The sequence below is a fragment of the Onychomys torridus genome, chromosome 11 (genome assembly GCF_903995425.1).
Source record: "Onychomys torridus chromosome 11, mOncTor1.1, whole genome shotgun sequence".
Taxonomy (NCBI): Eukaryota; Metazoa; Chordata; class Mammalia; order Rodentia; family Cricetidae; genus Onychomys; species Onychomys torridus.
The window spans coordinates 65531218-65675396 of NC_050453.1; the positions used below are offsets into that span (position 1 = coordinate 65531218).

The 144179-nt window shown below is 49.2% G+C and overlaps 1 pseudogene; it reads right to left on the bottom strand.

Annotated features, from left to right (window-relative positions):
* Positions 1-38373: 38373 nt before the first annotated feature.
* LOC118592900 lies at positions 38374-103102 on the bottom strand (annotated as a pseudogene).
* Positions 103103-144179: the final 41077 nt, after the last annotated feature.

Below are 144179 nucleotides of genomic sequence, written 5' to 3' on the forward strand. Positions count from 1 at the left end.
CTGTGATGGTGGGAGGCATCTCCAGTTGCCCACTGATGGGCAGGAGAAAGGAAGGGTTCCAGGGAAGAAGAGTTTCATCATCTAAGTAGGGGATCTCCCACCTGCTAGGGGCTCTCCTAGCCTAGGACTGAGCGAAGGGCAGCCAACCACGTCAGCCATCATGAGCAAACAAAACCAGTGTGGACTCTCTCCTCTCCCGAACTTGGAATAATGGTTAGCTTTCCTTGTTCAGGTGACAGTCTAGAATCACTTGGGAAGAGAGTCTTAATGAAGGACTGTCTCAGGTTAGCTGGGGGTAGGGGTGGGGGTGGAGGGGTTGGGGGGTTATGTCTTGATGGTTAATTGAGCGTTAACTAGGATGGGAAGACCCACCCTTGTAACAGGAATCTTAAAAGGTCTTATTAATGAAATCAAACCTGAGGCCAGTTATTGGGGTGAATGTGGAAGATCAGAAACACAGAACAAGCCACAGCTTCCTCACCTTGCTAGTTCCTCAGGTGATCCTGTTTCCTCAGGCTGGAAGCTTCTGAGTCCTCCTCCACATGAACTGTGCTGCTCCAAAGCATGAATGCTAAACCAGCCAAGTGCTTAACTAACTTAGTTCCTGGTCCTCAAGCCTTTTATACCTTTCTGCTTTCTGCTATCACTCCCTGGGATTAAAGGCTGTGTCGCCACGCTGGCTGTATCCTTGAACACACAGAGATCTGCCTGCCTCTGCCTCCCAAGTGCTGGGATTAAAGGTGTGCGCCACCACCGTCCAGCTTCTGCTATGGCTTGCTCTGACCCCAAGGCAACTTTATTAATATACAAATAAAATCACATTTTACAAATATAGTATCACCACACACCCTGAATGTGCACAGCACCCTATCCTGGGCTGGCCCTGAACAGCATAAGAGTGAAAAAAAGAAGCTAGCTGAGCATAAGCAACATTCCAACAAACAAGGATCCATTCTTCTCTCCCGGCTCTGGACTGCACATGTGATTGACTGGCTGCTCAGGTTCCTGTCTTGACTTTCCGTTAGTGATGGACGGGCACCTGGAACTGTGAGCCAAACAAACCCTTTCTCCTATCACTTGTCCTTTGTTTCCCTTTGTTGTTACTGAGACAGGGTTCCTTCCACTATGTAGCCCTGGCTGGCCTAGAGAGCTAGCTATGTAGACCAGGCTGGCCTTGAACTCACAGAGATCACCTGCCTCTGCCTCCCGAGTGCTGGGATTTAAGGCGTGTGCCACTATGCCTGGTAGTTTCATTCAGGGTATAGTGTCACTGCAACAGGACCCTTGGCCTCTCCATCCACCTCTGTTCACTCCCAGCTGTGAGTGCTTTGCCCCTGCTGCCCGCTTAACGCCTCCAGCTCGGTCACGGATGCTCCTATGAGCCACTGATTCATTCTTTCAGAGACTGGCCTCCCTCAAAGTTAGACGACATCATCGAAGAAGGCAGGTTACCAGAATCAGTGCAGGGAAAAGGCCCAGAGCATCCTGAGGTCCCCTCTGCTGTCCCCTAGCAACACTGAAGAGTGGTTGAGGAAGAGAGCAGGAGTTTGTGGTCCCAGACAGAGATGTCCCTAGAGGTAGTAGAGCTGACAGAGAGGGTATCGGAGTGGTTTGTGTGAGACCTGAATACTTGGTCCCCAGTTGGCGGCTGTTTGGGAGGATTAGGTATGATCTTGATGGAGGAAGTATGTCACTAGGGACAGGATTTAAGGTTTCAAAAGACTTGTGCCATTTCAAGTGTTCTCTCTCTCTCTCTCTCTCTCTCTCTCTCTCTCTCTCTCTGTCTGCTTTCCTGCTTGTAGCTCAAGATGTGGGCTCTCAGCTGTTCCTGCCGCCAGGCCTCACTCCACCATTATGGACTCCAACCCTCTGAAACAGTAAGCCCAACTAAATACTTTCTTTTAGAAGTTGCCTTGGTGGTGCACGCCTTTAATGTCAGCAGTCGGGAGACAGAGACAGTTCGATCTCTGAGTTTGAGGCCAGCCTGGTCTAGGAAGCGAGTTCCAGGACAGCCAGAGTTACACAGAGAAACCTTGTCTCAGAAAAACAAAACAAACAAAAACCCCAAGAGGTTGCCTTGATTATGGTGTTTTAGCACACAACAAAATGGTAACTAATACAAGTCTTAAGCACCAGGATTGGACACCTGCAACCAAGAGATAGATAGAAGAAGGAGGAGGAAGAGGAGGAGGAAGAGGAGGAGGAGGAGGAGGAGGGGAAGAGGAAGAGGAAGAAGAAAGGTGTATTTTACTCATGAGTTGTCTAAGGACATGAAGTCTGAGCTTGCTCGACAGACAGGGACTCCAGTGGAGCTGTCACGTGATAAGGAGGAGCTTCTCTTACTAAGATACTAATGACAGATGGGGATTTAGCTCCATTGGTAGAGTGCTTGCCTAGCATGCTCAAGGCCCAGGGTTTGATTCCCAGCATAGTATAAACCAGACGTGGTGGTGCATGCCTGGATCCTAGAGGCTAGCATGGGCTAAAACAGACCCTATCTCAAAAAACAAACACAGAGGTCAGCAAGACTGCTTAGCAGGTAAAGGCCCTTCCCAGCAATCTGGATGACCTGAATGCAATCCCCAGACCTACATAGCAGAAGGAAAAACTGACTCCTACCAGTTGTCCTGTGACCATCACAGCATGCCCTGGCACTCACATGCCTGTAAATACACACACACACACACACACACACACACACACACACACACACACACACACACACACACACACACAATAAATGTGAAAAAAAATTGTCATCCTGAAGGCTGCCAGTTCTTTTGAAAAGTAAGTAAGAGGCCTACAGAGATGGCTCAACAGTTAAGAACACTGGCTGCTCTTTCAGAGGACTCAAGTTCACTATCAGTGGACTCCAGCCATCTAGAACCCTTGTCTAGCCTCCTTGGGCACCAGGGATGCATATATACACACACATAAAGACAGACAAAATACTTGTGCACATAAAATAAGTAATTTTTTTTATTTTAAAAAGCAAAATACAAATAAAAGAGAAGATTTGATCTAGCACTCTGTGATGTACCAACATTAGTAAGAGCCCCACTCTGAATATTCAAGGGGCAAAGGTGGGATGCCTTTGCACCACCCCTTTACCAGGCTATCTGCACCCAACTCATACTTCCAAAGTCCCCTAGAGGCCCTTGGCCAGTGGCCTGAGAACCTCTGACTACACCAAAGCCCACAGGTCACTTTGGTGCTGTATCTACATCCCTTTCTGCACCCAGCATCTGCAGAGGAGACAGTACTCCCTGGAATTCTAGGGCCAGGAACACATGGGCAGGTGATAGTACAAGAAAATGCAGAGGTTCTACTCAGTGTGAAAATCCTGGAGACATTAAGCCATCAGTGTGACACTTTTGTAAAAAAAACTCTTGCAGGGAAATAGCCTCTCAGGACTATGCAACCTCTTAGGGACAGAAGGAGACCCCTGGGAAAGCCCAGACAGTCAGAGAGCCTGAGCAAGGAAGATCAGACCCCTTGAGGATAAAATCCTACTCTTGACATAGACCCTTCACACACACACACACACACACACACACACACACACACACACACACACACATTTGTGACTTCAGCCCAGCTTGCCTTCCACAGCCCCACCCTGCCATGTTACTGGCATGGGAAATCTAGACCCAATCCTTTAGCACAGTGTCCCCCAAAGCCCACTGAATTTCCTGAGGGACAAGGTCGTACAAGCTCTATAGTTGACATAACCCACAGCTGACAGGACAGAGGATTCATATCATCTCACTCTGACAAGAAGGCTGTACCTGCAAGGAAGTCCCTCTTCCTGCTGGGGTGGAAAGCTGACCCACAGCATAAGGTATCCTGCAGCACTCCCAGGCCAAAGACCCCAGCCCAGGCACTTGGCCATGACTGTCACTAATACAGGTGCTCAGCAGAGCAAGCCTGCCACGACTTACAAATGATCATCCTTTTCCCACCCCAAGACTTCTCTATGGACAGCCCAGCCATTCGGGGCCTTCATGAGAGCCCCTCACTCCAACAATGTCATTCCACTTCATCCATTCACCAAATTCTGAGGCTGGCGGATGCACACCAATGGCTCTTCCTGGTAAATGGAACACACATAGATGTGGGACCTCACAAGTCCACTGATGTGATGACAAGCTATCTCATAAAAGGGAATATCATGCCATGGCTAGAAGGAAGCAGAGTCGTATCTTCAAGCATGCATGCCAGGCCCCAGAACCTGCCCACAGTGGCCTCCTCTTCTCTGTCTCACCAAACACTAATCTTGGCCTCAATTCCCTCTCTGATCCTCAGTGGAAGAGCCAGGCACCCCAGTTTAAGATTTCACTTATGCCACAGCCAGGAGTCCTCAAGATGCCTCTCTAATATCACACTGTTACCGAAGTGGAAAAGGTACCAAAGACCCAATTTCACAGGCTGTCCTTTTATGGACAAGGTACCTCCTGGATACTGGAGCTGAGTCTAACCTACCCATGGCACCCTCTCCACAGGAAGGCCTTTTTGTCTGTCTCAGGGTGACTCTCTGGTCACCTCCTATATCCCGACCCCTTAAAAATCCATCCTCCCACTGAAGGCTCTGAGGTCTTGTTCATGCAGCCTTAAATCTCAGCCATGGGTGCTCCAAAAATGTTTATTGATTGGATGATGGTGAACAGACGGAAGGGTGGATGGGTTAGATGAGTGGACAGACAGGACAGACAGATGGGCAGGTGGGAAGATGAATAAATACAAAGGAGGAAAGTGGAGAAGGAGGAGAAAGAGGGAGGAGAGTGGGTTTGTAGATGGATGGATGGACGGATGCATGCATGAGTAGGTAGGTGGATGGGTAGCTGTGTGGATGGATATATGAAAGAATGAACACATGGAAGAGTAGAAGAATGGTTGGAAGAATACATGGGAAAAGGAAGGACAGGATGGGGCTGGGCAGAAGCAGGGGGAAAAGTCCCCCAACTGTAAGGAAGCACAGTGATGGAGGTACCACCTTCCCACAGCAAGCCAAATGGGTGGCCCGGGCTAGCCTCACCCTGTGCAGAACAGGCCCGTCTCCACAGCCTACCCATCCACCCAGCAGAATTACCCAAGAGGGCATCCAGGGTCAGAGGACCTTCCCAGGACAGACAGAACTGGAGAAAGCATGCCTAACTAACAGGAATGGAGGGGCAGCATTCCAGAGGCTAGTGTTGTTTGGGTTTTTGCAGAAGGCAGACACGGAACTTTGGGAAGGAGGAGGGAATGAAAAGAGATGAAGTGTGGTGAGGAACAGGTGGAGCACAGGGGTCCAGCAACAATGATTGGGGTGGTGGGCAATCAGGGGGTGCTCTGGGGCTGGTCTAACAGGGGCTCAAAGAGACTAGTCACTAAGGAACTCAGGTAATGATTGTTTTAAAATAGTAATAATACAAAAACCAGAGTCTTGTGTAGCCCAGGCTGGCCTCAAATTCTCTATGTAGCCAAGGACAACCTTGAACTCCTGCTCCTTCTGTATCTACCCTCCCAATATGTATAGTTCTTGGCATGGAACCCAGGCTTTCATGTGTGCTAGGAAAACACTACCAACTAAGCCACGTTTCCAGCTACATTATCAGGTGATGGTTAAAATGTGGTCACGTCACCAGCATTACCCTGCAACTAGACCTTCACACACTAGTAAGGGGAAAGCCAACTCAAACTCTAAAAAAACACTCTCAGGAAATCAGAGATGGCCAGACTCCCCTCAGGGAATGCCCTCAAAACAGGGAGATGCCCAGTGGGAGTCCTCAGACATCTCAGACCCCATACACTGCACTCTCTGAACTGGCACCCATGCCAGGATGCAAAGGCCTGGCCCAAGGTTACACAACCAACCCGTCTCAGCTGCCTCTCAGAGGTTAAATGACAGAGCAGGAGGGAGTACCCACTCGGTCTCCATCCTTGTCTCACTGAGGGCCTCTAACTACAGAACTCTGACTGAATTCCCTGATGCAGGCAATAGTTTGCTGTATCTCTTAACTGAGGACATAGACAGTCTAGACTGTCAGACTCTGGACTACCCTTATTGATCACATGAAAACACACACACACACACACACACACACACACACACACACACACACACAGAGCCAGCTGCTCCTAGGAGCAGAGAGAAAGCTATCAGACACAGGATGGGCTAGGGAGATGGCTTAGTAAGTGTGCTTGCTGCAAGCTTGAGGACCTGAGTTTGAATCCCTAGGAACTACCAAAACAAGCAGGTTTGCCTGTAACCCCAATGAGTGTGGGGATGGGGGGGGCAGGGCAGTTACAGATGGATTGCTGGGACTTGCTAGTTCCAGATTCAGTGAGAGACTATCTCAAAGGAATAAAGCTGAAAGTGAAAGTCCAAGCCATCTGATGTTCTCCTCACACACACTAGAGAGCACACCACACACAGGTATACGTGCACACACACCTCTCTTTCCGCCATATGCTTGTGAATGCAATCATCTCCAAGATGCATCAGCAAGAGCTCCAGGAAAGCCCAGACAGTCAGAGAACCTGGGAAAGTAAAAATCAGACTCCTTGAGGATAAAAACCTACTCCTGACATAGAACCTGCTCCCCCACACACACACACACTTTACATAGGAGGGCTTGGAGGGGCTGGGGAGAGGCTTCTGTAGGTAAAGACCTCACAACACAGTATAATGGGCTGAGTTAGGATGTCCAGATCCCAAGAACAGCTGGCCGAAGTAGCACACATCTGTAATCCCAGTGTTTCCTCACCTGAGGTTGCCATCTGACCTCCACAAACACATCCTAACCTGTGTGCCTGCACACACACACACACACACACACACACACACGTACACGCACACGCACATGCACACACGCACATACACACAAAGACACACACACACAAATACATAGACACACGCACAAATACATAGACACACACACACACACACACACACACACACACACACACACACACACACACGGCAGAACAGTGTTTGCTCAGCCATCATCCTTTCCCTGCTTCCCTTTTCTCTGGAGAGGAGGGAAGGACAGCTGGGCTTCAGCCTTGGGTCAGCCTTGGCCAAATCATCACTACTGCATCTCCCTCTCAGCCAACCAGAGGCCTGGAGATGCAGGTCCCCAGAGCCCACTGACCCTCAACTCTGACTCTCTGAGTTTCCGGCTCCATACAGTGGTCATGATGGCCTAGCTTGGCATTTGGACAGTGGGCTCCCCAGGGCCCACCCACAGCCCTGTCTTCAAGCCACAGAGGACCAAAGGCAGCTCTCCCAGCCTGTGGATGATTTACAGCCTCTTCAGCCACCCTCTCAAGGCCACAGGCCGAACAGATATTTTCCATTCCTACAGCTGAGTTCAGACATTCCAGAGAGACCAGCTTCCTCTCTCCTGAGCTTACAGACAGGCTAGGGGCTCAGGCACAACATCTGTGCCTAGGCCCCAGCTCTCTATCACAGGGAAGGGTGAGACAAAGCCCAGGGTCTTGCAGCCAGGCCTGAGAGGCCCAGTCAGGGGGAGCAAACCAGGCCTCCCAGCCAGGGCCATTCACACCAGGCCCTTCCCACTTCCGCTTACCCCTTTCTCCCCATGACAACATCTTGAACGAGTGCCTTTGCTGGCAAGCCCGAGCACTCTGGGGTTTTGTAGTTCTGATGAGGCTCCCACGCTCAGCTGTGCACACAGCCCTTGGACAAGCTGCTGAGGTTGCCTGCGGTACTCAGAGTAAAACACAAATCTCCGGCCCACACATGTTCTCTGAGGCCTCTGCTTCAGGGATGGAGGTGAGGTGTCCCTGGCCCTCCCAGCTGTAAGCTCCTCACACCCTCCACAAACACACTCAGGGTGAGGACCACAGGACCGTGAAATACTTTCCACCATTGCGAATTGGAACGGGCCTCCTCGTGAGAAAAAATGCAAATTAAACGTCCCACTGCTGGCCAAGATGGACTAACAGGGACCAGATTTAGGCTCCCACCCGAAACCACCAAAAAACCAGACAAAACATTTACAGCATGCCAGGCAGTGAAGGGAGGTGAGCCCTACGAGGCCCAGCTTACTGTCTGGAGAGAGTTTCCAGTTCCAGTGCCGGCTGAGTGGAGGAGACAAAGTCCAGCACCCTAGGAGCCCAAGGGAGCTGGGGTTTGCACAACAACTTCAGAGAAGGGAGATTCATGCTGTGACTGGATACGACCGAGGCACGGGGATCTTGAGACCCTGCAGAATATCCTCAGCAGGTTCTGTTCTTCCCAGGGTACAGGGGAAAAGACTGCCAGAGAATAGTGTCTGACGCACATACAAAGGGCCAGTGCGGTCGTCCCCATCAGCCAGGCCTCAGAAGGCACAGTGCACAAAGTATTGGTTTCAGAGCACCGAAGGATTTTGACTCGACACAGAAGAGTCACTAACTGTAAGCCACCACTAACCCCCACCCCCAGCCCATCCAACAAACTTCAGAGATTAAACTTTTGAGCTGGGGTTATAGCTAGGTGGTAGAGGGCTTGCTGGGCTTGCAGGAGGCCCTGGGTTCGATCCCCAGCAGCATATGAATCAGGTGTGGTGGTTCACACCTCTCATCCTAGCACTTGGGAGGTCAAGATCAGCCTGGGCTCCCTGAGACCCTGCTCCACTCACTCCACCCTACCCCCAAGCACATTAACCACATCTCAGAGAAAACCTAAGAAGATTTTCAGGCAAACAGAGATATCAACCAACTGACCACATAAAACTACAGTATCAAGCATCTGCCAAAGACCCCCAGGCATGTGCCCCCCCCCCATAAGAAGGCAGGAAAATGTAATCTCTACTGCATAAAGCAGTAAGTGAACCATCCCCGAGTCAGAGAAGACAGTGTTAAAAGTGTTGAGAAGAACATGAAGTTGCTCTAACTAGAAACCACATGCTCAAGTACTTAAGAAGGAACTTGGAAGACATAAAAAGACCCATCCAACTTCGAGAGCTACACTGGGTGTGACCGGATCGGGAGAGCCTTCCAGAATTTGATGGAACAGTGGTGACAACCATCTACTAGGGAAGGGAGAAAAAAATGAATTAGAAATGAAAAGGGCCTGTGAGCTGTGGAGCGATCCCTAACACATGAGTCACTGGAGCCCCCAACAAAGCAGAAGGGTAGAAGGAAGAAATACTGCCATTTTGCCCCCCAAATTTGATTTAAAAACTGCAAACTCTCAGAAAACCTTGGAAGCAGCCAGGGGCTCGTGAGATGGCTCAGCTTGTAAAGGCACTTGTCACCAGGCCTGAAGTCCTGAGTCTGATAAGAGACCCCTACCGCAGAAGGGTACTGACTCCGCCCAGTTGTCCTCTGACCTACAAGTCACAGCAAGCATGGACTTACACACATACAAAATAAACAAATGTGAAGTTCTTAAAGCTCAGGAGGAAGAGTGAACACTAGGAGAGACAAAGAGAGTAAGCCTGGGGTGTGGCTCAACGGACAGAGCACTTCTTTACCACGCACAAGGCCCTGGGCCTGGTCTGCAGCCAGGAATAGTGTTGTATGCCTATGACCCAGCTCTCAAAACAAGGAGGCAAGAGGATCTTCAGTTAAGGGCCAGCCTCTGTTTCATATTGGGTGTGAGGCCAGCCTGGGCCACATGAGAGCCTGAGTGCTGGCTAGTTTTATGTCATATTGACATAACCTGGAGTCATTTTGGAAGAAAGAACCTCAATTGAGAAAATGCTCCCACCAGATTGGCCCGTGGGAAAGTCTATGAGACATTTTCTTGACTAGTGATTGATGTGGGAGGGCCCAGCCCACTGTGGGTGGGGATATTCCTGAGATGGTGGTCCTGGGTTGCAAGCTTGTAAATAGCATTCTTCTATGACCTCTGCATCAGTTCCTGCCTCCAGGATCCTGTTTTGAGTTCCTGCCCTGACTTCCCTGGATAAGAAACTACAAGCTGTAATATGAAATAAACCCTTTCCTCCCCAAGTTACTTATGGTCATGGTGTTTTTTCACAGCAACAGAACCCTAGCTGAGACACTCTGTCCAAAAAAGAAAGAAAGAAAACTACAGAAAAAAGAAAATGAAAAGAAAGTCGGGAAAAAAGAAACCCTCTCTGCAAACCTCAACCCTCTCCTGGAGAGAGAAAGGAGGCACACGGCACTGTGCTGTTGGTGCTGTATGGTGTGCCGTTCACTGACAAGATAACGTCTGGCATATGTTGAGTTCTAAAGACCCGGCAAGGCTGGAACCACCATGTATACCAGCAGCACATACTCTTGAGAGTGAGGACTGTGTTTAACTGTAGCTTAAGTCAGCCAATAGTGTGATATAATTGCCAAATGACCTGTGCTACCCAGGCTGTCTTTTTCATATTAATAATCAAGATTTATGTGTCCATCATGCACCAGGCACTTGACACATATGAAGGCTTTCATCCTTGTACCCCTAATGAGAGGGAATCACAGTCCTCTTTGTTTTCTTGTTTGCTTTGAGAAAAGCTAAGACATGGGCTGATATAGCCCAAGCTGACCTCAAACCTTTATAGCTGAGGATGATGCTCAACTTTCAAAAATCGTATTAAGGTTCTTTTGTGGGCCAGGCATGGTGGTGCATGCCTTCAATCCCAGCACTAGGGAGGCAGAGATGAGAGTATCCGTAAGTTAGAGGCCAGCCTCGTCTACATTGGGGGGTTCCAGGACAGCCAGAGTTACATAAAAGAGAGACTCTGTCTCACAACAAAAATGTTCTTTTATATGATAACGATGTGTGTGTGGTGTCAGTGTTGGAGGACAGGGAATGCGTACAACCATGTGTGTAAGAAGGGCATGGAGACAAAGGCAGTGGTAAGAGCACTGACTGTTCTTCCAGAAGATCCTGTTTTGATTGTCAGCACCCAGCCAGCGGCTCAAAGCTGTCTGTAACTCCAGTTCCAGGGGATCCAATGATGCCCTCGTCCGGCATCTGAAGGCACCAGGAATGCATGTGATGCACAGATATAAACATGTACTTAAAGCGCACATACACAAAATATATATTTCTTTAAAAGGACATCAAGTACCCTGCTCTCTCGCTCTCTGCCTTGTTCCCTTCAGGCAGGGTCTCTCCCTGAATCTGGAGCTAGGCTGGCATCAGCAAGACCCAGTGGTCCTCCTGCACACCCCCTCATACTGCTAGAGTTACAGGTGCTCATGGCCATGCCCAGCTTTTTTGAGTGCTGAGGATTTGAACTCAGGTCCTCATACTTGCAAATAATCTCCCTGGCTAGATCTTCAACATCCTCCTGCCTCCAACTCCAAGTGTGGGAATTACAGGTGTGCACCACCATGACTAGTTTATGTGGAGCTGGGGATTGAACCTTGGGCTTTCTCTGTGATAAGCAAGCACTCTGCCAACTAAGCTACTACAAGCCCAGCCCACCAGGCACCCTCCTTTTGTTTATAATCTGTCTCCAGTGCCTGTTCTGAGCCAAGCCCCTGCCCCCTCCCCCTGCCCCAGTGGCATGTCCCAGCTGAAGCATCCAGTTCTAGCTGTACAATCACTGGACAAGAGGCCATATCTCCACATGTGTGTGTGTGTGTGTGTGTGTGTGTGTGTGTGTGTGTGTGTGTGTGTGTCAGGGGTGGGATGGGGAGGACAACCTAAAGGAAATGCTTATAGCCTTCCTTCAGAGAGCCAGTGACCACAGCAGGGAGTGGGTGGGCTTCCTCTTGAAGCAAGCAGTAAAGGAACAGGACTAGTCCTGACCACAGAGCCACATTCTGGACTACTGGAATCTTCTAGGCCCAGATCAAGCTGTGCCCATACCTACCCACTGCATCCCTCCACTCTCTCTTCCTCCACCCCCACCCCTACTTTCTGGGGAAGATCATTCCAGAGCTGAACCCCAGAGTAAGAGGGAGGTATGACACTGACATTTTATCTTTGGGAACTTGAGCAATGCCATCAACACCATAAAGACTCAGTGGCGTGTGTAAAACCCATGGACTCACAGCCAGGCACCAGCAGACACCCCACACACGACCTCAGGCTGGCCAGATCCTGGAAGTGCTGAGAATTCAAGGGTGTGGCACTCTCCATCCGGTAATCAAGGTCAAGGTAAAAAGAGTATCAAGGAGTCTGAAAACTCAAATAGAGCCCTTTCTAATCTCAAAAAGAGAAATTGTATATTCCAGGCATTGACTGTGACAGCTTTTTAAAGTGTCAGAAATGGGCTGGTTGAGATGGCACTAAGCCTGAGGACCTGAGTTTGATTTCCAGAAACCATATAGAGACAGGAGAGAGCCAGCTCCTGAAAGCTGTTCTCTGACCTACACAGGCGTTTCATGGCATCAATGTTCCTACACAGAGAAACACAATAAAAATAAACAGAGAGAGACAGACAGACAGACAAGAATGAATTGTTCTAGGAAACAAACTAGGAGAGGATAAGAGAGGGACATTGCTCAAAGGCAAAGCCAGTCTCCAACTCTGGTTACTCCTGCCCATTCCCAACTAAGTCCAAACAGCCACCTCCCATCCAACACACAGATTGTGTGTGGGGTCCAGACGAACTTAGCATGTGCTCAGACAATGTAAAAGTACAACATTAAAAGCCAACCGTACATCACAGTTGCTCTCCCAGATCAAGAAAGCCAACCTGGCTACGGCCTGACTTGGCCTCGATTTCTTAAGACAGATACCACGGGGAATGTGCTATGGGCTAATGCTTTTGTACACTGGTTTAATAAAGTGCTGATTGGCCAGTAGCCAGGCTGACAGTACAGGTAGAAAAAGCAGACAAGGAGAATTCTGGGAATAGGAAGGCTGAGTCAGGAGATGCCAGGGAACAGCATGTAATGGCACACAGGTAAAGCCACAAAACACGTGGTGACATATAGATTAATGAAAATGTGCTGAGTTTAAGTGTAAGAGCTAGTCAGTAGTAAGCCTGAGCTAATGGCTATACAATTTTTAATGAATATAAGCCTCTGTGTGTTTACTTGGGTCTGAGCGGCTGTAGACCAGGTGGGACACAGGAAAACTTCAGCTACAGAAATGTTTATCCACATGCCTCATCAAAAACTGTTACCAGGGGCTAGAGAAGGTTGGAAGACTCACTGAGTAAAAAGTAAGGTATATGTGCCCGTGACCCTAACATTGCAGGGAGCAATAGGACATCCTGAGATCAGCCTAGCTGGGTGAGCTTCCAGATCAATGAGGGGACTGTCTCAAGGCCATAAGACACAGAAAGACATCTGATATATTGCTCTGGCCTCCACATTTGTGCATGTGGGCACATGCACGCACACACACATACACACACACACACACAACTCATTTATCAAGCACTAAGTACAAATAAACAGATAATAAAAAGACAATATTAATGAACAGTATTAAGAAAACCTCAGGGAGATGTGAAAGCCTAGGGCTAGAACAAGAAGAACTCCACCGAAGTGATCATTGACCTTATCAACGGGGAAGAAGGCACACAGAGCATCAACACAAAAAAAGGCCTTTAAAATCCCTGTAGTCAGAAGTGGATAACTAAAGGGTGAAAGGAGAATGAAAGGACGGGGAAATAAATAGTGGATGGATAACAGGATAGAAAATGGAAGGATGGGTGGATGGAAAGAAGGATGATGGATGGATGAGTGGATGGAGAATGGAAGGCTAGCTGGATTGGTGGATGAAGAATGGAAGGCTGGATGGATGAGTGGATGGAGAATGGAAGGCTGGATGGATGAGTGAATGGATAGTGGAAAGCTGAATGATAAGTGGATGAAGAATGGAAGGCTGGATGGGTGGAAGGGTAGATGAATGAACAACCAATGGACCAGTATAGGGGAGTGGAAGATAAGCAAAGGTAGGGAAGATAGAAAGAGGTGAATCAATGGATGGCTGGAGGAAGGATGGAAGGTTGGATAAATGGATGGACAGTGAACGAATACAAGAGTAGATGACGGCTAGGTAGATGAGCAGTTGCAAAGGAGATGGAAGGAAGATTGGATAGGAGTGGGCAAAAGATGGATACTTGGATGGATAGATGATACTGAATGAATAATGGTGGATGACTGAATGGATGATGTACACATGGCTATTACTGCCCTTGAATGACTAAAGCTGTTCCTGAAGATCATAGCTGAGTGTTCTGAGGACCAATCTCATCCTATCTCCCCATATCCCACCAGTCTTTTCCTCCAACAGGCCCAACAGATTGTCTGGGGGGAGCTATCCTCAGGAAGGAGGTCAGGAACAGGTAGGGGTAGCCACCCCACCCCACCCCCACTGACAGAATTTGGCAGGGTATGTACACATCTGTTAGGAATTCCTTCTTTTCTACAGTTGTGTTGGACCCACAAACCAAAGCGAGTCAGGGCTGGGGCTGTTGGAATAGTTGGGAATGAGCCTCCCACCCCCCACCCCCCGAGGATGCATACAACCCCAGCACCACATCAACCTGGAAGGGTGGTGCACTCTTGTAATCACAACCTCCTGAAGAAGAGGCAAGAAGGAGAGAAGTTCAAGGTCATCCTCAGCTATATAGCAAGCTTAAGGCCAGCCTGGGCTACATGAGACCATATCTCAAAATAAATAAATAAATAAACCACTCAATGTAGTGGTGGTGCACTCCTTTAATCCCAATACTGGGAGGCAGAGACAGACAGATCTCTGTGAGTTTGAGGCCAGCCTGGTCTACAGAGAGAGTTCCAGGACAGCCAGAGCTGTTATACAGAGAAACTCTGCCTCAAAAATAAATAGATAGATAGATAGATAGATAGATAGATAGATAGATAGATAGATAGAAATAAAAAACAAAAAACCATCACCCAAAACTCTGACAGCCCCAACTCAAGATAGGGAGAAACGGCTCTGGAGAGGTTAAAGCTTTCACACGTCAATACGCCCCGTGGTCTAGTCCCAGGACACCCCTGGATGTGCAGCATGTTGACATTTCACCACCTGAGTCCTCAGTATGCACATATTGGCAATGCCATGTGCATCACAAGCTGCCCACTGGGGTATCTCTAGGCAAATCTCCACCTCATACACCAAAGAGAGGCTGTATCCTGTTCCTGCCCTGGCTAGCCTCGCTCTCTACCACTCTGCTGGACTGCCCAGCACAACTGTTGGATTAAGTAAAAGAGCCAAAGCAGGCCAGGCATAATGGCATACACTCATCATCCCAGAGCTGAAGGTGGAGGTAGGAGAAACCCCACAAGTTCAAGGCCAACCTGGTCTATATAGTGATTTCAGGTCAACCAGGCCTACATAGTGAGATTGTCTCCAAAACAAACTAAACCTAAACGATAAGGTGTTGGTAAGATGGCTCAGTGGGCAAAGACACTTTTCCACCAGCCTGATTTATCTGAATTCTGTCCTACGGACCCACATGGTAGGACCTCTGATCTCAAATCACTCCATGGCACACCAGTACATAGACACATACCATTCATGCATACGTACATAGTTAATACTAATTTTTTTATTTGAAAAAGGAGCGACAGGCAAAGGCCCAGACTTGGTGCTGACCCAGGACTTGCTTTCCCTGCCTAAGAGCTCCCAGGGACAACCCACCCCAAATCTACTATGACCTAGGGACCTTGCTAGCCTACAACCAGGAAAACGACCACACCCAGCTTCCCTGGGACAAGAGTTTGGGGAATCCCTACCTCTGAGCAATGTCTCCACACAGTCACCTTTCACAATCACCCTAGCTACCTCTAGCTTTCCCACATAGCCCAGCTCCCCTACTAGACTGGAGGAGAAGTCTGGGATTTCAGCTTCTGGGTACTAAACCAGGCTAGCAAGGTGTGTCTGTGGTGCCTAAGTTTAATCAGCACCAGACACCTAACAGATGTTCCAGTAAATGTCAGCTGATTGGCTGATGGATTACACAAGGAACTCCTTTTGATGGCATGAGCCAAACCATTTCAAATACAGGGGACTTATGGCTTCCAGGTGAGTATGTAAGGAACCGCTACCTGCTGCCTCACTCCACACTAGAGACCCCTAGACACCTACCTCACCAGCAGCAATGACACCCATGGCAGGCTTTGCTGGTGACCATCACCCACCCAAGGTTCCCCATTATGGGCACTTTGACATTGTGACATTTGAGTGGGATAACCTCTCATCATGGTCTCTACCCACTTGATACTATCCCCTCATCCAGCTGTGCCAAAATGTCTCCTGACCTTGTCAGATATCCCTGGCCTGTCCTTGCTCCCAGCTGACCTGGGCTGCTCCTAGGGAAGCCCTTGGAGCTACTTATAGGACAGGATCCCGGGTTCATGAATGTCCTCAAAACAACACATAGGTGAGAAGTTAAGAGAGAGTTCCAGCAGACCTGACTCCAGCGCTCCCAGTGTTTGCTTTAAGTGGACTATTCAGGCTTTGCCTCAGCTCTTTAGTGCACATCATATAAATGTGGAGCAGATGAGAGATGGATGGATGGGTGGAGGGAGGGTGGATGGATGGAGATCTATGTATATAGAGACCTCTCTCTGCCCCCTTGCCCTTTTTGTTATTGCTTTGAAGCAGGGTCTCATGTAGCCCAGGCTGGCCTCAGACTCCCTTTGGAGACAAGGACAGCCTTAAATCCTTGCTCCTCCAGCCTCCGCCTCTCTGCTTCATTCACAAATCTACCCTTGGGGGTCTGAGTGGAGCACAACTCTATAAATGCAGTCAGGCGAGAATCCTGCTCTCAGATCTGATGGATTCTCCTGACAGCCACCACCTGACCAGTGATGAGGACTGGTCCCTACTTCACAAATTCACCCCGTCAGATAGTTTCTTCTTGGGCTTGGGCGGCAACTCAGGCAGTAAAGTGCTCACTTTGTAAGCACAAAGACCTGAATTCCATCTCCAGATCCCACGTTAAAGATGTGGGTGTGGGCCAGCAGATGGCTCATTAGGTAGAGGACCTTACGGCCAAGCTTGTCCAGTTGAGTTTGGGTCCTGAGACCCCCAACGTGGAAGGAGAGAACTGACTCCCCCAAGGTGTCCTCTGACCTCCACGTCCATACGGTGGCATTCATGGCATGCCTTTCCCCGCCCCAGATTTATACACAAAACAAATAGATAAATGTAATCAAAATAAAATCGAAAGCCAGGAGTGGGGGTACAAACTTATAATCCCAGTGCTGGGCAAACAAGACAGGTGGCTCCTTGAGATGGTCATTCAGGCTAGCACACTTGTCAAGCTTCAGGCTAGTGAGGAACCCTGTCCCCCAAAAGGCTGGAGAGTGTCTGAGAGCAGCGGCTGGGACTTCACCAGAACTCCCACAGACACATGCACCCACAAATACAGGAACACTCATATGTATGCATACACCAAGGCGAAATGTTTTCTTCTTTGATTTGTTCCAGAATTTATTACTCACGTGTACTTCTAATCTGAACAGACTACAGTGCCTGATGGTACATATCAGAGCACCCCAGGCTAACCTACATGGGCAGAACCTCAGGTATTTAAAAGATTAGGTTGGTCAGACAACTGAACTGTCAATTTGACACAGCCTACCATCACTCGGTGGGAAAGTCTCAACTGAGAAATTATGTTGATCAAGTTGGCCCATGGACATGTCTGTCGGGGATTGTTTTGATTGTTACTTGACATAAGAGGATGAAGTCCACTGTGCGTGGTACCATTCCCTAGGTAGAGACTCCTTAGCTCTTTCAGAGACGAGTGAGCAAAGCAAGCAACATCCATGCATTTCTTTCTCTCAGCTCTCGACTCTAGCTGTGATGTGATGAGCTGTTAAGTCCCTCACACCCTGATTTCCCCACAATAATGAGCTGAAACTTGGAATTATAGTCTAAAATAGACCTTTTCTCTGCGAAATTGCCTTTTGCCAGAATCTTTTATGGCAACAACAGAAATTAAATTACAAGGAAGCCCCCACCCGAGGCCACCATTCCAGGAACGCTAATCCTCAGGTGGACGGTGCTGCCCACCAGACTGACCTTCCAGCCTGGCCTCTGCCCCAGGAGAGAGATCACACTCTTGAGACCACTTCTTTGTGCTACACGGGTCCAGAAGCAACTCGATTATCACTTAATCTGCTTGACCATGACACCCAGAACAGTGGACAAAGCGGGTGAAAGTCTCCCCATCTGCTGAGAATGCAGTCCTGCCCTGACCTGAACCTAACGGTGACAGTATCTGGGAACACAGCCTGGTTGGTAGAATACTCAGCATATCCAAAGCCCTAGCACAGCATACATCAGGCAAGGTTGTACACACCTATAGTTTCAGCATTTGGATGGCAGGATATCTCACTGCAACCCCTATGAAAAGGTTGTTCAATGCCCCCCCCCAAAGGGTTGCGCCCCACAGGTTGAGAACCACTGTTCCAGGGTATAGTGACTGGTTGTTGGTGGTGGAATGATCATGGGGACATAACCATTTGAGGAAATCCTGAGATACATGAAAGACCCTGTCTTTATGAAATAAAAAAATTTAAAAATTGATCTCCCATCATGCACCTTGATAAAGGGCAACTGTAGCAAACTTCTAATGTCGTAGATTCTCCCCAGGGCCTGAGAATATGCATACTTAATGGGCTTCCCACCTGAACCTCATCTGAGTGTCCCAGGAGCCCCACTTGGAGACAATCTATGAAGCTTAAGCCTCAGATCTGTGGCTACTCTCCTAGTTTCTTGTTCTGACCTGATTGTGCTATTCCCACTTTGTGAGTGTGTGTATGTGTTGTATGCACAAGTTTGTGTGTGTGTGCACATGTAAAGGAGGCCAGAGGTCAACAGCAGGTCAAATTCATTATCATTCCTCTGTGTGTGTGTGTGTGTGTGTGTGTGTGTGTGTGTGTGTATGTACTACTCATAAGCATGTAGGCAGCAATGCAGAGGTCAGAGGTCAACTTTAAGGAGTCAGTGCCTTCTTCTACCATGCAGGCGCCCTGGATCAACTCAGGTCCTCAGGAGTGGCAGCAGGTACTTTACCCACGGACCCATCCCTTCTACCTCATTCTTTGAAACAAGGAGCTCATCGTTTTGGCTAGGCTGGGCCATAAGCTCCAAGTTCAACTCAGATGCACCTCCTCTGCCTCCCCCAGAGCTGAGATGACAGACACACATTGCCAAGCCTGGCTTTGATGCAGATACTGGGGTTCCAAGCGCAAGTCCTCATGTTTGCAGGCGCTTTACCAACCGAACCGTGCCCCGCCCCCAGTTCCGCTCCTATCTCTTACATATCTTAAGATCAGAAAACAATCCAATTCCCAGAGAGCCAGTGGAGCCGGTGGTTACGGTTTTACGGATATAAACAGATTTCCGCACACATATACATATCACACATCTCTCCTCACATTTACCGGTACAAAGAGCCACGGAACAGACTATATTGCAAGTGTAACCTACTATATTATGTCTATTACACACTTCATCTTCAAACCCATCCCATCTCCTCCCCTCCCCTCCCCTCCCGCTCCACTCCTGATCTGCATACCTAAGACGCTGGCTGATCTACTGACTTCCTCTCTCCTGACATAAAGAAGGCACTGCCTGCATACCTTGTCCCTGAACTACACAGAGCTGCCCCTCCCTCACCTTGATCTCCCGAAGACCGGGAGGGACAGCCCTAAATATTCTGTTCCTGCCTGGACACACACCATGCATCACAAAGGCACAGCCCAGGGCTGTCCGTGGAGATGTCTGAGTGATAGGCCTTCAACCTGTCACTGGATGGCTGCGACCTCAATTTGTGTGTGTGTGTGTGTGTGTGTGTGTGTGTGTGTGTGTATGTATGTATGTGAAAAACCAAAACACTGCCTTCATCTTTAAAGATCCAGACATATTTATGTGTCAGCCCTTCCTAAACTGCCTTCAGATTTCAGAAGAGAGAAAGGGCCATCAGTGACCAAATGGCCACATTGTCCCCAGGGCCATTCCACCCTACCCTACCCTAGAACATGGGTTCTCAACCTGTGGGTTACAACTCTTTTTTCGGAGGGGGAGGGGTTGAACAACCTTTTCACAGGGGTCGCATATCAGATATTTAAATTATGATTTATTACAGTAGCAAAATTGCAGTTATGAATTTGCAACAAACATAATTGTATGGCGGGGGGGGGGGTGTCCCCACAACATGAGGAGCTGTATTAAAGCGTCGCACGCTGGGAAGGCTGAGATCCACTGCCCTAGAGATACCCTGAATGCTGAAGTTGCATAGGAACAGAGATCAGTCAGGAGAAGGCAGAAGCAGATCTCTTGCCACAGACCTCAGTTTCCCTGACACCAGTTATCCCCACCACTACCCTGCCTCCCTCTGATCCCTGGTGAGTGCTGCCCTGGAAGCAGGGCAGGCTGCTGGGGAGAACAGGGTGCAGCTGCCAGCAACTGCCAGCTTTATGATGTGGTGGTTAACACCCGTTATCAATAAGATCTAAAATCACCAAAGAGAAGAGCCTCTGAACGCATCAGTGAGGGATTTTCTAGATTAGGTTGATTGAAGTAGGAAAGCCAAGTCTAGATGTGGGTGACACCATCTGTGCGATGGAGTCCTAGACTGTAGGAAAAAGAAGAAGCCACAAGCTAAGTACCATCAGTCACTGCCCTCTCCTTTCTCTCTGTCATACCACATGCTGTTACCTACACTCATCACCCATCACCGTAATTTCTCTGCCTTGATGGACTGCATTCCTGGAACTGTAGACCAAAATAAACCCTTCCATCCTCACGTTGCTTTTGTGAAACGTTTGGGCAATGCCATGAAGAAAGTGATACACACAGACAGAGCGTTCACAGGATCACCCAGCAGTAGCGTGGCTTGGTCTCTGCATCTTCCTGAGAGCAGGACAGGAGGTTGGGCCTGATTTCTCTACAAAACCCATCCATCTACCACTCTTTCTCTCTGCCTCCACTTGTCCCAAAGGAAAACACCCTATGTAGGAAGAGAAATTCTATGAATTGCCTGGGTGGTCCTCGGGCCCAATTTTCCACACCATTGCCGCCTCATAATCAAGCACTTCATGATCACCTCTTCAGATAGCTTGAAGTGAGAAGTGAGAGTCCCACAGAGGCATCAGAACCCACCCCACAACCCTGCTCCCTCTGCCCAGTAATGCCATAGACACACTCCTTGTCCTCACACTTGAAATTAAACCAGTGTGTTTCTGTCTTCCCTCAGACCACACTGGGGCTATCCCTAGCTCCTAAGGTCAATGCTTGGTCAATTGCAGATTCTCAAAAGAAAGTAACAAATCAAGCCCTTCTTTCTGGTCCTCCATCTCTGCCTACACAAACACTTGCATACTAATCTCCCCATCTCAGGCTTAAAAATATGGACTCTTTTTTTTTTTTAACTCCCAACATAATGAATAAGCCTAAATATTAGAAGTTGAAATTATTAAGTAAATCATTCCACCTGCAAAGCTTTGATTTGCATACCATTAATTCATGATGCCATCTAAAACAAACTCATCACATTCTGTATATTAGAAGCTGATTTATGTAAGAATTGGAAAAAAATATCCTGAGCTCAAATTTATGCTGACATGATGTACATGCTCAATGGAGAAAGATTTTTCTCTCCTTTCTACCATTTTTTGGGGTGTGTGTGTGTGTGTGTGTGTGTGTGTGTGTGTGTGTGTAAATCATCCAAACAACTGCAATCTAGCAAGAAAGGAAAGGATCTGAGGAAGGGTCTGGCTTGTAGGAAGATGAATAATGCAGCTGCCTCCTGTGTGTGTGGCAGGCTCGAGGCGGGCTCAGCCTCGTACACACACACACTCCAGTTATTAATGTCAAGTATGCCAAAGATACGCTGGAAAATCATTACCATTCATCGCCACTAACCGCCATTAAATTTCAATCAATTCAACTTAGCACAAGTGTACTTGAGCGGCCCTTACAGTTTCTTATAAATGAGGCTCCAAAGTCGGCCTGACTTATTTCATTGTCCAAGGCACAAAGACAGGGCGCTAAGCAGGGTCTGAAAGGGGCCTATGTGGGGGCCCCCTCACGATGCTCTTTTAAACATTCTGCCCTAAGTGTTCAAAGATCTTTTTCTGCGAGCTGAGAGGTCAGGACGAACGGGCACGGCCCCCCTCCGAGAAGCACCCATTCCTCCCCAGCTTTGGGGCCTTGCAAGCTACAGTCTGCAGACATCTTAAAGAAAGTTTCAACCACCACCGAAAGTTTAGTGACCGTGTCTCTCTCTCATCAAACGCTCTGGTTCTCTAAACTTGAGCATCCGCGCAAGGCATGGGGAAGGAGACCTAGGGGCAGCAAGGCTGGGGACTCCGTGCGGGCCCCGGGCTCAGGTGGGCATTGCATCCCCAGGCGGGAGCCCACGACCTGGTCCGCTGGCCTTCTTCCTACCCCGCCACGAGCAGGGTCCCGGCGGCTCCCGCCACCCGCCGCAACAATGTGGCCATTGTTCGCGCGCCGCGGAACAGGCGGGCGGGCGGGCGGGCGGGCGCGCAGGTGGGAGGCCGCGGGCGCTCGGGCACGGAATGTTCCCCGGACCGGGCGCGCTCGGCGCCGCCCGGACACGCGGCCTGCGTGGCCCCAGTGGGACGGCGGAGCCTCGGCGGGGCGGGGCGGGGCGGGGCGGAGGAGGGAGAGACAAAGAGGAGCAGGAGGGCGAGGAAGGAGGAATGATGGGGGTAAGAAAGGGGGGGGGGTGCTGGGAGGAGAAGGCAGAAGGAGAAGAAAGCGGAGGTGCGGGAGAAGAAAAGGCAAGACCGGGAAAGGGAAGAGGAAGTTCAGGGGAGATGGAAGGTGATGAAAGGGGAAGGAAGGGAAGAAGAAAAGGAAGGAAGAAGAGATTGAAAGGAGGGGGAGGGGGAAAGAAGAATGGGGAGGAAAGAATAGGGGAGACACTTGGCAGCCCAGAGGTGTTAGAGCCCAGAAAGATTCAGGAAAGAGTTCACTCTCAGACAGGGAAAGGGCTCCGAGCCCCGCCAAGTCAGCAGCCTTAATCACACCCGGGGCTTTGCCTAATTACAGGGGGAAAGCCAGGTCTAGAGGTAGGGAGATACTTAACTGTGTCCCAGGGAAGGCCCAGGGCAGGACGGGCTGTGAGGCTCTCTCCTCCACCCATGCCAACCCCTCAGAGCCTGGATCCAGGAGGCAAAGGCTGGGAGGCCTCTAAGAGCAGTGTTAACCGTGCCCTCGGGTGGGAGTCCACGCTAACAGAGCCACCCTCCAGCCTTCCTGAATCCCCTCCCTGGAGGGCTGAGACCCTCTGCGCCCAAAAAGGTGATGCAATCCCAGCCCTCTGCTAGTGAATAATAATTTTTTTTTAAAAAAAGTTCTCTTTATTTCATTTGCTGGTTTTTGGTTCATTACATTTTCCACAGATTTGCAGAGAAGAAAGCAGCCAATAAACGTGGACAAAAGTGACCGCATCCCAGAGGGCAGAGAATGGGGGGGGGGTAGGGGGAGGCAAGATAAAAGTGATAGCCGATCCCAGATTCCCAGGCAGAGGACTGAGCAGGGGCTGCTGGAGGAATCTCAATGGGCCATCACCCTTCTTAGCCTGCCTCCCATTAGAACCAACTCACTCAAGACAATAGCAAAAGCACTAAACGTGGTTTTCTTATGCTAATGTTGAAACTCTGCACTCAGTTAAAACACACTTCCCAGAAACCTGCCTTTTTAAAACACACATGTGAAACACACACCAAAGAAAAACAACCCCACATTAATTCCTTCTATTTAAACCCAAGTCTCAAAAAAACATTTTAATGGGTACTGTCTGGTCACATCTTAAGAGAATTATTTCCCGGCACATGTATGTGATTTAAGAAGCCAGAGGGAAAAGCTAAGAAGAAACATTACTTCTCCAGTTGTTGGAAGAATCTGGACAGTGAGCCACACAAGCCTGGACTGTCATCTCCTCTGTGTTTTCCCAGGATTTTAAATACATAGGTGATTCGGTGACACTTTCATCGTCCTCAAAAATCTCAAAACAATGACCAAAGTTCTCATTTTCCAAGTCATGTATATTCCACAAGCCCTGGAATTTTTTTTTGGGGGGGGGCGGGGGGATGATTAGTTCTGGATGTGGTGGTGTGTTTATTTGGAAGCCAGGAAAGCATCTAGAGAGTAGCCTTTTGGGGTCCTGTCTGTCAGACGCCAGTGCTGCTGGCCTCCTCCCATACCTGCCATTAGCAAACCATTTCAGAGTACTGGTTCCCTTTCCCCAAGTTCTTTAAAAGTGAGAGCAAGTTGTGCACGGAATCTGGGTAGTCAGGCTGTAGATCCAATCATGAATTTGGTTTCTCTGGATGCTCTAGAAACCGAGAATGCGGTCTTTCTCTAGTTGGCATTCTTCACGTGTCCATGCCTCCTCTGATGCTTAGTGAAAAGAAGAAAGGAGAGAACAGCTTCCCTGGGGTTGCCTTTCAAAGGGCCCTGGCCCAGCTGCTGCAGCTGTCCACAGTGAGGTCCACCTAGCCTGGGGCCCCCAGTGGACCAGTTAACAGGCACAGCACAGGTAGACCTCCCACCCGCAGCCTAAAGATGCAGGGCAGCTTGGCCCCACCTTGCTCCTTGCGGTTTGTACCAGAAAAGGCCAGCTGCACCCACAAGGGTTTAGGACTCTGGTTTTTTTTTTTGTTTTTTTTTTTAGCTTTAACAAGGCAGCTGGGTGTGAGGGGTCACGGCAGCTTTCACCGTGCATACAGCCACCTCACGGTCTCATTGAAGGGGGATGGTTAGTGTCTGGGCACTGAAGTTTTCCGGGAGGAGGTGCTGGTGGAAGGGTCCTTAGTGTAGGCAAATATCCAATTTTGTCTGCCTGCTTGCTGACTGTCCCGGATTCACTAATCCAGCCCCAGGGGCTGCACTGTGTACAGGGCTCTTGTAGGAGCACAAAAAAAGAGTGAAGTATTTGTGTATTCTTCAGTCGACAGTGCAAACAAGCCCAGCTACAGGACACAGCCCCTGAGACCCCCACAGCAACTAGGAAATGAGCCTGTGATCAGTAACCCCACGGCCCCCTCTTACCACTGAGCAATGCAAAAGGGCGGCGCCTCTCAGGGCTCACTGCTCAACGTGCTCCCAAGGCCAGAAGGCCAGAGGAACATCTTGAGAAAGTGGAGCATCACGGCTAACGCCTTACAAACTTAAAGGTGGTCCTCCTTCCAAGGCCTGGTTTGAACTTGGGAGACCTCAGTGAGTCTGAATTCTGTTCAAATTCCCAACACATCAATTCCCACCTAAGAACAGAAACGAGTTTATCAATCCCAGTCCCATGAGTTCATAGATGAGTCTGGGCTGAGAGGGATTTGCTCCCTGTTAACCTCATTCTGAGACACAAGACTCAGGCAAGAGTGGATCTCCTACAGGGCTCCCTCCTACACAGGACCTTCTTGTGTGTTACTTTAAGCCCCCTACAATGAGGAAACACCTCATGGCATTTGGGGGACATACAAAACCGCTCTAAATCTTCCTAAATATAATTAACTTAAAAATTCACCAGACGAGACAATTTTCCACAGGGCAACATCTGAATAGAAATTGTATCCGGAAGAGGCCGGTTCCAACTCTTGGAACCCTCCAGAAAGAAGCAGCAAGTTGGAGAAAGCGAAAGCAAGATGAAGAGATTTCAAGAAGGGAAGCCTTTAAGAGGAGGCCTAGATTAGCCAATCTGGGATTAGCGCCCCAGGATAGAACAGAAGCTGGAAGAAGGCAAGAGCCACCGAACTCAAACAAGCATCAGAATGTCTGCCCCATGTTAGGGACACCAGTCCAGGTAGGAACACAATGTCTTCCCTGCTCCGCTCCAGACCGACTGAGCTCTTTCAGGGACCGCTCCCAGGCCGGGCGGGGCTGGTCCCTAGACACACCGAAGCCTTCTCAACAGGGGAAACCGCAGCCAAGGTGAGGAAATGGGCGGGGAGGGGGCTCGAAGGAGAGGTGGCTAGAACAAACAGATAGCATCAGGGAGACTTGTGACAAGCCCGCCTGTTCCGCCCGCTATCCCCCCGTGCTGTATATTTTGGATTTCACAGTTTATTTACTTTACTTTTTTGGCACCGAGCCCCCGGAGCATGCCAATACAATATTTGTTTAAACACTATTTTATGCCGCTTGCGAGGGAAACGTTTACTTTCAAATTCTCCAACATCCCCCAGAGCCTCGTCTGCAAACAGCATATGAGCATTTTACAACTGTTCTCTTTATCTGAAGCTGTGAGGATTAAACCTTCACACGCCCAGCGGGGGCGGAGGGGCAGGGGGCCAGGACATCGTGAGGCCACCGAACTGCAAAGCTCTCCCCAAGATGAAGGATGCCCTAACTGGGGAACAGAGGGGTATAGAACCCACCCCCTCACAGCCTCTGAAGGATCAGACTACCAAGAAAAGTCTTTCCTAACCCTGCTCCAACTGGGATCAGCCCTAGGAACCACAGGACAGTAACACAAAAGGGAGAACCAGGATGGAGAGGCGCCCTGGGGGATCCCCACAACCTCGATGCGCCTCTGTGGCCGGGTCACTCGAGGTGAGGCGCAGGCGATCCATCCTCAGCTTCCCCAAGCTCTAAAAGTCACGTTTCCTAGGAAGTGAGAGCAATTACTGCCAGTCTGAAAAGAAGCCGAGTTGGGTGGACTTTCAGCTCCCAGCGCGGCCGGAGCCCTCTCGAACTCACTCAACCACACGGTCCCTTCCCCCTATCCCAGGGAGGAAAAAAAAAACCCGCTCCCCTCTCTCTAAACCCTTAATAGGATTGGCGCCCAACTCTGTCCGCGCCGCTCCTCATCCATCACACACAGATCAAGTTGCAGTAGTGGATTTTTCAAATTCCTCAGCAAATATACTTGTGGAGAGATTGCTTGGGGGTGTGCTACTAGAGGGCGAGGATGAAAGTGAGGAGTAGGGGGAACCGATCCCTCGGCAAAGGATTACGCGTGGATCTACTCGGGAAGTCAAGAGGATCTGGGGACCTAGGGTAGGAGAGGAAAGTAAGGGAGCCAGGACAGAGGCCCAGAGTAGAGACTGGCGGCGGGGGGTGGGGGTGGGGGGAGGAAGGGGCAACAGGCTCAACGACGGGGAAGAAGGAGAGAGAAAGAAAGAAAAGACTGAGCTCCAGGACGCGGACTAGCAGCGCGGAGAAGTGGAGTTGCAAATTCCCAAGTGGCGGGCAGCGGCGGCAGCACACCGCACACTCCCGCGGGCGCGCTCCCAGCTGCCCATCTAAGGGAGCTTAGGAGCATCCCAGCCCCCACGCCGCCCCCACGCAGTTCCAGGCTCAGTGCCGTGCCACCGGCCAAAGAACGGCCTACCCGAGCAACCCAAGAAGAGCAAGAGGCACTTTCCCCTCAGGTGGAGGACAACAGTATAAAATCGACCCCCCGGCCACGAGTTCTGAGCCCCAAGATCCTCCTTAAGCCCTGCCGCTGCTGGACCAGAGCAACAATCACGGTTGCCCTCTCTGCCCCCCATAAACTCGGTGTCACGATCTCGATTCCGGTAACGGGCCGAGAGACACTCCGAAGACCTCACAGCATCTCAGCCGAGGCTGGCGGGGCTGGGCAGTACTTCGCCACCACGAGCAAGAAATTTTAAAAATGAGGGTGGGGGAAAGGCCAATGCAACTTTACCGAGGAGACAAAAGTTTGCCTCTAGCACGCAGGTGGCCTCTCGGGCGCCGGGCAGTGGTTGCAGGGCCCCATCCCAACTTGGCTGGCGCGGGGCTGCGGAGTGCCGGGGCTCAGGCCGCCGGGGCGGGGCTGAGCAGGCAGAGGAGGGGACCAAGGCGGGCTAAGCAGGCCCCTGGCTCCTAGGTCTCCTGACTGTGGGAAGGAAGATTTCTTGTCCGTTTTGAGCTGGATCCAAGTGAACTTTCCTCCGAGAGCCTGAGTGAGGCATCTCCGAAGTCTCCACATTTCTCTTTTTTCCCCTCCCACTGTTCATTTGGAAATCACTTCAGACCTACAGGAAAGTTACAAAAATAGTACAAGAATTCCCATTATGCTCTTTGCCCAGATTCTTTGAATGTTAACATCTTACATAACCACAGTGCAACCATCAAAAGCAGGAAATTAACATTGATGCCTGGCATCCAATCCCCAGGTCTCATCTCAGTCTGGTCTACTGGAAGAGCACCTTGGCCTTCCTTTATGTTACAAACAGCACTGCTGTTATTAGCATTTCCAGTTTTAACCGGCTTTGAAACAGGAGCTCATGTAACGCAGACTGGCTCCACTATGCAGCACTGTAGTCCAGGATGGCCTTGAACATCTAATCCTCCTGTCTCCACTTCCTGGGATTGCAAGTGTGCACCACCATGCTCAGTTATAGTGTGCTGGGAGTGGAACCTAGAGTTTTCCTGAATGCAAGGTTGTCATCACCACCACCATCATGACCATCATCACCACCACTATCATCATCACCACCATCATGACCATCATGACCATCATCATCATCATCACCACCATCACCATCATCACCATCATGACCATCATCACCATCATCATCATCATCACCACCATCACCATCATCACCATCATCATCACCATCACCATCACCATCATCACCATCACCATCACCATCATCACCACCATCACCACCATCATCACCACCACCATCACCATCATCACCACCATCACCACCATCATCACCACCACCATCACCACCATCACCATCATCACCACCATCACCACCACCATCACCACCACCATCACCACCATCACCACCATCACCATCATCACCACCACCACCATCACCATCACCACCACCATCACCATCACCACCACCATCACCACCATCACCACCATCACCATCATCATCATCACCACCATCATCACCACCATCATCACCATCACCATCATCACCACCATCACCACCATCACCATCATCACCACCATCATCACCATCATCATCATCACCATCACCATCATCACCACCACCATCATCATCACCACCACCATCACCACCATCATCACCACCATCACCACCATCACCATCATCACCACCATCACCACCATCACCACCATCACCACCATCACCACCATCACCATCATCACCACCATCATCACCATCATCATCATCATCACCACCATCATCACCATCATCACCACCATCACCACCACCATCACCACCACCATCACCACCACCATCACCACCATCACCACCATCACCATCATCATCATCACCACCATCATCACCACCATCATCACCATCATCATCACCACCATCACCACCACCACCATCACCACCATCACCATCATCACCACCATCACCACCACCATCACCACCATCACCATCATCATCATTTTTTTTGAGCATTATTATTATTTTTGAAGTGTGCTGGCTGGTTATTTTACAAAATGCACCCTCTATTGAGTTTTGTTTCCTCTTGATTAAATTTGGCTTATACATGGCTGGAGAAATAGTTCAGTAATTAAGAGCACATGTTGTTCTCAAAGAGGACCCAGGTTCAGTCCCCACCACACCCATGCTGGCTCACAAACACCTGTAACTTCAGTTCCAGGGGATTCAAAGCCCTCTTCCGACCTCCTTGGGTATCAGGCGCATATGTGGAAAATATCCATACCAGCAGACAGACAAAAACACTGTAAATAAAATAAAAGTAAGCAAATCTTAGAAAAATTCAAATTTAGCTCAAGAACTTCAGGCAGGAAGTCCATGAAAGGGATTTTTGTATCATTTTAGGAACATTTAGGGTGTCTGATTTCTCCATTATAAAGTTAGTTTTACCCCTCATAGTTAGTAAGTATCTGTGGTGAGACTAAGTTTCTTTTCATGCTTTCCTCGCCTTCCTCCGCGTCCTCTGTAGCCGCCGCCGCCGCCGCCGCCTCCCGCTCCTCCTAGAAGTCTCATTGATGAGAGGAGTTTGAAAAAAAGTCCGCGGAGCCGTGCTGCCTCGGCTGGCGAACGCCGGCACTCCTGCAATCCATCAGCGTCTCCGGGATGGCACAGCGCCCCCGCGCGCTGAGCTTGGGCACACCCCGGTCGTCGCGTCCCCCGCCTTCCCGCCCCCGCCGCGTGCACCCCGCCCCTGAGGATAGTGGGGACAGACACCACCCTGGAGGGAATTGCCCCGAGCGATCACAAACTCTCCCCCAGCTCAGCTCTGAGTTAAAGAAAGCACTCCTCCTGGAAAGTTCCATCAGGAAACCAGAGAACGCTGGGAGTTGGGGGACAGGGGTGGGGGTGGGGGTGGGGATGGGGAGGGCAGGGGTGCGCAGCGGTGGGGGTGCACACCGAACGACCCAGACTCCACTCATGAGGAGAGGAGCTGGGAATATCGCAGATTCCTCCACCCCAGTTCCGAAGAAATAAAGCACCCCTACTGGAAAGTTCCAGCTAGGGGATCAGAGCACACGCCAGTCTCCAACACTTTTTCTAAGGCGCCGGGGTGGGGGGTTGCTAACTCAAGTCAGATGAGCTCGGGAGCTCAGGCGCTGTGACTGCTGGTTTCAATATCTGAACTCCCCCTTCCCTCCCACCCCCCTCAGCCCTCCGCTGGCTGTTCTCAAAACTCCCGGCTCCTCTGAGAGCCGTGGCAGAAGGAAGACACGTGGATGGGAAGCAGGACTGGATCCACGCGGGCCCTCTTTGCTTGGGAAGCTAGTGCAGGTGCCCGGGGTCCCTTCCAGGCGCCCCTCGTTGCGGCTCGCTCACGCCGCCCTCTGAGAGCGCGTTGGCAACAAGTGACGCAAGCGTTAGGTTTGCTGCATATGTTGTATAGCGAAGGGGTTTTGTTTTATTTTTTTTCCGAGACTCTGCTGGAGCTGCGGCAGCCAGATGGAAGTTAATAGATTGCACTTTTCCATGTCCACTATTGTCCAGTAATGATGTCCACTGATGATGTCCACTGTTGTTCACTGATGATGTCCACTGATGATGTCCACTGTTGTTCACTGATGATGTCCACCGATGATGTCCACTATTGTCCAGTAATGATGTCCACCGATGATGTCCACTGTTGTTCACTGATGATGTCCACCGGTGATGTCCACTGATGATGTCCACCGGTGATGTCCACTGATGATGTCCACCGATGATGTCCACTGTTGTCCACCGATGATGTCCACTGGTGATGTCCACTGATGATGTCCACCGGTGATGTCCACTGATGATGTCCACTGATGATGTCCACTGATGTCCACTGATGATGTCCACCGGTGATGTCCACTGATGATGTCCACCGGTGATGTCCACTGATGATGTCCACTGATGATGTCCACTGTTGTCCACCAATGATGTCCACTGGTGATGTCCACCGGTGATGTCCACTGATGATGTCCACTGTTGTTCCACTGATGATGTCCACTGATGATGTCCACTGATGATGTCCACTGATGATGTCCACTGATGTCCACCGATGATGTCCACCGGTGATGTCCACCGATGATGTCCACTGATGTCCACTGATGATTCCTTTTGGACATTTTGGGTGTGAACCTTGCTTTGAATGGCTGAACCTTGTCCAACCTGATGATTCTCTTAAAAAAATTATGTATTTATTTACTTATGTCACAGCATGTGTGTAGAGGTCAGAGGACAGTTTGTGGGAGTCAGTCTTCTCCTTTTACTATGTGGTCTGGGGGACCGAACGCAGGTCTTCAGCCTTGGTAGCAAGCTCCTTCACCCACTGAGCCATCTTGCCAGACCCGTTGGTGATTCTCGATTGAAATGATTATTCCCAAGGTGTTTAGTGACTGTTCCAGACCCCACCTTCCTTCTCATTGATTATGTAGACTTCTTTAGGACAAGCCTTGCCATGTCCCCACATGTCCACCTATTCCTTAACATGTGTACCTCACTAACTCACAATTTGAATTGAGGGGGCTCCATCAAAAATTTGCAGGGGGTCCCTGGGAATGCCAATCCATGGTTGGTATCTCTGCGAAGTCATAGATATGTTTTCTTTCATTTTTAAACTGTGTTACAAAAAAAGTTGCAAATAAAACATTACACACAGAAATTAACCAGACTCAAAGACCATACAGCTCAGTAAACTTCTATATAGTCAGAATAGGTATGAGCCGTGAAGCTTCATATTAGATTTCATACTTTTACCGTCTGATATATTTTCATACATACATCTACCACCTAAAATGAAAATTTGTTTTGTTTTTAAGATTTAGTTTTATTTGACAGGCGAGAGTGTTTACCTGCATGTATATATGTGCACCACATTCATAAGTGTCCACATGCATGCTGCAGCACACATGAGGAGATCAGAGGGGGCACATGCACACTGCAGCTTACATGAGGAGGTCAGAGGGAGTGCATGCAGGCTGCAGCACACATGAAGAGGTCAGAGGGGGTGCATGCATGCTGCAGCACACACAAGGTCTGAGGATAACCAGCAGGATTTGGTTCTCTCCTTCCACCCAGTGGGGTTGTGTCAAGTGCTTTAACCACTTGGCAATCCTACCAGCTCCTACAGACTCTCATTTTATTCCATGGCTGCTAAGCCGTTGCATTCATTACTAATTCTGGTTGAAGTTGTTCCCGAGGAGGCCATCGGAGCATTGGTGGCGCCCTCCTTCCCGTCAGTTGCCATCTTCTGGAACAGTACCCCTCCTGGCTCCACACACAGCTCAGGAGCATCCTGCCTTTTCTTTGACTCTTTCTCTGCTGGAACAGTTACTTAGAAACTGAAATCCTAGCTCTGAGAGCTGGAACGACGGATAGCTCAGTGGGTAAAGTGTATGTTCTACAAGCGTGAGGACCTGAGTTCAGACCCCCAGCTCCCATGTAAAAACCTGACAAAGAGATGCATGTGGGTAACCCCAGTGCTGTGGGGCTGCAGCTAAACCAGGAGGATCTCAGGTCTCACTGGCCAGCAGAGCGGAAATAAGGAACTCTAAGTTCAGAGAAAAGACCCAAAGACTAGGTGATGAGCGATGGAGGAGGACATCAGGAGTCCACCTCAGACCTTCACAGATGCATACACAAGGAAGTGCACCTGAGCACACATGCGTAACACACACACACACACACACACACACACACACACGAGTCAGAATTGAGGGGGCTCAATTGAAAGTTTGTGGGGGTCCTTGGGAAGCAAAGCTGGCCTGTGTGTGAGAAGTGCATTATGTGCCCAGTAGGGCCTGCTCTCTGTGCTTCTAACACTATCTGGGGCTAAGTGGGCTCCCTGCACCCAAGTTCCGGCCTCTTCTCAAAATGTATGCTTCTTTCCACAGGGGAAGCTCTGTAATGTTTGAGACGGTCATGGGAGCTTGCACGGTTTATTTTATTATTTAAAATTTTCAGATGGTGGTATGTGTAGTGTATATGCAAGTGTGTGGAGGTCAACCGTCAGCACTGGCTAGAGTCTCCTATTGCTCTTCCCCTTATTTGTTGAGATTGGGTATCTTGCAGATCCAGGAACTGGCCAGTGAGTTCCAGAGACCCCAGTACTGAGGTTACAGATCCATGCAGCGCTTTTGCTTGGGTGCTGGGGAGTTGAACTCAGGTCCTCATTTTTGCACAGTAAGTACCCCCACTGACTGAGCACTCTCCCCAGTGTGGGTCAGACAGTCCTTGTTTTTAATTTTTCCCACCCCTTACAACAACCTTTTAGCTCTTGAGAAAACACATTGGTTCTGCAACGCTAAACTGCAATATCTTATGTAGCCACTAGAGGGAGATGTTATTCCCCCACAAATGGGTCTTGGCGTCCTGATGCTCTGGACCTATTTTATCAGGGACCTGCATTGCCCACCTCACTGGGCTGCCTCTGGCCCCTCCCTGCCTCAGTGAGCAACATCCATGGGAACTTGTTAGATGCTGCCAAGTTGAAAGATGTCACATAGAACATTCCAGGCCGACTTGGGGAGCACTGCAGGGTAGAAAAAAGAAACGACCAAGTCCTGGTTCTTCCCAGTTCTTTCTTTTCTCTCCTCACTTTCTCCCAGGTCTAGCCTGCGGAAGGAGGTCTAACCTGCAGAACACTGAGGTTGGGTCATGAGAATGTGATTTGTAAACACAAACATCTTGCTTTTAACGGCAATGGGTCGGTCACCTTACAGTTAAAAATAAACCACAGATAGAATTGATTTTCACTCTGCAGAAGCCTCTGTGGGCTGCCTGCCAGCGTATTTCCTTTCCACGACTGGGCACTGAAGTTGGCACCCTGTGCCTGTTAAGTTCTGAGCTGTGGCTCCAGAACCCTTCTCCCTATCTCTGTGTTTTTGAGGCAAGTAGCCCAGCCTGGCCTTGAACTTGCTACAGAGCTGAGGATGGTGTAGAGTGCTTGCTTCTCCTGCCTCCACCTCTGGAGTGCAGGGATTACAGGCGTGCACCACCATTCCTGGTTCGTGTGGTGCTGAGGACAGAGCCTGAGACTTTACATGGATCGGTAGGCACGCTACCAGCTGAACTGCATCCCTGTTCCTACTTTTTAATGAGACAAAACCTCCCTAAGTTGCCCAGACTGGCTTTTACTCAGTCTGCATCCCAGGCAAACCTTGAACTTGTGACTCTTGTACCTCAACCTTCTGAGTAACCGGAACTACAGGCTGTAGCCTCCAGGCTGGGCTGGGTAAGCAGTGATTTCCTATAGAAAAGGCCAAAGAACTCTTCTCTGGCTTAGGGTCCCACACCCTATAAAATGAGTGCTGGAAAGATGACTGTCTGTTAAGAACGCACATTGCTCTTGTAGAAGACGCAAGCTCTGTTCCTGCACCACCAGCAGGCAACTCACAACTGCCTGTAACTCTGGTACCAGATCATCCGATTCCCTCTTCTGACCTCCGTAGGTTTCATACACATTTGGTGCACACAAACTCACATGGGAACACAGACATGCATATAAACAATAAATAAATAAGTCTTTTAAAAATTAGAAAAATTAGAAAAAAGTTTGTGTGTGTGTAGTATGTGTGTGTGTGTCTGCATGAGTGTGCATGTACTTACATATGTACACATGGGTGTATGTGGGGGCTAGAGCTTGACGTTGCAGGACTTCCTCTGTAATCTTCTCTTTGTTTATGAGACGGAGTGTCTTGCTGGACCCAAAGCTTGTGGATTTGAGGTAGTCCAGCTAGCCTGCTTGCCCCCCTGAATATACCTCTCAAAACCCAGGTTTCTGAATGAGCCACTATACCCACCTGGCTTTAATTTTTTTCTACATGTGTCTATGTATATATGCTTTTTGTGTATGTGTGTGTAAAGTGTGTGTCTGAACATGTGAGGGCATGTGCTTGCCATGGCATGTGCGTGGAGGTCAGAGGGCAACTTGCAGAACCAATTCTGTGCTTCCACCACGTGGGTCTGAGGATCCAGCTCAGGTTGTCAGGCCTGGAAGGGAGTGCCTTTCCCTGTAACCTGACCCAAACTCCAGTCCTCATGTTTGGACGACACACACTATCAACGGAGCCGTCTTCCCTAAGTGCTGGGATTGTTATTGCTGTTCACATGCTCTGTCGAACACACGTGGATACACACACAGGACAGCTATACACACACATAGGAAAGACACACATACATATACACATGACAGATACACACACCCCAGATACACACATGTATACACACACACCAAATATACACATATACACACAACAGACACACACACACACACACACACACACACACACACACACACACATCCAACAAACTGGGCATGCTGCAGCTTGAGTGGTTGGAACAAGCAGGCCAGGTTCTGGGGAGCCCGAGGGCTCTGCACTGGGCCTGTGGCTGTGGACCCTGCTGGCTGATGATGGAGCCGCAGGGCAATGTGGGAATGTGCATCCCCTCCAAGGAGGCACTGTGGGTTCCTGCAGAGGTGGTTAGAGCAGGGCTCTGCTGCCATAACTCCAGTGTATTTCCAGTTGGGGTTCCAGATGAGAACAATTCCCAGGGCCCCGTGGCTGGGAAGTCAGCAGAGTAGCACGCAGCTGGGCCCATTGGAGGCTGGCTAGGCTGCAGAACTCAGTTCAGAACCACAGCCCAGGGCAGTCGGGGACCAGGTTGGGGAAGGTAGGTGGCAACCTCGTGTCCTGATCCTGGTGCTGAGCTCAGGACAGAGACTATAGCATCCGGGCTCTTTCTCTTTCTTTTAAATGGGATATTTGAGGTATAGGCAGCCAGTTTTACAGGTTCACGGTGGGCCTGGGGTTCCTGGGATATCACCTGCAAGGAGTTAGTCACCTGCCCTCTCCCAGCCCTCTTCTCCTCTTTCCTCCTTTCCCCTCCCTTCTTTTCCCAGACATCTACGGAACCCTCCCTCAGTGCCAGGCCATGCCAGGCTCAGGTCCTTGCCTGGGATGTGGGAGATGAGCAAGTGGGTCTGGCTTGTGCGGAGACAAAGGCAAGTCTGGGCTGGAGCATGATGCTGAAGTGAAGGAAGGAAGGCTGGGAAGGGCAGGCAGGCCTGGCCCCAGCTCAGGAGGCCACACTGGTCAGCGTCCACCTGAGGATCAAGTTCAAAGTCCTTTTTTGAGGTAGATGAGGGTGGGTATGAAAGAGGCAGAGCTCTGAGTTCCAGTCCGGTCCTCTACCTCTGTTTCCTGTGGCCCTGGGTGGCAGTAACGGGTGACTCGAGTCTCCCCAGGTATAAAATGGACCAAGGACACCCACGTGCAATCAGAGGCCGGAAAGCTGAGGAGGAGCCACCTGCCTACAGGTGCCAGGTTGCCTCTGGCTGGTGATGTCCCTCACCTACTTGCCCCCAGTAAGGCAGGGAGGTGAACCTAGGGTCCGCCCTTGAGCCTGAGGAACATGCTCTCCAGCTCCCGAGGTTGGTCCCCAGGCCGCCTGGCGCAGAGTCTCACTTTCTCAGGAAGGCCAAGTTACCGAAACAGATAAATCACTCTGTCAAGAGCAGCCTTGGAGAGAGACGCTCTCAGCTAGCTCAGCCAAGAAGCTCAAAGGGGAATTGTTCCCGGAGCCTGAGGAGGAAACAACAGATACTTCTTCGCAGCTCCTCACCCACCCGTGGCCTTGCCGCCCAGCCCCCAGCCCCCCTTTCCTGGGCTGTAGAGAGCACCTGTGCGCTGGGGAGCAGCCAGGGACAGCACCGCCTCTCCTTCTGGCTCCCAGGGCAGTGCCCAGCCCAGAGCCACCGTGGTGGGAGGAGGGCGCAGAGCCACTGTTTGGCTCCTGTCCCAGTTTTGCCTGGGAGACCTTCTGGGGGGGGGCCCCCATGTGTTTGGTGGCCCTTGGCACCAAGAGGGTCACATGGGTGGAGGTGGGGCTGGCAAGCCAATGGCCATCTGGACAAACTCCCCATTAGAGCTGCAGGCTGGGGAGTGATGGGGACTAGAGGGGCTGAAGATAAGCCAAGACCCCAGGGAATAAAGGAGCCCCAAGGGGACCAGTTCACCCGGGGGCGGGGAGCAAAGGATGGAGATAGCTTGTTACTGAAGGGAAGGGGGCTCCCATCCAGAATCACACGCAGCTCTTCCATTTGGCAGCAGGTGACCACGGGGCAGTCAGCTGTCTTCTCTGATCGTCCCTTTCTTCACCTGGAGCCTGAGGGTTTGGTGGGCCTTCTGGTGGGAGTTGAAGACCTTGACTTTTGTACCCCATGCTGGGAATGCTGAGAGAGCGGAACAAGCCACACCATTGCCTCCTTGTCACCCAGTGAAAAGGCATTCTACACTGACACTTGGCATCCACTTTCTCACGCCACAGGGTGGGTATCATGGTCCTCACCCCCCACACGGGGAAACTGAGGCTCCCAGCTTGCTACCTGGGTCTAAAGCTGTGTCAGAGGGGTTCTTTCGTGTCCCAAAGCTGGTGTGTGTTTAATGTGTGTGTGCATGTGTATGTATGCATGCATGTATGCCTGTGTGTGCCTGTATAAATGTGTGCACATGTGTATGCGGGTGTATGTGTCTTTGTATGTGCTGAAGTCAGAGGAGAACCTCAGGTGGTCTGCTCTACCACAGCCTTATCCCCTTAAGACAGGATCTCTTACCGAACCTGGAGCCAGGTTGGGGGGCAGCAAACCCCTCTGCCCCCAGAATGACAGCAGGCACTCTGCCTAGCTTTTTACATGGGTCCAGACAGAACTTGCTTAACAAGCACGCTTACCCACTGAGCCATCTCCTGAGCCTGGTAGACAACACTACCCAGCTGGTCTTCATGTTCCCATTGGCTCCAGGGAAAGCCCTCTTGGGGGAAGAAAGACATTGAACGAAAACAGAAAAGTGGCCACAACAGGGAAATTAATGGTGGACAGCAGAATCCATGAGTCAGAGGGTCCAAGGGTCCTCATCCTCTTAGAGTAGGAAGGAGAGACAGCCAGGGACATGGCTCAACCACCTGGACGCGTTCATACACACACACACACACACACACACACAGAGCTACATCTGCTGAAAGGTGACACATGAAAGGTGACAGCACAGTGTCACCAGCCTGGGAATGTCAGGATAACGTCACCGGGCTGAGGGGGGCCTTGGGGTGCGGCACATGCCCCCGAACTTCCTGGGGGGAAATCTTGCCACTGTCAGGTACACGAAAGACCTGTCAAAGGCGCACGAAACAAGCTGTGCGGATTGTGAAACTCAAGCCGTGCTTGTGTTTTTTGGTGACAACATGGAGATCCACAGATGTTCTCTCGATTTGAAAATGAGCAGCTGCCAGGGACCCCTCCATTGTGACCTCCGTCACCTCCTGGGTGTCTCCTGCCTCCGCCCCCTGCTCCGGATTTCTTTTTCCCATCACCAGTGGGACCACACCCACATCCAGGTCTATGACAGGACTCTCAGGATGAGCAGGCCTGTGGTGGGAGCCAGAGGTCAAAGGCCAGATAGGAGATAAGATGAAGTTCAAGAGACAAGACTGTGGAGGGTCAAAGGCCAAATGCTGCTGGCTCCCAGATGTCCTCAGGAGGCTGGCAGCCAGGCATGTGAAGGTGTTGAGTGAGAGGCAGAAATCAGAAGGAAGGGACAGTGTCATTTGGAGGGCTGAACCCTCGTTACTTCCCGCTGTCCTTCCCACTCACCCCCCTGACTCTGGGGACAAACATCTTGCAGAGAAACTGAGACCCAGCACATTGGAGCAGCTCACTGCCCTGGCTGAGCACAGCCCCGCATTGTCATGAATGAGAAACGTTAATCCTCAAGCCATGCATTAGCGGAACTGAGGCTAGCCTGGGTACCAAGGCTGTGCTTTCGTGAGCAATTGATCAGCAGAATTACCATCAAAGAGGCTCCGTTTGGGCTTTGGAGATGGCTCAGTTGGTGAAGTCCTGGCCATGTAAACATGAGGACCTAAATCCACCCTAGAACTCCCGTGAAAAAAACGCCAGACGTGGCTTTGCTTCCTTATGACCTTGGCCCTGGGGAGGCAGAGACCAGACAAGCCAATCAGCCCATTTGATAAATTCCAGGCCAGTGAGAGACCCTGTCTCAAGGTGGACGGTGTCTGAGGAACGACACTTAGTACCTTTTTCACCTTTTCGGTGTTGGGATTAAAAGTCCGTACCACCACACCCAGATTTGTTTTTTAATGAACTGATTTATTAATTAAAATTTGAGACAGAGTTGCTCTGCATAGCCTTGGCTGGCCTGGAACTCACTATGTAGACACACAGAGATCCATCTGCCTCTGCCTCCCAAGTGCTGGGATTAAAGGCGTGCGCCACCATGACCGGCTTACACCCAGACTTTTATGGGGGTTTTAGGCGTCTAATCCAGGGCCTCATGATTTCAAGATAAGCGCTTTACCAACAGCCATCCCCCCAGCCATGAACTGCTATTCTCTACAAATTCCCCTTTGGCCAGTGAGATGGTGCCTTCGAGCAAGCTAATGACCTGAGTTCCATCCTTGGGACTCACATGGTGGAAGTACAAAAACTGAGTCTTGGAAGTTATCCTCTGTCCTCCACATGTGCATATGGTTCTTTCTCAAACATACGTGCACTCACATGTACACACATACACACACACACATACACACACACACATACACACACACACGCACATCCATGGAATTTTTAAAAGTTCTATAAACTTTCCTCTGTTAAGTCTAGTAACAGAAACGGACTAGAGCACTTCCTGAAGGTCTCACAACTCCGGAGCGACAGAGTTGCTCTCAGAAGTCATGTGACCACACAGTGAGCAGCTGGCCACAGAGGAGACAGGGGATGGTCAGCTTGCTGAGGTGAGCTCAATGAGGTTAGTTTCTGGAGAGGAAGGGCATGCCTGAGCACTGGCGTTGGGAGGCATTTGGTCAGCGTGATGCATCCTCCAGCATATTCTGCACTGGGGATTCTCGAATCAGCGTCAGTGATGGCCAAAGCTGGCAAAACCCTGGGTAGATCCCTCCTTCTCAAACTCGTGACTCTAGAGGAAGGTACAGGCTAAAATTAGAGAAAATTTAGAAGTAAATCCTTTTTAAAAAGTTTTATAAGGTGGGTGTGAGGGTGTACACCTTTAATCCCAGCACTCAAGAGGCAGAGACAGGTGGATCTCTGTGAGTTCCATGCCAGCTAGGGCTACAGAGTGAGACTCCAACTTTTAAAAAAAAAACTTTATTACATTTTAATTTTTTGTTTTGTGGTGTGTGTGTGTGTGTGTGTGTGTGTGTGTGTGAGAGAGAGAGAGAGAGAGAGAGAGAGAGAGAGAGAGAGAGAGAGAAGGTACATGTGGATTTCAAAGGACCACTTGCAGGAGTCACTTCTTTCCTTCCATCAGGTGGGTCCTGGTGCTCGAACTCAGGTCCCCAGGCTGGGTGGCAGGTGCCTTTACCTATGGAGCCATTTTGGCAGCCCATAGATCTGGGTTTGTTGTTGTTTGCTGTTTGTTTGTTGTGTGAGCATGGATGGTAGAGTGACAGCCTCTCTGCTCCTTCCTCTCACATGTCATCTACCATTTTGTTTTGAGTCAGGGTCTCTCAGTGGCATGGAGCCCACTGAGGAGGTCGGTCGGTCTGGCCAGCAAGCCCCAGGGATCTGCCTCTAGCACTGAGATGACAAGCAGGAGGCATCACACTTGGCTTTTTACGTGGGCTCTAGGGTTCAAGCTTAGGCCCACCAATTGAGGGATATCCTGGAAATAAAGCTACAGAAAGAGATGTCCACAAGACCGTCAATGCCTCTGTTGTGTGATGAGCTCTGAGTGGCAGGCACTCGGAGGCCAAGCTACCTAGTGGTGAGGACTCTCCTCAGGTCTAGGGAGGACTCCTCTTGAAAGGTTCTGTACCATGTTTCCTTTAACAGCACACGTACTAGTTATTTGTCTTGTGGCTGTGGCAAAAACACTTGACAAAGCAGCCTAAGGCAGGAAAGGATTTATCTCGGCTCACAGTGGGAGGGTACAGTCAGGAGTGACGGGAGGGTGTGGTACAGAAGGGGTGGCGGCAGAAGCGTGAGGGGGCAGATCACATGGGATCTACTGTCAGAAAGCAGAGAGAGATGGATGCTGGTGCTCAGCTTCCTTCCTCCTCGGTATTCAGTGTGGGACCCCAGCCTGTGGGCCGCTGCTACTCACATTAGAGTGGGTCTTCCCACTTCAGCTAGCACAGTCTAGGAACTCCCTTAGAAGCTGGCCGGGAGCTTGCCTCCCACGTGATCCCAGAGGGTATCAAGGTGACAGTTCTAATCTTAGCAGTCTCCACTCTGTACGAGCCTTTCAGTAGTTGCTTCTGCCCCCTGGCTCCAGGAGAGAAGAAGGATTCAGACATGACCTCTTGATGTAGCTAGACCGAACTTAGAGGGAGGCCAGAGGTCCACTCCAGCTAAAGAGACTTTAGTGCTCTTTTCTCTTAGAAAGAGATTTTATTTTCTAAGAAAATACTAAACCATGGAAGGAGTTAGTCAGGTAGAACTGAAATACTAGATTATCAATGTCATAGGAAACGTTAAATTGTAGCTGGAAAGTCTCTCTCTGGGTCCCGCCAAGCCCCCCAGTCCCACAGCCCCCTTATAAAATAATCACTCAGAAGCTTATATTAATTAAAATTGCTCGGCCATTAGCTCATGCTAACTATTGAAAAGCTCTTACACACAAATTAACTCATAATTCTTATCTATGTTTAGTCAGGTGGCTTGGTACCTTTTCTCAGTTCTGCCTTCACATCTTGCTTCCTCTGTGTCTGGCTGGCGACTCCTGACTCAGCCTTCCTGTTCCCAGAATTCTCCTCTCTGCTTATCCTGCCTATACTATATTTCTTGCCTGGATACTGGCCAATCAGCATTTTATTTATCCACCAAATCAGAGCAACACATTCACAGCATACAGAACGATATCCATAGCAGTTAAATGATTGATTGAAATCAGAAAACTTGTTTGTTTGTTTGTTTGTTTTTCTGATCCAGGAGCCCAAGGCTGGACTTGAACTTGTGACCCTCCTGTTGACTTTATGATCCTCTTGCCTCAGACATGCATCATGCTTGGTAGAGTTGAATAGTTTTAAGCCCCACGTATCCCTTGGCTGAGGGACAGAAATGCTGGTCAGTTAAAAATCTATCACCAAACAAATAGAAACAGAACGTCTAACTCTCAAACCGATGAAATATAGGAACAGAAAGGAACAAAGTACTCAATGTCGTGACAACAGAGAACAAGAAAACACAGGAAAGGGAAAGACAAAGAGGAGGCGAAACTCAAATGAGAGAGTTTCAGCAAGGCCATGAGCAGGGAGTCTAGGGAGGGTGTGTGTGCCACATCCCTCATCCAAAACCGCTCAGTGCCCCGGCTTCTGTGTTGACTATAAGAAACACATGACCAGTAGTGATAGACCCAGAGACAGGAAGGGAAGAGAAACAGGTCAGCATGGCAGGAAGTGGCCAGAGAGACATTAACGATGGACTGGAGAGCTCAGATGTTACCTTCACTGAAGCCTGGTTTTGAGGTGACCTCACTCTCCATATGTCAGGGTGGCCAGTCTCTGGGGTAAAAATCTCCTCATCAGTTGTGTCCAAAGACCATTGTGGATTTGACCCAATACAAAACTGTAAACTTGCTTAAAATATTCTGATATCTTTGCTCACAGAGCAAGCGATCTCCACCTGGAATTGTTCCCCAGACTGGGATTTCTATCTTTTGCAGGGAATTTCTTTTCCTTTTTTCTTGTTTTCTTTCTTACTTTTCTTTTCCCACTTCTTTTCTTTCCTTTTCTTTTTGTAATTTGATTGTGTGGTTCTCTAGTGTGAGCTTTGTAGATCAGCAGTTCTCAACCTGTGGGTTGCAGACCCCCACTCTGATGGTCGAACAACCCTTTTTTCACAGGGGTTACATGCCAAATATCCAGCATATCAGATATTTACACTACAATTCATAACAGTAGCACAATTACAGTTGTGAAGTAGCTATGAAAATGATTTGATGGTTGGGGTCACCAGAACACGGGGAACTATAGTAAAGGGTTGCAGCGCTAGGCAGGGGCGAACCACTGCTGTAGATGACAACGTCTTGTCACCATATGCAAAGATTTGATACACCTGACGCCAGAGAGTCACGAGTCACCCTGGTACAGGGATCAGGAGGGTTGATGACAGGGACTGTGGTGCTCTCAGGGCTGAAAGCCTCTGAGTGTGTGTGTGTGTGTGTGTGTGCATGTGCGTGTGCGTGCGCGCGTGCTCATGTGTGTGTGTGTGTATGTGTGTGTGTCTGTATGTGTCTGTGTGTCTGCATATGTCTGTGTGTTTGTATGTGTCTGTGTATGTCTATGTGTCTATATGTCTGTTTCTGTGTGTGTGTGTGTCTGCATGTCTGTGTATGTCTGTGTGTCTGTATGAGTCTATGTGTCTGTGTGTCTTTGTGTTTGTGTGTCTTTGCCTGTGTGTCTGTGTGTCTGTGTATGTCTATGTGTCTGTTTCTGTATGTGTGTGTGTCTGCGTGTCTGTGTGTCTGTATGTGTCTGTTTCTGTGTGTGTCTGTGTGTGTGTGTGTGTCTGTCTGTCTGTGTCTGTGTGGCCCTGGTCTCTCTCAGGAGGAGCAGTGCTGACCAGTGGGAATCTCTGAGGCCTCAAGGAGTCCATGCCTGTTTGTTTTTTTTTTTAGTTCTCCCTGCCTGCTGCTGGAGTATGGACAGGCTATCCAGCTTGGGTCACTCTGCTCTGTTTTCCTCTTTGCTGGAAGAATGATGCATGCCCATTCAGTTCTAGCTGCAGTCTACGAAGGCAGCGCATGACACAGAAAACCTCGTTCTGTTCATTTCCAGGGACAGGGCTTGCCCACTGCACTCCTTCAGAAAGGTCAGGGGTAATGAATTCCTCCTCTGAGCACCCAAGGGGCAGCCAAAGCCCACTCACATAGGCCCCCTCAGCATTTCCCGATCTGAATAAATCACGTGGGAATTGGGCTGAAATTTATCTTTGTGGTGTTTACACAGACAGACCTTCAAAAGCTGGTCGATATGGTAAACAAGGATAATTAAAATATTTCAGGGGAGAAGGCTGAGCATTCCAAAGGGGATGAGAAAGGGACATTGGGAGCCCAGCAGCCCAACCCATCCCTGGGCAATGAGAGGATGAGAAATTGCCATTTTGATTTCATCTTTGTGTGTGGTGGGTGTGTATGCATGGGTGCCCGTTTGTGTGAGTACACACGCCACAACGCTTGTGTGAAGGTCAGAAGACACTTTGAGTGTCGTTCCTCATGAGACAGGGTCTCTGATTGGCCATTGTGTATGCCAGGCTGATGAGTGCACTGGCTTAGGGGGAATCCTCCTGTCTCTGCATCCCATCCTGCTGTAGGAGTGCTGGGGTTATAGATTTGCACTACTGAGTCTGGCTTTGCGTGCATTCTGGGAATCTAAACCCTGGTTCTCATGCTTACACAGCAAACACTTGACCCAGGATCATCTCCCCAACTCTAAGTACTGTTTTTTAAAATCATGTCTTATTTATATATGGATGTGCATGAAGTGTACATGCATGCCATCGTGCATGTATGGAGGTCCAAGGACAACTCGTGGGGGTGGGGGCTTGCAGGCAATCGCTTTTGCCTGTTGAGCCCAAATATATAATTGCCAGTCTTTAATGACTCACAAATCATTACACAAATATGACCCCAATGGCTCCACATAGTGATTCTCAGACAAGGTGGGTAAGTTGTACTGTTTGGCCAATGTCCTTCAGAGATGGTGCCCAGCTCAAGTTAAGGCAGAGCTGGGCACCTCTGAGGTCAGGACTGGCTCTTCCAGACAGGGGAAAGGTGGGAACAGAGGATGGCAGTTTCTCCACCACTGCAAACGCTATGAATCTCTCGTGTCCCATGCCCTTGTGGGGGCTCTATTTCCCCATCCGGAAGGTGGACGTGGGGCAATGCCTGTTTTAATATGCTCCCTTGGAGGATCACAGAGAACCTGTGGGGCAGACTTGGGGCAGGGTAAGGCTTGGCTCCTCCCTTTCCCCACAGACCACAGAAGGAGGGTCTGATGCTGCCTAAGGACGCCCCATGATCTCTCTCTCTCCTTGGACCCAGCCTTCAATCTGGAGACCAACCAAAAACACCAGCTAGGAGGCAGCGCGGTAACCAGGCCTAACCCTGTCCTTCTTGGGCCTCCTTACTAGCTAACTATTCCTCACTCATGTGGGCAGGAGTTCTCATGGGAAAAATACCCGGAACTTTTTGTTTTTGTTCCTAGCTCAAGCAGAGCCTCCAGCTCTCTACATAGCCAAAGATGGCCTTGAACTTCTGATCTTCTAACCTCTATCTCCCAAGCGCTGGGATTACAGATGTGACATCACACCTAGCTTATGCAGCGCTGGAGACTGAATCTAAGCCCTCATGCATGTTAGGCAAGTGCTCTACCAACAGAGCTAGAACCCCAGCCCTGCCATAGGCTCTGCTGACTTGGAAGCCACAATCCTCACTTCTAATCCTAGCTATGCCAACTTTCGACCAAGAACAGTGACCCCAGTTCTTCAGATAGGGACATGCCTGAATCTCCCTTGCACGTGACGAAGGAGCCTGATGCTGTGTCTCATCAACAGAGTGGTTGTGTCATTGGCGAATGTGGTAGCTGTTTGCATGCTATACTCAGATGTTTTTCCTTTGATGGGAAGTGGGTGATGTTAGGAGACCTTGGGGAAGGGGCAGCTGAAGGGAGCAGGCAAAAGCACCTTGTCCTAGGTACTGCCATTTTGTCTTCACACTCCATTTTACCTGAAAGGTAAAACAAAATTCAGGCTCACAAGCCCTAGGGGAGCTGAGAACCTTCCAATAGCTGACCAACCTCCTCCTTAAACAACAGAAATAGTTTGTTACTACTTCTCCAAAACATTATGGCTGTTCCTAACCGCAGGAAGAACAAGGGAGTCTGACTGGTCGGACTGAAGATCTTACATTTTGTGTTGGTTGACAATGATGGAGCTCATAGGGGAAGGCCCTGATCCCTAGATCCTGACGGGTGAAAGCTGTAACTGTAACTTGGCAACAAATGTTTGTATGTTTTGTGTTTATAAACCCCTGCTCGGGCCTGTCAGGAGAAACAAGGCTCCCGGTCCACAGGAGTGGCCCTGCTTCTGTGGTGATTTATTAAAATCCTTGGGACCCATACCTGTTGTCTCTCTCCTTCCTCAAGGCACATAAGAGACTGGGTGTAGTAGTCATGGTGGGAAGATGGTGGCTGAGTAGAGTCTGTGTCCATCTTGCGGAAGCCTTGACCTCCAGGCAGAGATGTGCTTAGTGACCTTGGAGAGAGCACACTGAAATCTTTCCCCAGTGTCCTCTGCTCCCAAGGATCCAAGTGTGGTCTCTAAAGTCCGTGTGCCAGCAAGAGGAGCACAGGACAGCTGCTCTCTGTTCGTGACCTCCCATGGAAGATATGACTAATGAAGCCAATGGCTTGTGCAGGCTCTGTGGAAAAAGGCGCCCATCATCTTAATGGTACCTTGGAGCCCTTGGGCTGACCGCGTGGCCATTTCCTGATGCTCACCCCGCCCACCACCCCTCCATGGGAGCTATTCCTGGCATGTCCTGTGGTACAAAAGTGCACTTCATCTTTTCAAGGAGACACAGGAGGTTGAAAGTCGAAGCCATCGGAACAAACCTTGGCTTTGGAGAGGAGTCAAATGCTTCTTATGCAAGTATCTGCTGTCTCCCTCAGAAGAGGGAGTGCTGAGTCCAAGCCGAGTCGGGGGACCTGGAGATAAGGACAAGAAAGGGCTGAGATCGATGAGGTACACACTGTCTCTGGGGAGAGCTCTGGCTTGTGGGTCATCCTTGTCCATGGGGCAGCTCTGTCTCCAGCCTTACCTAGGCCAGTCCAGGTATCAGAGGACAACTTTCTATCCCACCATCCTGTGAAGGCTGGGGGTGAGGCTGGTGAAGACGACTTAGCCAGTAGAGGGGTTGCCACACATGCAGGAGGACATGAGTGTCATTTGCAGAACCCGTGTGAAGAGGCTGGGTGTAGTGGCATGTTTGCTTGTAATTGCAGCACTGATGACGTAAGATGGGCTGGGCTCACTGGCCAGCTAACCCAGCTGAATCAGTGATTTCCCCCCAAAAGTAGACAGCCCTTGTCAGGAAGTAAACAAGGCTGAGGGATGGCAAGATGGCTCAGTGGGTAAAGGCGCTTGCAAGTGGGAGCATGATGACCCGAGTCTGACCCACAGAACCCAAGTTAAAAGTCAGTTGCAGAGCCGGCCGTGGTGGCACATGCCTTTAATCCCAGCACTCGGGAGGCAGAGGCACTCGGATCTCTGTGAGTGTGGGGCCAGCCTGGTCTACAGAGCAAGATCCAAAGCCACACAGAGAAACTCGGTCTTGAAAAACAAAAACAAAACAAAACAAAAAAGTCAGATGCGGTGTCACACATCTGTAGTCTAAACACTCCCAAAGTGAGAAGACAGAGGGAAGTGGAGGCAGGAGGTTCATCCTGAAGATCATGGATGGGCTAGTTTGGAGGATGCAGCATGGATGAAAAAACTTGAAAGACCCTGTCTTAAGGTGGAGGAAGAGACCTGATTCTGAAAGTTGTCCTCTGACATGCACCTTGATAGACAAACACACATGAAAATAATAAAAAACTTAAAAAAGAAAACCAAGGTATAGAGTGACTGAGAAATACACATGAGGTTGAACCTTGACCTCTAAACACACATCTACCTGTATGTATACACAGAAGCGCGCGCGCGCGCACACACACACACACACACACACACACACACACACACACACAAAGGAAGAGAGAGAGACTCAGGAAGAGCTGAGGTTTTGTGTGGCTTGCCTCTGGAAGCAGCAGATCTACCCTCTCCTCCAGGCCAAGGCCACCACCTTCACGTACACGTTAGAGGATGCCACTGGAAGACACGGGTAGCCAGGGTGGGTGGAACCCCTGCTCTGGCTTGCCTGAGCGTTGAACCTCTCCACACCTCAGAGCTTCATCAAGACAACGGGGCCTCAGGAAGCTTGCTTCCTCCAACTAAGCTGGGCAGCAAGCAGAATCGGGGTGGCCTCTCTGGAGAGTAATGACTCCCTGTAGGAAAGATGTTGAATCCTCTCAAAATAGCTCTCTGGACGGGGATTCTTGGTGCCCTCTGGTGAATGGGGGATGTGGAATGTCGGTGCTGGGCCCCCAGGGCCTCTTCCACCCACTGAAAAACAGGATCTACAGAGTGTCCAGACTTCAAGTTGCTGTGGGCATAAACCCTGGGGGCCAGGAGAATTTTAATGAAGCATGTTTGGTTTGTAGTCCTGGGAGGCTGGAAGTTGAGGGCTTCATCCATTTCCCAGGGACAAATAGCGGGGGGGCTGGGGATTGGCTGAGTTGGTAGAGTACTAGCCCTGCATTCAAGGAGCCCTGGTCCTGTGCTCTGTGTGGCATAAACCAAGGCAGTGGCTAACCGGGTTGTCCCAGAGCTAGGATAAGAGTACAAGGTCATTCTTTGTTGCACTTTCCAAGGTCAGCTGCAGGAGCCTGTGGCAGAAGAAAATCTGGATGGCTTCCAACCTTCTCAGAAAGTAGCCACTGAGTTTTGGCTCCTTTTCCTAGCAGAGTTCCAACAATGACCAATAGGACAAAAGTCCTTTCCTGAGATTAAAAACCACTGCTCAGAAAACATGGCCGTTTACACGGAGACTTCCAAATGGCCCAAGTGAGGAGAACAGGTTATCTGTGTGATGCTCGGCCATAAGTAGGACATCTGTATCACACACACACACCCTGCCAAGGCTCAGGGACCACTCTGGTAGAGTAGACAGAAAGACTGTAAGAGCTAGAGACCACTAGGGAGGGCTGGGGAGAAGCGGCATCTGGACATGGCAGGATGGCTGTACTCACGAGCTCACAGAAGCTGGGAGTCAGCAGGACAGTCCGCACAGATGGGCACGTGCACACCAGAGTCCTCACTCCTGGCTACTGAGGGCGGCAGAGTCAGCTTTAGTTTTGGAGTGGGGTCCCTGGCAGACTGCCCACAATCCAGCCATGGCCCCACCCCCATGCACATATAGGCAGCACTCGCTGGACTCAGTAAGATACTGTTTTTTTAAAGTACATGAACTTGGGAAGGGAATGTATGTGTGGGATCCATGAGGAGTCAGACAGGGAAGAATATGATTAAAATATATTATATGTACCCATGAAATCCTCAAAGATAAATTAAAAAATATTAAAAACTCCAAACACTGCTCAGGACTATATAGACCATGGCACTGAAATTGCAAACCTCTTGCAAACCCAGTGGCTTACAGCAGCTTTTCCATATTGTTCTTTTGTGCATCATGTTAGGTTTCTACTGCTGTGATCAAACAGGACCAAAAGCAGCTTGGGGAGTAAAGGGTTTATTTCAGCGCACACTTCCATATCACCGCTCACCATCAAAGGAAGTCAGGACAGGAACTCAAAGCAGGAACCAGGAGGCAGGAGCTGATGCAGAGGCTGTGGAGGAGCGCTGCTTACTGGCTTACTCAGCCTGCTTTCTGACCACCTGCAGGGGGGGGCGGTTGGCATCACCCATAATAGGCCCCACTATATCAACAATTAATAAAGAAAATGTACAGACTTGCCCACAGGCCAATCATAGGGAGACATTTTCTCAATGGGCAGTGTCTCGTCCCGATGACTCTAGCTTGTATCAAGTTGACAAAATGCTCATTTTCTCGATGCAGTTGTGATTGGGTGGCACTAGAATTCTAAAGTTTGGCTACCTGGATTCCTCCTTGGCAGTCCCTTGTGCCTCTGATGGAGTGGCTGAGAGACTTGGAGACCAGAGGAGTAGCTCTTTCTCCATGTCACCTTGGATGGATTCTTCCATCCACACTGGAATGTTGCCTGTCTTGATTTTACACAGGTCTTGGGCAGGCACCATGCATGATAGGTGTAAGGCTCCGCAAGTAGACTTCTCACTGTGTCCTGACTTCCTCCAGGTGACCCCAAAGGCCCTGACAAAAGATGCAAAGTTTTCTGTGACAGCTTTGGAAGTCTGAAATGTCACATCCACATCATCCACTAGTCAAAAGCTGACAGAGTAAGTTGTTCTGGAGGGGAGATGTGAATATGACTTCCTAGAGGCTGAGCTCAAGGAGGACCATTCTTGGAACCCAGTTATCTTCTTCTGGAAGGATGAAGGTCCATGCCCCGGCTCTGGAACCCCTGTCAGAAGCTGGATGTAGGGCTTCTATCCCCAGAATCTGTCCAGTTTCCAGAATCAGGTTGCCAGTGGGTAAAGGGAAGCTTGTCTAAGATTTTTGTTTTGGTTTGTTTGTATGAGACAGAGCCTCACTGTGTAGCCCAGGCTGGCCTCAAACTCTCAGTCCGATTGCCTCAGATTTCCAAACACAGGGATTATAGATGTGTGCCACGATACCAGGTATAACGATCTTTTTATGGAAAGCTGGGCAAGGTAGCATATGCTTGTAATCCTGAGCTGGAGAGGAAGGGCAGGCTGAACGTGGGGGCTTTTCTAGCTAGTGCAGGAGCTCCAGATCAGTGAGAGACCTAGTCTCCAAAAAAACAAGGTGAATGGGTCCTGGGGAAACACTGAAAGTTGCTTCTGTCCTTCATACGTATTCTGCAGCCCCGCGTACACCTCCCCTTCCACATTAACACGCTCTGACAGTCAACTTGACCCAATCTAGAATCACCTGGGAAGATCAGGTTGGCCTGTGGGTGTGATTGTGGGGGACTGTGCTGATTGCACTGACTGAGGAGGGAAGACCCATCCACTGTGGGTGGTGTCATTCCCTAGGCAAGATATCTTTAACTATTTAAGAGTGAAAATAGTGAGCTGAGAGCAAGCGTGTAGTCATTATTTTCTGCTTTTGTCCATTTGGGATGTGACTGGCCTCTTTGTTACACTGATGCCCCCACGATTATGATTGTAACCTGGAATTATACACCAAATAAACATTTTCCCCTTTATGTTACTTTTGTCAGAGTATTTATCATAGCAAGGGGAAACAAAACTCTCTCTCTCTCTCTCTCTCTCTCTCTCTCTCTCTCTCTCTCTCTCTCTCTCTCTCTCTCTCTCTCTCTCTCTCTCTCTCACACACACACACACACACACACACACACACACACACACACAGATCTTTTATGGAGTGTAAAAGACAGGGGTTAGGATGGCATTACCATCCAAAGACAGCAGATACAATTCCCTCTGCCTCACGCTTTGAGTCATTCTTTCTAACATGCCCTGGTTCCTGTGCAAGCCTGCTTTCCTACCCCAGCTGAAATATCTCAGCTGCCTTCCCATTTCTGACAACTGCAGAGAGTCAGACCACAGGTGAGCAGACCTTGGTCCGGTCTTCCATGCAGGACCTGTGCCTGGAGATTTCTGGCTTCCTGGAATTGTCCATACTCAGACTCACAACAGTACGCTCCAGACACGGTACTCCTCCTCCTCTTCTTCCTCCTCCTCCTTCCGTGTGGGTGCACGTGGATGTAACCATCCATGTGCGGCCTAGAGGACAGTCACAGGTGCCTTTCCTTGGGAGTCATCCAGCTTTTTTAGACAGCATCTCTCACTAAAACTGAACCTGAACCTCATTGACTAGGGTAGGCTGCTGGCCACCAGGCCTCAGAGTTACCCAGCCTCTGCCTTCTCAGTTCTGGGGTTACAATCATGTATCACCATGTTCACTGTGTGTGTGTGTGTGTGTGTGTGTGTGTGTGTGTGTGTGTGTGTACACATGTAGGTATGTATGTGTATTTGTGTATTAGGGAACATGCCACTGTTCATGTGTGGAGGTCAGACAATATCTTGTTGGACTCGGTTCTTTTTTTCCACCATGAAGCACCTTTACCCTCTAAGCCATCTTACCAGCCTCCACCTTACTTTTTGAGTCAGGGTGTCTCACTGACTTGGAGGTCTTTGATTGACAAGACTGTTTGGCCAGAGCACTGGGATTCCTGCCGAGCTTTTTTTTTTTTTTTTTTTTTTTTTTTTTTTTTTTGACATTGGTGTCCGGGATGGACTCAGTGCTTGGCAAGCACTTTACTGCCTGAGCTATCTCCCCAGCCCCAGACACCATGCTTCTTTCTTGTCCTGTGAAGGGCCAGCTGGACACAAATGCCTTGTTTTGCCCTAGCTGCCCTGCTGCCCCGGGCTTTCAGGGACTCTCCCAGACGGCCAAGCACAGCCATCACTTGGCAAAGCAGCTTCCAGGGAATTGTTAGATGTCTCAGCAGCCCCTCTGTGACCATCACCCGGGTGGCCCTCTCTGCTTGTCGAGGCCTGGGACCCCTTTCACCCGGGAGATGGTCTTGCATGGGTGAGAGGCCTGGGCGAGCCAACAACTCCAGAGAACTGTCCTCTGTGTCAATCTGGCAGCTGACGCCAGGAAGAGGCTGTGCCCATTTTGGTTACACTAAAGGGAGACCCCAAGTGGGGAACCCTGACTGCATGTCCAGTGATCCCTCCCTCCTACGAGCAGAGGGAGAATGTCCTGGAAAGACAACTGGGGGAAGCAGATGAGCAGCAGAGAGAGAGTGGGAGTGAGGGAGCGGGTCCCACGGCCCCCGTGAAAGCTGCTGACACTTTATCCCAGGAAAGGACCCCAGGGAGTCCTTGAACTCCATGTCACTTTTGTCGTGCCCAGGGAGAGGCGCGGGCGAGCGTGTGCGAGCAAAGAAAAATGCCAGCAGCATAGTTCGGCTCTGTTAATATTTGATAGGCAGCCAAAGCACTTCTGTTCCCCAGCCCGGCGAGCTACCCGTGAAAAAAGAAATTGCTTTTCAAGAACATTCATCACTGGGAGCAGCTCATTTCCCTGTCCTCAGAAAACCCTATCCTAGGCCCTTCCTCCCATCAAAGACTCCTCAGATGTGGTCAAGTAAAGAAAGACAGGGAGGGCGGGAGTTGGGGGGAAGGTGGGAGCTGGAGGAGGTGTCTGTTCTAGAATGCTCTGGAACGCTCTAGAAATTCTCAGATGTTCTAGAAGATTCTTGAACATTCTCCGTTCTTCTTCTGTTGGGGCCCCACCTGGATTCTCTTCCCTGAACGGCGGCAGGTCTTGGGGGTGTGATCTTTAGGGATGACCACAACACTCAAGAGCCGATGTTCTGACCCTTGTGATCCTGTCTCTCCAGCACCCCAGTTCTTCACCTGTTTGGAGAGACACTCAAGACCACCCTCTGCAGGGCATTCTTCCCGACCTGCTGTGCCCTGGCACCCTGCATTCTCTTCCCTCTAGATTTTCCTTGTACTCAGGATAAGGATAATGCCTTGTTCACTGGGCTCCTTCAGCTCACAGTCTGTGTGATGAAGGAAAGATAAGCCAGTCTCAAATGTGGTACTTACAGCCCAGGGTACCACTTAATCTCCAATCCAGGATGCTCTGTTTCTGAAATTCACTCTGTCGTTCTTCCCACCCTCCCCTCTCCCTTCAGCACCTCATTCCCTGACTAGTCATTTGACAGAGAAGACTCCCATGTCAAAGCCTGTTGTGAAGGCCAGCTAGCAAGTTTGAGGGGAATCTCATTCAGGAGCAGACCAGAGCTTGGGCTTCATGTGTAACCTTCAGGAGACCACGTTACCTCCCCTGGCCTCCGCAGTCTTTTCAAACCAGATCAGCCACATCACAGCCCTTCAGCAGAGTACAGAAGATGTGGGGAACATGCCCACTGCAGGAGGCTAGCAACTCAGTAGATAATGACCAGTTTTTACTTTATCGATTAATTAACTAAATTCTCTCTCTCTCTCTCTCTCTCTCTCTCTCTCTCTCTCTCTCTCTCTCTCTCTCTGTGTGTGTGTGTGTGTGTGTCTGTGTGTGTGTGTGTGTCTGCTAGTGCACTTCATGTTCCAGCCTGGCTCACCCGAGAGCCTCTCACTGGTTCTTGTCACTGGACTGCTGGGATCTCAGACGCGCTCCACTGCTCTCCAGCCTGCTGTTAAACATGGTTCCTAGGACCAGACTCTGCTGGTCAGGCTCGTTCGTATAGCAAAGGCTTTGACCCACAGCTGACCATGTGAACTCCTGACCCCTGCCTTTACCTCCAGAGTGGGGATTGTAGGTGTGCACCACCATAACCAGATGTCTGCAGTACCAGGATGGAAGCCAGTGTTTTGTGTACACTAGGCAAGCACCCCACAAACTGAGCCATGCTCCGGCCCAAACCCACTTTTATTATGATTTGACAAGCATGCATCTTCTCAACTCAGTGACATATTAATATCGTATTTACCAACTCTGAGCACCTAGAAAGTTCCCGAGGCCTATTGATATTGGCAGGAGCTGCCCTCTTAGTTGAAAGAGAACCAAACTCAAAGATGTGTGGATGGCACCACCCTACAGGCTGACGTCCAATGGAAAGATGGACCAGTGCCCCCGAGGCAGATGCTGGGTTTCATTCAGAGATTTGGAGGACCCCCACTATTGGAGATACTCACCATTCAGCAACAAGAATGGTCTAGGGAGACTGGTGTGGTGACACACACCTTCAATCCCAGCACTCAGGAGACAGAGGCAGGCAGATCTCTGAGGCTAGTTTGGTCTACAGAGTGAGTTCCAGGACAGTCAGGACTACACAGAGAAATCTTGTGGAAAAAAAAAAAAGAATGGTCCAGGGCATTTAATGCTATATTTGTGTGTATGTGAACGTATGCACAGGTGCATGTGTACGTGCCTGTCTGTGCTGACCTTGGGTGCAGCTCCTTGGACACTGTTCACTTTTTTTGTTTAAAGGAAGGGTCTTTCATTGCGGTATATTGGAACTCACTAGGTGGACTAAGCTGGCTAGCTAGTGAGCCCCAGGGATCCACCTGTTCCTGCCTGTCTCTGCCTCCCTGATTATAAACACAAGCCTCCACACCCAGCTTTTAAACCAGAGTTCTGGGGATCGAACTTAGTCTTTCAGGCTTGTGTGGCAAGCATTTTATCAATTGAGCCATCCCTCTTATCCCATAATACCATATTTTTTATTGGCTGATTGACTCATTCAGCATGTATTTGTTGAGTGTCTGCTTTGTGCCTTGAGATGCACTGGTGTACAGGGAACCTTGTCCCCTCACTGCTGGCAGTGACATGTAGTCAGGCAGTAGCCCCGCACATAAATTAGTAATTGTGTATGAAGCAAATTTTCCAAAGAGACTGATGGGAGGGAACTAGAAAATTTGGGGTGGTGAGCCTGTGGCTGCAGGGCACCCTTGAGACTCTGGAAGGGGTTCAGGTGCAAGGGGTACAACCAAGGGGTGGATAGGAGGGCTGGAACCGAGAAGGGCTAGGGATCCCTCTTGTCGCCACCAATTCACTTTGCCAGAGCCTGGTGAGCAAGGTATCCTGGCTCCTTCTTGGAGGCTCTTTGGGGTTCCCTGGGCAGCAGGCAATCCACACAGCTGTGTTGTCTGGGTTTGAGAACGACAGATCTACACCATGTAGTCTTTCTTAGTACTTTCTGAAAGGAGTCCCTCTCAGGCCCTGCTGAGAACAGACTCATTGATTCCGGCTCCTCCAGGATGGGAAGCTTGGCAGTGGCTGACCTGGCCCGCGGCTGGTGCAGGATGAGAGACGGGCAGGAACTGGGGCGCCCTCAGTGGTCACGCCTCGCCCATTGGCTCGCCTGCCTTCCTTCCGAGCTTTCATTGGCTCACGTTGACGTGTTTCTCAGAGTCTGACAGCGCCACTTGTCTTCAGGTAGATGGGGAGCAGCGACAAAGGAGATTCTGAAGGACTCAGTGGGCCAAACACCTGGCGGGAGGTACCAGTTGGGGCTCAGACTTCTCACGCATCCCAGACTTCCGGCTATTTCCTCATAGCCAAAGGGGACCCTGCAACGCGGAGGTCACACCCTCCAGTTACAGATAAAGAAAGTTACAGGGGAAAATTTAAAGGACTTGTAGCAGAAGTGACGCGTGGGTCCTTCTAAGTGCTGCATCATTGGCGCAACACCCTGGGGTGTGTGGGGAAATCTTAGGGATTAGATGGATGTCAACAGCCACCCTGTCCTGAGGAACAGCAACTCAGCTAGATGAGGGAAGAGTTCCAGGTGTGATGGCCGATCCGGATTGTCAACTCAGTAGGATCTAGAGTCTCTAGGAAACAAGTCTCTGGGCACATCTGTGAGGGAGTTTCTAGATTAGGTTAACTAAGGTGGGAGTCTCACCTAACGTGGCCAGCACCATCCCACGGGCTGGGTCCGGGATTGAAGGAGAAAGCTGTCTGACCAGCATTCATGTCCTTTTATTTCCTGATGGTGGACGCAATGTTCCAGCCACATCACGACCCTGCTGCCCTGCCTTCCCCAGCATGATGGACTGTGCCCTCACACGGTGAGCCAGAGTCAACACCCCCCTCTCCCTTCAGCTGCCCTTTACGAGGCGTGATGCCACAGCAAGGAGAAAAATAGCTGATGCACCACGGAGCTCTCCTGCTCTTTGAAGTGGAATGGCATTAGGGAAGGCCACAGGAACAAAACCTAACCAGAATGGCCTCTAGTATGAGGTGTGTTAGTGAGGAAATTCCACGGAGTCTGTCTGATAATCAAAGGGATTTATTCTGGATGAACTCACAATACGCATAAGGGAGTTGGTCTCGGGATCCAGGAGGGGTGGGGTGAGGTCCAACATGGTTCTCTGGAAAACTCTGTCTTGATCCACAGCACCAGCCTCCAGCATCCAAGACCACGAGGTACTTCTGAGAGCAAGCACGTATGTGTCCCAGGTCTTAAGGGGTGCCCCTTTGGCCATGTCCCCCTGGGGGGGATAGGTACCTAGCAGTTACCTGCTGCCTACTAGGGCCAGTGTTTCAGGGGTAAAGCACAGACAACCACCCTACAGTCTGTCAGTCACTTTGTGACTCAGTAAGACAGTCACCCCAGATGTTGGCACACAGATGCTGTCTGCATACATAGCATTTTTTAAATTTAATTTTTATTGATAATCATAAACTTAGCTCGGCAATGCAGCTAGACTTGGAGGGAATAAAGAAAACATGAAACTCAAAACGTGTAGGCTGTTAAGAGAGATTGGGGGCTTTCCCGACTGCAGAAGTGTGGGTCTGCTGGGTAAGATGTACACACGTCAATGCATTAGAGCTGTCTACTTGGCAAGGGTGATCTTGTGGTCCTCGGGCGCCTGAACCCGAGGCACTCCATGGCTTCCACAACACCCACTCCATCTTTCTCCTTCGCAAAGACTGTGTGGCTTGTCAGACTACCCAGGCTTGGCAGTGCTGATGAAACAGTGGAGACCATTTGTGCTTGGTGCAGCACGTTCCATGGACAGGATGCCAGGCCCTGTGAGCTCATGAAGCTTTCACCCTCAGGTTTCTGCCCATATAAAGACTTGCCCCCAGTGTTAATGAAAAATTGTATTACATTGATTTGTCTTATGTGGAAGGGACGCATGCCATAGACTGTGTGGAGGTCAGAGGACAGGTTGCTGAAGTCTGTCTTCTTCCACCAGGTGGGCCCTGGGGATGGAATTTGGGCCATCAGCCTTGGTAGTAGGTGAATTTTTCTGCTGAACCACCTTGCTGGCCCTATCAGTAAGCTTTAAAAAGAAATTGCCAAATGAGAAAGCTGTGGAAGATGGAGTTGAGGCCCAGAACATGCCTGACCTTTTCCCTTCTGCTCTCGCCAGTGGCCCGGACACCACCATGATGATGATTTTGTCGGGTTAGCCACTGAACCATGAGAATCTCACAATTCAAAGAGTCCTGTGTGGGAGAGAGTTAATTCCATGGCGTGATTAAGAAAGGGAACCGATCTGGAAATTCCTTTCACGTTATTCATGTGGCTGAGCCACCTGCCAAACTGCCCCATTGTCTTGATGCAGTCACATCTCTTTTTCCTGCCTCCTGCAAAGGATGGTCCCATGACGGACAGTAGGAAGAATGAGGCAGATAAACAGGTTCCACATCGGGCAGACCACAGTTGACTGTAACAACTCTTGCCTCCCGCTCTGCTATGTAGGGAAAATCCCACCTAGACAACTGACCCCAGAGATGTGCTGAAGACACAAGAAGGCTGGAGAGACAGCTCTTTGGAGATGGAGAAGAATCGACCTCTGGGGCTGATCCCCTAGATCTCAAGTTAAATGCCAGGTGTGTGCCTGTGATCCCAGAACTGAGGAGGCAGAGACAGGGGAACCCCTGGGGGTCAAGGGTTAACCAGGCTAGCTGAATCATTCAGCTCCTGGTTCTGTGAGAGATACTGTTTCAAAAGATTACAGATAAGATAGAGGACAGCAGAGGAAGACTCTCGACTGATGTGTGTCAACTTCTAGCTTCATACACGTGTGCTAGCTCTCACGCTCTCTGGGGGGGAGGGGGAGGCCAGGTGGCAGCATTCAGAAGGCAGAGGCAGGTGGCTTTTTGTGAGTTTGAGTCCAGCCAGCCAGGAGTACTTAGTGAAACCCTGTCTCAAAAAACGAAACAAAATAAAAACAAACAAACAAACAAAAAAACCCAAGCAAGAAAACCCAGGGTGAATACATGCTCATAAATCATTTTTAATTTTTTTCCTATCATTTGGAAAGGGATAAAGGTACTGATTAATAAAACCTCCAAAAACTCAATACTAGTTCTCTCGGTTAGCAATCCTACTACTAACGGCTAATAGAAATGTAATCAGAAGTTTAACAAAGAGATAAAAAATGAAGCATGCACAGGCCCTCAGGAACAAAGGTTCAAAGAGTGTAAGTGATAAGAGGCTAGTGAAATGGCTCATGGGTAATTTGCCTGCCACATAAGCATGAGGACCTGAGTCTGGATCCCCAGAACCCATGTAAAAAAGCCAAATACGGTGGCATGCATTTGTCATCCCAGCACTGAGGGATGGGGAAAGACAGGAGGATCCCTGGAACTTACTGACCAGCCAGTCTAGTAAAATTGATGAGCTCCTTCTTCAGGGAAAGACACTGTCTCAAAACATAAGGTGGAGAGCAACTGAGGCAGACACCACCCAGAGCCAGCACATTCACAAATGCTCACACACCCATGTGCACATACCTATGTGTGCACCACCCACACACATGCATACATATGAACACATGAAACAAAACAATACAACAAAAAGGAACTAGAACACATTTTTTTAAATAAAGAAAACAAGATGGTGTATTTAGACTCCACTTAACCCTTCTATTAAAAGACAAAATGTGAAAGCTGGAACTGTATGCCAGTGATCAGTACATAAACAGACCACGGAAGGCCCTAGGTCCAACCTCTAGTACCAACAAGACAAGATTTCAAGGTTGGACATGAAAAGATGAAAATTTCATGCAGTTTATTAAACACACCTTTTAAATATAAGATGTAGAAAAGCAGAGAGTGGAAAAACAAACAAACACCCAGAAGTTGTCCTAGGCAAAAAACACTAGCCAGATGAAGGATTGGCTCTGTCCACATCAAACAGAGTACAGGTCTGCATTGCTTTCTTCTCTGTTACTGTGATAAAACATCCTGGCAACATCAGCTAAGGGGAGAGGAATTCATTTTGATTTACAGTCCAGAGTCCTTCATGTCGGAGAAAACATCTCAAGAGGCAGAGAAGGCATGGCAACAGGAACAGGAAGCTAGTTGATCACACTCCTCACACCCAGGAAGCAGGCTGACCACACCCCTCACACCCAGGAAGCAGAGAGCATACAGGAAGAAGGACAAAGCTCTAGAACCTCAAATCCCACTCCCTGTGATGTACTTCCTCCAGCCAGGCGCCACACCTAATGGTTCTTTACTTTACCAGACAGCACCACCTGGGGGCTAAGTGTCTAATCACATGAGCCTCTGGAAGAATTTCAGATTCAAACCAGAGATTGAGAGACAGTCGTGGTAATGGAGATAAAGAAGAATGTGTTCTGACTATGGAAGGGTTATGTTAATAAGAAGAGAGCAATCATAAACCTGTATGCCCCTACTAACACAGACCCTCAATACTTAAAGCAGAAAATCAAACTGAAGGGATACAAAAGAAAATGTGCAACCACGGTTGGAGATCTCAATGCCTTCCGGCAATGGACAGAAAAAGTCATATTTCAAAAGTCAGGAAGTATACAGAAAATGCCAACAGCAGGATTAATCTGACCTCATGACATTAAAGAGTAATGCTCCCAGCAGCTGGAGAACATATGTCCTTTTCAAGTGAGTGCTTAGCAAAGGAGGACACGTGCTGGGCCAGAGAGCAAGTCCCAACAAATCCAAAGAGGTGAAGTCATGCTGACTGTCATCTCTGACCACAGTGGAATGAAATCAGAAGCTAGCAACAATAGCAAGGGCCATTAAAAACCCATATTTGGACTCTTCTACATCACATGGAAAATGATACAGTATCTCAAACTGAATGAAAATTAGCCTGTCATATGCAACCAGAGATACCCAGCCACACTGATAGGAAGATTTCAGGGTGTATTAGTCAGGTACTATTGCTGTGATAAACACCATGGCCAGAAGAAACCTGGGGAGGAAAGGGTTTATTTCAGCCTGTAACTCTTGGGTCACACTGCATTCATTACTCAGGGCAGGAGCTCAAGGTGGGAACCTGGAGGCAGGACCGTGGTGGGATGCTATCTACTAGGCTGCTCCTCATGGCTTGCTGAGCTCGCTCTCTCTCTCTCTCTCTCTCTCTCTCTCTCTCTCTCTCTCTCTCTCTCTCTCTCTGTGTGTGTGTGTGTGTGTGTGTGTGTGTGTGTGTTAGATTTTTGATATAGGGTCTCTCCATGTAGTCCTGGCTGTTCTGGTACTCACTATGTAGACAAGGTGGGCTTCAAACTTAGAGAGATGCTCCTGCCTCCCGGATGCTGGGATTAAAGGTGTACACCATCATGCCCAGACAGTTTGCTCTCTCATACAACCCAGGAACCCCTGCCAGATACTGCACCATTCACAGTGGGCAGGGCCTTTCTACACAATCATTAATCAAGAAAATAACCTACAGGCTTTCCCACAGGCCAAACTGGTGGAGGAATTGTCTCAATTAAGACTCTATCTTTCCAGATACATCTAGGTTTGTGTCAAGATGACAAAATAAAAACCAAAACTAATCAGGACACAGGCATACAGAGTAGGTAACTTAGAATCAGAGGGTTGGATGGGGTGGTGCGTGCTTATGACTGATGCACTTGGGAGGCTGAGGCAGGAAAATTTCAAGTTCCAGGTCACCCCAAGCTGTATGGTGAAACTTAGACACAAAAGACTGAACAGCCCAGTGTCTCAGTTCCCACCTCAAATACTGGAGAAAACACAGGAGGAAATCTAAGGAAGGAACAAAAATAAGAACAAGCGGCGCAATGCAGGGCGGCTGGGCGAGCGAGGAGCAGCAAAGCAAAGGCTGGGCTGCTGGTGAAGTCCCCAGGGTGCTCTGTTTTTCAAACAGGACCAGTTGTCACTATCAGCCGTCAAAAGAACATGACAGGGCTAGGGAGGTGACTCACGCAATCGTGAGGTCCCAAGTGTGATTCCCAGAACTCAGATTAAGAAATGTGGGGGTGTGGTGGTGGTGTTCACTTGTAATTCTATGATAGAGGAGTCAGAGACAGGGAGATAGCCCGCATGGTGGCTTGCCTGCTGAGCATGAAAGGTGTTGTGTTTGATAGTTTGTTTCTCAGCACTGGATAGAGAGAGTAAAAAGAGAGAGGAGGGGGGGTCCATTATGTATGCGTGTGTATCCATATGTATATGTATCCATTCATCCACGTATCCACTAATCTGTCTTTCTGTTCATCCATTCATCCATCTGTCTATCATCTATCAATCATCTATCTATCTATCATCTATCTATCTATCTATCTATCTATCATCTATCTATCTATCTATCATCTATCTATCTATCTATCTATCTATCATCTATCTATCTATCTACTATCTATCTACCATCTATCTATCATCTATCTATCTATCTTCTATCTATCATCTATCTATCTATCATCTATCTATCTATCTATCTATCTTCTATCTATCTATCTATCTATCTATCTATCTATCTATCTATCTATCTATCTATCTATCTACCTACCTACCTACCCATCTGGGAAAATACATAAGTAGTGACAAACCTCCAAATGATGCTATTCAACGTATTTAAGATGAAATAAAAAGCCTGCCATAAGAGCATCAAAGAGAACGTAGTCCAGTCCGGTCTACAGAGTGAGCTGCATGCCATCAGAGCTTAAACAAATAAACAAACTTTAGGAAATTTGAAGAGAAAAGACCATATCAAGAGCAGGGTAAACTCACAGCGGTGGAAAATCAAAAAGTGACTGAGAAAACAAGAAACAGTGTAGTGGGCCAAAGTATGAATCACAGAGACTTTCCGGGAGTGTAGACAGAGAACATGGAGGCCAGGGGAGAGAAATGCTCTTGAGTTTGAACATGGAAATTCTTTAGAACTAAAGGCATGACTTCCCAAACAAAATGACCCCTGGGGTCCAGTACAATGAATAAACCACTGTCTTACTACACATTGGGGCAGAGGGAGCACAGAGGCTCTGGGAGCAGAGTGGGAAAGGGGTGAAGAGTTCACACACAGACATTTAGGATTCACACTTGATTTTGGATTTCACAATAGCAGCCCTGGGAAGCTTGGTGCCAAATGAATGATTTCAAAATGGTGAAAAGGCTGGGGAAATTGGCTTGGTAGGGTAAGGGCTTGGTAGACAAACCTGACTTGGATTCCCAGCACCCACATAAAAGCTGAGCACAACAGCATGTGACTGTGATCCCAGTCCTGGGGAAGTGGGGACCGGAGAGTCCCTGCAGCTCACTGGCCAGCCAGCTTAGCTGAATTGGTGAGTTGTAGGTTCGTTGAGAGACCATGTCTCATCAAACAAGATAGAGAGTGATTGAGAAACATACCTGACATTAATCTCTGGCTTCCACATGCATGTGCAACACGCACACACTCACCCACCCCCACACACACTCAGGAAAGGAGAAGAAAAACCTCCAGCTACACTGACCATCGCCTGTGCTGCACCATGAATTGTTCTGAGACCGAATGGTTTTAAAGAGCATGCATTTTCTCATAGCTTCTGAGGGGCCGTAGTTGAGGGGCTTAGCATGACTTCTGGTTCAGGGTCTCTCACAGATTGCACCCAAGACCTTATGGTCATCTCAGAGATCAGTTGAGGCTAGAGAATTTTCTGTGAGTGTATGTAATTGGTGTGCACACGTGTGCACACACTGGGAGGCCATCGGTCACTCTCACGTGCCACTCCTCAGCAAGCTGTATGTGTCAGAATTACAAACACGTACCGCCACATCAGGCTTGTTTCTTAAGTGGTCCTTGTTCTTGCTTGGGAAGCATCACCACCAGAGCCATCTTCCTGGAATTGGTGAATGTGTTTCTAAGTCCACACACACAGTTGTTGGGAGGACATTTCAGGACCCAGTCATGGGCTGTTCTTGATGTGGCTTTCCCCAGAGAGAGGAATGCACAGGATCAAAGAACCCACGACAGACTCTTCCAGTCTAATCTTAGAAATATCATTCCACCCTTCTGCCACATCCTATTAGTCACAAGCCAGCAGTGGGGGAGAGCACTGTGCAAGGACATGAGTCCATTGTAGAGACTGTCTATTCTGTACCAGCCATAGACCTCAGCCAAGCACATTATTAACATGCAGGATCAAGACTTTACCTTTCAAACACCTTTCCTTGGAAAGCTACTTGAGGAGAGGCTCCTCTCCAACAAGGGAGGAAATCAACACATAAAATCTAGACCAGGAGAAAGACCGAAGGATTCTTCAGGATTATGGACAAGAGAGAAAACAGGTTGGTGGCTGTGGGCTCAGCAGAAAGGGCAGAATCCAGCCTGGTGTGTCAGAAGGTTCTAGAAGGGACTTAGCCACATTGATAAGATTGGTAGGACATTTGACAGGAAGGGGGAAAGTGCACAGACAGACACCTGACTGTTTAGATTGAAGGAACAATGAATACATGGAGGAAAAGAAAAAAACCACTAAGCGGTGGGAGGTGAGATGTCCACAGAAGGAAAAACCGACAAAGCTTACCACACAGTGAATGAGCAGTCACACCACTGTGATCTTGACAACAATGCTTCTAATTACCATACAACTTTGCCTAGAGCTTAGGAAGGAGGGAGCATTTGGAGGGAACCGCAGGTGGCAGAGCTGGAGTAAGGAGTCTCCCTGAGAGCACTTCCCTCACAGGCTGGGGCTTGGTCCCAACTTGTGGTGATGTTTTGTGGACTGTTCCGGTGGTTGGCGGTGGGGCCTGGCTGGTGGATTCGGGTCTCTGGGAGCTGGCTGCTGAAGAGTGTACCCAATGTGGTTACTGTCCACACTCTGACTGCTTTCTACATGTGAACCAGCATTTTCTTATCTCCTACCCCCACAGGCCAGGCCACTCTGCCTGTCTTCCCTGTTATCAAGGGCTGAAATCTTGAGGCACGATTAGATCTTCCTCCCTAAGTCGTTTCTGTCAGGCATTTGGGTCACAGAAATATAAAAGTAACAGACACACTAGAAAATGCCCGGGGACAAAGACACCAGGAAGCAGAAAAACAGACCAAACCAACCAAACAAAGGCAGTTTTGAGGGTGTTACAGATGTAGAGACAACTAAATACAAAAGAGTTAAAAAGATTTGCGTATGATGACCCAGGGAGGGACTCGGAGGACTTAGAGGAGCCCTAGAAATCACAACAAAGCTAGTTAGCCCTTTTAGAACCAGGCAGATCATCTAAACAGTGATCACATTGGCAGTCGCTGGTAAGGGGGAGGGGTGTGTGCCTGGCATGTCAGCAGAGGTCTGAGGGCCATCTGCAGGATCCAGTGTTCTTCAGCCAGGTGGCTTCTCAGGATAGGAGTCAAGTCATCAGACTTGGTGGTAGGGGCCTTCAGCCACTAAGCCATCTTGCTAGCCCTCATACACCACATTTTAATATTACTAGCAAATGACTAGTCCGTTCAAAATTTCAGTACTTTATTGATTTGTTTGTTTGTTTATTTATCTATCCCAAAGACAGAGTCTTTCTGTGTAACAGCTCTGGCTGTCCTAGAACTCACTTTGTAGGTCAGGCTGGCCTCAAACTCATAGAGATCCACCTGCCTCTGTCTCCTGAATGCTGGGATTAAAGACGTGAGCAACCACCGCCTGGCTATAATTTCAACTTTTTTTAACACATGAGTTCTTTTGTTTGTATTACAAATTAAGTCAGGATTCAAACAAGGCTCCCCCCTCTCACCCTTTCCTGTTTCCTATCTGCCCGCCTGCAATCCCGGGAGACTCTCTTCTTCCACTTCTGTGTGAGTTCCAGGATTGAATTTAGGTCATCAGGCTTGGTAGCAAGTGCCTTTACCCGCTGAACCTTCATCAGCCCCAATGCCTCCTTCAAACCTGGAAAGCTGTCTCTTCAAACATGACCAATGTGTCAGGACACCGAGGGATGTGCTGGGTTTACTGCGGGGCCCCTCAGGCACACCTTTGCTTGCTAAGTGGCTCCCTCCCCATCATCACAGTTGTGTGTGTGTGTGTGTGTGTGTGTGTGTGTGTGTGTGTGTGTGTGTGTTTGAGGGTGTCAGTTATCTTCTGCAGCTGCTCTCATTTTATTTTCTAATTCAGGCTCCCCCATGGAACCCAGTGTGCCCCAGTTTGGCTAGACTGTCTGGATTGCAGCAAGTCCTAGAATCCTGTCTCCACTGTCTCTCCCCACCCCCACCCCCCACCCCATATCGGGATTCCAGGCACTCACTGCTGAGTCTGGCTTTTCCACTCGGGATCTGGAGGATTGAACTCAGGTCCTCAAGCTTGTGTGGCGGCAAGCACTCTACTGACTGAGCCATCTCCCCAGCCTCCTCAGCATCCTTTGACCTACAGCTTCATCTGGACCTCTTGGCTCTCTAGAGCATGTGCAAGAGTCACTGAAGACAGATGAGTTGGGAGACCTCCTCCTCTGGTCCTCCACTGAACAGAGTGCTGAGGGCAAAGGGTCTGCTCCAGAGCACTCTACAAGCCAGTGTCTATGTGGGTCTCAATCCCGGCTCACCTCTAGAGTTGATCTGTCTGGCCCTTCTGCTCTGGGCAGTATGAGCTCTCTAAGACCCTAGCCCAAGGAGGTGAAGAGCACATCCCTTGAGTTCACGCTGCATCAGCAGAGTGCAGACTTGCAGCCTGGCACCCATCACTGCAGCCACAGTACCCAATGCTCGGTGGAAAAGTCTTGGATTGGAAGCCCTTGGTATAGGTCATCTTCATCACTGTTGTCTGTTCCCTGATTTTCTGGGACAGCTCCTATGTGTGCAGGTCCCCAGGGCTTCTCAGAGAATCTTCTTCAATCCCTCTCTATTTTTTGTTTTTAAGACAGGGTCCCTTGGTGGCCTGGAGCTTGCTGATTCTGTTAGATTAGCTGGCCAGCGAGCCCAGGGCTCTGCCTGTCTCCACCCTCCCAACACTGTGGTTATAGACAGGCCCTGCAATGCCTGGCTTTTTACATGGGTTCTGGGGATCACTATCTAGACAGATGCACCTGCTGTGGGGACACAAGGATGTCAGCAGCCCCGGGGCTTAGAAAAGTTTCTTACAAAAACCTAAATTAAAGAATTTCCCACTTATCTTACATGTCCACCCTGAGGCCTGTAGGCTGCATGAAGCCCTACGCAAAATCTGAAACTTAAGACATTAAGAGTTGTTTTTTAAGATGGTGTGTGAATGCATATGAATGCATGTATTTATGTGTAAAAAGCTGGTGACAATGGTGTATGTTTGTAATCCCAGTACTGGGGAGATAGACACAGGTGGACAGGTCATCCATCCATCCATCCATCCATCCATCCATCCATCCATCCATTCTTCCATCATCTGTTTCTGTCTATATCTATCTATCTATCTATCTATCTATCTATCTATCTATCTATCTATCTATCATCTATTAAACAACTCACAATCCAGACTACCAAGGAGCTCACAATCCAATAGATAATGCACACTCATGCATGCACACACTTATACTCAGCATACATGTATAATCCCTTATGTGCATGTGTATAATACTCCCTGAGAGAAGCATGTGCCCCACAGGGAGGGGCTGGAGGCACATTGCTCAGTCAGCCAAGTAGTTGGCAGGCAGGATGTCATGGGTATAGTGGTGCATGCCTGTAATCCCAGCCCTTGGGAGGTGGAAGCAGGCAGATCAGAAGGTCAAGTCATTCTTGGCTACCTAGCAAGTGTGGGGACAGCCTAGACTACATGAGACCCTCTCTCAAAAACGAAACAAACAAACAAACAAAAACTAACAAACCAGAAATGGTCAGGACACAGGGCATACCCATGACATCTCAGGGGACCTGGAAGAGGTGAGCTGAGGGAAACTGAATCATCACATTAGTTGTGCCATAGGGGAAGAACTTTCTTCTCCGGGCAGTTCTGAGTATCGGGTGTCCAGAACACTTGGGTCCCCAGAAGCCTTTACAAATGAGGTCTGTGTTGCTAAAGCATCTACCTTTGCCCAGAGTCAGGCTGTCTATCATTGCCCATTCTGCAGTAGCCATCAAGGAAAGCACGTGGAAACAAAGCTTCCAAGAAGTTCGGTAATCAGCTCAAAACCACACAGTGTCCTGTCTTTATTTTCCAGGACCAGGCTCTTTCCAGCTCCCACTCAGCCTTCTCTTCTAGATGCTTCCCCATGGGAAACCCCATGCCCAGCCTCATGGGCCCAGGTGAGTGGTGTCTTACACCATGATTCCCTCTGCCAGTTGGCCAGACAGTCCAGCTGAGAATTAGGTTATTAAGTCTTTGGGCAAACACAGGGGCAGAAGTCCAACCTGCTCTTATTTCCTTCTGGTAAAATGCAGTCCTAGGAGTTCCAGTACGTTCTGAGAGTTCCCGACTCTCTGAAGAGTAAACAGGCACAGGTGACTGGGGGCAAGTCTCTTCCCTACGGCCACCACTGCCTGCTGCCTGTTCCTGCCGCAGCCTCGCCACAACTGCAGAGCTGCTCTTGGAGGGTGCTCTGTCCTGAGTCAAGCCGGTGGGAGGGCAAGTAAGCAAGACCCTGCTCACTGGACTCACGGGCCAGCCAGCCTAGCAGAATCAGTGAGCTCCAGGCCAGTGAGGGACCCTGCTCCTGTGAGAAACCCTGCTCAGAAAACAAGGGGCAGTGTCACAAGTGCACACATACCCCCCCACACACACACATAGGCACGTATACACTCTAGCACACATGTGCACCTATACATGCATGTACATACTCTCATACATACAGAAAGAGTCAGAGTCAGTTTTTTTTTTTAGTGGGTTGCAGGGATTGAACTCAGATCATCAGGCTTGGCCACAAGCACCCTTTACTTGCTGAGCCATCAAGCTGGCTCAAGATACCATGCTTTAAACTCTTGCTACCCAAGGTCTGTTCCAGAGACCCACAGCATCCACACCTCCTGGGAACTCATTGCAAAGGTTCGACCTTGGCCGCATGCTCTGAATCTGTGTCTACAGTTCAGTGAAGGTACAGTTCATTGAACTGGCTTAACTTGAAGTTAGAGAAACACTAGTTGGAACTAAAGTTTTTGGCTAGACCTACCTGAACTGTGTGATGGCCTGGAAGGTGCGGTCAGCCTGCCTTCTCTATTGATTTTAGAGTGCCCTCGGGCTGTGGCTTTTGGATAATAAGAGAGCCTCCCTCCTCCTGATCTTGCCTGTGTGTGTGTTGGGGTGAGGGCCCCAGCTCTGTGTGAAGACAGATCTGGGAGACTGGAAGTATCCAGCCTGGGTGTGACTTCAGTGTGAGTGTTTGAAGGTGTGAGTTTGTGGAGAGCCCAGTCAAACTGAGCCCATGGGAGAGCTCACTTATCTATGAACACCCACGTGTAGGGAAATGGGAGGGAGATGAAGCTGGGGCTGGGGCCTATGGAAAAACCCAGGAGAACTCCTACCAGCTCTGCGCTCTGAGTTGTGGGCCTGGGTCCTATGAAGGGTGGGAAGACGTGGGAAGACCTGTGGTGAGGATGGAGGCCATGAGACCAAGGAGCCGGGTCTCTAGGGAGAAGGTGGAGGATCGAGACAGAGCCATGCTCTAGAGCAAGTCAGTGTGTCCCCACTGTCATTGCTGCCCTGCCTCGTGGCCCCCTCAACTAATTTCTCCACACCTGATGGCCATAAGGCAATCCAGTTGGGGTTCATAGAACCATAGGAAGCCAGAGGTCGACACTGTTTTCCAGCCACTGACGGCTACGCCGTGACATCCTTTCTGTCTGGAAGGCAGAAGAGAGGAAGGCAGCAGTCAAGGACGTGACGTGTGGCCGGGGACCTCTGGGGGCTGAGTATGGCTGCTTGCTTCCTTGGATAGCTATTTCAATTTCCTTTCGTTGGATAAACACTCCCAGGATGCTAGCCGGAAAAGCACCGTGAACTGGGTGGGGCAGCCAGTCAACACCCATGGAGACCTGTGAGTAGGTTTTCAGTTTTTTTGGTTTTGGTTTTGGTTTTGCTTTTGCTTTTGGTTTTTCAAGACAGGGTTTCTCTATGTAACTTTGAGCCTTTTCTGGAACTCGCTTTGGAGACCAGGCTGGCCTCGAACTCGCAGAGATCCGCCTGCCTCTGCCTCCCCAGTGCTGGGATTAAAGGCGTGCACCACCACCGCCCAGCAGTGAATAGATTTTAAAGTGTGAGGAATAGCAAGAAAGTCGGGACAGAAAGGGAATTGCTGTGTGACCTTGGGCAACTCTCCCAACCTTTCTGTGCTTTGAGGTTCTCCTTTCTGTGATCTGAGGATCAGGACTTATCAGGGGCCTTGTACATAGAAGAGAGGTCCCTGGCACAGGCCCAGCAGAGGTACTGCCCCTGCTCCTGCTACTCCAACTGTGTCACTCACTGGGACTCAGCTCCTTTGTGCACAGCCCCAGCATCCCTCTGCCTGCCATTCCCATCGCTGAGAGCACCTCCCTCCAGCCTGGCAGTGAGCTCCTGGAGCCTGTGAGGAGAGAGCCCGGGAGCCTGCAGCCGTCCACCACACAGCCCTAGCTCCTTGAGTCCACCCAAAGGCTGAAGCCAGGAAGTGCTGAGGGCTGGCAAAGACCAGGTCCCGTAGAGCACAGGACAGTCACGATGCTGATGATGCTGACGCACGGGGTGACACAAGAGGTGCTTTATTCCCATCCACAGGCACCGCTGCAGGTGACTACTGGAGCCTGACGGTCAGGGGCATTCATCCCTGTGGACTGGGCAGATGCCAAAAGGAATGTGCGGAGGCTGCAGGCCCATCAACACCCAGCATTTTCCTCCTCCTTCCTCCTCCTCTCTCCCTCCCTTCCCTCCCTCCCCCCTCTTCTCACCTTTCTCCTTCCTTCCTCCCTCTCCCCTTTCTTCTTTCCTTGGTCTCATGTAGCCCAAGCTAGCTCGGAACTCCATGTATAGTTGAGGATGACCGGCATTCCTGATCCTCCTGCCTTTGCTTCCTGAGTACCGGGATTACAGCTGGGTGCCATTGCACCCAGATTTATTTATTTACTTTTTAAAGATTTTATGTACTTGAATTTTATGTCCATGTGTGTTTTGCCTGCATGTATGTATGTGAACTGCATGGGTTTAATGCATGTGGAGGCTAGACAAGGGCACAGAGATCTGGAACTGGAGTTACAGATGGTTGTGTGTTACCATGTGGGTTCGGCCTGGGTCCTCTACAAGGTCAGCAAGCGCTCTTAACCACTGAGCTAGCTCTCCAGCCCTGCACCTGGATTTTCCTTAGGTAGGTTCTGGGCATTCAAACTCAGATCTCACACCTGCATGGCAAACACATGACCAACTACACTAGCCTCCAAGCCCTAGCAACCGCTTGCTGTTGTCTTGATAGCCTGACAAAATGGACTGTAAGAGTTCTGCTTTCCCTGCCTGTAACACTGGGAATCAGATAGTTTGCGTTTGGAAAAGTCTCTCAAAAGCTCTCGTGTTGAAAATTTGGACCCTGATTGGTACTATCGGAAGGTAGTGGAACCTGAAGAATTGGGACCTAGAGGGAGCCCTTCTGGTCACTGGGGATGTGCCTTTCTGGGAGCCTTGGTCGCCTCCTCGTCCTTTCTTTCGCTGTGTGTCTGTGAGCTGAGCAGTTGTGCTGGGGTGCATGCTCCTGCCGTGGGTGCTATCTTGGCTTTGGCCTGAAGTCATGGGCTCCCTCACAGGCCAAGGCCTCTGGAAAGTGTGAGCCACAGTGAGCCTTCTCTTCCCTAGCTGATTGCATTTGCTTTAGTCACACACAACTGGTTAACACGGGGACAGGAAGACCTAGCCAGAGACTGGGTGTGACTGACATGGAAGATAAGTGCCGTATACTTTCGCTTGTTTGTGGCTCCTCGATTTTACACAGATACATAAACCGTGCATGCACACACGACACAAAAAAATCAGAAGTCAAAGTTTGAGGGTGTAAAACATTTAGGGGGTCAGAGTGAACTAACAGGGGAGCAGAGGGATCACTAGTGACTTCTGCAATGGCTCTTCACTGAGGGCCAAAGACAGGGGCCGGAGACGGTATGGTTGAAGCAGGTACCTCATTTCAAGGTGTGTCATGACACAGGAGAGACGCGAGCAATGGCAAGCAAGCGCAGGTGGGTAGAGAGACCTTTCTCCAAAGTCCCTAGAGCAGCTGCAGTCTGACATGCAGGACCTTGGTTGTGGTCTTGACTTCTGGGACGTAAGGGCTGCCGTGGATACTGAGTCCTCTAGAGGAACATCCTTTAGCCACTCCCCAGCCTCATCCAGTTCATAGACCCAACCCTACAAGCCAGCTCTCCTGTTGTCCCTCTTTGCTTGTGACATAGATCCTGCCTGTGCCCTAAGACGACACAGTCTTTCCTCATTTCATTTAGAATTATTTGATGTATCTTCTGAAATGCCAGCTTGCTGACTTGCTTAGTTTCTGTCTACATATTTTTCGTTTGAAAAGAAATCTGTGTGTGTATATGTTTGTGTGTGGTGTGTGTGTTCATATGTATGAGGATGGCTTGTGTGTATATTCATGTTGTGAGTGTGGGTGTGTACATGTCATGGCATCTGAATGGAGCTAGATGAACAACTTTGGATATTGGTCCTCACCTTCCACCTTCTGAGAGATGAAGGGTTTTTTTTGTTGTTGTTGTGGTTTGCCACACTGCCAATGCCAAGCTAGTGGACCAATGAGCTCCCGGGGATTTCGAGTTTGCTCTGGGATGACAGGTGCCATTGAGCTATTTTGCCAGCCCTGTGTGTATATATTTTCCAAGGGGAAATAGTGCTTTTTCAGTGTTGGTCTGTTGTAGAAGTCAAGAACTTGAAAGCTTCTAGTTTTTCTAATTGTGAGCTTTCTGTTGTGCAAGATGTCAAGGACTGTTGGGGAATGTTGTTTTAAGGTTGTTCTTAAAACAATGTACTTAAAATGTACTGTTGTTCATGTTGTGTTTGTTTAACTCTGTGATGTTACTTTACTTTGCCTGTGTAAAACACCTAATGGTCTAATAAAGAACTGAACAGCCTATAGTGAAGCAGGAGAAAGGATAGGTGGGGCTGGCAGAGAGAGTATATAGAAGGAGAATCCTACCAGATATTGGCAAAGTTTGGCAGTGGCCTTTTTTTTTTTTTCTTCCTTCCTTTTCATCCAGTTTGAACAGTATACTGACAGCAATTGAGGCAAGGGCAGTTTCTTTGCCCAAATGGCTAGTTTTTCAAGAAAAGAAAAAACATAAAGAAAGCAAACTCCATAGGGAGTTTTTCCAATGTCCATGATCTTCTTTGAAGTAGATTGATGCTGCCAGAAGCAGAGATGTCTCACTGTCATGAAAAGCCTTAGGTTATTAAACATATTAAATGCCATATTCTGTAAGTCTTTTAAGTGTTTGAAGACTATCTATCTATCCATTTATCTATCTATCTAAATATATCTGTGTATGATCTTGAAAACATACCTAATATGACTATAAATTTCACTATTACAGATGACTATTAATCTGTATTTCTTAATTATACATTACATTTTTAAATGTTACATAAACACAATACCCCAAATAAGAGTAGAAACGTACACGTAGTATAGTAAAAATAACTTTAAATTTGTTTCAATAAACCAAAATCCATACCAGTATATTTTGAGATTAATAGCTGTTTTTCAGATTAAAATAGATTCAACAATCTACCCTTTTATCCTATCATTTCTATATCCTCCCTTTTGTTTTTTACAGAACAAGATCTCTGAATATAATCTCCTTTGTTCAGCTTTTTTGCCCTGACCATTATCAATAACAACTTGTAACCAAACCCCCTTAAGTGATTTAAAAACAAACCAACCATAACCAATATTTTGGAAATGTGGGCATTGTTCTCTAGACTACTTCCTGTTGTCTAGGGGTGCTGGTGTCTTTGGGGGAAACTTGAGAAAATCAGGTTAATTGTTAGGTCCTGGCTGGAGTAGTTTGTGAGGCTGGATCATCTCAGCCAACAGCCTTGAAGCTGTTCTGGATGCAGAATTCTGAGGAGATTGTAACAGAGGCATTTTGAGATGCTGGATCACCTGGGCCATCTGTTTTCATTAGTGTTGGGTCCCCTTGTTCTGAAAATACATAAGCTTTTAATAGTAATAAACATTACAAGTATGGAATATGTGGTACACACAAGTCAGTTAAAGATGATTGGGGTTTTTTGTTTTATGTTTGAGCAGGTGAAATATACATCACGTGTCTTGTAGTTATAGGTTTATTCTTTTATGTTTGTAAGTCAGGATATTCAGAGGGGTCTTCCTCAATCAAATCTGATCCATATCCACCTGGAATGAATCCACCGCCTCTCATTTCCTGTGGAAATAAAAGCATAACCTCTTCCCCAAAGTAACATATCCTTTGACTTCCATTTTGAAGTCAAGACATTTTAAAAATATAAAGGTTGGTTTAATCCAGCATTTTTCACAATCCAATGTGTCTTAGCAGCTGTCATTCATTCATTAGCAATCAGAAAATCTAAAGACAATACAGTAACTTACAGAACCTAGACTCTGTGTATTTCCCATCTTTACATGGCTTATTATATTTTTTAACTCTCTTCCTTTTTTAAGGACTTTATTTTATTATTTTAAAATTATGTTTCTTTTTTATGACTGTCTATATCTTCTCTTTTTTCTCCCAAGCCTATGTATATTTTTAAACACATTGTAACCACATGTGCGCACACACACACACACACACACACACACACACACACACACCACACCACACCATCACAGTTTTAGAAAGGAACACTAGACATGTCCCCAGCAGATGAGTGGATTTCACATCACCCTGATCTAGTGATCTGTTCATGTGTCTTCTTGGACTTTTGGGAGAACACAAAAAGATGCTTCCTGTCCTTAACTCATCTGCCTGCCCGGTTTCAGGACACACCTGTATCCAGACTGATGGAAACCTAGCTGTGAGGCCAGCTGGATCCCCTCTTGGAAGTGTTCTGAAAGGGAAGGGGACCACTCATCACTGCTGTACTACACATCTGTTCTCCAGCACCACCTCAAACTCACGGGGCTCCTGGCCTTTCCCCAGCACCTCCTAATGCTAACCCGCTAGTTGAGCAGGAGAGGGCTGGTGACATCCCTTGATTGATGATTAAGGAAACTGGAACTCCTGGACTAGAATGTCTGCCAGTGACTTTTAAAGCAGGGACTGGGACATGATTTTGGTGACTCCAAGCTCAACTCCAAATCAGAAGTGTGGAGGGGCCTTTCTTCCTCTACAGGCCTCCCTGTTGGCTCCCAATGGTTCTGTCCTCGGGCTGAGAGGGTCCGAGACTGGTTCGCTGTCGAAGATGACAAGAGGCTACTTTTTCTGGTGGGACCCAGGGCCTGCACGGCCCTGCCATGCTGGGTGCCTCTCTTCTGATACATCTGCCTCGATGGCTCTCTGCACAGGAAGGCTGATGCTCTCATTGATTTTACTTTCTCAGTCTGCATGCTGAATGCTAGTGACTGACCGGAGAGATCTGAACTCACATGGAGGGGAGGTTGAAAGTCTCACCTTTCTCTGAGCTCTGGACCTGGTTTAATGGCCTCCTGAGCTATGGAGTAGCTCCGTCAGTAAAGCACTTGTTTGCATGAAAAGCTGAACTCCACCCCAAAAAACCATGTTAGTATCTCACACAGTCTGTCTATCTACTCACACATGTTTAAAGTACGTTTTGTTTGTGCAGACCTATTTCTACATGGTTTAATGGATTCACATTTTTAAAATAAATGATCATAATAAACTGTTAAAACAAACAAACAAAAATAATGCTGAGTCCAGTGGTTCAGGCCTGTAATGCCAGCCGAGAAGGGAGGGCCCATGGGTTAGCTGGTCAGCCAAGCCTGGCCAACTTAGCACATCCCAGTGTGGTGGGAAACTGTCTCAAGAAAAGATAAAGGTGGACAGAACTTGAGAAATGGCACCAGAGGCTATTTTCTGGACACCACATCCACATGTGAATACACACATATACTCACACACAAAAATGAAAGGGAGGGAGAGAGGGAGGAAAGAAGGAAGGAAGGAAGGAAGGAAGGAAGGAAGGAAGGAAGGAGGGAAGGAGGGAAGGAAGGAAGGAAGGATATCCTCTCTTGCTTCCTGCTTGGAAAACAGTGGAGGGTTACATGGGCAGTTTATAGAGCAAGGCCTGAGTCCAAGTCTGCGAAGGGGATGAAGGTTAGGAGGTGGCAGTGAGAATGCCCAGATGCCCGGCTTTTTAAGTCTAATGTAGCTCTGAAGGGGGTGCCCAGCCTTGGTATCTGCACCATCAACTAAGTGCTGATGGGTCTCCTGAAACGGGAGGTTGTCTCTTGCCTTCAACACATGGAAAACTGGAAAAACTTGGAGGTGGGCGGAACTAAATATCGTCGGTCCTGGGAATCTTGACTCTTCCATCAGTTCTGGGAGGGAGGCCAATGGTGTCTGCTGTTGGGGAGGGGAGGGTTCCTGTGGGCAGCTGGGGACCCTGAGCTGGAAAACAAGTTCAGAGGAGCAGCTGGGGACGATGGGGGTGTGCCCTTGTTGATCGGAGATCAGACAGAACCGGCAGGAGGGAGGCACCCAGCCACGGGAGGGAAGGATGAGACCACGCAAGAGGGCGTGGAGAAGGGAGCCACTGCCCCTGCCCCACGGCTGCAAGTGTGGGGACAGCGTGGGTAGCAGCGCGTAGAACCGGGAATGGCCAGCCTTGGGAGGGAGCCCAGCAGCACGTGGACCGAACCGGCCAGGCTTCTGTGACCTCAAGGGGCTTGGAAGGACTACTTGGGCGGTTTGAGGGCCGCCTCGTCTGAACACCCCACCGCAGAAAGACCACTCGGGGTGACGGAGCCGATGGAGGGGCCCGTCGCCTTTGGGGGCCCTCCGTGACTCAGCGTGTGTGTGTTCCACCCGCCCCTCCAGCGCTGTGAGCCATCTTCCCCGTGAAGGCATCCCTAGCAGCGAATTCGATCCACATGCCGTTTGATTCCTTTGCCCTGAACTCATCGCTTGCCCCCTGTGGAGCTCTCCGAGACCCCGCAGGGCTCACAGGCCTTTTACGAGCTCACTCGCAGCCCCGCTCTCCCTGTTATGCGGAAGGAAAGGAAGTTGTTTCCCGGAGCCTAAACAGACCCTGGCTCTGAGAGGCTGCCGTGGTGAATTTTAAGTTGGCAGGGATCCTCTGGACCCAAACCCCTCAGCGTTCTCTTCCAGCCCCTGGGGTGCAGTTCCGCAGTCCTGGTTTGCGTTCTGAGACCACAGGCCACCGGGTAGTGGAAAGGGATCTGGGGCTAGCCTTGGCTCTGTCACAGGCAGAGTGAGGTTGGTGATGGGAGGAAAGGGCTCACCTGGGCTCGCTGCCTCCATCACGTTATATATATCTCAGCCTGGCTTGTTTCCTCTGGACCAAGGCACTTGCTTCCTCGTCCCTAGCAACCCTGTAGACACTTAAGATTTCTGGTAGGGGACAGGGGAGACGGTTCACAGAGCAAAGTGTTGCTCTACGTATCCCCGGCACACACACACACACACACACACACACACACACACACACACACGCACGCACCTGTACTTCCAGCACCTAGAAGACAGAGAGACAGGAGGATCTCTGGTGCCTGAGAGCCAGCCAGTCTCTTTAAATTGACAAACTCCAGATTTAATGAGAGACTTTGCCTCAAAAATATAAGATGAGACTGAGTGACGTGGCTCAGTCAGTAAAGTGCCTGCCCTACAAGCATGGGGACCAGAGTTCGGATCCCCAGCACCCCTGTAAGTCAGCTGTGATCTAGGCATGGTGGTGCACACCTTTAATCCCAGCACTCTGGAGGCAAAGACAAGTGGATCCCTGTGAGTTCAAGGCCAGCCTCATCTACATAGTAAGTTCCAGACCAGGCAGGGCTACACAGTAAGACCTAGTCCCACTCCCCTCACAGAGTCAGTCGTGGAAGCTTTAACTCAGTGCTGGTGATGACTGTGATATTGATTCCTGGGCCTTGCTGGTCCAGCTGACCAGTGAGCTCCAGGCTTAATGAGGTGAGAAACCCTGTCTCAGAAAATAAGGTGGAGGGCTGGAGAGATGTCTCACAGGAAACAAGCACTGTCACTAAGCTGACAGCCTGAATTTGATCCCCGGGACCCACATAGTGAAGGAGAGACCCTACTACTGAAAGCTTCTTCTACCCCCTACACACAATAAATATGCAAAAAGTAGGAACTGATGTTTAAAAAATTACCAAAGGGGGCTAGAGAGATAGCTCAGCAGTTACGAGCATTGGCTGCTCTTCCTGAGGGTCTGGGCTTCAATTACCAGAGCCCACATGATGACTCACAACCTTCTGTAAATCCAATTTCAGGAGACATCTGCTGGCCGCTGTGGGTACTGCACACATGTGGTGCATAGACATTAATGTGGGCAAAACACTCCCCCACATGAAAATGTTAAACTGTCTCCCCCCCGCCCAACAAAAATCCCATAATGTTTGAAGTAAGTCTACAATTTTGTGTTGGGCTGCATTCACGGCTATCCTGGGTCATATATGCAGCAGATCAGACATGCTCATATATGAACTGTGCCATAGTATGTTATGTGTAAACTATTTTTGTAGAATCCCTCTGGCTCCACGGAGGGCCTGAGCTGGGACAGGGATAAACATCGGATGCTGGCATTACAACTTGTGATTAAAGACTTGTTTAGTTCCAAGATGGTATTAGAAACGCTTGCTGTAGTGACCTCAAGGCTTGCAGAAGGGGGTCAAGCCCCAGGCCAGCTTCAGCCCTGTCTCCTACCCATGTGAACACCAATTGGGAAGCAAGAGACGAAGCAGGGCCTGTTCTCACCAGTTCATGTAGAAACCCAGGCCGTGGGTGCTCACCAGGAAGCCAGAGAGGCTCACAGGCAGCAGTACCTGACCGAGTGTCTGGTGGCCATTCTATTTCTGGGACTAGCTGGCCAGAGTCTTGCTTTACTTTTGATGAAAGAAATTGTGGGCAGCTCTTCCAGGCACCAGTGACCCCCTGCCTCTGCCAGTATAAATATACCATCTCAAAGCAACCACAGGATTGTGCCATGTCAAACAGCACATTGGCAGCTGAGCTCACAGTGGACTTTTGCAGCCAGGGGCCTCAGCCAGCTTTGGAGGTAGTTTAGGGGACATGCAGGCAGCTGGGAATTGAGTCATACTACCATGGACCACCTGCATGGATGATCCCCATTTATTGCTGGGTTTCCTAATCCTCAGGGGTGCCGTGGAGTAGACAGTGGGACAACTTGGGAGTGACAGTGAATGCTCCTTGTCACCTTGTCAGGATCTAGAATTACACAGGGAACACACTCTGGGCGTGTCCATGAGAGTGTTTCTAGGTTGAGTTAAGTGAGGTGCTGTCTCAACTGTGGGCAGCATCATTCCATGCACTGGGGTTCAATAAAGAGGACAAAGTGAGCTGAGCACCAGCATTCATCTCTCTCTGTTCCCTGTCTGCTGATGTGACGTGACCAGCAGCCTCAACGTTCCTGCTGCCGAACTTCCCAGACAGGGTAGACTGTATCCCCTTGAACTGTGAGTGAGAATCAGCCTGTCCTGGCTAAGTTTCTATTGCTGGGATGAAGACCATGAACAAAAGTGACTCTGAAGGTAGAGGGTTTATTTCCCCTCGCAGGTTGCAGTCCACCATGAAGGGAAGTGACGACAGGAACTCAAGGCAGGAACCCGGAAGCAGATGGCATGGAGAAATGCTGCCTACTGGATCGCTCAGCCTATATCAATCATGAATTCGGAGAACGCCTCAGTTTTTCCATTGAGATTCCCTCTTCTTGGATGTGTTTATGTTTGTGTCAAGCTGACAAAACCCAGTCACCCACACCTTCCTCCCCGAAGCTGCTCTGTTGGGTGTTTAACGGCAGTGATAGGAAATGTAAATCACGGTAAGAGCCTGGGAGGATCCTAACCTCAGGCCCAGCCTTCACCCACAGCTTCACTCAGACAGCTCTGGCTTTCTCATCTGTCAGGTGGGCATAAAATCCCGGGTTGGGGTTAGGGAGATGGCACAGTAAGTGAGTGCCATACGTGAACATGTGTGGCCTAGGTACACACAGCTTGTTTGTGTGTGTGTGTGTGTGTGTGTGTGTGTGTGTGTGTGTGTATACATGGTTTACATATGGTGTGTTATGTGTACATGTGTATTATATGTGTGTAATTCATATGAATTATGAAGTGTATTAAGTGTGAATGTATGTAATTTGTGTGTATGCTGTTATTCCATATTTTGTGCATGTGTGGTTGTATAGTGTGTGTTGTATGTATATATGTGTTGTATATATGTGGGTATGTATTTAGCTTGTATGTATGGTGGAATGTGCTACATGTCTACATGTATTCATGTGTGTTCTTTGTATGTGTGCTGTATATATGAATATTGAGTAGAGTATGCATTGTATGTAAATGGGTCTCATGTGATCTGTGTTCTATGCACCTGTGTGCTATGTGTATGCATATGTGTACATTGTGTGTACTATACTCTATAATGCATATGCTGTGTGTGTATGTATGTATGTATGTATGTTTAATCTGTGTAGTATGTGTTCTATGGATCCATTTGAAGTGTGAATGTGCAATTTGTGTATGGTCTGTGCAGTGTGTGTTCAGTGTACACAGGTACTGAGTGCATATGTAGTTTGTGTGCACACGTGTGGTCTGGTGGACTGTGATAAAGGGCCCTTGACAGGCATAGCCTGCGGGTATGGGGAGTCCTTTGTATTGTCCTAAGCCTTCCTGCTCTGCCCTTGGCCCCTCCCCACTCTTCCCTGCTCACCTTCCTACACACCACAGCCAGCAGTTCAAGCCTTGCGCTACCCAGTCTTCCCCTTCACCTCTCACTTGGGCTCTGGGCTCTCCTGGTATAGGAATAGTTCAGCTCAACCTCGGGCCTGGCAACAGGGCATTGGTGACGCCTCTACCTGGCTGGCCCTCCGTCATGGAGTCCCAAGTGGAAGGTGTCATGGGGGCCTTGGCAGGCCTTTTCTGGCTCCTATTGCTGGTGGCTGTAGAGCATTTGTCCCTCACAAAATGCACAGCAGCTGGTGACTGGCACTCTGTTTCGTGGTGGCTTAGTTACAGTTTCTATTGTTGTGATCAAACGCCATGACCAAAGGCAACTTGGGGAGGAAAGGGTTTATTTCAGCTTATAATTTCACATCACAGCCCAACACCAAAAGCAGATACAGCAGGAACTCAGGGCTGGATCCTGGAGGCAGGAACTGATACAGAGGCCATGGAGGAGCACTGCTTACTGGTTTGCTCCCCACAGCTTGCTCGGCTGGCTTTCTTATAGCTCCCAGGGCCACCAGGTCGGGGGTGGCACCACCCACAGAGAGCTATGCCCTCTCATATCCATTATCAATCACAGAAATGCCCACAGGCTCACCCACAAGTTAGTCTTTTGGGGGTGTTTTCTCAATTGAGGTTCCCTCTTCCCAAATGATGCTAGCTTGTGTCGAGTTGCCATAAAACCGGCCAGCACACATGACTTCCTCCAGAAGGTAGGCCAAAGCATGTACTTGGCCTTCCGCTTGGAGCAGATTCACCACCACTGTGGGACAGAGAGGAGGGAGAACAGGAGATGGAGGGCATCCAGTCAGGCGGTTCTGGGGAAGGAGTCTGCTCCTGAGGTCACAGGTGCCATTTGGTCATGAGGACAGCCTGTACTCAGCCCCACATATTGTTGGGGTTGTCTGATGGGCTTGCTCCCGTCTCCTGACCTTCTCTCCCGGTCACGGCAAGTGGTCAGTTACGTGTCTCTGTCCTGGAATTCTTTCAGTCCCTGATGCTCTTTTGTGGACTCAGGTCAAGTGAGCTGGCCTCACTGGATAGTCCCCTAGACCTGCTGTTTATGGTGGCAGCTGACTGCAGGTAGCACACATTGTGAGTGTGACACTGCCTAACACTGCTTCCAGTCCATCACAGAGATATTTCACATGGGCTCTGGGCTGTCCCATTTACAGACCTGCTGCTGTCAGAGCCTGGCTACCCTGCCCTGAAGAGCTGCTCTAGCATAAAAGGCACTTTGAGCTGGAAAGACCACGGACTCCCATTCTGTTTCTCTAGTGACTTGAAAGAAATGTCCCCCAGAGTCTCTGCCATTTTGGATACTTGGCCACTAATTGGTGGCACTGCTTGGTCAGAGTTGGGAGGTGTGGCCTTGCTAGAGGAAGTGTCACTGGGGGTGGGCTTTGAGGTGTCAAACCTTGAAGCATTCTCCGTTTCCTCTCTGTTGCATGCTTGCAGTTCAAGATGTTACCCAAAAGTTGTCTTCTGACCAACATGTGGCATGGCTTGGCTTGTGTGTGCCCAGCCCCAGCCCTCTGCAGGTGATCCAGTCCACCCCTGTTACAGTTCTATGTCTTCTAGGCCAGTGTCTTTTCTTCTTTACCTGGGCCCCTGAGAATGTAATCATCTGCTGTTCCCACGCCAGGACCCCTGTGCTGCCCTGGCGTGCACAGGCTCAGAACAGCAAGTCCTGGGCCTTGCAACCAGTGGACCTAAGCAGATGTAAGGAAGCCTGAGTTGCTGTGCACTCTGGGGTGGGAGTGGGTCTCACATGGATGCGGTGCTGTGCAATGGGAGAGTGGGAGGGGCCTGCCCAAAACCACAGAGGGGCTGGGGCAGAAAGGCTGTGGCCAGGACCATGGTGTTCACTGCAGGCTTTGCAGGTGTGGAGGGGACAGAGACCTGCCACCTTCAGCAGCTTGGGTAGTTCCCCTAACCTGTCAAGGCCTCAATTCAGGCCAAACGGAAATTCCAGGCTTTGAAGCTGAATTTGAGGATTATCCAGCACGATGATGCAGAATTGGAGCCCTTTAAAATATATATACTTAGAAAGAGGGCCTGGCCAGATGGCTCAGTGGGTAAAGGCTCTTGTGGCACAAGCCTGAAGACCTGAGTTTGATCCCTTGAAATCACATAAAGGTGAAGGAGGTGAGAGTGAGCTCAAAGACCTCTGACCTCTACATGCACCCGCCATGTCATGTACATACACAATAACAATAAACAATCCTCAACTTAGAAACGTTCAGAAAGAAAGGCATTCAAGAAAATAGTGAGATGTACCTACGAGTGTGTTTACGGGTTCCTCCAGGGCGAGTTACAGTGACGTGCGCCAGCATTAGCCGTAGGTACTTATTTTGGTGATTTTCAAGTGGATGTGAATGCTTCCTTTGGTAAGTGAGGCTGAGTGCTTCTAGAGATGCCTTGAATGAAGTTATAATATGATAAACAAGTAAGCAAACAAACACACAAACAAACACAGAAGCCACTGGAGCTGCTTCGGGGTTGGGACGTCCTTTTCTTATAAATGAGGGGATGCCTAGACAATGGCGGATTCGTGGCTGGGAAGGGAGAAAGCTTATTAACCAGCTAACTGTGCTGGAGTTCTTGCTTGCTGCTGGCTAGAGGGTCTTCAGCCAAACTCCAGGGGAGCAGCCCTTTCCCCCTTTCATGTCCCCAAGAAGGTTCCCTGTATCCTGCTTCAGCCTGGCCTCCACTCCTGCTGGAGGGTCGTTGTGGGCCACAGGTAATCAAATCCTCCCTTGGCCAGAAGGGCTGCGACCTGAGAATCATTCCAGTGCCCAGCCTTGCAGTTCAGTTCACTGTGGCTGTGCGTCCGGGTTCTAAGCAAACAGCAGGGACCAACATTGCAACCCTCCCGGCCCCTATCCCTCCACGCACACCCTTTAGGCTGCATACTTTCCAACCCAGGCTCCCTAAATCTAGAGGATCAGAGGAGATGCCAGAGGGGAAGGGTAGGGAAGAGGACCACTGCCCCATTTGGAACTTCCACTCTAGACAATGGAACCTTTGGTAAACTTAAACAAGAAAAAAGTTTCCAGACTGTACTCTCCACAGAGCTGAGCTTGGGCCTGGATGACTGGTCATCTCTGAGATACCAGCAGATTCCTCAACTGTGTGTCAGCGCTAAGACCTGGCTGACTACCTGGAGCAGTGGCCACAGAGCAGCATGGTTGTCTGCATGGGCCGCTGAGCCTGTGCTTAGGGCACAGGCAGGGCACTGGAGGTGAGGCCTCCAGCCCCAGCCTATGAGCATGTTCTAACTGCTACTGTGACCCAGGTGTGTGATCCATGTTGTAGGGGGAACCCATGAGGCTCAGACAGCCCCGCCTCTGGGGAAATTGCAGAGAACCCCAAATGCTACTTAGAGATTGAAGTCACTGAAAGTCGAAGCTGGGAGCCTTCAGGGACAAGTTCTGGGGATCCCCCTCAAAAGGAGAGGCCTGAGACTTGCTGTGGGGAAGTAATCAGGGAGTGCTTCCCGGAAGAGATGGTAAAAACATCCCCTCTAAGACATGAACATTACATTGTAACAGTAGCTGGGCAGATGAAGTTCAGTGTTCCCCCTGGGGGAAGCAGCTTCTGAGAGTGAGCAGTGCCGGCTACCTGGTGGCAGCTTGAAGGCCTGGCCACTTTTAGACACCCTTGGGTGCTGGCCTCAGCTGTCACATGGGTCTCAGTCCAAGCACAATCTACTGCCTGTCCTTCTGGGTCTGTCCTGCCTGGTCTCCTTGCTGCCTGTCTCTGTCTGTCTGTCTGTCTGTCTCTGAGTCTTTCTCTGCATGTTTTGCCTCCAAAAGCCCCAAGAGAAGCATTTGTTTGGCTGATAGCCCCTGGTCTGTGGGTCATGGTCCCTAGCCAGGCTACCAACAGCTGCCAGGGGTCAAAGCTCAGAGTATGTCCCATGAGCTGTGGCTGGAGCAGAGGGATACACAAAGGAGGGGCCCTTGGCAGAGTCTTCTCTAAAACCTCCAAGCCCTTCCATTGCAGGGAGCTTTAGGGGTACAGGCCCTCTGGCACCACAGGTCAAAGACCAGAGATGTGGGCAGCCATTCCCAAAGCTGTCCTCAGAGTTTGTCCCCGGACCTCCCAGGACCCAGTCAATGGCTTTGTTATCCTTGACAATGAGTCCCATCTCTGGTACCAGACGGGGAGCCTGGGGCTACGGCAGCTTGGTGTGCACCAAACTGGACAGCCTCTTGGGCCAAAGATTGTGTTCTTTCTTTCTTTTGTTCTTTCCAGGGAAATCTAATTTTAAAACAACAACAACAACCAAAAAAAAAAAAATGTTTTCTAAACAACAGGACACGCACTAGCACAGACAAATATTTGATGGGAAAGCAGTCCTTTGAGCCATTCAAGGTTTGTTTTCTAAGAGACAGGACAAAGTGTCGTGCCCAGCTGTCCTGAGCATGTGGTGGCCACCGCCACCCTCTGTTCCTTTGAGCTTGGAAATCTGGCCTGAGGTGTCCATTGGAACGCCGTCACGAGTGCCACATACTTTCCAATCTGGAGGGTGGGGTGGTGGCAAGAGCTTCCTTTAAATGGGAAGAACCAAAATATCTCTGTGAGTAAGCGTTGGCAGCCTCGGATGTTTCCACGCACCGGTGTCTCCACACACGGAGTGGCTGGCAGAGCAAAATGGCAGTGTCTAGGCCAGGGGGGACAGGAACACAGTGGAGAGGACACAAGGCTAGGTGGAACCCAAATGCGTGTGTGTGTGTGTGTGTGTGTGTGTGTGTGTGTGTGTGATGTAGTTTTGTGTGTATGGTATTTTGTTTTGCTTGTAAATGGGTTCTCATTTTGAATGCAGCCCTGCCCTGTCTAGAACTCTGCCTACAACAGATTGACCTCGAACTCACAGAGATCCATCTGCCTCTGCCTCCTGAGTGCTGGGATTAAATGCGTGCGCCACCACACCTAGCTGATGATTAGTTCTTGTTGTCAACTTGACAAAATCTAGAGTCACCTGAAAATCAGGAACCTCAGTTGAGGAATTGCCCAGCTCAGATTGGCCACAGGCCAATGGGTCTGAAAGTGATTATCTGGATCAGCACCTCTCAACCTTCCTAATGCTGTGACTCTTCAATACCCCGGGGCCATCACATTATTTTTGTTGCTGCTTTGTAACTGTAAATTATAACTGTAAATTGTTTTGCTACTGTTATGAACTGTAATGTAAATATTTGTGTTTTCTGATGGTCTTAGGCTGCCCAAGGAGTCCCCACTCACAGGTTGAGAGTCACTGGTCTAGACATATGATTGATGTGAGAGGGACTGCCCCTAGGCAGGCGGGCTGGGCCTGCATAAGAAAGCCAGCAGAGCAAGCCAGAGAATGAGCCCGAAGCTGTGTTCTTCATGGTTTCTGCCCTGACTTCCCACAATGGTGGGTTGTGACCCAGAAGTATAAGCCAAACAAGCCTTTGCTCCCCAAGGTGTTTCCATCAGAAAGTCCTTCTCAGCACCAGAAAGGAAGCTGGGATTGTGTGTGTGTGTGTGTGAATGCCTGTTATATGTGCATGTATGTGTGGGGGTGTATATATGTATATGTATATGCATATGCATATGTATGTGTGGATGTGTATATGTGTATGCAAGTATATATGCTGGTGTGTATGCATGCATAAACATACTGTACATGTGTATGTGTGGGTGTATGTATGTGTACATGTGTGCATGTGGCTATGTGGGTGTGGGGGCATACTATGTAGAAGCATAGTATAGAAGTGTGCAGGTGAGTATATGTGTGTAAGTATAGTGTATATCTGTGCATGTGTATATGGTCTCCTTTTAAGATTGCTCACTACAGGTTCTAGGATTTTTGTCTCTCATACAAACTTCGATGTGCATGATGTGCCAGGCAACGACATCATGACAGCCCCTTGGATGCAATTCAAATAAACCAAAATAGGGGGCAGCTGTCATCTGAGAATCCATCAAATACCAGAAAACCAGGAAAGTGGCTGGGCGCCATCTTGAGAAGCGTGTACTACACCGTCACAGTTTCCTATGTCCCTCTCTGGCTGGAAGGCTGGGCCCAGAGAGAAGCAGTCTGGTACCCAAACACAAGCTCGCAAGCATGTCCAACCTGCTGCTGTGGGCCACATGCATCCAGGACAGCTATGAAGGCAGCCCAATACAAAATACTAAGCTTACTTAAAACATGTGTGTGTGTGTGTGTGTGTGTGTGTGTGTGTGTGTGTATGTGTGTGTGTACATGCATGTGTGTAGGAGAGAAAGAGATATGCGTTTGATTCCGTGGTTCTTTGGTGTGAAGTTTGTGGGAAAGGATATCCTATCTTAATGTTAAAAGGTTGGGGCGTACTTGAGTGGAGCCTGTTGGCTGGGGACCTTAAGTGACTTTCCAAAGTCTCTGGTTCCTTGTCTGTGAAACAGAGGGCTATTTTAAGACCAAGTGGAAAACATAAAGGAAACACAAATGCATACATGTATGAGAAACTGTTGGGGCCACAGAGATGGCTCAGTCAGAAAAGTGTTTGCCTTGCAAGCATGAGGACCTGAGTTCGGATCTCCAGCACCTACATAAAGAGCCAGGCAGGGGCTGGGAAGTGGCTTAGCATGTAAAAGCATCAACTACGAAGGCCTGGCAAGCTGAGTAACTGGTTGATCCAGTACCGGAACCAACCTAAAAAGCTCCAAGTGATGACCTAGAGCTGGGATCCCAGCGCTCCTACCGCGAGATGGGAGGTGGAGACACGGGACTTAGACACACGTGCGCGTGCACCAGCGAGCCTGGAGACCACCTCCCAGCTGCAGGAACGTCAAGAGAGTGGAGTGGAGAAGCAGCTCCTGGAAGTGTTCCTCAGAGCTCCACCTGCATGTGATGGCATCCTCGTGCCCGTACTCACACGTATCTGTATACATACAAAAACACAAAGTGAGGTGTGGCAGCATGCCTTTGTAACCCCAACACTGGAGCCAAGGAAGGAGCAGAGACATGGGGATCCTTGACGCCAGCCCAGAAAAGCTGATGAGTTTCAAGTTCAGTCAGAAACCTTGTCTCAAACATACATACATACATACATGCATGCATGCATGCATACATACATACAGTATATATACAGCATACATATACCACGCATACATGCACCATACAGCATACATACATCACGCATACATGCACCATACATCATGCATACATACATCATACATATATCATGCATGCATACATACATCGTATATACAGCATACATACACCAAACATACATCATGCATACATATATCATACATACATCACACATACACCATGCATACATATATCATACATACATACATACACACACACATACACACACATACATACATACATACATACATACATACATACATACATACATACATACATGCATGCATACAGAGAGAGAGAGATGGGGGCTGGAGGGATGGCTCATTGGTTAAGAGCAAGTACTGCTTTTGCAGAGGACCAAGTTTAGCCCTCAGTACCACAGTGTGCACCTCACAGCTGCCTGTAACTTCAGCCCCAAAGTGTATCTGATGCCCTCTTCTGGCCATTTTGGGTACTACACTCTCACCCACAAACCCCCTCCACCACCATTACACACACTTATTGAAAATAAAAAATAAGATCTTTTAGAAAAAAAATGGAAGGAAGATAGAAAAACAATGGAGGAATGGCATCCAGTGTCAACCTCTGACCTCCACATGCACACATACTCACGTACATGCCCTTCTGCATGGCCATGTACACCATACCACACCACACAGGGGCGGGGTACGGGGGGGGGGCACAGAGGGAGAGAGAAAGAGAGAGGGAGAGAGAGAGAGAGAGAGAGAGAGAGAGAGAGAGAGAGAGAGAGAGAGAGAGAGAGAGATGCCCTTGAGAGGCTCTAAGACAAAGACATGAAGGCAGCTAGGGCTGTAGGCCTGGCCCTGGCCTTACCCCTTCCTCAGTGACCTTAGAGTCTATGTAGCTAGGAAGGAAGCTGTTAGGTGTGAGGGTAGAGTGAGTCAATGATGTCCTGATGGAGAGCATTCTTCAGGAAAGAGCCACTAGTCCTGCAGCCCTGGTGTCGGCCGCTCCTTTCTCTGGATGTCTGAGCAGACAGAGTGTCCCTGGCCTCTGATCCCCACGTCAGTGGTCAAAGGTGTGGACCTCATGGCTACACACCCCTGCCGTGGCACCCACACTCTGGCTTCTTCCCATGGTTCCCAGTCTCCCTATAACCTTTCTACTCCCCAGTGCATCAACCCATAAGCTCAAAGACCAAGATCTGGGGCAGAATAAAGACAAAACAGGAAGGCTGTCAGACCTTACAACCAGCAGCCATGAGGAGGCAGTAAAACAAATGAAAGCCTAGGGTGCTGGCCAGGTGGGGTGGCGTACTTGTCTAATCCCAGCACCAGGGCAGCAGAAGCAAGTGTTCTGTGAGTTCGAGGCCAGCCTGGTCTACAAAAGAGAGTTCCAGGACAGCCAGGGCTACACAGAGAAACCCTGTCTCAAAAAAAAAAAAAAAAAAAAAAAAAAAAAAAAAAAAAAAAAAACGGAAAAAAGGAAAACCCAGGGTAGATTCCAAGTCTGAAATGAAAACTCAGGATGGCAAACGGTGGGACAGAGACCTAGGTACCACCTAGGGCAAGTTTATCACCTCCCTGCGCCTCACTGCTGGGTTCGGGAACCAGCCATGATGGATGTGCTACGGCAACCGTCTCCTAGAGGGCGGTCAGCGCTCTCTACCCAGCACCGGCTCATGTTTTATCCCACAGTCTCTCTCCAGCTAGCTTCTCCCCCAACTAACCAGTCCCCAGTTAGCTTGACACCCATGTGAGGGTCTACATCTATCTATACGATGGCGTCATGTATAGATGAGACCCTGGGATGGGGAGTGCAGAGGTCTCCATGAGAAGAAGAAAGACCTGTCCTTGTCTCTCAGGAGAGGAGCAGAAATCACTGAGGTAGAAACAGGACCACTGGGTATTAAACAGCCAAGTTTCAGCCTAGTCACGTTGACAAAGTCTTGATGGTATCAAGTAAGGAATCAGTCAACATTCACTTGATAAGGTTGGCCCTGGTACATGCCTTTTCCCTGCCCTGAGTGGCTACAGACATACTCTTAACTACACAATAATCTGCCTCACTGCATTCTGAGGCCAGGAAGAGAAGAGGACTGATTCTACCCTTTGTTTATCTCATCATGAACCTACATTATAGCTCCAGAAGGTCCACAGTGCAAAACTCCAGGCTCCTCTGTCTCTGCCTAACACAAAGCCCAGATATAATACCCTTTAATACTCTTTGTGTGTGTGTGTGTGTGTGTGTGTGTGTGTGTGTGTGTGTGTGTGTGTGGTGAACTTTATTCAAGGGAGTAGGGCTCCCTAAGCCCCTCCCCTTCTTCTGGGGGTCTGGGATGAAAACTGAGGGACATGCTCAGGTGTTGAGGACTCCCCAGCAGCCAAGGGTCTCCTTCTTGTTCTCGCTGGGTCCAGGGTTTCTTACTCCTTAGAGGCCATGGAGGCCATGAGGTTCACCAACATGCTGTCCTACCAGGAAATGAGCTTTATGAAGTTGTCATTGAAAACAATGCCAGACCCAGCATCAAAGGCGGAAGAGTGGGCAGCAGCACTGTTGCCCAGGATGCCCTTTAGTGGGCCCTCATATGCCTGCTGCACCACCTTCTGGGTGTCATCATACTTGGCAGCTTTCTCCAGGTGGCTGCATCCATGACAGACATGCAGGGGATAGGGACACAGAAGGCCAGGCCAATGAGCTTCCATTCCACTTGGCAGCAACAACAGACCTATGCAGAGATTGTGTTCTGGGCAGCCCCATGGCCATCATGCTACAGGTTCCTAGACGGGTCATCTACAGTCTTCTGGGTGACAGCAATGGCATGGACTGTGGTCATGAATCCTTTCACAATGCCAAATTGGTCATGGATGACCTTGGCCAGGGGAGCTAAGCAGTTGGTGATGCAGGAGGCACCACTGACAATCTTGGGTGAGTTGCCATACTTCTTGGGGTACACACCTGTAATGGTTTGAATTGGAATAGGCCCAAAGACACGTGTGTTTGAATTCTTGGCCCAAAGGGAGCGGCACTGTTAGAAGGTGTGGCCTTGTTGGAGGAAGTGTGTGTCACTGTGGGGATGGGCTTTAAGGTCTCGTGTACTCAAGCTATGTGCCTACATGGCACACAGTCTCCTTCTGCTGCCTGTGGGTCAGAGATGTAGAACTCTCATTTCCATCCGTCTACAGCAAGCCACCATGTTTCCTGCCATGATGGCAATGGACCAAACCTCTGAAACTGTAAGTCAGTGTCAATTAAATGTTTTCCTTTATAAGAGTTGCCTTGGTCAAGGTGTCTCTTTACAGCAGTAGAAACCTTAACTAAGACAACACCCATCACAAACATGGGGGTATCAGCACAAGGGGCAGATGATGGCTCTTTTGACTCCACCTTTCAAGTGGACCTTGGCTTTCTCCATGGTGGTGAAGACACAAGTAGACTTCACAACACACTCAGCACCAGCATCATCCCATTTTGATATTGGCAGGATCTTACTCCTGGAAGATGGTGTGGCCTACCGTCGATGACAATCTTCTCAGCCTTGACTGTGTCATTGAACTTGCAATGGGTAGAGTCATACTGGAACATGTAGATCATGTAATTGAGGTCAGTGAAGGAATCATTGATGGCAACAATGTCCACCTTGCCAAACATGAGGAAGTCCTGGTAACCAGGTGCCCAACACAGCCAAATCTGCTCACTCTGACCTTCACCATCATGTCTCAAGAATAAGGATGGCACTGCAGGAGAAGATGTGGCTGTCTCTGGACTATGGAGCAACAGAGAGCTCCCTTTAGAACCTGGGACAAGAAGACTTCAAAGAAGAAAAGCCACACACAGGAGGGATCAGCAATGACACGAGCACTGTGATGACTTTAGGAAAACCCAATGCTACACTTCGGCCTCTGCTCCGCTGAGTACCAAGCAGAGAACCATCCCAATCGTTTCTGCCACCGTCTGGGTCACCAGCCCTGCATGTACCTACTCTGTCTGAGATTCAGAAGTTATCATGGATCCACAACACTGGGGACTCAACTAGTTACATTTCTGTTGCTGTGATAAAACACCATGACCAAGGCAACTTACAGAAAGAAGGGTTTATTTGGGCTTCTTATCCAGCAGGACAAGAATCTGTCATGGTGGGGAACCATGGTAGCAGGTAGGCACGGTGGCAGGCAGGAATGGTGATGGGTAGGCACGGTAGCAGGTAGGCACGGTAGCAGGCAGGCATAGTGGTGGGTAGACATGGTGGCAGGTAGGCACGGTGGCAGGTAGGCATGGTAACAGGTAGGCACGGTGGCAGGTAGACACGGTGATGGGTAGCCATGGTGGAGCTAGGCATATTGGCTGGAGCTAGTGCTGTAGGCAGTCAATTCTCTCCCTCGCCATGGGCTCCAGGTACCAAAGTCAGGTTGTTAGTCTTGCTTGGCAAGCAGACTTTTACCCACTGAGCCCTCTTGACAGTTCAAACTCATTATGTAAACTGAGGATGACCTTGAACTCAAGATCTTCCTGTCTCTGCCTGGTAGCCAAGTCTTCAGACTTACCCAAATAAGGCAAAGATGTGCTTTTTCTGCCTCTGTCTAACATTATTTTCATTGTGTGTAGATGGGTGTGGTTATGTCTGTGTACCATATAGTTGCTGGGTGCCCATAAAGGCCAGAAGAGGGCATCGGGTTCCCTGGAACCAGAGTTAGAGACAATGTGAGCCGCCATGTGGTTCTGGGAATTGAACCCAGGTCCTCTGGAAGAGTGTTAGTTCCCTTCATTGCTGACCCACCTCTAGGCCCTCTTCCTCTCCTTTATAAGGACACTGATCCTATGGGATTAGGGCCTCACCCTTACGATCTCATTTAACCTTAATTACTTCCTTAAAGACTTCAAAGTCAAGTCAAAAGTTAGCACTTCAACCGGGGTCTGAGGGAGGCATAATTTAGTTGCCGAGCAGGGAAGTTTGCAATTATTTTTCTAGTGTCAGGAGTGTGTGTATGCGTGTACATGCTTGTGTGTGTGTGTGTGTGTGTGCATGTGTGTGTGTTGCGGGGGGAGGGCGCATGCATGAGAGAGAGAGCACTTCGGATTTTTGTAGTTACCCTCTTGAGGCTGAACAAGTGTCCCTGCAGGCTACATAGAGTCCTCAGGCCACCCTTTTCCTCCAGCAGTACAGGCACACCCAGTAACCAATTGCTGTGATTCAGAAGGTGGTGACTGGACTATGGCAGAATCTGGAGCCTGGGCTTATGGCTAGTGGGGACTTCCCACCGCCTCGCCCGGTCAATTTTCCTAATCCGTGTCCTTTGCCACCGGCGTCAAAATTCCTGTGTGATGCCTCAGAGATAGGTGTGGTGACCTTTCACTGTGGTTGAAAGGCAGAGCCTCAGAGAGCCTGGGCCATGCACCCCAGCTGAAGCCCCGAGGGGCGGCTGAGCTTCAGGGTGATGTGGGCTTAAAGTGGGGCTCAGAGCAGGGCAGCAATTTCCCCAAAGCTGTGCCGGAGTGAACACAGGTGAACCCAGCTCCAGGCCTGGGACTCCCGCGCTGGTTAGTACTGTCAATTTGCCAGGATTCGAGAGTCACCCAGGAAGTTGCTAAGTGAGGTTGACTGAGGTGGGAGGACCCGCCCTAAACGTGGGTGACACCTTTCCACAGACCGGGTCCTGGGTGGAATCAAAGCGCAAGGGAAGCCAGGCTCCAGCGTCCACCTCTCTGCTTCCTGACTGTGGTTGCCATGTGAACTGCTTGCCTCCTGCTACCAGCCCTCCCTGCCATGATGGACTGTGCCCCCGGGCCATGAGACAAACCTCACCTCATCTTTGTCAGGTGTTTGTTAAGTCTTCATAGCATGTCTCTGTATCTGTCCATCTGTCTGTGCCGTCCCTGTCACCACAACACCCCCCACCCCCCCCCCCACCTTTAGCTCCTAGGAATTTCCCACACAATCTAGAGATGTGGTTCTCAACCTTCCTAATGCTGTGACCCTTTAATACAGTTCCTCATGTTGTGGTGACCCCCCCCCCAACCATAACATTACCTTGTTGTTACTTCATAACTGTGATTTTGCTACTGTTGTGAACCCTAATGTAAATATCTGATATGTGACCCCAAGGAGGGTCATGACCCACACATAGGTTGATAGCCCCTGGTCTAGCACCTTGATGGAGATACTTCTCCCTGTGTGGCTGGCTGGTAAGCAGAGCCTCTGTCCTCTTGTGTAGGCAATGCTTCTGCTTTTACTAATGGCTCTCCTAAGACTACACTTTCATCCACACAGGTCCCAGGGCCAGCCACCTGCACGTGTTTTTGTGGGACGTGGGGAACTGAGTTCTGGGGCTTCTGAGGACGACAGACACCACATGTAGCCTGGGTGTATGCTGGCGCATATCTGTGCAGCAGGGTAGGGGAAAGTTTTTTGCCTTCAGGCAGGAGGCTGGCCCCACAGGCCTCAGGTTACCTTCCCAGCTGGAGACAACACTGGAGCCATGTTTTCTGCACCCTAGGACCTTGATGTCCCGGTGGCGTAGAAAGATGGCCTTGTGCCTCTTCTTTCTGTAAAGTTGGTGTCATTTCATTATCCCATCATGTGTGTGTGTGTGTGTGTGTGTGTGTGTGTGTGTGTGTGTGTGTGTGCTTCTTTTGTGACGGGAGAGCCTCTCATGCAAGTCTAGGGGTCAGAAGACAACACTCACATTTGCCTCCTTTGCATCTGTTTAAGACAGGATCTTTTCTTGCTGTATATGCCAGGCTGGCTGCCCCACACATTTCCGGAAACTCTCCTGCCTCTGCCTCCCACCTCCCCCAAAGGCACTCTGGGACTACAGACCCTTGTGCTACTGTGTGTGGATCTGAACTCAGGCCATCTGGTTCGCACAGTTTGCTCTCTAAGCCTCTCCCCAGCACTCTGGCCAGGCTTTGCTGAGTTCCACCCACAAAGCAGGGCACTTGCAGGTTTGGCTTCCCCAGACTCGCCACTCACCTGCCCCGTCTCTTTCTGTGGAACCACGTGTATTTATGCTAGACCACATTCACAGCTGTCCTCATCTGTGTATGCCTGTGGGTCTAGAGGAAAACCTCGGTGTCATTCCTCAGGTCTATCCACCTTGTCTTTTGGAAACAGAGTTTCTTGCTGGCCTAGAGCTCACTGGCTCAGCTAGGCTGGCTAGCTCATAAGCCAGGGATCCACCTAGCTCCGCCTCCCCAGTACCAGGATTATAAGCACTCATTGTAACTCCTGGAATTTTTACATGGGTTCTGGGGATCTAAGTCAGGTCCTCACGCTTGTGTAGCAAGCTCTCTACTGACAGAGCTGCCCTCCACTCCGCCCTCCTCTCCTCACGCCTTCTCCCTCAATCTGCTCGGCATAGGCTGCAGAGACCTCAAAAGCTCATGCCGAGTCAAGTCACCGAGACTGTTTGCAGCAGGTGTGTTGGACCTGCAGCCTTCGGGCCACACACAGATGAGGACAGCTGTGAATGTGGCCCAACATAAAATTATAAACCTACTTAAAATATTATGAGACTTACTTTCTTGGTAACTCATTTGCCTTGTTTTCAAGTATGAACTTTGTAGATGACAACACCGTGTCTAAAAGGATGTCCCTTGGAAGGGTTCTTGGCATGTCAACATATCTATGGTCAGAATCTCCAGGGCTCAGAATTTCAGACACTAACCGCTATGAACTACAAGCTTCTGTTTGTCCGTTCTGTGTTACTGTAATGAAACATCTGAGCTCATCAGCTTACAGGGGGCAAGGTTTACTTGAAGTCATGCTTTCTGAAGTTCCTGTCCTTGATTCCTTGACTCTGTTGCTTTGCACTTGTGGTGACTGGGACATCAGAGTGGGGGAAGTGTGGCAGGGGACTCCTATCCCAGGCACAGTGGTGGAGAAGAGGGTTGGCAGATAAAGAGCCAATATCCAATCCACTTCAAGGGCACACCTTCAACAGCCTAACTTCCTCCCACTTGGCTCCTCTGTGTGTGTGTGTGTGTGTGTGTGTGTGTGTGTGTGTGTGTGTGTGTGTGTGTGTATGTGTGTATGTGTGTGTGTGTATTGGATGCACGCAAGTGTGTGTGCACAGGCATGCACATACAGAAACTCAACAGAACATCAGATGTCCTTTCTCATACTCTGCCTTATTGCCTTGAGACAGGGTCTCTCACTGAAATGAAAGCTTGTCATTTTGGCTAGGGTGTCTAGCAAACAAGCTCTTGGGATTTGTCTGTCTCTGTCCTCCAGGGTGGGATTATAGGCATGTGCACCATGCCTAGCACTTACATTTTCGTGTGTGTGTGTGTGTGTGTGTGTGTGTGTGTGTGTGTGTTCCATGTGAATGCATGTGCCCACAGAGGCTAGAAGAGGGTGTCAGAGTTGAAGGTCTTGGTGAGCTGCCTGATGTGGGCGCTGGGAACTGAACCTGGGTACTTGTAAGAACATCTAATACCCTTCAGTGCTGAGCCATCTCTCCACCCCTACTGCGCAGCTTTTTCTGTGTGTGCTTCGAATTTGAACTCAGGCCCTCATTCTCACAGAACTGGCACTTGTAACCATGAGGCCTCTCTCCAGCTCCAGCCCCACTTCTTAAAGGTCCCTAGCTCTGTTGGCTGAAGAGCTCAGCTTGCAAGACAAGGACAGGAGTTTAATGTCTAGAATCCATGTTTGTTTGTTTGTTTGTTTTAAAAGCCAAGTATGGTGTCCCATGCTCGTAAACCCCAATATGGGATGTCAGGGGCACACCGGCCAGCAGCTTAGCAAATTGGTGAATTCCAGTCAAGGTGATTGGCAACTAAAAAAAAAAAAAAAGACAGCAGACGTTGTCTTCCACACACGTGTGCACACACGGCTACATGTACACACTTGCATCTGCACACACATACAAGTGTATCACCTTCTGGTACTTGATCCCGGGAACCAAGTTCTCAGTAAGAGGTCTGTCTCTGACACTCTGGAGTCCAATGCCAGCAAAATTCTCCTGTTTGGTTTTAAATACTCACCCCCACTCTTTTGTCAAAATTATATTTGTCTGTCTTCATCTGTTTCCAGTGTTCTCTGGATCTATCTTCCTTTTCAAAAGGAAGATCAAGAACTCCTCTTGAACAACCTTGGGTCGAACCTGGTGTCGTCCCTTTGAGCAACGAATCCTTGCAGGCATGCATGAGGCTCCTGGTTCTTGGAGCCCTAGAGTCCACACATCCTGTTTGCCGTGAGGGGCAGGTTGCGAGGGAAGAGCCTCTAGGAGTCTCTGGAGGCGGCTGGGTCAGGGTAAAGAGCAGGCCGACCTGACTCTTAGCTAACTGGGGCACAGAGCCTTCCCACAAGGGCCTGAGCAGCCTCCAAACAAATCATATTTATAGGGCACCTGTCAGCCCATAAACTCCCTTCGAATCCGAGATGGACTTAAAGCTGATCTTCTCCTCCTCTGACAGTCAGCAGATACTCAAGTGTCATGCACACAACACCCTGCTTGGTAGGTTTGGGTAGTGGTGATGCACGGAGGGAGCCAGCTGGGCTGGGGTCTCCTGCAGGCACCCAGGACTTTACATCTGGTAGTGCATCTGTAGCCCAAAAACTAAACCACTCGCTGAGCTGCCTTCTGAATCATTGGGCTCAAACCAGACCAAAGCTGGGGTCTCTCAGAATTCTATTATTACTGTTATTATGCAGTATGTGTGTTGTGTATGGTGTGAGTATCTGACATGTACGTGGGTGGGTGGGTGTGGTTTTATGTGTGATGTGTGTTTGTGAGCACCTGTGTAAAGTCAAGGACAGCTTCATGGAGCCAATTCTGTCCTTTTATTTTTTTTGCTTTTGTTTATGTTTTTTGAGACAGGGTTTCTCTGTATAGCTTTGGAGCCTGTCCTGGATCTTGCTCTATAGACCAGGCTGGCCTCAAACTCACAGAGATACTCCTGCCTCTGCCTCTCAAGTGCTGGGATTAAAGGCGTGTGCCACCACCACCCAACCTGTCCTTGTATGGGTTCCAGGGATCGAACTCAGGTCACCAGGCTTGCATAGCAAGCCCTTTAACCTGCTGAGCCGTCTAATGCTCCCCAGTCACCTTTTGAGTCAGAATCTCATGTAGCCCAGGCTGGTTTTGAACCCCCCATGTAGCGGAGGATGACCTGATCCTCTTTCTGCCTCTACCTCCCAAATACTCTGCTCACAGGCACACTATCACACCTGGCACCTGGTTAATGTGGTGCTAGGGCTGGAACCCAGGACCTTGTGCACACTAGGCAAGCATTCTGCCCACTGAGCTGTTCCCTCAGCTGTCTGCCGTCAACAGCTGTGGCCAGCATGCTGCTTGGGGCTTTCTACCATGCTGCCTGAGTTTCTAGAGTTTGTCTGGTCCCCAGGGGCTCCCACTTCACACGCCTGGGTCTGCTCAGCAGCCGGAAGTTTAACTTTGTCACGTGGTCACGGTATACCCAGCTGCTAGGAGTCTGGTGATGTGGTCTGTTTGGATGACATTGGCCGAACTGAATTTTGAAAGAAGAGAATAAACACTGGACCCAGAGGCAGGCCCGGGTGGAGGGATGCCCGCTGTGCTGGTGGGAGATTGACAGCAAGAGAGACCGCACTCCCAGGAGGCAGCAGGGTATAGTACAAGGCCAGGGTGAGCGGGGAGAGCTGGGAGGCAGAGGAGCAATGTATGTCCGGGGCTCTTTGGGGCAAATCAAGGTGATGGTGGGGTTAGGGAAACCTGGCATGGCTGGAGCTGAGTGGGCACTGAGCTGAGCTAACAGGCAGGGCCAGGGGTTATACAGCTGAGGCAGGCAGTGAAAACTCTCCTCACGGAAGGGCTTGGTGGCCTATGACACAGCTGTGGTTTCAGCCAATCTTCTTAAATTTTTTTTTTACATGTATTATTTCTACACATGTATGTGAACACTGACAAGCCATGGTGTGTCAGTGAAGGTCATAGGACAGCTTTCGGAAGTCATTTCTTTCTCCCCCATGTGGGTTCCAGGCTTGCTGATGAGCACCATTCCCTGCTAAGCCATCTTACCAGCTTCAGCTAGGTTTGCCCTGGAGACCCTGGGGCTCAGGAAAGGTTAAGAGTGCACAGTGGAGGCAGGGGGACTGTGTCTTAGAACTGGAGCAGAGGGTGAGCTCAGAGCTCTGTAGACTTGACCTCATGCCTGTCACCTGTACCACATCAAAGGCACAGACGTTCTGCCCAGCCCTGGTGGCAGGTTGGAAAGGGGAAAGGGGCTTGTCTGCTTTGACTCTAACTTGAAGGGCATTGGCAGAGTCCGGACTGGCTCTCTGGGTAGGTGGGGCTGACAGTACTGAAGTCACTGAGTTACCTGGTGACACCTGGCCCCTGAGAGTTACCTGTCTTCACTGGAGAGAAGCATATTTGCTACGAAGTTCATTTGGGAGTGTGTGTGTGTGTGTGTGTGTGTGTGTGTGTGTGTGCAGGCATGGGGGTGCAGTGTGTGTGCGCACATGCACGCATGTGTGTGTGTATGTGTGTGTGTGCAAACAGGTGGGCAGTGTACAATGTGTGTGCACATGTATGCATGCATGTGTGTGTCTGTGTGTTTAGGTGTGGAACCCAGAGGCTGATGTCAGGTGTTATTCCTCTGGATGCCAGCTACCTTGTCTTCTGTGACAGGGTCATTCATTGAACCTGGAGCTTGGCTTGAACTCAGGACTTCATGCTTGCACTGAGCTATCTCCTCATCCTTCACTAGTGAATGTCTAAAACCAGCCCATATCCACAGGGTCAAAGGGCACGCAGACTCACCACAGCCTGACAGCTGGCCAATCTGACCCTGCTGTCTGCTCTCAACTGGTGTTAGTGGCACCAAGGCAGAGTAACACAGTGGCCAGGTACCCAACTTCATGCCACCCACTGGGCTCTGGGCTAAAGCTACCTGTCTCTCCCAGCAATTAAGCTGCCCAGACCCTTCAGCTCCATAAGCTCAAGGTATTGTGGTTCTGCAAGGGTACCACTGGTCCAGTGTAAGACACAGGAGGGCAGGGCACAGACATAGCCAGGAAAGTGGCATACAAAATCTCAGAGTGAGCTGGAGGCTGGAGAACATAGGGTCCACGGATACTCACCATCTAAGTTCATGCCCAGACTGTACAGGCAGAACCGAGCCCAGAGGAGGAAGCCTTGAATACACAGCCCAAGACGAAGCTGTTTTCCGTGTGTGAGACGAGACTTTATTCCACACATCCATCATGCCCTCATCTCTGAGCCCCTTCTCTTCCCTTCTGTGGTGGTTTGAGTGAGGACGGCCTCACAGGCTCAAACATTTGAATGCTTGGACCCCAGTCAGTGGAACTGTTTGTTGGTTAGGAAGTATGGCCTTGCTGGAGGAGGTCTGTCACTGTCACTATACACTTGGAGGTTTCAAAAGTCTATGCCATTTCCGGTCATTGATCTCTCTCTCTCTCTTTCTGTCTCTCTCTCTCTCTCTCTCTCTCTCTCTTTCTATCTCTCCTTCCCTCCCTCCCTCCTTCCCTTCCTCCCTCCCCGCCCCCTCTGTGTCTGCCTTGTCATGTGGATTACATGTGCATTACACATAAACTCTCAGTGACTGCTCCAGCACCACGTCTGCCTGTCTTCTGCCACGCTCTCCCCCATGAGGCTCATGGCCTCTCACCCCAGGCACTGGGAGCGCCAAAGAAACTCTTTCTTCTGTAAGTTGCATTGATCATGGTGTCTTTACACAGCAATAGAAAAGCTCCTTAGACACCTCCCCCTCCCCCCCACTTTCTTCTTCTCTTCTTTTCTTTTCTGGAGAGTGTCTCTGTAGATGGGGATGACCTTGAACTTCTTACACTCCTGTCTCTGCCTTCCAAGTGCTGGCATTCCAGGCATGCACCTCCAGTCCTGGTTTAAATGGTTTTGGGGATAGAACCCAGGGCCATGCTAGGTAAGCATTCTGCCAACAGAGTTACATCTCCAGCACCTTGAGTCTTCCTTGTACATACTTGTTTGTTTCATTGGTGACCACGTCCCAGGCATCAGCTGCATACCAGACTGATAGGCATTGGGTTCTGGCAGCAGTCATGGTGGAGAGGAGAGCAGAGCTTGCCCCTGAAGTGAGCTCATTAATGAACAGGAGTAGGGTGAGTGGAGAGGACATCTCAGAAAGGATGTACCATGGCACATGTTATTTATCAAGGGGTGCAATGTTATTCAATAAGCGTCACTGTTTACCATGCGAGAAAAGCCAGGAGGTACAGCAAAACCCACTATAAGAGTTTATTAAGGGAAGGGAAGGGAAGGATTTGCATAGGCCTATAGAATGACCATGCAGGAAGCGGGGGGAAACACGTGGAACCCGCTTTTATAGGTTCCCCACCTGCACATGTGCATCTGGGGTTAACATAGCTACGCCACACATACGCATAGATTACGTGATCACACTGTATGCAAATTATGTGATCATGCAAAGGATGTAAGGCCCTAGGATGACTAAGTATCTTGCCAGCGCACACAACCCTAACAACACACACAACACGAGGTCGGGTAAGCAACATCCAAGGAGCAGCTGTGACACCCAAAGACCCAAGAGACTCACTGGTTCTCCTCCGGCCCCTCTGCATCCTGGATCCTCACAGAATAAGATGGTGCCAAGAGATCCCACCATCGTGCCCTTGGGCCAGGAAGCAGGGTGGAAAAGCGAAGGAGAGACAGCCAAATACATGTTCTGAAAACTGTATGTGGGGCCAGGGAGGTGGCTGGCGCCGTAAGATGCTTGCTTTGCAAGGGTGAGGACCTGAGTTCAATTCCCAGGACCCACTTCAAAGGAAAGAAAGGAAGGAAGGAAGAGAGGGAGGGAGGGAGAGAGGGAGGGAAGGAGGGAGGGAGGGAGGGAGGGAGGGAGGAAGGAAGGAAGGAAGGAAGGAAGGAAGGAAGGAAGGAAGGAAGAGAGAAAGATCCCTGGGACTCCCTGAGTAGCCAGCCTAGCTTAACTGGTGGGTCCAGATCAAAAATTGGTGCAATGCTCCTGAGGAAGGACACCCGAGGTTAACCTCCAGTCTCCACATTCATCACACAGACATGCACCCACTGGCACAGGAGCATGAAAACATGGTCACACACAAGGCTGAACACCAGAATCGCAGCTGAGACTACAAACGTCCACTCACTAACCAGCAAAGCCAAGGCTTTCACAGCCTCAGGGCAGCCAAGGCCAGATTGCCTTGGAGCTAGCTCCTCAAGTCTCTCCAGCTGCAAAAGGTAGCAGTCAGGGCTGCCTGAGAGATTTGGAGCAGGAGTGAACGCTGACTTCTGTCAAGACTCATAAGGCACTGAGAAGGGGCCCTGTCTCCCGATTATCTGATTTAAGCAACCCTAGAAAACTAGGACTCTCAGCCACAGACCAGGACAGAGACCTTGTTGCCTATCCTGAGGCTACACAGCCTGGTGGCTGCAGGACCCGGTGGACCGGAGGCTCCCCCACCAGTTCAGCCCGGTTGTGGATCACGGACCGCCCTCGCCCTTGGAGGTGGCTCTGGGCTCAGCAGGGCCAGGGGGGGTGGGGGGATGGCTTTGTGCCTGTCTGATTTTTATTTCCCTAGAAAAGAGGGCATGGCAGGGGCCATGACCTCACTGCATAGAAAATACCTCACTGGGCTCCAGGCTCCTAAGTGGAGCACGATTTACTTTGTTTTGCATATTAATTGTTCTAAAATGCCACCCGCTCTGGGATCAATTAAGCGCTCTAGTGCTGGGAGGAAGTGGGAGGTTGGCAGCTGCCTAGTGGCCAGCGGGCCCCTGCAGGACCTCGGGTGGTCCAAGAGGCCTGCACCCTGCCACCACAAGAGCACACTTTGGGACAGGCCCTAGGCAGATCTGCTAACACGGGCAGGTAGACTGGGCTGACGACCTGTCTTTTTATCCTTCGCCTCTTTTTAAAAGATTGGCTTTCTTTCGTGTAGCCCAGGCTGGCCTCCACTTGTATTTCACTTATCCTCTGTCCTTCACGTTCCCAGTACCGGGGTTTTAGGTTCAGGGCACCACACCAGGTTTATTGAAGCTGGGAATAGAATCCAGGGTTTTGTGCATGCTAGGCAAACACTCTACAAACTGAGCCACATCCCCAGCCCTCAAAATGACATTCTTTATTTTTGAGACAGAGGCTCATGGATTCCATCCTGGCCTTGAACTTGCTTCCTAGCTGAGGATAATCCTGAATTTCAGAATCCCTGCTTCTGCCCCCAAAGAGCTGGGATTCCAGGCATGTACCACCACACCTGGTGTATGCGGTGTTGGGCAAGCACTCTACACACTGAGCTACATTCCCAGGTTGCCCTTTTGATCATCTTTCCAATGAAGCCAACAGATACCAAGGCCAATCGGTGAGATCTGTCTCCTTCTCAGGCAGTGGCTTTGCTTAGTCTTTGGCCACTGCTGCCTGGGCAGCTGACATTCCTGACCACCATGGCTGGGTGTGGAGATAGAAATGCCAGTGACATCAGCTGCAAAGCTGTGATCTGCAGTACATTCCCAGTGACCTGTGATCTGCAGTACATTCCCAGTGACCTCACCAGCACGGTGCAGGCTCTTCCTTCCACCCCAGCCTGCTGTGAGCACCTCCTCAAACCCACCTTGCAACATTCACACTTGCACACTTCCGCCATGGTCTGCACACCAAGGAAGTTCTCCAGTCACCCCCCTCCTTGACACAGAAGGTCTTGTTCCCCACCTACCATCTACATTTTTACAAGTTTTATGGGGTTCAATGATCCGGTGCCTTGGGTACAGCCTTCCTTCTGTTCCAGTACAGATGTCCCCAGCTTGCCTCGTAGTTGTCCCTATGTCATTTTCCACACAGGTTCTATAGTTAGTCGTGTGTGTGTGTGTGTGTGTGTGTGTGTGTGTGTGTGTGTGTGTTATGCGCATATGTACAAGGTATACATATCTGTCATTGTGCTTGGAAGCCAGAGGAGGATGTCTAGTGTTCTGTCACTCTCCAGTCTATTCTTCTGAGACACCTGGAGCTAGGCTGGCAGCCAGCAAGATCCAGTGACCCTCTGGCCTCCACCTTGCCCACTCCCAGCATGGGGTTACAGGTATACCTGCCTCCACACTGGGCTTTTTCTGTTGCTGTCTTGAACTCGGATGCCCATGCTTTCGTAGCAACTGCTCTTACCTACTGAGCCATCTTCTTACCCCTAAGTAGCATTTTAAAGGACCAGACTTAGTTTGGTCTCCTCAGCTTCCTCCATCCCAACATCTTCAGAGGATCCCCCACTTCGTATTTTCTGTGACCTACGGAGGACCTTGGGACACTGTCTTAGCCACTTCTTTATTGCTGTGAAGAGATACCATGAGCAATGCAACTTTTAGAAGTATTTATGGGGACTTACAGTTCCAGGAGGTTAGAGTCTATGACCATCATGGTTAGGAGCATGGCAGTGGGCAGGCATGTGTGGTTTTCGGGGCAATAGCTGAGAGCTATCTTGTTCCACAAGTAGAAGGCAGAGAGAGATTTTTGGAAATGGCACTGATGTATGAAACCTTAAAGCCCACCTTCAGTGACACACCTCTTCCAATAAGATCACACCTCCTAATCCTTCCCAAACAGTTCTACTAACTGGGACCCAGTATCCAAATACCTGAGCCTAAGAGGATCATTCTCATCCAAGCCACCACAAATACCATGGGAAACCGAGTGTTTTCAGGCACATTTCCAACCTCTTCAGACTAGCCATGGTAGCCTACATCTTTAATCTCAGTACTCAGGAGGTGGAAGCAGGTGATCTCTGTGAGTTTTGTTAGCCTTGTTTATCTAGTTCCAGGTCAGCCAGGGTCACATAGCAGGACTCTATCTCAAAGCAATAACAACAACCAAAAAACAAAAACAAAACCAACTCTCTCAGACTAGCATATTTAGGAGAGTAATCAGTAGAGTCAGAAACAAACCCGGAGGCAGAAAAGTTGCTGGCTGGTTCTTAGCTGCCTCAAGGCCTTTGGGGCTTGGTTTGCAAGACACACACAGAGGGGGGCCAGAGAGGTGGGTGGATGGAGGTCAAGTCTCCAGAGGAGGCATCTGGATTTTCAGCTTGAGCAGGACCGCTCTGGCTTCCACAGTCACCGGCAAGTGACTCCCATTTGCGTGGGCGTGAGCTAGGTGTTTCCTTAGTTCCCACCCTGAGACTTGCAAGCTGCCATCTGTCCCCCAAGCTCAAAATGCACTCAGGCCAAGCCACTCCCTTCTGCAACTTCTGCAACTTCTGCCACCACTCCTTACCTGGGTAACACAAAGCTGCCCTCTTCCCATGGCCTGAAGCTGCAGCCTCACCCCTGCCCCAGGACTCTGGACTTACGGCCATGGCTCCCCTTTACCTGCCTGAGGACCTGGAGATCCAGAAAGGACTTCCTGGTGGGCTAGTCCTCAGGACTCCAAAGGACATTGACTCTAGTAGTTGTTCCCTGGAGGAATAGGGACCTAGAGCCACCAAATGTTTTAGACATTTCAGAGGAGGCCTGAATTCCAATTTTTTTTTTTTTTATGTGAAAGTTCTCAGTTTCAAAATATTGGATCAAAACCAAAAACTTCTTAACACTGGTAGATCCAGACAAGTTACATGTGACGAATGTGGTCTAAGCCCTGTTGATTATAATGGTAGCCTCTTGTTGGTATCTACTACATGACCCAACCAACCAACCAACCAACCAACCAACCATCCACCCATCTATCTCTTCATCTGTGGTCCACAGGACGTGGTAACTGCCTGCTGCTGAGCCTGGCGTGGGAATAAAGAACAGCTAGATGAAGGCTGGTTGCTGTTACCTCTGCTTTCTTCTGGTACTTTAAGAGTTTCATGGTTTCCTTTAAACCTTTGATTCATGTCGATTTATTTTGGTATAACATGTGAAGTGAGGTTCTAAATTAATTTCTTTTACAGATGGGCAGCCAATTGTCCCAATACTAAATGTGGAGAAATCCTGTTTCAAATGCCAACTGGATCATATGGTAACTTCCTATATATATTGGATGGCTTCCAGTAATTTCTAAATTATATGGCTATTCATATACTTCCTCTATAGTTCCAATTATTTCAGCTTTATAATAGATTTTAAATCTGTGTAAATAATGGAGAGGGTTCTCCTTGCTCCCTGCATGGCTGTTTTCAAACTTTTCCTGAATATGTGTGCATGTGTATTTTTCTGTATCACCCTTTCTATTCAGGAAGAACCATGTAGCTATTGTTCAGTGTGGCTGTGATGATGTGAGGTTTCATTTAGGGAGATCTGGCTTTCTCATAATGTTACCACTTTACCCATGGGGTATATTAGTTCACAATTGTGTTCTGCAGCAGTATGGTAAAAGGATCGCTTCACATGGATTTGGGCACATCTTCAAGAAATTTATTTCTGGGGCTGGGGGATGGCTGGGTTGGTAAAGTACTGCCCCTGTGAGCATGAGGCCCTGAGTTCAACCACTAGTTTCCATTTAGAAAAAAAAAAAAAAAGAAGAAGCTGAGTGTAGTGAGTGTTTGCAATTCTCAAACTGGAGAGCAGAGGCAGGGGGATCCCTGGGACTAGGCAGCCAGCCAGCTCAGCTTGATTAACAAGTTCTGGTCCTGTAAGAGACTCTGCCTCAAAGAACAAGGCGGACAGTTCCTGAGGGGTGACACCCCCGCTGACCTCTGCTTTCATCTGCCCACATGTGCACACCCACAGGCACACATGAACAAGCACATACATTGTGCATCTACACACAAATGAAAATTTAAAAGTGAAAGGTTTTCTTCACACTGATTTTACATTTTTGAAAAAAGTTTCTTTCTAGGTTGTTCTAACAACGGGTCCTCTTATCCACTATAACTCAGCCCTGATTAGTCTCTGAAGTCTTTGAAGGCCAAAGAGGACTTCTTCTGTATAGAGCTACCTTACAAAATTCTTTCGTCATTTCCCATCTTTTCCCCAGGTGAGTCTTGTGCGGTTTTAGGGTAAATGAGTAAATACTCTCCTAACAGTGAAATGTCACTTTCTCTTTTCCAACATGATGTCTCAGTCCAGCTTTTTCATACAAGAGCCAGAAGACTAGTGACGGTGGAGACCTTGGCTCTAAGACGAAATATATAAATGTAGACTTGAGGAATGATATATCCATCTAGTCTAGCTTATTAAATTCTTTTTTCCTGGGAATACATATTGAGCTTTGAAAGACACTTTTTTTTTAGATCGTGAGAGATAAAGAGAAGATCCCAGAAGCCTTGAGAAACCGAGAAAGTCATGCAACAGAGGATCAAGACTCAGGATGGCACTGGGTTACTTCTCATCAACCCAGAATGCCACATGCCAATAAGAGCTGCCTTCAGAATGTGGAGTGGAGATGATTTCCAAACGAGCTTTATACAGCCAGCCAAACTGTCAATCAAGGATCCAAAAACTGAACTTCCCATATGCAGTTTTTAAGGAAGCTATTGGCATGTATATTATAACTAAAAGAAGACAGTAAACCAAGCAGGGAGGTGGCTTTGGATCTGAGCACCAAAGAAGTATAGGAGAGAGGTTAAGGGTTTTCCTGGGATAATAGTGGAGGGAAATTTCAGAATATCTACCAGGAAGACATCTAGGAAGGTGTCTGGTCTAGGTCAGGTGAAGAGAACAAAGAGTTTTTAGAAAAAAATGGAAGTAATAGGTTCTTAAACGAATCGGATTGTATTGCTGGAGATTTTAAAACTTTGTGGACGTGTTTGTGGAAAGAGTAATGCTGCTTTAAAGTGTAAGTGAAAAACAGAGGCAATTACCAACTCCAGGTAAAACAAAAAGCTCAGCAACTAAGCATATAACATCTCATAACTACACCTACAACACCTCATAACCACACCTGCAACACCTCATAACTACCCCCACAATACCTCATAACTACATCTGTAACACCTCATAACTACACCCATAACGCCTCACAACTACACCCACAACACCTCATAACTACACCTACAACACCTCATAACTATCCCCACAACACCTCATAGCTACACCTACAACACCTCATAACTACACCCACAACACCTCATAACTACCCCCACAACACCTCATAACTACACCTACAACACCTCATAACTACCCCCACAACACCTCATAACTACACCTACAACACCTCATAACTACCCCCACAACACCTCATAACTACACCTACAACACCTCATAACTACACCTACAACACCTCATAACTACCCCCACAACACCTCATAACTACCCCCACAACACCTCATAACTACACCTACAACACCTCATAACTACCCCCACAACACCTCATAACTACACCTACAACACCTCATAACTACCCCCACAACACCTCATAACTACCCACAACACCTCATAACTACACCACAATACCTCATAACTACCCTACCATAACTACCCCCACAACACCTCATAACTACACCTATCACACCTCATAACTACCCCCACAACACCTCATAACTACACCCACAACACCTCATAACTACACCTACAACACCCGTATAATGGTTGATATTTATGTTATCAGCTTGACAGGATCTGACATAAGCCTCTGTGCATACCTGTTATCGACACTAACTTCTGGGCATGTCATGAGAGGTTCTCTTGATTAGGTTAATTGTGGTGGGAAGGTCTACCCTGAATGTGGATGACATCATTCCCTGGGCTGGGATCCTGGACTTTAGACGTGGGGAAAGGGAGCTGAGCTTCCTGACTGTGGGTGCGACATCACTTGGTGCCTCACGCTCCCACTGCCGTGACTCCCTCACTGTGGTGGGGACACCTTCGAACTGTGAGCCAAGCAGACCTTCCTCCCTGAAGTTGCCTTGGTCAGGCGTTTCACACAGCGATGGGAGAGGAAACCAGGAGACTTTGTTCTGCTGTTACCAACATGGAGGTGGATCAGGTAGAAGAGGACTCTGAGTTAGCAGCTGTGATGGGATGACATTGTGAGGGGAAGTGCATGTCTGTGTGGAGTGGCTGCTGGGGAACTAGCAATCTTCCATAAGAGGAGGCCAACAAATGATACGTGAAATCAGAAAAGGATGGTATTTAGAAATATGAAAGTAAATGTCAGAGGGAACGGTACGAGGGCTTGAAGTCATCTCCTCCGAGGAGACGTGGGGCTGCTGCTTTTCATTATTGGTTTCATGCAACCATTTGACTTTTACAACCTCATAATAAACTATTGATCAAAATGGAAATTTCATTTTAGAAGGTCCGTGTATTTGTGACCTAACTCCGCTTTTGAACCTCTCCTGCTGTTCAGGAAATGAGCTGACCAGAATTTTGAAGATCAAGGGTACAGTCGCTCAGCTCTGTAAATTACTAGCTGTATGACCCAAGGTCAGTTGCTCGGTCTCTCAGAGTCTCCGTCTGTTCAACTGAGAAGTAGGGCTAATTCTAGTATCTACTTCATAGGGCTGCCCAAAGGGTGACGTAAGCTCATGCCTGGGCCTGACACTCAGGAACATCCCCTAAAGGCTGCTGTTGCTGTAATCCCCTGGGTTTTGTTTGTTCTGTTTCTTTTGTTATGTGAATATGTTTGTGTGAGAGAGAGTGTGTGCATGTGATGTATAGGTATGTGTATGGGGTGTGTGGGTGGGTGTGTGTGCCCATGAGCTCCTTGGCACTCATGTGGAGGTCGGAGGACAACCTTGGGGAGCCCTTGCCTTTTGCCTTGTTTGGTGAAGGTGTTGTTTTTCCACACCACACACCAGGCTGTCTGGTCTGCAAGCCTTGGAGGTTCTCCTGACTGCCCCATCTATCTCGTAGGAGCACTGTGATTGCAGATTCACCCTGTTGATCTTGGCTCAAGATGGTTGCTGTTTTCACTTTATTCAGCTCAATTCCTAAGGGACTATGTGTGGATAAGTTCTCTGAGCCTTGTCCTTCAGACACAAAGAATTTTGCGCTACTGAGCAGATAAATGAGGTAGTGATGTGGATATCCAGGATCCAGCACCTCGTCTTTCTAGGACTCTGATCTCTCATCAGCAAAGAGAGAAACTCCTTTCAGGGTACCCTGCTCGTTGATGGGATGATCCTGGGAGATTTGTGCCCCACGTTGACATGCATTGATTTACTCAAAAAAGCAATCCAGTGAGGGAATTCCAAACTCATAGAATGAACACACTGTAGGAAACATGAGGAAATCTAGACACCCGTGTCAGCACATTGTTACTTTTCTCATCCCTGCAACCAAGTACCTGTCAGGAAGCAGGCTGCGAGAGGACAGGTTTTAATTTGAGGAGAAACAGTTTCTTATGGCGGGGGGAGGTAAGGTGGTGGGACCGTGGTGGGAGATGGAACTGCTCGCTCCATTGCATTGACAGGCAGAGAGAGCTGTGACCTTAGCACAGAAAGCCATCCCCAGGGGCCCACTCCCTCCAGTAAGCACCACTAAGCAAGCGTGTCCTATCTTTTCCTTGAAGTGTTCTTTATTTTTATTTTATGTGTATGGGTGTTTTGCTTGCATATATGTCTGTGTGCCACGTGCATCCTTGGTGCCCAGGGAGGTCAGAAGAGGGTGTTGGAGTCACTGGAACTACAGGCAGTTGTGAGCCTCTGGGTGGGTTCTGGGAACTCAACCAGGATCCTTCTTAACTGCTGAGCCATCTCTCCAGCCTGCTATGTCCAGCCTTTGATATTGCCACACAGCGTTGGCATCGACAAAGTTCACAATGGAGAACTGTAATTGATTTACAAAAAAAAAAAACCAAAAAACAAAAAATCAATCTCATGAGGCTGGAGAGACGGTTCAGCAGTCAAGAGCACTCAAGGCTCAACCAGGAGGACCTAAGTTCAGATCTCAGCACCCACTTACAAATGCCTTTAACTCCAGCTTCAAGGGCTCTGGCCCCTCAAACACACACACGCCTCTTGTAATATGTTAAGTAAGCTTCTCATTCGTGATGGGCTGCATTCATAGTTATCCTTGGTTGCATGCGGCCCACAGGCTGCATGGTGAACATGCTCAGGAGGTTTCAACTGCCCTAAACAGCACTTCCAGCTGGGGATTCGATGTTCAGACACATGAGCCCACCCCACCCCCCGGGGGGGGCATTTCACATGCAAACCAAGTAGGAAGGAGTTTTCCCAATCTTATTTCCTGTGAAGTGTGTGTGTGTGTGTGTGTGTGTGTGTGTGTGTGTGTGTGTGTGTGTGCTTATTCCTCCATACAGGAGTTAGGTGGCTCTCAGGGCCAATTTTCTCTTTGTGGTAACTCTACAGAGCTTCCAGCCTTCACCAGGAACTCAGGTTTCCAGGGTGGACGAGACTGGAGAGAGGTGGGCTAAAAGGTAAGCACTAGTGAGTGAGCATGGATACCAGAAAGCAACATAGGTTACTCCAATCACGTCCATTGACCAAAGAGAGTCGCTCAGGCATTCTGAGCTGGGGGTATGGAACGGCCCTCCAAAGTGCCTGACCACATGGGTCACTGGACCCAGGAAAGCAGTAGCAATTTGTATTGCATTTGTGAAACTGCAGCTACACGACCTGCATCGGGCTCTCTTGCAGGCTGCATTTGCCTCTTCACATTGCATTATGAATCCTCTCTGAACACATGTGGTCGTCGGCACAACACAAACTGAGGGAAAGATTTCAAGTGGCTGGTGACACTCTTTCTCTCTCCCTTGCTCCCTCCTTCCTCTTCTAATTTAGGGAACTGTGTGTAGGTGGCGGAGATCCAGGCTTCTGGTCTTTTCCATGTCAATGCTCAAAAATATCTCCCCATCCTTCCCCTCCTGGCCAGCCAACATGGACAGGCATGGCCCCGTCCCTCCTTCTTATGGGGAGCTGGGGCAGGCCTGGGTGTCATTCACTCCAGAAGTAACACGTCTGGAGGTGAGGCCAAAAGAGCCCCCCGAACAACTGCCTGCTTAACAACTGCACATGTGGGGTGCGGCTGCACGAGTCTCTGCTGGGGCCTCCTTGTGCAGACAGTCAGCCGGTGGTGTTAATGTGCTGTGTTAAAAGTGACACCAGGGAGCTGCAGGCGCCACTGTCAGCTGTTGCGGGAGATGACACCCCGGCCTGCAGCGTTGGGTGCGAGCTCAGAGCAGCAGCCCTCCCCCTCACTTGGGTCCCAGGATCCTGGAGACCCATGGGAAGGGGTTCAGGAGAGGCAAGCGCAGTAGCCCACTGAAAGGAGTGTTTTGTCCCCAGCTTGCAAAGAGTAGGAGACAGGCTGTGGGAGCAGTGAAGTCACGAGGCTGGAGGGACATGTTGGGGCCAGGAAGGAAAATGTCCATGCTGAGAACTCAGGGCTCTTTTCTCCAGGTTTTCTGTCTTCCCGTAGCCCTCCCTTCTTTCTTTCAAGGGTAGACCAGGCTGGCCTTAAAGTCGCTGTATAGTCCAGGATGACCTTCAACTCTTGACCCTTCTGCCTCCACTTCAAGTGCTGAGTTCCGGGCATGCATCACCATGCCAAGTGTGTGCGGTGCTGGGGATTGAACCCAGACCAGAGCCTTGCGCATGCCAGGCCAGCACTCTACTGACTAAGCCACATCTCCAGCCCTCAAACTCTCTTCCTGGTGCCTCCTCAGGCCTCCATAGAGTAGCTGTGGTTTTCACATGAAGTCATGGGCAATTTACAAGTCAGTCCTGAAAGAGTACCAGCTTGGAGGGACTGAAAAGGAACTCAGCAGACACTCTCGTCTGGTGTTGGGATGGACGGGCAAGTGCCCGGGCTTTCAGGGGACTTTGGAGGACAGTGAGATTGGTGAGGACTCAGGAGTGCAGAAGCCCAGAGAAGGGAAGGGAAAGGAAGTGACTGGATTGGGTAAGACTCCATCATTAAAGTCATGTGCAAGAGGGGAGACCTCGGGGAGCTCACGTTCTTCTGGGGGAGAGCTGCCATTGCAGCTAAGATATTCTAGTCCAGGTGCTTTGTGTGGAGACCTCACGGGCCTGGGGAGGAAAGTGTGGGGTCTGAGGAGTGCCCACCTCAGCCACGGGAGTGGCCCAAGTTTCAACAAAAGTAAAACCCAAGAGTGCTGCTCCTTTGGGGTGTGACACAAAACAACTCACCTTTTGGGCCTGAGGTGATAACTCAGTAAAGTGTTTTCCATGAAGTGTGAGGACCTGAGCTCAGTCACCAAAACCATGTACAAAAGTTGGACACGATGGCATGTGCTTTTAATCTCAGAACTAAAGAGGGGAGACAGGTAAATCCCTGGGACTTGCGAGCCATCCAGACTAGCTTAGTGTTTCCAGGTCAATTCAAGATTCTATCTCAAAAAAAAAAAAAAAAAACAACAACAACAACAACAAAAACCCAAAAAAACAAAAAACAAACAAACAAACAAAAAAACCAAACCGGTATCCTGAGGAATAACCAGAGGGTGATCTTCTGGCATCTGGTCTCCACATGCACATTTACAGACATACACATGTGAACACACACACACACACACACACACACACACACACACACACGCACACGCACACGCACACGCACACGCACACACACACACACCATCTCTTCATAGAATGAATTTATGTTATTTTATTTTTCCCTTGCAACAGTCTTGACTAGCTCATTATGACTTCCACTTTGCAGCCTGGGAAACTGAGGGTAGAGAAGCAAACAGTGCGCATTCCCATAAGTTCTTTAGAAAAGATGGAGCCCACCACTGTCATCTCAATGTCACCAGCTGCCGGTGCCAAGTCAAACAGCATTCAAGACGATTCCAGGGCCTGCGAATGTCAGTTCATTTGCTTGCTGAGGCCCATTGCCTCTTGGAACACATCCTGCCTTCCGTGATCCCAGCCTGGACCAGGTGGGATTTGGAGGGAGTCACCCGTTGGCTGGCTATCAGCCAATCAGCACCTACAGGGAACTATGTCTGGAATCCCAGATTTGGGAAGGATGCTAGCCAGGAATCTGAGACTTGTATGGAAAGTCCTCAGCACTGCCCTGTTTCCCTGTTAGCTCTACACTCTTCCTCTGGTTAGGAGCCTGGAACCTGTGACTTTTGAGACCCCATTAATCTTTTCCTCCAGCCCTTCAAGATTTCTCTCTCGTGGAAGCCAGATAATCAAAGGTACCAAGAAAGGTAACGCCAGTGTAGTCCAGTCTCCAGCCAGGCATCTTCTCCCCGTGTGTGTGTGTGTGTGTGTGTGTGTGTGTGTGTGTGTGTGTGTACGTGTGCATGCCTGCAGAGATGTTAACTGAGAGTCATTTGTATGTCAGGCGCCTTTCACAAATACACACTGATTATTTTACTTGTGTGTGTCTGTGTTTGTGTTTTTAATGGAGACCAGAGGGCAATGTTTGGTATTATCTTCAATTGCTCTCCACATTATTATTACTACTATTAGTATCACTGTATTATTATTATTATTATTATTATTATTATTATTATTATTACTATTACTACTATTACTACTACTACTACAAGTTCTGTCAGAGCTTGGAGCTCATTAGACCAGCAAGCCCTAGGGACATTTGTTTCTGTTATCCTGCTCTGGCATTGTTCAAGTGCACACCACCCTGCCCAGGTGCTTTATTTGGGTTCTGGGAACTAGAGCCCCATGCTTACCATACAAGCAGTTGACTGAGCCATCTCTTCAGCCTCAAGCACAGGTTTTAGGTCAGTCACAGCTTTTTATCCTGTCTTCTTGCTAGCCTCACTCCTTGGCTGTGGACCTGCCCCAGACTAGAGTGTCAGCTTCTGTCTCCACTGTGACCTGCTGAACTATTCCCTGAGCCGTTAGCCTTGTCTTGCAGCGCTGTGCCTGATTGTAGAGAAGGTTTTATCTCACTCTTGCCCTGCAGGTACTGAGCTGTGCAGGCACGGGCTTAACTTCTGCTGGACTAGATCCCTTAAAGCACGGATGGCCATTGGTGATAATTAGCTGAGCTCCTGCAGGCTCTGTCAGGCTCCAGGGAGCTGAACTGCTTGCCCAGCTGCCCCAACCTTGGCTCTTTGCAGACCTGTGTTCCATCTCTGTGCTGTCCATCCTTCAGGTCTCCTTTCTTGACTGTGAAATACCCTTGAAAATGTGGTCCCTCAGCCATCCTGATCTGTCCCTGTACTTCTTCACAGGCAGGTGAACCATTTCTAGTGCCAAGACTTCCTCTCCCAGCTCAGGTTCCCTTCCTGAAGCACTTGGCACACAGTATCCCCTCCATCTTCCCCCATGTCAGCATTGAGCTTCTGAGTCTCTCTTCCCTGACCACACCTTAATTTACCAAAGAAATGCTGCACATGCCCAATTTACAGGAGGCAACACTGAGGCTTGGAGAGTGTAAGTGGCTAGAGAACCACAGCTAGGAAATGAAAGATGCAGACAAGAACTGTTCCTCATCCGATAGAAGTTACTTAGGCTCTTACCCTTGTAGCAGATAGCTGATTCATGTGTGTGTGTGTGTGTGTGTGTGTGTGTGTGTCTATGTGTGTCTGTGTGTCTCTGTGTGTGGTGTGTGTGTATGTGTATGTGTGTGTGTGTCTATGTCTGTGTGTCTCTGTGTGTGTGTGGTGTGTATATGTGTCTATGTGTGTATGTGTGTCTGTGTGTGTGTAGTGTGTGTATGTGTGTGTGTGTGTGTCTATGTGTCTATGTCTGTGTGTCTGTGTGTGTGTGGTGTGTGTATGTGTGTGTGTCAATGTTAAGTGTCTTCTGAAATCACTCTCCACATTCTTTGAGCCAGGGTCCCTCACTGAACATGGAACCTGCCCTGGTGATTTGGCTAGACTGACCAGCTGGTGAGCTCCAAGGGATTTTTCTGTCTGTTTCCTCAGGTCTGGGATTACAGGTGTGTCCTCATGACCAGTTTTCCACATGGATGCTGGGGATTACACTCAGGTCTCACACTTGTGTGCTAAGCACTTTACAGATTGAGCCATCTCCCCAGCCCAGGCTCACTCTCTTGAGCATCAGCCACCCAGCATCACTCCGGGACACTGATACCCCACACACACACCTTGGCCTTCTCTCCCTGGTTTAAACCACAATGTTGATGATTGTCCGCCATGTTTCTGTCATGCGTGCATTTGTATGTCTCTTCTTTAGAAGTCATGTGGGGTTCTTGGTGGCCTGGTGCTATTTGCCCCCCCCCCCCCCCCCCCCCGAGTTTGCGTTCACTGTAGAAGTACCTACCATTTAAGGAAACTCACCCTTTACCATATGCGTGTTACAAATATTTTTTCTAGGTTTTTTTATATATATATAGTGGGATTTTAATATCACATATAGTTGAATTTTCAATATTTATTTTGTGCTTGACATTTAATTTCAACCCACGCCAGCTTTCTTTGGCAATATTCTGCAAGGTTTTGGAGGTGTAAGGTCTCCACTAGCACTGCCCCAGCTAGGGTGGTGGATCCTATCCATGCTCAGCTTGCCAGCAATTGGAAAACAGATCCTCCTGTTAGTATGTCCTTGAGCTCACTCCAAAATGGTCTAACTCACGTGTACTTCGGGCCCCAGGTCATCTATGGTGGCCCATGCCACAGTTGCAAGAATTGAACATTAGGTAGGTCTTTGAGCTCACAGGGCTTGTGGAGGACACTGAGGAAAATGGTTCTTTTGGGTAAGAAATTTATTAGAGGACTTGTTAATGCCATGGACAGACAGACATGCAGTAGCACAACAGGGGTTCTGCTGAGAGCTTAGGCCCAGGGTGAGGGGTCCCTTCTCATAGGTCTCAGAAGACAAGTTGACAGCAAAGAGCCTGCAGCCAGGCTGTCCATGATTCTGTGGCCTGATTAGCCTCTAGCTTAAGTCTAAGGGGGGGACAGCTTGGGGGGGTGGTAGAAGGAATTGGGAGACTTGGGAGGGAGTGGGGGATATCTTACCATAGCCAGGAAAATGGCAGGCATTCCAGACCAGAGCTAGGAAAAAGCACAAACAGGCTGGGACCAATGGCTAAAGTACTTGCTGAGGGTCTGAGATTGGGTTTTCTGCGTCTAGTGAAAAGCTGGGTGTGGCAGTATCTGTAAGCACTGGGTGTGTGTTTGGGGAGGGGCCAGTCAGTCCAGCTCAATCAATGTGCTCCAGGTTCAGTGGAGACCCTGTCTCAAAAATAAAGCAGAGAACAATTGAAGAAGATACCTCTCATCTTGACCTCAAGTCTCCTTGTGCATACATGCACACACATGTGGGCACATACACACAGCTGCACATACAGGGACGTGCAAGCATGTATACACCACATGCACACAATAAGAAAAACAGCACTAAAAGACAACCTATTTAGAAGACACATCTGCCTTGGTTAGAAACTCCAGGACAGGTTACATGGGGGGAAGAGAATGGGAGGGCAGGCTGGGACACCAAGGTCCTTGAGCCCGTGGCAGCAGAAGCCTGTTTGTGCTCAGGCAGAGGGAAGGTTCCCTCTCCCACCTGGGGTCCTTGGGAAGCGGCCTCCGTGCGAAGGGCGGGGTGGAGTTTGGCAGATCTGCTGATGCCCTAATTAAGCCGCGGGTACGTTTCCCAGCCCAACTGTCAACCAACGCGGCTGTGCGAGCCAGGAATGAATATTCCCAAAGCGCCAACAGAAGGAAGAGCTTCACAAAAACGGAGCCCGAGGGCGTGAAGGGAAAACAAGCCCTGTTCACACGCAGGCAGACAGCAGCCGCCGCTCAGCACAGCCCGGAGGAGGCGGAAACGCCAGCCTAGCGGAGACAGCTCTGCTGAGGCACCCCGCCTCTGAGTCCCCAGTCCCAAGCGCTGGCAGGTGTGGAACCCCCGGGAAGATGCTCCCTGCCCAGCTCTGTGTCCCCTCTGCTGACCAGTCAGATATGATGTACCAGCCACACTGTTGCAGGGGGTTTATGGGGACGGGGCATACAGGTCTAGAATAGATGGCTAGCCTGAGGCCGTGGCCTTGTTGGGGTGTCCTTGCCCCAACCTGGGTACCACCATGCCTTATCCCTGAATTTCTCTGCCTCTATCACCTTGGGCAACTCACTTCCTGGGGCTCCTTTTTCCTCCCCTGAAAAATGGAGTTACTAACTCCAGGTTGAAAGAGATCTGTATATTACCGGTTTACCTACCACCTGTAGTCTTTATAAACCCAGGGGCCTTGACAAGCGGGGAGTACAGACTGTTTCTGTTGTTTTGAGACGGCAGGAGCCCAGGCTGGCCTTGAACTTTATATGCAGCTAAGGATGACCTGGAGTTTCTGACGGGTCTTTCTCAGCCCCACAGGTGCAGGCTGGGTATGCATGCCTCTGTGCTCAGTTTTCTGTGGTGCTAAGGACCCAACCCAGGGCTTCCAGCCTGAGAGGCAAGCACTCTACCAACTGAGCCATATCCTCAGCCTCCAAAAAGTAGTTTTCCAGGAAACTTCTTTTCCTAGTGTGAGAGTTTGCCTTCTGTTCTTTCGGTCACATGGGGCCCCAGAGGCTGCTGGGACACTGTTTCCCAAGAAAGAGAATCTTGTGACACCGCCCACCTCAGTTCCTTTGCCCACCAAGCAGCTTTTGGCCTTCTGGGAAGACAGTGCTCCTTGGAGCGGACAAGTCACCTTCTTGGCCCAGATCCGGTGGTTCGGGGACCAACTTGGCTCTTTTTGGTTGCCCTCTGCCATGCCACTGAAGGAAACCAGGTTATGGGCTTGAGGACTGGACCTAGGGCTCCTGCCAACTCCATGGTCCCAGCAGAATCTGGCCTTCCATAGGCCTCCATTGTTGTTCTTCGTGCACCCAGCGCACATCCTCAAGGAGCCTGCCACATGGTGGTGGATGGAGGTCTGGGGCACTAGCTTCCCTCTTCTGTGAACTTGGGTCATAGCTGGCCTCTGTAGGCCAAAGATCTCACTGAATGCTTTGTTGCTTGCTTGTTGGCACCAAGGCATGAATGAGTTAATGTCAGGTCAGTGGGCTTTTAAAAGCTCTAGCCAGGACCTGTGCTTGATTCTGGAGGCTGAAAGAACCTGGAGCAGAGAGGGGTCTTGTCTGCTGCAGATTCACCACAAGTAACAAAGGTAGTCTGGGAAGGCCCCTCTGGCCCTGGCTGGCCACTGTTCCTTCAGTGGCTATTGGCACCTTCCCACAGAGACCCTGGAGTCCCTGCCTCTCTGACTGTATGCAGAGCCATCAGAAAGGCCTGACTCTGTCCTTGACCTCAGGGCCCGACTTTGAGGGCCACCTCCTACAACTTGGCAGGTTTGGGCATTTGCACTTTGCGCTCTGCTTATCTCCTGGCAGGGTCAATATTGGCTGTTTAGATGCATGCCACTGGCATGTGTTTGAGGTCTTGAATTTTGCCCTTGTATTTGGAAGGGGGCAAAAGAATCTGGGGTCAGGGAGACAGCCTGTAGCTTCTAGGCATTCCTGGGAAGAGGGCACCCTGGGAAAGAAATGTAGTCGGGTTGGGTAACCCAGCCACTCTGTTTCTCAGAGTTCCTTCCACACACCTGTGAATATACAACCTCACTCACATTTGAATTTTGAACCTCCCTTAAAAATTGTGTGTGTGTGTGTGTGTGTGTGTGTGTGTGTGTGTATGGGCTCTCTCTCTCTCTCTCTCTCTCTCTCTCTCTGTGTGTGTATGTATGGGCTCTGTGTGTGTGTGTGTGTGTGTGTGCGTGCGCGCGCGGGCAGTGCATGCATAAGTGTGCTCATGTGTTGTGGGTACACCATCTCACGTGTGAAGGGGATGCCAGAGGTTGATTTCTTCCTTGATTACTCTCCACCTTATTTTTTGAGACAGAGTCTCTCACTGAACCTGGAGTTTGCTATTTAGGCTACACTGGGTGCCCTGAAAGCCCTTGGGATCTGCCTCTCCCCACTGCCAGCTCCGACACTGGGGCTAAAGATGCTCACTGCCAATCTTAGGCTTTTTGTTGGTGCTGGGATCCAAATCCAGGTCCTCAGGCTTATACAGTAAATGCTTTACCACTGAACACCTCACCAGTCCTAATTTAACAACTTGATTCAAGTGTGTGCGCTCACATGTGTGAGTGCACATGACAGAGGCTAGAGATCACCCTCAGGCACCATCCATCTTTTTGTTTGTTTGTTTGTTTGTTTGTTTGTTTGTTTTTTGATGCAAGGTCTCTCTCATTGGTCTGGGACTGGCTAGTGAGTCACAAATCCTCCTGTTTCCGCTTCGTTCTAGTACTGAGGTTACAAGTGTGGGACATCATGTTAGCTTTTTTGTTTTGTTTTGCTTTGCTTTTTTGTTTATCTGAGACAATGTCTCTCTGTGTAGCCTTAGCTGTCCTGGAACTCACTCTGTAGCCCAGGATGGCCTTGAACTTAGAGATCTGTCTGCCTCTGCCTCCCAAGTGCTGGGAGGTCCTCATGTTTGTTTGGCAAGTACTTTAACAACAGAACACTCTTCCCACCTATGCTTGGATTTAATTTTCACCTTTATCCACACTAGAAGTAAGTACAGAGCAACACTTCTGTTTTTCACCTGAGGTACCCAGTGAATGCCAAGATTAATCCAGCACTGTGTTATACAAGTAGGCATCACGTTAGATGACTTTGTCAGATGAAACCTAACTGAGTGTCTTGGGCACACAGCCCTGGAAGACTGGACCAAGCCGTGTGTTCAATAGGTTGGTAGTAATGAGCCCCTTTAGACTTAAAGATATTTTCTACTTATGTTGGGTTTATCTGCTCATTGCCCCATCCTAAGCTGGGTGTGTGCCTCTGCACCCGAGTCAAGTCCTGCAGGTTAAGAAGGGTGAGTGGCCCCGGCAGGAGGCAGAGTGGGTTTGCTGCCTCTTTCCCAGAAGGTCTAAAGGCTACTCCTGTTCCTTCCTGCTCCTGGATCTTCTGCAAGCTCTTTTCCTGTCATGCTTGAAACATCGCTCTACCCACCCTCTTAGCACCCATGTATTCCTCCTCTCCCAGTACATGTGACTGGGGGGGTGCAGCTCATTTTCATCGGTTGGGAAGGGACAGGTCTGAGGCCAAATTTCGGTATGTCCTCTGAGGTGGGTCTTCCAATGACAAGCTAGAGCCACAGAAATCAGGGCTAGGACTTTCTCTGCCACCACCCCCCTCTGAAAGTGGGAAGTAAGCCTTGTCATTTATCACCCCCTGAGGAGACCTTGTTGACAAGAAGACAGAGAAGATGGTGGAACACTGGGTCCTGGCCTACTGTATATCTGCCTATGGGTCGACTCTCCTGGAACTCCCAGCTGAGCATCTCCAGGGCCCTTTGAGGCTGGAGAGCCTCAGGTTTTCTCTTCCAGGCTAAGGATGAAATATGGAAACATCAGCAGTCATGAAGGGAAACCCTGGGCTCCAACAGGGCCAATCAGCTCTGTGCTAACTTCATAGCTCACACCATCTCTACAGTCAAGCCTCAACCAGGTCTGTCTGATTACTGATGAGGTCTGCGCCACACCAGGACTCTGTGATCTAGTCATGTAGAGGCCACTGAAGGACTTCCTCTGTCTCTGCCTTATTACCTTCAGACAGAGTCTCTCAGTGAGTCAGAAGAATGTTGGTTTTGGCTATGTTGGCTGACCAGCAAGCTCTTGGGACCTGACTGTCTCTATTCTCCAATTTTGGGGTTACAGACAGCTCAGCCATGCCAGGCTTTTTTAAATTGTGGGTGCTGAGATTCTAACTCAGGCCCTCATTCTTGCAAGGTGTTCTTACTCACTGAGCCATCTTCTTTATTTTGAGAGACAGCCTGGTACAGCAAAATTTCTCTTTTCCTTTCCTTATTCCTTCCTTCCTATCTATCTATCTATCTATCTATCTATCTATCTATCTATCTATCTATCTATCTATTTTTGAGATAGGGTCTCATGAGTCTCAGCCTGGCCTCAAACTCCTTATGATATGAGAATGACCTTGGAGTCCTATTCCTCAGCCTCCATGTGGTGATTCAAAGGGAATGGCACTACTAGGAGGTGTGGCCTTGTTGGGGGAAATGTGTTGCTGTGGGGGTGAGCTTTGAGGTCTCTTGTGCTCAAGCTCTGCCCAGTGTGGAAGACAGTTCACTTCCTGTTGCCTGGTGGATCAAGATGTAGAACTCTCAACTTCTTCTCCAGCACCATGTCTGCCTGCATGCTGCCATGTTTTCCACCAAGATGATGGACTAAACCTCTGAAACTTTAAGCCAGCCCCAATTAAGTGTTTTCCTTTATAAGAGTTGCCATGGTCATGGTGTCTCTTCACAGCAATAGAAACCCTAGCTAAGATATTCCATTTCCTGAGTGTTGAGTTTACAAGCATGGGCCACCACACCTGGCTTGTGCAGTGAACAGGGTACAACTCAAGGCTGTGTGCATGCTAGGTAGGACTAGACCACTTGTCAAGGACAGGATTCTGTAATAAATGCCTCAGGTGATGGAGGGGACATCCAGAACTGAGCTTTCTGTGCTTGTAAGTCAGTGTCTGTTAATTAAGGTGCTGGGGTGAGGTGGGGGAGGGCAAAAGAGATACCACTAGAGGTAGATCGAAAAGGTCACATTTGTAGGCAGTGACAAAGCCTAGGTTTGGAGTCAGACAGCCTTCTCTGAATGTGAGCCTAGCCACACACTGGCTGATGACCTTGGGTAGGACACTTCAGCTCCAGATGTTATCCTCCTCTGCAAAGTATGACCAAACATATAACTTCCTAAGGCTCCTCTTTTCTTCCTTCCTTCCTTCCTTCCTTCCTTTCTTTCTTCCTTTCTTTCTTTCTTTCTTTCTTTCTTTCTTTCTTCCCTCCTTCCTTCCTTCCTTCCTTTCTTTCTTCCTTCCTTCCTTCCTTCCTTCCTTCCTTCCTTCCTTCCTTCCTTCCATTAGGCAGTCATGTAGCCCAGGCTGGCTTTGATCTTTCTATGTAGCTGAGGGTGACCTTGAACTTCTGATCCTCCTGCTGCCACCTCCCAAGTGCTGGGATTACAGGTGTAAACTGCTGTGTCTGTTGGGTGCAGTGCTCAGCATCACACTGAGGGGGCGTGCTTGCTAGACAATCCCTCCGTCTACTAAGCTACATCTCTAGCCCCAGGTTTCTCAGCCCGGGTATTACCAGCCTGCTGGCAGGGGAAGGGTTAACGATGACTGTGTCCACCAAGTGGAGTGCCCAGCGGTGAAAACACCGGACTGCAGTGACGGGGCTGTCAGGCTATTTTTGGAGCCCAACCACATGGAGTAATAGGATTGGGGCGGAGGCGAGCGTGACCAGAGGCGGTATTCTCAGCTACCGAGGCAACGGCCACAGCCACCTTGCCAAACAAACGCTCCTTGCTCTCTTCTCCTCCCTCTTCTTGGGTTTTATTTTGACCTTCTAGAAAACCACCCTCGCCAGCAGCTGGGAAAAGATTGTTTTTGATTTCCTAACTGTCGGGTGTCTCACATCCATGGCTCCCTACATTTGGCTCTAACTTTAATGTCCACTGCATGGTTGGGGAAACTGAGGCAGGAGGGTGCTAAGAAAGTGGTCACCAGGTGATCTGCATGGGAAGGCATTTTTAAACATTTATTTATTTTTATTTTATGTACAATGGTGTTTTGCCTGCATGTAGGTCTGTGTGAGGGTGTCAGATCCCCTGGAACAGGAGTTACAGACAGTTGTGAGCTGCCATGTGGGTGCCGGGAATTGAACTTGGGTCCTCTGGAAGAGCAGCAGCCAGTGCTCTTAACTACTGAGCCATCTCTCCAGTGTCCCGTTTTATATAGGGAAGGGATCTTTTAAAGTCCATCTTATCTCTTCTCTTTCATTTCCTCTGTACTTCCTCAAAATTTAGCGGAAGGGGTGGAAGGTAGGGGAAATACACACACACACACACACACCCGTGCCCCCGCCCAGGGCTTTAGTCCTTTCTATTATTTTTATTTTTTTCTTATCAAAATTCATGCTCAAGAGAGTTTCTCTTTCTGTCCTTCACACCCAAGGGCAGTGCCCATCAGCCTCAGCCTCTGCATTGCTACTCTTGGGGAAGCGTGCCAACGAGAAGGCAGGGCAAGCTTCTGTTGTTGGGGTGAATGTGCCCTAGCTGGCCATTAAATGCCTACTCAGGAGACATTTCACTACTGGCTGAATAGTGGCAGGGACCTCTGCCTGCTATGCCAGGTGTTGTAGAATCCCAGGTTCGGGTTCATTTGGGGACAACCTTCTCCTGTGACGTTCCCACGCAGGACCCTCCAAGAGTGGATTTGAAAAAGTAACCTTTGAAAGATGGGAACTCAGCTCTGGCTTTTCATTTTTTCCCCTTTGTGTGTGGCCTTTCTGTGAGTCTGTCAGGGGCTTTGGATCCCTGTGGAGAATTTGGTTGGTGGGTCGGCTTGACCTTGACATTGACACACCTGGGAAGAGGATTCCTCAATTTAAAACTTGCCCCCATCGGATTGGCTCATGGGAATGTCTGTGAGACATTTTCTTGGTTGTTAATTAATGTAGAAGGGCCCAGCCCACTGTGTGTGTGTGTGTGTGTGTGTGTGTGTGTGTGTGTGTGTGTGTGCGTGTGACATCCCTAGACAGTTGAGCCTTGGCATAGTAAGAAAAGTCACTAACAGGGATCCTGAAAGCAAGGCAGGATGTAATATTCCTCCATGGTTCCTGTCTCTACTCCTGCCCTGACTTCTTTCAGTAATGGATTGTTCCCTGGAATTGTAAGGTCAAATAACTCACCCCTGCCAAGTTCATTTTGGATATGATGTTTATCACAGCAACAGAAAAATGAACTAGAACAGGTAGTTGGTAATACGACAAAGAGAAAGTAAGCAGAGGGTTTGGGGAAATGGCTCAGTGGGTGAAGTGCGTCTGTGGAGCATGGGAACCCAATTGGACCCCTCAGAACCCTGGAAAAATCCAGGTGTGCTGGCTTGTCTTTACATGAACTTGACACAAGCTAGAGACACCTGAGAAAAGGGAGCCTCAACCGAGAAGATGCCTCCATAAGATGAGGCTGTAGGCAAGCCTGTTGGGCATTTTCTTAATTAGTGATTGATTGGGGGAGGGCCCAGCCCATTGTGAGTGGTGTCACCCCTGGGCTGGTGGTCCTGGGTTCTATAAGAAAGCAAGCTGAGTAAGCCATGAAGAGCAAGCCAGTAAGCAGCACCCCTCCACGGCCTCTGCATCAGCTCCTGCCTCCAGGTTCCTGCCCTGCTTGAGTTTCTGCCCTGACTACCTTCAACAATGGACTACAATGTGGAAGTGTAAGCTGAATAAACCCTTTCCCCTCCAAGTCGCTTTGGCCATGGTGTTTCATTGTACCACTAACTAGTACACCAGGCCCTGCTTCCTAGTCGTCTTGGGACTGGGGAGGCAGAAACAGGAGGATCTCTAGGACACGATGGACAGCTAGAGTTAGCGGAATGGTCGCAGCCCTGGCAATGAGAAAACTTGTGGATGACTTCTGGGGAGGGTTACTCTAAGTCTGTGTAAGTTAAAAGATACAGGTTGCTACAAGTGAGCTGTGACCCCACATGGGGGACATCAAGAGGGAAGACTTGGCTGAGGATGCCATGGGACCTAGGTTATTGGCACACAAGACTGGATCCCAAGAGAGGGAAAACAGAAACCTCGCAAGTTCAAAGCAGGATGCTGAGGCATCTGCATCATACCACACTTTTGAAGCAAAGGCCCCACCCTCTACAACTGGGGCCCACTCCTAAAGTGGAAAAGGCAGTCATTCAAGCTCAGGAAGTACTTGAGGGTTGGGGGGCTGCTAGCACCTCAAATTAGGTTCCCAGTAGTGTCAGGAGACCAACAGGGAGCTGAATGTGGCCAGTAAGCCTGTAGGGGATTGCCTTATAGTCAAGGATTGCAGAGCAAGCCTGTCAGATGTTCTAGGGGACAACAGGGGTCATACACAGGCGTGAAACATTGACCCTGGAGTGCAGACTCAGGAACAAGGTCTAGAGGAATGCCCTGCAGTGGCTTAGGGGCAGTAAATAATCCTGATGGGACCCGGAACATGACCGCTGGGTGCTTGGCAAGCAAAGATAGTCCAACCCAACAGTCCAGGGTGCCAGCAGGTCCCCAAGCTGCAGCCAGGCAAAGTGACCGAGAGAAAGGGCTGGGACAACCCCACAACAAGACCTTTGAAAAGTCAGCTAACGTGGACTGGGACTTCTCAGTCCTGCCAGCTGAGAGGTCAGAAGCGATGGTGTTTGTGAGTGCCTAGGAGCCCCTCGGTGCCCCCAGTCCTAGGGGGTGTGGCAGGCTGTGTGGCAATCTCCGCTGGGCAGAGTTTACCCCCAAAGCTCTTTCTGAGGGGGCAGGGTGCTGAGCAAATGAAGAGCACAAACAGCATTGCAAAGGGATTGTTTAAATTTACTTTTAGTCAAACAAAGTGACTCAGCCCCCTCCCAGGGACTCCCCTGGAAGCACCTATTGACTGGCAAACAGAAGATGCTCTAATTTAGCTATTCATTGAAACCCCACCCTATGGGACCCTCGCCCCGCCCCTGCATCCTCAGTTTGCTGCCACTAGTTAACCTTGATCTTGCTACCTGCTAGAAATTGGCTCTCTGCAGTCCCTTCTCCACCAGAGGAGGGCGAATTATCGGGATGCCCGTATGCCCGCTTCCCCGTGTTTAATATGCGGCAGAAGTCAGAGTCACTGAAGAGCGACCCCTCGATGCCCGGGCTTGTCCAGAGGGGAAAGAAATTGGCTGATCCCGAGGTTTTTTGTTTCTATTAATATCCCAGCACAAACGCATTGTGACTCAGCCTCGTCCTGCCCTGGTGCGCAGGGCTGGCTCCCTCCCTCCTTTGCTCCCAGGATCCCGCAGTCAGCCTGGCCCCTGGGGGGTCATTCGCTGGGCTGAGAGCCAGAGAGCAGGTGCGTGTCCTGATCCGCGGAGGAACAACCTCTGCAGTGCCCCCAAAGGCAGCAGTTTACTAAGCATGCCCGGTGACTTTGGATCCAGGAGTTAGGAACCTCTCTTCTGTTTAGACACTGGGTATCATTTTTGGCTGGTCTCAGAGAATGAATAGTGAGTAAGAGGAAGAAGAAGCCTGCTTGGCTCTCTAGGTGGAGTCTGGGGTCCCCTTCATAGTTAACCTGTGACTTTGACCCAGATAGGTTTGGGGAAAGGTTCAATGAAATGATCCGTTTTAAAACTTGCCGAGGGCCGGGGATGGAGCTCAGTGGCTAGAGAGCTTGTTTAGCATGGAGGATACCCTGGGTTCTGTCCTTAGTACTGCATAAACCAGATATGATGGTGCACGCTGCGGGAGGATGAGGAGGAGTTCAAGGTCACCCATAGCTGTACAGGGAATTGAGGCCAGCGTGGAACACAAGAGGCCCTATCTCAAAAACAAACAAAAACTTTGCTGAGTGCTTGACTTAAGTTTTGGAACTAGGAGAAAGATTGCTATTGTCTGATTTAGGTTTAATTGTCAACTTGACAGTCGTCTGGGAGGAAAGCTTCAGTTGAGGGGTGGCCTAGATCAGACTGGCCCGGCCGGGCAGTGGTTGTCTTGACTGCTAATTGATGGAGGAGGTCCCAACCCACTGTGGGCAGCACCACCCCTAGGCATGTGGTCCCGGGCACAAAAGAAAGAAAGTTAGCCATGAGCTTGGAAGCAAATCAGCAAGCGGTGGTCCTCTGTAGTTCTGGCTTTGAGCTTTCATCTAAGCTCCTACCCTGACTTCCCTCAACAATGGATTGTGACCAAATAAATCCTTTCCTCCCCTAAATTGCTGTTGGTCATGGTGTTTGTCCCAGCAACAGACAGCAAACCTGAACAGACATGAACAGCTTTATCGGGGTGGAGTTCACATAGAATGGAGCACCCTCCAGCGTGTAACTCGGTTACCTGGGTAGTAGTTGGGCAGCAATGCCTGTCACCTTGGTTCAAAGAGACACGTGAAAGAAGCATGTGGCCCAGGACAGCCATGTGGCCCAGGACAGCCATGTGGCCCAGGACAGCCATGTGGCCCAGGACAGCCATGTGGCCCAGGACAGCCATGTGGCCCAGCGCCCTCCCAGCTGGACTGAGGCTGTTTGAGTTTCAAGGTATCCCCTGTTGGGGCTAAGGAGAGGTCTTGACAGGTAAAGGACTTGTTATGCAAGCATGAAGACCTGAGTTTGAGCCCCAGAACCCACATAAAAACTCTGGGAGAATGGAGACAAACAGATCCCTGGAGTTCATTGGTCAGTCAGTCTAGCCAATCAGTGAGAGATGCTCTCTCAAACAAAAAGAAAGTGGAGAGTTACTAAAGAAGACACTCAACATGGATCTGCATCTCCAGGCTCCCATGCACACTTGCGTGCACACATTAAAATACTCTCTCCCCTCCTTTTCTTGAACCCTAATCCCTGATCCAACTGTTCTCCCCAGTCTGCCTCTGGCCTTGCCAGCCTGCTTCTCTCTGTACATGAGTCAGAGGCATGAGACTGTGTGTCTGTGTAGGGAGATATGCATGTACCTGCTAGGCTCCATATATGTGGCACTTATGCAAAAGCCAGTGTGTGTGTGCGTGTGTGTGTGTGTGTGTGTGTGTGTGTGTGTGTGTGTACATGTGTCTAAAAGATCCTGTCTGTGTGTGCATATGCATTTATGTGCATAAATGGTGTTGCCTATATATATGGCATTGCGTGTATGATTGCATGTATATCATCCATCTGTGAACCTGTGCATGTGCATATATGTTCATGCAGGAATGTGCATGTGTCTATGTTTGTAAGACTGTGCAGCACACATACAATGTGTTCATGGGATGCATGTGTGTGTTCAATTTTGTAAGGGCACACAACTTCGAAGACCCTTGTATGTATGAGTGTGATTTCTAGTGTGCATGCAGACATGTGCTAAAAATGCATGTGCATGTGGGCATAAAGACGATTCTATGTGTGTGATCTCTTTGAAAATGTCATGTGGATAACTGCGGGTGTTCAGGAAAGCAGGCTGCCAAAGGGAATCATGTGCGTCAAGGATACAAGCACCTTCCACTCCGAGGGACACCCTCTGCCCTCTGGTTCCTGCTGAAAATTAAGATCCTAATGAATATCAACAAATCTGTTCTGTACTGATTAGGACTGCTCTAAATGTTTTGCACTATGATTCAGGGAGGAGACCTGTGTGCGCTGTGTGCCTCCATCCATGGGACAGTTAATACCCCTGCTTCCGGGGCTCTCTCAGTCTATCCCAGAGCACTCACTGAGAGCATGGTCTCATGCTCTCTGTTCCCCTCACTTCTCCTTGCCATCTTGAGAGAAACTGCTGTCATTTGTCACACAGGCCACCTAGAACCAAGGGGCCACAGAAGAAGCAAAGGGGAGGAAGGGGGCATCCTCCCAAGAGTCCTATAGAAGATGAGCAAGTGGACTTAGCACTTTGAGCCTCAGAGCCAGGTCAAGCCACTGAGCCTCCCATGCTGGCCGGCCATAAATAATTGGGGAGACTGGGAAGTTAACTCAGATGGTAAAGCTCTTGTCAGCAAGCATGAGGTCTGATTCCCAGAATCCAGGTCTAAAAATGCCAACTGTGGTAATGTGCTTGTATCCCTGACTCTGAGGAGGCAGAGACAGGCAGATCTCTGGGAGGCAGTTCTTGACTGACCAGCCTAGCCTACTGGTGAGCTCCAGGATGGTGAGAGACTCTCTCAAAAACCGAGGTGGATCGTGTCCTGAGGAATGACACTGAGTTGAGACCTCTGGCCTCAGGGACTCAAGGACATGGCTAGTATGCGGGGACATACAAGTGGTAGCAGGAGTTAGGCACATCCGTGAGCTGGCTCTGTAAGGAGACCCCAAACAAGGGTAACCCCTCAGGCAGTCCTGGGTTTGCAGGACTATGATTTGATATCTGTGGTGGCTTGAACAGGAATGCCCTACATAGACTAATGTGTGTGGATATTTGGTCCCCAGTTGGAACTGTTTGGAAAGGATTAGAAGGTGTGGCCTTGTTGGAGGAGGTGTGTCACTAGAGTTGGGCTTTGAGGTTTTAAAAGACTCCTACCAATCCCATTGCTCTCTCTTTCCACCTCATGGTTGTGGATCAAGATGTGAACTCTCAGCTGTTCCTTTCTTCTGCCCTCATGGATTCTGAGCCTCTGAACCTGTAAGCCAAATTAGATGCTTTCTTTTATAAGTTGCCTTGGGCGTAGTGTGCTACTACAGCAATAGAAATGTAGCTAAGACAATACTTACCTTACCCTGTGCAGGCCCTGTTACCCAGCTGACCTCAATGATCTCAGCCTTGGCTCAGAAGTAGAAGTGGGTCCGGCTGGTACAGCATGAAGGTTGGGGGAATCCAGTGTCAGGTTCTCTCCTGAAGGAACACAAAAAAGGCATCTCAGAGGCTCCTGTACTAGTGATGGGACCCTTGACAGATGCTGAATGGTTTACAGTTCAGCCTTGCCACAAAGGGAAGGTGTTTGTCTCTCAGAGCACCAATGGTATAGTCAACGAACCCAATACACCACCTTCAGCACTGTGGTGATCACCATTCTGTGGCCAGGGTCTTATTTTTGGAATATTTCTTTACACTGTGTGAAGATGTGTCACTGTGATTGGGTTAATAAAGAAGCTGACTGGCCAATAGCTGGACAGGTAGAGGTTAGGTGGGACTTGCAGAAAAAGGAGAGCATGAAGAAGAGGAGGAGCCTCTCAGAATTGGGAGGAGACTCGGAGAGAAGAACTTGTCATACTGAGAAAAGGTAATGAACCACATGGCAGAGCATGGACAAGAAATATGGGTTAATTTAAAATGTAAGAGTTAGCTAGTAATAATCCTAAGCTATTGGCTGATCATTTATAATTAATAACAGGTCTCTGCATGGTTATTTGGGAGGGGCTAATGGAACAGAACTGACTGGCAACAGATGCAAAACTCTGCCAATGCTTATTACTATTGATGTGTTGGTCTTGTAAGTCCTAGAAAGGACCTTCTGCCCCTGCCTGCCCTTACCTTGTGGTGTTGGCTGCTCATACCATGCACTTGCATACTGTCTTCCTCTGAGTTATCAGCTGCCATGCCTGACCTATCTCTCCATCTATAGGCCCAAGTTTCAGTTGACGTGAAATGGCATTGGACCCTGCTGTGGTAGCTGAATGGTGTCTTCGTGTCTCCATTTATATGTTGGAGTCCTAAAGGCAGAGCCCCAGTATGTGACTGTATTTGAAAATGGGGTCTTTAAAGGGTAATGAAATTAAAATGAGGTCATTGGGGTGGGCCCTGACTTAATATGGCTTATGGGGTGGGACTGGGAGATTGCTTAGTCACTAAGGTGCTTGCCTCATGAGGATGATTCCTACCACTCAGTTAAAACCAGGCATGGCAGTGCTTATAACCCCAGGGCTGTGGAGGCAGAGACAGGCAGATCTCTGGGGCTTCCTGACCAGCCAGTCTACCTGAGTTGGCAAGTCCTACATCCCACATCCCAGGGAGAGACTCTACCTTAGAAAATAAGACAGACTGCTCCAGAGGCATGACTCCCAAGTTTGTGCACATATATCCACAAGCATCCCTTCCTCTGACATGTGCACTGCCGCCCATGAACATATACACACATGTAAACATGACTCCGTGGGTAAAGCACCTGCTGTGCTAGCAGAAGAACCAGGTTTCTGATTCCCCAGCACCCAGGCGAGGTTGGTTGCGGTGGTGCAGGCCTTGTGACCCCAGTGCTGGATACGGGCAGAGACATGAAGATCTGGGAGCGGAGACTCTGATATCTGCCAGTTGTGCTGGAATAGCTTACTTCAGCTTCAGTGAGAGACCTTGTGCCAAGACACAAGGCAGGGAGTCGTAGAAGATAGCCAACTTGGACCTCTGGCCTCTACATGCACACACACACACACACACACACACACACACACACACACACACAGAAACAACTAAAAAGGAGACAGCATGGACATACATGGAGAAAGAGGACTCTGAGCGAAAGCAGCCTCAAGAGCCAAGGTCAGAAGCGCCTGGGCAGATCCTCCTCTTGTGCTTCCGGAAGGAACCACTTTTCTGACATCTTGAGCTTGGGTGTCCACCCTCCATAGCCATGAGGATGTCTATACCTGTGTCTACACTGTCCAGTCTATAGTACTTTCTCATTGTTACCAAGACATGTGGTAAAGGCACACGTTCACGTTAGCATGTTCTAACTGTAGATGCCATGACCTCTGGTGAAGAGTGGCATACACTGAGGACAGCTGATTTCTCCTGACTCAAGAAGCAGGGATATAGATGATTTGAGAATGTCCTCGGGGTTTCTGCTTTTGCCCTGCTCTGTGTTGTGTTTCCTGAGTTGGGTGTTTGGTCATTGGGCTGTTGTAGAGGGGTAGCCTGGGAGGGCTCCTCTGAGGAGAGGACGTTTGACCCTCGGGTTGATAAGGTGCCGGCCCTGGACAGCGCTGGAGAATGACCAGCTCTTACTGTCACAGAGCTGGGAACTGTGCACCTATTGGGACCACAGCTCACTGACAACTGGCCGCTGACTTTGATGTTCAGCCCAAGGCCACCTGGGATGGTGCCTGCCTTCAGGCAGAGCCAGGCGTCCATCCAGCATCCACAGCTCATTATATTTGACTATTTTTCTATTCCTGGCAACATCATTAGGAGGATATGCAAATAAGAGAATCAACTGAATTTGTTTCACAGAACAAAGAACGACATTTAATCAGCACAATAAATACATGTAGCCATTTGCTGCATAAGATGACAGTTAATGAAAGAACATTGGGAACGAGGGGAAGTTTGGAGCTGGAAACAGAAAAGGGCAAGGAGAGACTGAGGTGGTAACAGTTCTAATGGTGAGTGACACAAAGGGTCGAGAGACCTGGGGCCACTCATTCATTCACTTACTCGTTCGACAAATATTTATTGAGCACTTACGAGGTTCAAATACTAGACACTGAAAACACTGAGTCAGGGGTGATGATGGCTCAGACAGTGAAGTGCTTGCCTCACAAGCATGAGGACCTGGGTCCCATCCCCTGAATCTGTGTCAAAATAGCTGGGCATATTGATGTGTGCTTGTAAGCCCAGTGTTGGGGAGGTAGAGACAAGAAGAGGCCTGAGGTTCACTGGTCAGCTAATCGGGCCTACTTCCAGGCCTGTGAGAGACCCTGTCTCAAAAATCAAGGTGTACAGCTCCTGAAGAATAACACTAGAGGGTCGCCTTTGGAGCTCACAGTACATGAACACACATGTACCTGCACATCCATGAACATATACTGCTGTGGGCCGCAGGAATATATCATAAGTCAGCTGGTTATGGCAAAGTCACTACCTGGAGAGATCAAGGAATTCCTCCAGAGGAAGCCAAATTCCAAGGAGCTTTTGGTGTTATTTGGCTTTTTATATATCAGCTGTATTCTGTTATGAAAATCATGTGTGCCTTCATAGTTTTCCTAATTGACTTTTCCCTAAGAAGGGCTAACAGTGTGGCCTGATCACTCTCCGGACATACACATTCCAGGTATTTGGAGAACAGCCTCAGGAAAGGCTTTCTCTGGAATCAGATATCTCCCTTAGCCACTTTCAAGGGCTAGCAGTAATAACAGTCCACATGAAAGTCTCCCGATTTAAGGTAAATTCCACAAGGAGACACTACTTAGGTCAGGTGGACGTTAAGTAATAGCTTTACACAATTTAGCTCGGACCCTCCTTTCTTACAGACTTACTAACTTTATAGACCCCTAACTCCTTATCTAATCACTTCTAGGAATATTTAGATAACCTTCTGTGCTGACAGCTATGCTCAGCCAGAACCCCAGTTCAAGCCTCCCTGTAATTATCGTCATTGGCAGCATCCACCCAGATCCATTCTCAGATGGAGGGAAAGTACCTTATCAGAGATACCTCTGTACTCTCTAAGAACAGACTTAAGCATCCAGGCCACCTGTTTGAGAAGGCCTGGCAGATGTGCCAATTAAGCTTAACTTCCTCCTTTCTCAAATCTTACCTCTGGTTCCAGATCTCCTTTAACTATCACCAGAGGCATCTAGCTGTACACAGGTTGCCTAGCGACTGAGCACACTTTGCCCCACCTTGCAGATAAACGGCAGATAGCTCGGACAGATAGGAGCCACAGGAAAAAAGAAGGCAGTTTTATTTTCTCCCATTGACCTAGCAACTTATAGATTCTTAACATTTTCTACTAATCATGCTTAAGACTATAGTTGAGCACATAAGATCCCTCTTCTTAGATATTACCCAAATTTAGCCTTTAGTTAATTCATTTCCCCATTGGTCACTTCCCTTTGGGGTTGCAAATGATAATTAACGGTTATTGCCCCACTGTGTGATTCTTATCACCCCTACGTTTGACCCTGGAAGCCTGGCTTTGCACTGCTAAGGGAATACTGCTTGTAAGTGTGTATATACTGGGACTCCCAGGGCAAGGGGACAGAGAAGAGAAAAGAGAATGGAAGAACTAGATGGGTAAGAACTTGAGAGGAACGAACTGAGATGGGGAAGAACTAGATTGAAGGACTAGAAGAGAGAACTAGAGGAACGAGATGGAAGATGAGGAAGAGCCAGATGGGGAAGAACAAGATGAGGAAGAACAAGATGAGAGAGAAGGAGATGGGAGAGGAGATGATATGGGAAAGAACTAGATGGATGAGAACCTAGAAGGGGCAGAATTGGATGAAGGAATTAAGACAGAACCTAGAGGGGACCGCAGATAAGTGTAGAGAGAAATCAGGCAAGAAAGGAGCTAGGCATGAGAGCAGAATAGAAGCTTATAACTGACACAGAATAATAAAGTGTATGGACTAAGGAGTTTCGTGTACATTGATTCATTTCTTCATATCAAAGATTAATTATCAGCTGGTTGTAGATTCTCCCCGGACCCTGGGAGGAGACTATTGAGGGGCTGAACCCCCCCAGTCCCCAATAATATACACACATGCAAAGAAAACATAGTGATCAGCACAGATGCTGCTCCTACTTACACGGGGCTAACCTTGTGTTGAGAGGAAGACATTCATCAAACAATCCCAGGAATGCACACATCATTATAGATGCTAGTAATGCAAGGGGTTCTGTGTTTGGCAGCTTTCCATCAGTATAACAAATGCCTGAGCTATTCAACTTAAAAAGACAAAAGATTTGCATTATCTACAGTTCCATGGTTCATGATTGGTTGACCCTTTCCTTTGGTGCAAAAGTACATTATGGTTGAGAGCATGTGATAGGGTAAAATTTCACAATTCAGGGACCCAAGAGGGGGCTGAGGTTTCAAAGTCACCTTCAAGGCCATACTACCCAATGACTTAAAGACCTCCCATGCAGCTAGATGGGAGGGCAGAGCCAGAATGTTTAGGCTCTTCCTGGTCTGTGCTGAGAAGCTCAGGTCTATGCTCAGGGAAAGCCACAGGGTTTATGTTTTCAGACCCCAGGGCTGGCTTCTGGGAAAAGAATGGCATGTAGGGTCTACAGAGGGTAAGAAGGAGACAGGAAGGCTGGAGAAGATGCCCTTGAATGCAAATGAGCGAGTTGAGAGGGTACCTTGAACCAGGTCAGTCCTTCCCTACTGGGCTAGAAATGTCCTGCCCATGGGACTGCCCTGTGCATTGTGGGATGTTTAGTTGCCATCTTGACCTTTGACCCAAATCGTGACACTTCTCCCCCCGAAAAAGTCTCCAGGTATCATCCTCTGTAGGACAGAGTTGTTAAGAAGTCTGACAGAGAGGATGAAGAGGAAGGAGGAAGAAGGGGGGCAGGGTGTTCTTACTTCCTTTCTTTTACTGTGATAAAACCCCCTGACCAAAGTCACGTTGGGGGACAAAGGGATTTGTTTGGCTGGTAGTTCCAGGTCCCAGCCCATCATTCAGGGAAGTCACAGAGGTAGGAGCTTGAGACAGCTCACACCACATCCATGGTGAAGAGCAGAGATAAGTGAAGGCACCCAATCTGCCTGATTGCTTTCTTGGTACTTAGCTAGCTTTCTTCACTCTTAACAGTCCAGGGCTGAGCCTGGGGATTGGTGCCACCCACAGTGGGCTGGCTAGTTAGCAATCAAGACAACTTCCCCACAGATGTGCCCACAGGCAAACCTGGTCTGGGAATCTCTCATTGAGGTTCCTCCCAGGCGATTGGCTTCAGATTGTGGCATGCTGACATCTAAAACCAACCACCACGAAGTGGTTAGCACTTGGTGACTGGATGGGAGGTGAATAGAAAAGGAGGTGTCGAGGACAACTCCGTGTAACAAGCTGTCACCCACATGTGGGTAACAGTGAAGGAGAAGCTTCCAGTGGTTTCCTTTGACTGGGAACTGGCAGTGAGAATCAGGCACATCTTCTCCTCTTACTTGGTCTTGGTTTTCCCACTTTCAAATGATTATGCTTGTGTTTGATCTAGAAGAGCAAACATCCGAATGTTATTATCTTTCCTGCACCCAAACCAGACATCACTAATGGATTATGGCTCTCTGAGCCTGGATATTCAGTGCTCCGATATAATTATCAGGGGCTGTGTTATGGTGGACAGAGAATCCATTGCCCCCCCTCGCCCCCCTTGTTCTTGAAACTGATTTCAGTCGCCCATAACTTGCCACAGGGTCAACGTGTTCTTGGTAAGGTTCAAAGTATCTAGTGAGTTCTGAGAAACGGTGAGTGTGCCACAAGACTCCCCATCCTTCACACTGAATCTCAGTCTACTGTGCCACCCACTCATGGAGACAGTGGCTCCTTCACACCAGTTACAAGTGCTCAAGGAGCCTTGAAGTCCCTAACAGAGTCCCAGGGGCCCTTGGGAGTGACAGCATCTGTCAGAGCCTTTACACCATCACCCATCTGGCTTGCTTCGCCTCTGCTTCTGTGAGACCTGGATCACTTCCTGAATTATGACTCTCTCCAGCCAGTGGAAATACAATTGTCCTCACCATCCCTCTTTGCCACAATTCTGGTTCCACAATTGCAGTTACCCATGGTCTCATGGCTAGAAGTATTGTCTTGGTTTGTGTGTGTGTGTGTGTGTGTGTGTGTGTGTGTGTGTGTGTGTGTGTGTGTACTTGTTACACATGCTTATGTGTGAATGTGTATAGGCCAGAGGTTGACACCAGTGTTTTCCTGGATGCCTTCGACCTTAGTTTTTGTGACAGGCTTTCTAATTGAGCCTAGAGTTCACCACTTAGACTAGGCTGGCTGGCCAGTGAGCTTCCTGTCCAGTGCTAGGACACCAGTGAAGCCACCATGACTACCTTTTAAAAAGAAGATTTATTTATATTTATTATATGTGTATGTATATTTTGCTTGTGCTTCTGTGTACCACGTGCATGCCTGGTGCCTACAGAGGCCAGAAGAGGGTGTTGGGTCTCCTGGGATGCAGTAATGGTTTTAAGTCATCATAAAGGTGACTGAACTCAAGTCGTTAGCAGGAGCAGAAAGCACTCAACCCCTGAGCATTCTCTGAAACCCACACCTAGTTTTTTTTTATATCACTTCTGGGGATTGAACTGATATAAAAGGCCCTAATGCTTGTAAAGCGAGTACGTTGCCACCATCCCCATCCCCACCAGACTCTTTCAAGAGAGACCAAATCTTCCTAACTTATTGCACGCTGACATTACACTCTGCCATTTTATTGCTGGTTGGTATTGTTCATTTCTTTCTGAGCCTAATTTAGAAATGAAATTCACTCAGGTATAGAAGGAAGCATGAGCACTGGAAAGATGGGTTTGGGGATAAAAGCACTTGCCTCCAAGTCTCATGGCCTGGATTTGCTCCGTGGGACGCACACAGTGGAAGGAAATAATCAACTCCACAAATTGCCCTCTAACCTCCACACAAACACCATGGCGTATGTCCCCCTCACTAAATAAACACACAACAAGTAAGTGTAATTTTAAAATTCAAGCTGTTTTAAATGTTCGATTTTTAAAAGTATTTCAAAAATATTTGAATTAAAATTTTTGCTATCTTTTAAAGCGGACTAGATTTTAACCCTTTAAAGCTATACATGTGTCATTTATGCACATTATACACATATGTGATTTAGTTCTGTGTGTGGTTCCAAGCACACACTGGGGTCTTGACACATACCCCCATGGAAAAGGGGGCAACTTCAGCTATGTATTGATTTGTCATTTTCATCAAGAGCATATCATGCATCCTGTTAGGGCTTTTCAAAAGCAGATGCGTGAAATGTGAATTTTAAAATATTTGTCTTTCTTCCAACCCTAATGCTGTAGCAAGCCATCCACCAGAATGATTCCATACTCCTGCTGCAGGCTGTATTGTCTCTCTCCAAAGCTACGTCCAAGTCTTAGCACTCAAAGTTGTGCCTGTGACTTCATTTGGGAATAAGCTCTTTGTAAAGGGAATCAAATTGATGTGAGATCCTACTAGATGTGGGTGGGTCTAAATCCAGTAACTGATGTCCGTTAAGAGAGGGAAACTGAGGCACGGACAGCAAGGAGAACACTGTGAATAAGGAGGAGAAGGCTCGGGAAATGGCTCATGCGGTAAAGTGCTTGCTAGGCAAGCATGAGGACCTAAGCTCTTATCTCCAGCACCCCTAAAGGCAGCCGCCATGTTGCACATGCTTTAGCACCGCTGCTGAGGGGCAGAGAGAGGAGGATCTCAGGGGTTGCGGGCCAGCCAGTCTAACACATCCCTGCACATGCATGTGTGCACACACACAGATATACAGACATACACACACACACACACACACACACACACACACACACACACACACACGCACACAGACACACACACACAGATGGAAGAGGAGGGTAGAGCTATGTATGACTTTCCAAGCCAGGAACCACAAAGCTCCCCACATCCAAGAGAGAGGGCTGGATCTCATTTTTGCTCTAGCCCTCAGCTGATCCTTGTAAGGAACAAACCCTGCTGGCAACCTTGAATTCAGACTTCTGGCTTGCAAAGTCACATCCTTTGTTCCAAGTCAGGGGGTCATTTCCATGGTGGCTCTGGAAAAGGAATGTAAGACCCAAGTTCAATTTTCTGGAAATAAAGCCACCGTTTTATCAGACTATGAGTGGGTTTTGTCCCCCTTGGATGGTGAGTTCAGTGGAGAAGCTGCCTCCTTGCCCCTGGAGCTAGGAGTGGACACTGCTCAGTACTCAAACACTCCCAGGCTGTACGTGTGGGAGGAGCTTCGTGGGGCTCCATCACTATGGTTACCACGGTGCTCATCTTTTGAGATGGCAACCTCACACCTACCTGACCTGTCCCCTCCCTCACCTCTCCTAATCCAGCCCTGTGAGTTCCATCTTTTAAAATGTTAAAAGATGACAATGTCTCCCAGTTAAATGCTTTTTTAGTGTTCCAGAGCATTGTTGGCTACATCACGAGTTTGAGGCCAGCCTGGGGTACATGAGATCCTGTCAAAGAAGAAGAAGGAGAAGGAGAAGGAGAAGGAGGAGGAGGAGGAGGAGGAGAAGGAGGAGGAGGAGGAGGAGGAGAAGAAGAAGAAGAAGAAGAAGAAGAAGAAGAAGAAGAAGAAGAAGAAGAAGAAGAAGAAGAAGCTGATACCTCAGTCATCATGGATGTTTTTATGCTTGCTTTGGTTTTTCAAAACATCATTTGCATTTTTCAGGGAGATTTTACTTGCACTCAAGCAAGAATGGCAGCTAACTGATTGGGCCCTGGTTCCCTGTTACAGTGTACATGGTTTCCCTCTGCAGCTGGGGAATCATAGGGAAGGCTGTGACTCACACCCAGGAGGGATTCCCCTTGCTCTCTTGCCTCACAGTCTTTGATGGACACTTGTGGCGATCAGCGAGTAGGTGGAGCCATGTGGCTACGTGGAGAGGCTTGCCCAGGCGGGAGCTGCAGCTTCAACCAGATCCTGTACCTGTGTGTTGTGTGTGTCAGCTGGGGCATACATCGCGACCAATAGGTGGGCAAATGGCACATCACAAGACACCCCAGTCAGACCGTCAGCCAGACTGCTTCCAGGTCATCTTCAACACAGGCATCCCCTCCCCATAGAGCCCATGGGGAACATGGGAAACGGTAAAGGGTGTTGCATTGGGGGCTGATTTATCGTACAATGCTGTAACTAGTATAATTATATCCTCCAACATCTGTAAGGTCGCCCCCCCAACACACACACACACACACACACACACACACACACACACACACACACACACACACACGACAGTCTCACGTACCATCGCATTTCCCCACAAGCTTTCCTGGATTCTCACAAAGCTGGGTTAGGTACCACTGACATTTCCATCACTCCTAGACTAGTCCTTTCTCTTTCCTTCCTCTGTGAGTCTCTGTCCAAGGCTGCCCTCACCTAGAATCCTACCCTGAAGGCTTCAAATCCTATCACCCCCAGGGCAGGCATCAGCTCCTCCTGAGAACCTTCTCTGGCTCCTTGGCTGTGTCAGGCATCCTCCTGGGTGCCCCTCTAGCATCCATGCCTTTCATCAGGAGACATCATGCTGGAGACACTGCCCTTCCTTGTGGTGTGAGTTCCTGGGGCACGGTGCTATGTTGTGTCATCTGGATACCATGATGGCAAACAAGCGATGGGGTGTTAGGAGACCGTGAAAGGAGAGGGACCTGTGATCTCTGGAGCAGAGATTCTAGAACCGGCAGAACCTCCGAAGCAGCTGCCACACTTTTACAGGTGGGGATGATGGTCTGGAAAGGGGACATCCTTCCTCAAGGACCCCCATGAACACTACCCCCAAATATAGCTTAGGTTTCGTGCCAGGAAAGAAAAGGTGGTCTGGGTAGGAACTACGGCAAGCTGAAGAACAGAGCTTGTACCAGCTCCCAGCCCAGTGACCGTCCCTTCTAGAACCTTCCAGAACACACTCATGCAGCCCACACCCACTTTGACCTCCTTTTTTAGAAACAGCTCAGAACTTTAAAGAAGTGGCTTCCTCTCTTGAAGCCCTTCTTTATTTTAGAATTGGTGTGTGTGTGTGTGTGTGTGTGTATGCAGGTGTGCATGCGTGCATGTTTGTGTGAGAGAGAGACAGAGAGAGGAGGTCAGAGGGCAACCTCGGGTAGTTTTCCTCAAGACGGGATCCACATCATTTTTTGAGACCAGGTCTCCCACTTAAGCTGGAGTCAGCCAGGCTAGCTGGCCAGTGAGTCCCAGGGATCTATCTACCTGTCTCCATCTCCTCAGCTCTGGGATTAAAAGCATGCACCACTGTACCTGAATTTTTTTTTTATTTAGATCTTCATGTTTGCAGGACAAGTATTCTACAGAAGGAGCCATCTCCCCAGCCCTCCTTGCAACACTTCTTATAGTAATTAAGCAACTCCCTGGAGGAATTGTCTCGGTCCCTCAAGGGTCCATGCCCAGATACTTGGAGGGTGCTTTACTGCTGTTTGCTGGGGAATGGATAATTGCATGAATAAATAATGCTAAGCTCACCCGGCCTGCAGAGCTCTGGGTTCCACAGGGGAAGGGAGGTAATTGTGTGTGAAAAGGAAAAAGTGTTGCACTTTATAAAGTGAGAGTACTCCTGGGAGAATGAGCTAACAAACCAGTGCTGTGGGCTGACTGCGCAGCTGTGGCGGCAGCGGCAGCGGGGTCAAGCTACAGTTCCCCTGCAAGAGACACGGCCCAGGAGTCTCCATCTTCTGTCCCTGAGCACTCAGGTGGCCTGACCCCATTTCTCCAGCTCAGCCGCTGCAGAAGGCAGTGATGTCCATTTTCAGGTTCTAATACTTTCCACGTACCCACTGACACCCTGAGGTACCTCTTTTCCCTTATAGGTAAAATAGTAGAAGCCCGGAGGACCAGGCCTGCCTGTCTGCAGAGCAAATGTATGAAGAAGGTGGGGACCCGACCACCTAGCTCCTTCCTGCCACCACCTACAGAGGGCAGAGTCCAGAAGCAGAAGAACCTCCCTCCAGAAGATGAGGGTGGGGGCGGCTGGCTGCCTCCTCTTGCCCAGGGATTCTAACAGAGAGTCAAGGCTGGACTCTGGCCTGAAATTCTGGGCTGCAGGTTGTGTGTGTGTGTGTGTGTGTGTGTGTGTGTGTGTGTGTGTGTGTGTGTGTGTGTGTTTTGTTTTGTTTTGTTTGCCTGAAGGAGCCAACTGTGTGGAAGGTCAGGATCTTGGCCTGTCAGAGTGGGAAAGTTAACATTCCCAAGAGGCTCAAGGCAACAGGATTTCCTGACCTAGGACTATTACCTTTCTCACACTGCGTGGCCAGGGCTACTTCCTGCTACTATGCCAAAAGACCACAGAGATTGGGAAGGAGCGCTCTTGGCTCTGGGCTTTGAGAAGGAGGTAGGACGAGGCTAACTGCCCATTAGAGAGCTGGGGTTCTAGACTGACTCCATCTGCCTTTGCCATCAGCTGAAGCAAGCAACTCCAAATTTTTGAGCCTCAGTTTGCCTTTCTGTAAACAACAGAAAGGAGGTTGGGAAATAGAGTTCTGACTTGTAGATTCTTTTGCTGGATTTGCAAATTGAAAATTGCCCTTTGGGTCTGTCTGTCTGTCTTTCCTTCTTTCTTTCCTCCTTCCTTCCTTCCTTCCTTCCTTCCTTCCTTCCTTCCTTCCTTCCTTCCTTCCTTCTTACCTCTATTCTGATTTTAACTACCTATGTAGCCAAGGATATCATCAAACTTCTGATTCTCCTGCCTCCACCTCCCATGCTGAGATTGCAGCCATGCACCATCATGCCTGGTTTATGTGGCTACTGGGTATGGTACTCCGGGCTTCAGCTATGCTAAGTAAACCCTGATGACCGAGTCATGTCCCCAGCCCCTTTCCAGTGGGGTTCTCTTCCCATCCTTTGGTGACTCCACATGACCTCCAGCTGCTCCATTACCTCCAGCAACACCCCCTCCCCTTGCAAAGGCCAGGTCCTCCACAATCTCTAGTCTCCCAAGGCTCTTCCTCCCATTCGGTTTCCACCTTGGCTCTGCATTCCTGCTTGCTAGAATCTCCTCCCCGGTCTCTGTCCACCCAGATGTTGCCCCTATTCCTGACACCCTTTCTGATTTCTCCATGGTTGGGGAGCAGCTGAGTCTGCATCTGACCGCTTATATTTCTCCAAGTGCTCCCAGACCAGGAGAGGCCTTCACCTTGAACTTGTTAAAAATGAAGCTTGCTGGGTCCTATCTCAGGCCTACTGAAGCAAAAACCAAGGCTGAAGCTTTGTAGGAGTCCTGATGCATGCCTAAGCTCGGGAACCACAAGGTATCCTGTCACCCAGATGGCCCCGGCTGTATGTCATGTAGAGGCTTTTAGAGCCCAGCCCAGAGCCTTGCATGCCAAGAATGGACATGGAACAGCCTCAGGGATGTATATGGGAGGGTAGAGCCTGGGCTAGCACCTCACAGACGTGCCCTCCCTGTTCCTCCCTCCTGTTTACAGTCTTTTCCATGCATCACCCCCCCCACACACACACACACAAACGCTAAGTCCTGCATATTTGAATTCCTCCAGAAAGCCCCACCCTTACCCTAAGCCTGACAATACTCTGGTCTGCCCCCAGACCAGAATTTATAGAATTGTTTGTGGAACCTTCTGGACTCCATGTGTGCTTCTGCCTGACCACTCCCTCAATAGTGTGACCCTCAGGGCGTTCTGGGCATCAGCTCCACGCAGCCTGACTCTGGGGCCTTCACACATCTCTTCTGCAGACAGCTGCCACCTTGTGAAGCTTTCTGGTTTCCGGGACCAGAGGTAAAGAGCGGGAAGGGGAACTTCAGTGCCTCTCCTCCCCCGAGCTGCTGCGATCCTTTTGCTTGGGGTTCCGGTGCTGAGCGCTGAATCAGAGACATGTGAAGGGATTGGAGATAAGAGTCACACAGAGATGTCCCAGCACACGGGGACAGGTGAGGGGGTGGTGGGGTGGCCCAGAGCTCTGCTTTCTTAACCTCTCACTAGTCCACAACCAACCTTTCCATCCAGCGTTACACACCACTTGACGTTAGTTTCAGCACAAATGTCTCATGCCGTTGCCTATAACTGAAGAAGCCCAGTTTGGTGTGAAAATAACGTTTTCTCTCCCTCTTTTTTTTTTTTTAAGAATTATTTATTTATTACATATACAGTGTTCTGCCTGCATGTGTCCTGGCAGGCCAGAAGAGGGCGCCAGATCTCATTACAGATGGTTGTGAGCCGCCATGTGTTTGCTGGGAATTGAACTCAGGACCTCTGGAAGAGCAGTCAGTGCTCTTAACCTCTGAGCCATCTCTCCAGCCCTTCTCTCCCTCTTTATTGCTTTCTCTACATTCATGGACAAAGAGACAGTAAATTTAGGAGTTCCTCAGGAAGACTGTGGGTTGGGCTAGCGAGACGGCTCAGTCAGTGAAGAGCTTGCTGTGCAGGCGTCAGGACCTGAGTTCAGATCCCCCATAACCCACATAAGAGAAAAAAAAATGAGCACAGTGGTATATGATTGCCATTCCAGCACCAGAGAGGCAGACAGGTGGATCTCTGGGGTTTGCTGACTGGCCAGGCTATCCGAGTCTGTGACTCCAGGCTCAGTGGGAGTCATTGTCTAGAATGGAAGGCGGGGAAAGATGGGGGAAGATGCCTGATGCTGACCTCTAGCCTCCATGTGTACACACACACACACACACACACACACACACACACACACACACACACACACAACCGTGTGTCATTTCTTACAGTGGTACCTATATGCACTGGACACTTTTCAGAACAAATGTTAGAGGCAAAGTCGGTACTAGCAGGGTGTAGGAAGCACCCTGATAGGCTCTGGCAAGCCCTTTGCCCTGTGTCTTCTGACTGGGGACCAGCTTGGCCTACTTGGTAAGTGTCTACCAAAAAACTCACTTTCCTCAGGTTTGAGCTCCTGGGCACACTGTGGGCCAGGAGTAAGGGGGAGCTGCTTTGTTTGTTTTTCTGTCTGTGTGCTTATGTGTTTGTGTGTTTTCATGTGCATGTATGAGAGAGATGTCGACCTTAACTATCTTCCTCAATCACCTATCTATCTT